At 40.5% G+C, this 140,000-nt stretch overlaps 2 protein-coding genes across 2 annotated transcripts in view; both read left to right on the forward strand.

The window, feature by feature from the left end:
- The first annotated feature begins 2,176 nt into the window (after positions 1 to 2,176).
- Abca5 (ATP binding cassette subfamily A member 5) lies at positions 2,177 to 64,944 on the forward strand. The gene is made up of 38 exons (XM_032912363.1): positions 2,177 to 2,316; positions 3,789 to 3,993; positions 5,212 to 5,373; positions 11,762 to 11,850; positions 14,175 to 14,404; positions 16,577 to 16,718; positions 17,770 to 17,958; positions 19,575 to 19,722; positions 20,613 to 20,781; positions 21,427 to 21,485; positions 23,944 to 24,054; positions 25,232 to 25,407; positions 25,969 to 26,088; positions 27,195 to 27,333; positions 28,446 to 28,536; positions 28,710 to 28,849; positions 30,248 to 30,367; positions 31,839 to 32,040; positions 33,497 to 33,666; positions 35,875 to 36,002; positions 36,791 to 36,928; positions 38,122 to 38,235; positions 40,356 to 40,526; positions 42,204 to 42,317; positions 42,663 to 42,797; positions 43,546 to 43,620; positions 45,498 to 45,589; positions 54,397 to 54,523; positions 54,731 to 54,848; positions 54,943 to 55,034; positions 55,771 to 55,946; positions 56,475 to 56,550; positions 56,666 to 56,760; positions 57,554 to 57,673; positions 58,834 to 58,983; positions 59,832 to 59,911; positions 60,795 to 60,850; positions 61,801 to 64,944. The coding sequence occupies exons 1-38, from the start codon at positions 2,215 to 2,217 to the stop codon at positions 61,906 to 61,908; spliced, it is 4,929 nt and encodes a 1,642-aa protein (XP_032768254.1). The 5' UTR covers positions 2,177 to 2,214; the 3' UTR covers positions 61,909 to 64,944.
- An 18,060-nt stretch (positions 64,945 to 83,004) lies between these two features.
- The window catches only part of Abca6 (ATP binding cassette subfamily A member 6), a 75,918-nt gene continuing 18,922 nt past the window's right edge, over positions 83,005 to 140,000 (forward strand). The window contains exons 1-22 of the mRNA XM_032912352.1: positions 83,005 to 83,094; positions 85,063 to 85,267; positions 86,202 to 86,360; positions 88,757 to 88,860; positions 89,674 to 89,900; positions 93,615 to 93,756; positions 98,616 to 98,801; positions 100,469 to 100,616; positions 102,101 to 102,269; positions 103,386 to 103,444; positions 118,169 to 118,279; positions 118,623 to 118,798; positions 118,972 to 119,091; positions 119,333 to 119,471; positions 119,977 to 120,067; positions 120,987 to 121,126; positions 123,748 to 123,864; positions 125,066 to 125,249; positions 126,279 to 126,445; positions 128,729 to 128,862; positions 130,098 to 130,235; positions 136,337 to 136,444. Coding sequence (XP_032768243.1) covers positions 83,005 to 83,094; positions 85,063 to 85,267; positions 86,202 to 86,360; positions 88,757 to 88,860; positions 89,674 to 89,900; positions 93,615 to 93,756; positions 98,616 to 98,801; positions 100,469 to 100,616; positions 102,101 to 102,269; positions 103,386 to 103,444; positions 118,169 to 118,279; positions 118,623 to 118,798; positions 118,972 to 119,091; positions 119,333 to 119,471; positions 119,977 to 120,067; positions 120,987 to 121,126; positions 123,748 to 123,864; positions 125,066 to 125,249; positions 126,279 to 126,445; positions 128,729 to 128,862; positions 130,098 to 130,235; positions 136,337 to 136,444 — 3,114 coding nt within the window. The remainder of the gene's footprint in view (positions 83,095 to 85,062; positions 85,268 to 86,201; positions 86,361 to 88,756; positions 88,861 to 89,673; positions 89,901 to 93,614; positions 93,757 to 98,615; positions 98,802 to 100,468; positions 100,617 to 102,100; positions 102,270 to 103,385; positions 103,445 to 118,168; positions 118,280 to 118,622; positions 118,799 to 118,971; positions 119,092 to 119,332; positions 119,472 to 119,976; positions 120,068 to 120,986; positions 121,127 to 123,747; positions 123,865 to 125,065; positions 125,250 to 126,278; positions 126,446 to 128,728; positions 128,863 to 130,097; positions 130,236 to 136,336; positions 136,445 to 140,000) is intronic.

Genomic DNA, 140,000 nt, shown 5'->3' on the forward strand with positions numbered 1-140,000 from the left:
ATATATTATATATGTATATTCTTGAAATATTTATAATATATATATATTACACCAGTCATGTTCTATTAATCTTTTCTTAGTTTCTTGCCCTTCCATCAAACTCCTTCCTAACAAGACCCTTCTTATTTTTATCTTAAAATAATAATAATAAAAAGACAGAAACAAAAACTTTTATTTTTGTGGTGCAGCACATTTAATTAGGGCTGCATGCCTGAGCAGGAGTGAAGTGGTGGGAGCTTTTTTAGTAAGGGAAACTTAACAATGGCCACACCACTGAAGAATATGACGCCCCTCCCATTAAGTGTTTATGGCTCCTCAGGGAGGGTTGTGGTCCCCTAAGCTGAGAGTCACACTATTCTATGGGCATAAACATAGTTATTTAGAAGGCAGTTTGAGACACACATCAGGTCCATTTAGCAAAACAACTGTAGTAGTTTCCCTCTGGGACCCAAGGTTTCCCTAGGCTTTTGCTGGGTTTACAGTATCAGGTGTGCATTCCCTTCTGGTGTGGGTTTCAAGCCGGTTAGAAAGTGACTGCTTACCGCTGCAGCAGGCTTGCCACTCAGGCTGCACCAGTTATGCCATTGACGCCTTGTTTGGCTCGCATCACGCATCACGATAGGGTTGCAGTTAGGGTCTGCAGCTGAGTGATTTGACAGTTTTACCCCTGCACTTCGAGGGCCAGCCATCAGCAGGGGTGGGGGTGGGGGTAGGGTTGGGGTGGGTGGGAGGGTGTTCCAGGCTAGTTTCAAGTTGATTTCTCTATGTCTCCTAGAAGATCACTACCTACTTTGAAGTTTTTGTCAGATAATTCTAAAATTTGTGGGTAGGACTGTGGTCCCTCAGATCTTAGCCAGCGAACTCCTGTCAAACACCACTTGCTGCTCTGTGTGCCAGACTGAAGCCAAGTAGATGATCCCTTCCCATGGTATGAGAGGTGTCCAGAGCAGCCAAACCTACAGTAAGAGCAGAGCACATGCAAATGTGTCACCTTCTCCGCGTCTGAGTTTATCTCTGACCTACGGCAGGCTTTAGTTCCACGCCTATCTTGCTACTTTCGTGTTGATTCTTAGTTCAGATTTTAATTGATTAACTAACTTACCAATCATTTTTGCTGCTCAATTATGGCTGTGCAAAATAAGGACTTTTTAGTGTGGCGATGATGACTCTGACCCACAGAGAGTCATCTACCACTTCATAAATAAATAAATAAATACTTTTTTTTGGCTTATTAAGCTGGACTTGTTTGAAGCTTTGGTCTGACAGCACCATCACAGTTTGAAGGCAGAGGCTGTGCCTTTATGGTTCCTGCAATACTGTCATTTTGACAGTGGGATATACTGGCCATTTGCCAAGTAATTTGGGGTTGTTTGAGATAGGAAGAAGCTTGTTCTCAATATTGTGGAGGATGTTGACAGCTTCCTTTGGTAGGCTGTGGAGGTGTTTAGTTTGGGCTGTAAGTTTCTCCCCACATTCTGTGAACACGTCTTCAGTTGAAATGTGCATTCTGGAGCGCCTCATTTTACTTGATCTCCCTGTTTTCTCCTCCCCTCTGGCTGCTCTTTTGGTCCTCTCATAAGTTTCACTGTGCCACTTACCGTATGCAGTGATCACTCCTCAGGACCCAGTGGCAGGAGAGCAATGTACAAAGGACAGACGGTGGGGAAGACTAGGAATTGGCCTAGCCTGCCGGGACTGTAGCCCCGCCAAACGGAGAGGATGCTTGAGTTTTGCTGCATTAGGCTTTCATTACTGTAGTGGGTGTGGTACTGCCACCAAGGGGAGTTTTCAGAAGGACACGGACAAGAACGGGAAGGAATAAAAACAAACTTGACACTTCCACATCTCCTTGAGTACTGAGACTAACTTGTCCTGGAGTCAGAATTATAAGTTAAATTCTTAAGAGTTTCTGTCTTGGTGCCCACCTCTCATGTGGTCAGTTTGAGGGATCCCAAAAGAGAAACTGGTAAGCTCACTGCTGCCAGGGGCTGCTTCAGATTCTGGGGTAGCCCTGTTTCACATGTTGCTGTACACTCTGCGCACCACAGAGGCTCTGACGGGTTCTGTACAGGCAGGGAAATGGCTTGCAGCCTGCTCTACCTCATTTGACCTGGGAATGAAAAACATGAATATTATTGCCATTAGATAGCACACGTGACTTACTGTGTAGTTCATGGTTTGTTTATTTTCCTTTTAGTAAGCTGACTAGAAAACATGGCTACCGCAATTAGGGATGTGGGCGTTTGGAGACAGACCAGAACACTTCTTCTGAAGAATTACCTCGTCAAATGCAGGACTAAAAAGAGTAGTGTTCAGGTGAGTTAAGAATGTTTGTTATCGCGCCTTATAGTTTGTTTTGCTTTGATGTGTTCTTTTTTTCTTTTCTTTTTTTTTTTTTTTTTTCCGGAGCTGGGGCCCGAACCCAGGGCCTTGCGCTTGCTAGGCAAGAGCTCTACCACTGAGCTAAATCCCCAACCCCTGATGTGTTCTTTTAAGAGATAATTTTGCTGAAAATATTTTTTTTTTATTATACTTTTTATTTTCTTGAGGTTTTTAATAAAACAAAAAGCATATTGTATTGCTCGTGATAGTGAGATAGGAAGGAGTGAGCAAAGGCTCCTGAATGTGTCCGAGATTCCCCAGGTCGGTCCACTGCCAGCATCAGTGTGGAATGTCGGACCTTGGGCATGCATTTTCTCCCCGCTGAGGATGAAACCGCCCATATTACACGATTTTAAACCCCTATATTTTCCCACTTTATGGTCTCTGAAGTAAGTTGTCAAAGGATACTAAAATTATGTCACAAGAATTGTACTGTAAAGTGGAGTAGTCTCGGTAAAAGAGAGTACAGAGTATAGCTAGGTAGCCAGCTGACAAGAGTTTCAAGTACGGCTATCTCTGAAGCTAGCAAAACCAGCGAGGACAAGATAAAATACTAGCCCATTCCTAGTACAGCGGGCCGGAAAGCTGATTAAGTGAGTTTTAGTGGTAGAATCTTAGTAAGATAGTACTTTTTATTTGGAACCAGAGGGTTTTTCATTTACTTACTTACCTACTTGTTTTTCTTATACCAAAGCCTTTCATTTTAATGATAATCCTTGTAGGGATTTGTTTTATAAGTTGCCTTAAGATTTTAAGAGTAGACATAGTGGGTAGTGGGTTTTTTCAATATAGTGTTTCTCCTTGAAACAGCCCTGCTTGTCCTGGAACTGCCTTTGTAGACCATGCTGGCCTCTGCCTCTCCAGTGCTGGGATTAAAGGTGTGCTCCACCACCACCTGGCAGATATAGTGGGTCTTAAATCACCATTCCCAGGACATTTAAACATTATTTTCATGTAACTTTATTATGTAAGTTGAGTATTAAAACACTTCAGTAAAATCAAAATTGGGTTTTGATGTCATGTTGAAAACGATTGACTGTGTTTGGGTTGGCCGTGGTGTCCAACACAGCAGTTGTTCTAGGATAGGCCCACCTTTACTTTGTACATGGAGGCCCGCAGTGCTAACACAGCAGTCGTTCTAGGATAGGCCTGCCTTTACTTTGTAGATGCGAGGCCCGCAGTGCCCAACACGGCAGTTGTTTTAGGATAGGCCTGCCTTTACTTTGTACATAGGAGGCCCGAAATGCCCAACACAGCAGTTGTTCTAGGATAGGCCCACCTTTACTTTGTACATGGAGGCCCGCAATGTTAACCCTTCTGTTACAGGTGCTATTTGCAAAGCAGTCTTGACTCTTGCCACTATTCCTGTACGTTGTAATCATTTTGTTTATTTGTGTTTATTGTAGGAAATTCTTTTTCCTCTATTTTTCTTATTTTGGCTGATATTAATTAGCATGATGCATCCAAATAAGAAATATGAAGAAGTATCTGATATAGAACTCAACCCTATGGACAAATCCATCCTTTCCAACCTTATCCTCGGGTACACTCCAGTGACTAATACTACAAGCAGCATCATGCAGAGAGTTTCTACCGATCATCTTCCCGATGGTATGGCAGTCTTCCAGTGTACTTATTTTACTTTATGCCTATGTCATATGTGTTTGTGTGAGTGTACATTCACATGTGTGCAGGGGCCCAGGGAGGCCAGAATAGCCCTTAGGATTTCTTGGAGCTTGAATCACTGCAGTCCAGTGTGGTCAGCTGGGCTCACATATGAGAGGAGAGCGAGGTCACTCATCTGAACTTACACAGATAATGAACAGCCAAGTTAGAGACCTGTTCCCCGACCACAAAGTTAGAGACCTGTCCCCCGACCACAAAGTCTGGAGCTTTCGTAGTGAGGTCAACTTAATGCATGTAAAACTGCACAAGGACATATTTTTAAAAAGAGTCTGAATTTACATAATAGAACGGTTTCACAGCTTTCTGCATTTGCCTTCTGAAGAGGAATAAGCAGTATTAGGTATGAGTGATGGTTTTTATTCAGTTTTATTGCAGAGTTTGCTGACCTACATCTTGGGATGCTCAGCTGAGGGTCATAGGCCACAGATAGTTGAGGTAGAGGACACCTATGAAGATGGTTCAACCCAAATTTACTTTTTTTTTTTTTTTTTTTTTGGGGAACTTGGTTGAGTGATTCTTGAACATGAACCTTGTAGATAGTGTTGTAAGCCCATCAAAAGCTGGACATGCCAAGAAGAATTTTCTCCATAGAAACAAATATTTAAAAATAAAACTTTAATTGTTAGGAGTTATTTTACTTTGAAGCAGGTAATTGAACTATATTATTTTTATAATTTCATTTATGTCTGAAATCTTATAGACTTTAAATGTATACCTAGCATGTTCAAGGACAGAGGTTTATTTCAGTACCAAAACCTCCTAAAAATTAAAAGTATATGATATCAAAACTATTCAGTGTTAGAATATAGAATTAGAATATGTTACAATGTATTGATATTTCAGATAGCATATTTTGATGAAATATCCTCCATATTGTTTTATATTTTACTATACTGTAGACACAGATCATATATTATCCAATCATGGTTTATGTAATCAGGTCACAGTTTACTGTCTATAAAGTAATGCTGTTTATTGCTTTCTGTCGTTATTCCCTTTGTGGTTATCATTCTCTACGAAGTTAGTGAGACGAGGCAGTGGCGAAGCATCCACTAGTCCACTGTGCTGTAGCGTGCTGTAGCGTGCTGTAGCGTGCTGTAGCGTGCTGTAGCGTGAGTTCATCACACCGTCTTCATGTTACAGTTCTAGTTACTGAAGAATACGCCAGTGAGAAGGAGCTGCTGGCGTCCAGTCTGTCTAAGCCCAGCAACTTCGTGGGTGTGGTTTTCAAAGACGTCATGTCCTATGAACTGCGGTTTTTTCCTGATATGGTTCCAGTGTCTTCTGTTTATATGGATTCAAGAGGTAAATAACTTTATCTAGTCACTGAACTCAGGGTTAAGTGCATTTCTTTATACTCAAAATAAGATGGTGTCCAGTGTTGACATTTTCAGCTGTACTTATTTTTAGGGAAACTATCGTGTGCAGCAAAATAAATTTAGGAGTGAGGTTGGATGTGGTGGCACCCACCTTACTGACAGGCAGCTTTCTGTGTGTTCAAGGCCAGCCTGGTCTACACGGTGAGTTCCGGGCCATCTGGGGCACATGGCAAGACCCTGTATCCATAAATAAAAATTGTCTATGCACGTATATCCAAATATCTCTGTACATTATGTGTATGTTCTATAAAATAACCATAATATAATTTTAATACTCTTACGTAAATGCCATTTATATTTAAAAGACAAAATTGAATCTTTCATTGTATGTCTTTCCAAATACAGTTTTCCTGCATGTAACCACTCTCACTGTTGTATGATATAAATGTTTAAAATCTCAATATCTACTACCAATGAAATTTCTTGTTTACATTTGAAACATAGAAAACTGTTGTTAAAACTCATGCAAAGATAGTATCAACTGTTTATTGTACAATATTATAGTCACTTTATTAAGTGTGGGAAGTTTTTCCTTTATTCTAAAGGCTTATGTGGGAAATTCTTATTTATTTTTATGAATTTGAATTTGCTTATGTGTCAGATGCTTTGAGATGGGCACCGTGGAATAGTTTATCCTAAACCATAGAAGCAGTTTGTTTTTATTTTCTATTTATGAATATTCATTTTGCCTGATTGTATGTATGGGCATCAAGCACATGCCTCGTGCCCACAGACAGGATTATCAAGTGGTTGTGAACCACTCACTGGGAATTGAACCTAGGTCCTCTGGAGGAGCAGCCAGTGTTTGTTTGTCCTTCCTTCCTTTCTTCCTTCCTTCCTGTCTGTATTTTTTTGCATTATTTATTTAAAAGAATTTTAAAATTTAAATATATTAAATGTTGTTATATTTTATATTTATAAATTAAATATATTAAGTGTAAAAATTAAATAATGTTAAATATATCCTTCCCCCTCCCAAGTTTGTCCAGGATTTTTTTCTCCTCTACCCTCTCAACTGTAAGTTCTTTCTCATGAAACAAACCAAAAGCTCAATTCAATAACAAAATGCTTAAAACCTAGAAAATACACCACTCAAAAAGCAAAAATAAACAAAAACCTCCAAAACTGTATCTAATAAAAGTGCACACACACAAAACCCTGTGGAGTCTTCATTATTTGCTGGTCAAGTCTTCCTGAACATGAGATCCGTTCTGTAGTGGTTGTTATATCAGTGTCATTCCATTGAAGAAAACTGATTTCCCCTCTCCCAGCAGATATAAATGACAGTTCCATTATCCTAGTGGGTAGCTTTACATACATTCATTCCTCTTTAGAGGAAATATAACAAAATAAAATATCAGGTAAAACAAAACTGTCACCTTGAAGTCAGACAAGACAGACCATCAGAGGGAAAAGAGACCCACTCATTCATAAGCTCAGGAATCCCATAAACACCAAACTGGAGCCATAGTGTAAGCTCAGAGGCCCTCGTGCAGAGGCACATAGGCTCTGTGCCTGCCGCTTTAGTCTCTGTGAGTTCGTATGAGCTTTGCTCATACTGACTGGGAAGCCATATTTTCTTGGTGGCCTCCATTCACCTTCACTCTTACATTCTTTTTACTTTTTTGTTTTTTAACTTCTTCACTTTATATCCAGCTCACTGCCCCCCTCCCCATCACTCCCTCCTACCATTTTTACCCCCACTCCCTCCCCTTCTCCTCTGAGTGGTCCCCTTTGCTATCCCCCATCCCCCGGCATATCAAGTCTCTGCCAGGCTGAGCATCCACTCCCTGAGGCCAGACAGGCAGTCAGCTAGAAGAACATATCCCACATACAGGCAACAGCTTTTGGGTTACACCCCTCCCACTTCCCCTTCCCCTGCCTGCCCAGCTCCAGTTGTTCAGGACCCACATGAGGACCAAGCTGCACTTCTGCTACCTATGAGCAGGGAGGCCTAGGTCCAGCCCGTGTATGTTCTTTGGTTGATGGTGCAGTCTCTGAGAGCCCCAAGGGTCCCGGATAGTTGATGCTGTTGGTCTTCCTGTGGACTTCTTATTCCCTTCGGGGCTGCAATCCTTCCTTCTGTCCTTCCACAAGAGTCCCAAAGCTCCATCCACTGTTGTTTGGCTTTGGGTGTCTGCTTTTGTCTGAGTCAGCTGATGGGTGGAGCCTCCCAGAGGACAGCCATGCTAGACTCCTGTCGGTAAGCATAGCAGAGTATCATTAATAGTGTCAGGGACTGATGCTTGCCTATGGGATGGGTCTCAAGTGGGGCAGTTATTGGTTGGTCATTCCCTCAGTCTCTGCTACACCCCCATCCCTGCATGTCTTATAGACAGGGTAAGTTTTGGGTGGAAAGTTCTGTGGGTGGATTGGTGTCTCTGACACTCCACTGGGCTTCTTGCCTGGCTACAGGAGGGGACCTCCCTACTGCTGTGAGTCACAGCAATTGATTCTTGGCCACCTCCCTTATCTCAAGTCTCTGTCTCATCCTGGAGATGCCCTGCCAACACCCATCCTTCCAACCCCCACACCCCCATGCAGATTTTCATTCTTTCCCAGGCCATCTGGCCATCCCCCCACTTCCCTCCCCAGTTTTCGAATTCTCTCTGTCTCCTCTTCCTCAGGCTCCCTGAGCCCTGAGGGGATGGATTTGCTGGCGACATCTTATTTAGGACTGAGTGTTCTGAGGCCTCTGATTCTCTGTGTCATGGCTGGCTGTGGGCATCTGTTTGTTTCGGTCCACTGCAGGAGAAGCTTCTCTGATGATGGCTGAGTAAGCACAGATCCATGAGTGTAGCAGGATTCCATCAGTGATCATTTTACCACTGCATTTTGTCTGTCTGTTTTCACATCTGTACTATTTGGTTTTGCCCTAGGTCCCTGGGCTCTCTAGTCCCTGGTTCTTGGTTACCCAAGCAATGTTGGTTATGGGTTCTGTCAAGTGGGCTTTACGTCAGATCAGCTTTTGCTTGGCTGCTACCACAGACTGTGTGTCATTGTTGTCCTAGCATATCTTATAGGTAGTTGACCATTGTAGTTAAAGGTCTGTGGCTGGCTTGGTGCTCCCATTTTCTTTTTGGTAGCACGTAGAGAGCTGTTGTATAAAAGATGTGGAACATAGGGGTAAACGGTGCCTGGAGGCACCGGCTTGACCTCTCCATGCTCAGTGGAGGAGTTTTCTTTAGCAGTGGAGCTTTGCTGTCTGTCAGTGTGTGGAAAGCAACCCGTGGTTTTTGTAGCCAATAGCCTTAGCTGTTTGGAGATTCCTGTGGGGCCCTTTTGGCCAAAACTTAATTAGATGTAACCTGAACCTGGTATTGGATGCTTCATTTGGTGACAAGAGATGGCCTTCATATGTGTATATTTTTACTTTATTAGGTTTCCATACTACCCCTCAAATGTCCCTTAACCTCATCTGTCTCTCCCCATACTCCTTTCTTCATCCCCTTCTCCCCTTCCCGTCCTTACTTGATCTGCTACTCCCACCTCATCAATATAGTCATATATTTCCCTTTTCTCTGAGATCTATTCATTACCTCTAGTCCCTTACTTATACCTACATCACATGGTTCTATGGATTGTGGCTTGGTTGTCATTGACTTCACTGCTAATATCCATGTATAAGTAAATCCATTCCATAAAACTGGATCTGCAGTCCCTCATTCAGGGTGATTTTTTTTTCTAGTTGCATCCATTTGCCTGCACATTTTATGATGTCTCCCCCCCAATGGCTGACTAGGAAGTACGCCATTGTGTAGTTGTACCACATTTTCCTTATCTAGTCTTCTGTTGAAAGGCATCTAGGTTGTTTCCAATTTTGGTAATTATGAAGAGAGCAAAGAGCCTTGGCATGGTTGGGCAAGTGTCTCAGCGGAAGGATGAAGTATCCTTGGGGTATATGCCCAAGAGTTGGATAGTTGGAGGTTGAAGTAGATCAATTTCTCTCTTCCTGAAGAGTAGCCACACTGATTTCCATAGTGACAGCCTCACCACTGAGCCATCTCTCCATCTAGAAAGATGACTTATAAATAATTATGATTATAATGACTTTTCATCTTTATTCATTTACTATCTGCCAGGGGCCTGCCTGCCTTAGGGGCTGAAGTAGGACACAGCATGGGACACGGGCCAAATGACTGATGATCTCCAGCCTTGTAGAAAACTTAACTCACTCCTTCTTCCTGTTCTGTGCTTCATTAAGCACTGGGGAGATTTAATTCTTTGTCTTCCATTTACTTTATAATTCTCTGCACCTGAATAAGTGCTGGAAAACTTAACTCTTACTTTATAAACTTACTTTACAATTCTCTGGCAATTAGCATATGGTGCATAGCAGCCAGGAACATTGTAGACTGATTCCTAAGGCTCCTGTCTCTCTTGCCTGGAGCCCTCTTCTTCTGCTGGCCAGGCAAGAGGGAGGCTTGGGGCAATTAACTTTTAGTGAACTAGGAAAAGAAAGTCATGCTCTCAGAAAGAAAAACTTTTACCCAGGCACTATGCCCAGAAACACACACACTGATACATACACACTATTTACATGTTTTTGTTGGGCCCAACCACCTGTCCCATCCACTCCACAAGTATTCGGTGAGTAGAGCAAAGCAAAAGCCCCTAGGAGCAGGTTTCATTGAGCAGGCGCCAGTGCAGAAAGAACTTATTCTGGATGAAAAATAAGCTCCAACCTTTATTGCTCAGAGAAAGTAATTTATCTACCTTTTTATTGAGTATGAAAAAGCCCTGTTCTTGTCAGTAAGAAGAAACCTGCTGTTAAGAAAAACCCTATCTCATGGTAAGAAGCAGCCTGCCTGCTGTGTCTGCCCTCTGTGCTCTCTGTGCTCTCTGTGTTCTCTGCTCTCTCCACTCTTTGCTTTTATTGTCATTGTTCCTGGTTCTTGTACTTTTTCAGGACACATGATCACATAGTATTCTAAGCATTTTTTTCAAACATTCACACATCTGTTCTTATTCAACAAATCATAAGTTGAATAAGAAGTTATGACAGAGATGTTTATGTGTGTTTCCATTAAGACTAGTTATCTAATTAAACATTCATTATTTGTCACTAACTCTACAGGTTCATTAAGAGTTTAAAACAATAATTATTATGTCTTACTTAAGTTAGCACAGTTTTGGTCAAGAGGCAAATCATCTGCCTTGTGTCTCCTTAGTATTGAAGTTTTGTATAGATAAATCCAGTCAATATTTTATCTTTTGTCTTTGCACCTACAATAAATTGCCATTCCCAGTTTATGACCTTAGTTATTAGATAATGGTTTTATAACTAGCCTAAAAAGAATGTTTTCTCTGATCATAAATCTATGTCAAGCCTGTTTTCTACCTTAGTGCAATTATCCTATGACATATGAAGGTTTATAGAGCCCTTTCTATAGAAGGCACAAAATATACTTGTATAAATTTAGGAATTCTTTAGAACCATTATTAGGAATTCTGAAATCACCAATTTGTCTGCATAGCATTGCTACAAGAGAGTACATCATCTTTGGTTTGCAGAAAAAATGCCCAATAGGGTGGGCTATTGCCCAGGAATTATATTAATTTAATAATGACAGGAAAGACATAGCACCTGCAAGCATCAATTCTGAGATGAGATTTCTGAAGGCCCTGGAAACTAGATTTTCCATCACAGACCATGCGATGTGATGTCCTCTCCAGATGCCACTTGTATGCCTTTAGCCTTTCCTAGGTGGCTCCTGACAACCACCCAGTATCCTATCACATATAATTTTTGTATATTTTAAGTGGTGTGTGTGTGTGTGTGTGTGTGTGTGTTAGTTATGTGGTTATATATGTATGTATATACTTATGCTCATGACTGTGTGTAAATTCTGCTGCATCTGTGGTAGAAGTCAGAGGAAGCTTTCGGAAGTTAGTGTTCTCCTATTTTGTTGAGGCAGGATTTCTTCTGTTGTTTCTATTGCTTCCTGCTCCAGGCTAGCTGGCCCATGACTCTCTGGGCAGTTCTCCTCTCCCTCTGTCACCCTGTCTATCATCCGTCTCAGCACAGGGATGCTTGGGTCACACATAACCACCAGATCCGGCTTTCCGTGGCTTCACGGGTACAGCTTGGGTTGTCAGGCTTGTGTGGCAGGCACTGGCCCACTGTGCCAGTGCTTAACGTGTAATTTAGTCTGGGCATTCGGATCAATAGAAATCTCAACAGATCGCGTCTTTGAAGGATGGTACCAGGTTTTCTTTGGTCCTGTAGAGAATGACTGATGCCTGCCATGCACGATTTCAGAAGAAAGCACTTAGTATTGCAGACTCTGATGTCTCCTGTTTTCTCCCCACAGCAGGCTGTTCAAAGTCATGTGATGCTGCTCAGTACTGGTCTTCAGGGTTTACAGCCTTACAGGCCTCAATAGATGCTGCCATTATACAGGTAAATGTAACAGGAAGAAAAACAACCACATTTTAACAATTATTCCTGAATTCCTTAAAGTTGAATTTGGTTAATTAAAAATATAAATAATATGTAACTTGTAATCATTTGAGAAAAAAGATAAAATGAATTTTTGAAGCCTTTGTGGTTTATGAATATGATTCAACATACTAAATATTAATATTATATTTATTGATTATATGTAATTTTTCTGAAATATTCTTGTTATACTATAATATCATAAATATTATATTATGAAGGCTCTGAGCTTTTAGACCTTTCCCCTTGAATAAGTTAAAGAAGATAGCTACTTTTATTATCTTAATTGTAGTGTCAAGTTTTATTTTCTATTTCATAAACATTTATCTCTTACTTATTAAACAATGTTTTTAAAGTTATGTTCTAGTATAATCCATTACTGTCTAACCACCCTCCGAGACAGAACCTGGAATAAAGTAATACCAAGTAACTTTAGGACTGAATCACGGCAGAGGACCAGTTACGTCCTTCGGACTCCTAAATCTGTGCATTAGTGCAGTTTCGCCTCTAAGATGGTTTATAAATTCTTCAATTACATTCTAAAGATGAGACCTGCTTCAACATTTCACTCTTTAGAAAAATCAGCCTTAAGTTTTGTGCCTTAGGATTAGAACTATGAGAATCACGTACCACACTTCTCCATCTCCCCTCGGATCTCGGGGGGGGGGGGAGGAGGTTCCTAAAAGGTGTTTCAAGTTGAAATTTACTATAAAATATTTTAGCTTAAAATATTGCATATGGCTGGGTGTGCCTTTAGTCCCAGCATTTGAGAGGGAGAGGCTGGTGGATCTCTGTGAGTTCAAAGCTAGCCTGGTCTACAGAGTGAGTTTTAGGACAGCCAGGGCTACACAAAGATAAGCTTTGTCTTGAAAACAAACAGACAACAACAAAAAGAAATGAATATAAACAGTCTTCTCCAGCAAACTTCACATCCAGAGTCTGTGTGAGCAGCAGGAGAAGTGGGATTGAAACTGGCTTTCCTAGTTGGTACACTGCTAGGAGCACAGTGACTGTAACAGTAATGCCTTTCTTTGCAACAAGACTCTTGTAAAAAACAAATAAACTATGTATGTAGGATTGTTTTATAAATTCTTGCAGCTTGCATGCATGCTATAAAGGTATTAGGGGTTTGTAATTTTGTGCTAATTCAATTGTATTGTGTTTTAAGTTAAAGTCTGAAACATTAGATGACACTACAAAACTTAACTGTGTTTCAGTTAGACATTAGCAATTATAAGCCTAGACCACTGTGGATGGCACAGATTTGTAGTTTAGGCATTCATTTAAATATTAGAATTATTAATTGGTAAACATTTTTATTACACAAATCTGTAACTATGTTCTTTCTACATGTATCAACTTGAAAGTAATAAGGAAACATGCTCTTTTTTTAAAAATCTATTTGCCTTTTTTTAAATGTGCACTGGTGTTTTTCCTGCATATATGTCTATGTGAGAGGGTCAGACCTTGGAGTTACAGACAGTTGTGAGTTGCCATGTGGGTGCTGGGACTTGAACCAGGGTCCTCCAGAAGAGCAGTCAGTACCCTTAATTGCTGAGCCATCTCTCTAGTCCCAGAAAACATGTTTTTTAAGACAGCTTTTAAAATATAGTCATAGGAATGGTGACTATTAATCATCCCTTTGACCCTCAGCTCCGAAGAAACATAGCTTTTCTTTTCTTAAAATGTTTTATTTTTATTATATATCTATTGGTGTTTTCCTTGAATGTATATCTGTGTGAAGGTGTCAGACCGTCTGGAATGGAGTACAGATTCCATTGCGATCTGCCGTGTTGTTTCTGGGAACTGAACCCAGGTCCTCTGGAAGAGCAGCTCTTGACTGCTGAGCCATCCCTCCCGCCCCAGTTGAAGTTGAAATAGAGGACGTCATTTCAGCATGAGTGAGAGTAGGGTACGCATCGTTCATCCACCAGGAATGAAAGATTTCAGAGTACTGGTTCCAGTTTCATAATTGAAACATGTTCTTATTATCCCTTTAATATGCTTAACGTGGTAATAAAATTGTATGATTTTATTTTATTGGGTGAATTAATCAAAATTTATTCATTCACAGTCTTCAAGCTTTTAATATCCAGAATGAATTAAAAGCAGAATTCTCCTTTATATCATGATATTATGATTACTCACTCTTATTTCAGCAGTGTGGCTTTTCTAATATTTTATTTGCATTGAGGTTACTTTTTTTAACTGTATAATAACCAATTTTATTAGGAGCTGTCATCAGAACTAAATTAATTTAATGTATTTGCCCCTTTTAATTATAGTTGAAGACCAACGTTTCTCTGTGGAGGGAGCTGGAGTCAACCAAAGCTGTCATCATGGGGGAAGCTGCGGTCGTGGAGATCGACACCTTCCCACGAGGGGTCATCCTCATCTACCTCGTCATAGCCTTCTCGCCCTTCGGGTACTTTCTGGCAATTCACATTGTAGCAGAAAAGGAAAAGAGGTTAAAGGAGTTTTTAAAGATAATGGGACTTCACGACACTGCTTTTTGGTACGTTTAGCGGTTTACTGTGTAGTGCAATTAGCAGTTATAGTACATATCCTGACCCTCAGTAGTACACCTTCATTTACCCAGTTTGACATAGTGCTGATCCCGGTTCCTCCTCCTGCTTCCCTTTCCTTAGAGTTTGAGACTAGCCAGTAGCTGCTTGTGACAAGACTTTTACTTTTATTTCACAGTCTGTATGCCATTGTGTCGTTGCTCAGAAGATAGGAAAGCTCTAGGAACTAGAAGTTGACTACTAATGCCCTTCCCTGATGTCAGAGCAGACTTAACACTGAAAGCTTAGCTAGAAAGATTACGGTCTACACATGTAGTTTCCAGATTCTTTTCCTCCCTTGAGAACTTCAGTAATTCAGATGAGGAATATAAAGGTAATTAGAGAGACACAGTGGAGGAAAAAGTTCCCACAAGTGAGGGTCAGTATATGAGCATTTTTATACAGTGCTAACTTTATAGAGACATGGATATGTATAAATAACTAAGCACTTCCCCCTCCCCTTTCTACTGTGTAATAAGACAGTTGGTCTGTAAGCTGGCCGGCGCTTGCCTGTAATGCCAGCACTCAGGAGTCAGGAGGGAGGCTTGAGTCTGAGGCCAACCCAGGCTAGATTGCCACATGCTGTTTCAAAGATTGGTTTCTTTTTAGCCCATTTCAGAGGAAGGTTAGTACTTTTAATAGAAACTGTGTTGTTTACAATCTATTATTGCATTTATAAAACAGTTTTATAAATATAAAAATGCATTTTACAATTTTTTAAAAAAGATTTATTTATTTTATGTAATGAGTACACCATAGCTGTCTTCAGACACACCAGAAGAGGGCATCGGATCCCATTACAGATGGTCGTGAGCCACCATGTGGTTGCTGGGAATTGAACGCAGGACCTCTGGAAGAGCAGTCAGTGCTGAACCATCTCTCCAGCCCAGATTTTACAAATTTTTATTTGGTCTATTGTAATATATATAAAACTTTATGTAGTGGTATTATTATTTCTTAAAATTTTCTTTGCTTTTTAAATTTTTATTTCATGTATATGGGTGTTTTGCCTGCCTGCATGTCTGTGCACTGTGTGTATATAGTTTCTGCAGAAGCCAGAGGAGGGTTTGGATTTCCTGGAACTGGAGTTATAGATAGTTCTTAGCCACCACGTTGGTGCTAAGAATCAAACCCAGGTCCTCTGCAAGAGCAACAAGTGTCCTTAACCACTGAGCCATCTCTCCAGACCCCCCACTGTTTTTGTTTTTTTTTGTTTTTTGTTTGTTTGTTTGTTTGTTTGTTTTGGTTTTTTGTTTTTTTGTTTTTTGTTTTTTTTTTGTTTTTTTGAGAGAGGTACTCTACAACTAACTCTGACTGTCTCCGAGCTTCCTGGGTGAATCAGACTGGCATTACACTCACAGGAACCTGCCTTCTTCTGCCTCTTAAATGCTGGGATTAAAGTGTGTTTCACCACAGCCGCCTTTTGTCTTAAATGTTCTAGAAATGGTCTTTAAGATGCATTGGAACATTACTTTTGTATTGAAATTGCTAGATGAATTTAGCTCTAGGTGCTTAATATATATCAACTCAAATATTTAAAATAAATTTGCAGTTTTCTTTAAAATGATTTTTCAATGCTAATGGGAAAATAAATAAAGTGTGAACTTAAATACTGATGATAATTCCATTGAGCTCTGACTGAAAGGAGATCTAGAGTTAAAATGGTGATTTTAGTTGGTCTTATTAATCATCTCACATTGTTTAAGTATGGTAATTATTGCCATTAATTGGTAAGGACTTTTGGGTTTATGATTACAAAAGCCATCAGGGGTGTAAGTATAATTTATTTCATAAAGAAAAGAAATGTATTGACTTAGTAAACTCTTAGAGTTTAAGGGAATCAGAGCTGCCAGTGTTCTTGGGCTTTAATTAAGCATGCATTGCTGTTGTATTGTTAAGTTGTTGACTCAGAGATGTCACTGTGTCTGTCAGTCACATCCACCGTGGCGTGGCTAGTCCTTTATTCTTCCTTTCCTAACACATTAGTGTTCAGCACATGAACACATGCAGATAACTGACTTAAAGAGTAAAATGGCTGAAAGAATTTCACATATAGTGTATAGTGTTCTGCTGTCACTAGAAGCTTGTTCATCTGACAGTGTGTGTGCACGCTTTCCTCGTAGGCTGTCCTGGGTTCTTCTGTACACGAGTTTGATCTTCCTTATGTCCCTTCTTATGGCCGTCATTGCAACAGCGTCCTCGTTATTCCCGCAGAGTAGCAGCATCGTGATTTTTCTGCTCTTCTTCCTGTATGGATTGTCATCCGTGAGTATCTCACCTCGAAATGTCAGAGTTCCTTGGTGAGGTGGCTGGGATCTCTTTCTTTGGTTAACTTAGACAGTTTTCCAGTGAAGATATTTGTACTGTTACAGATAATAACTAAATGGTATATGGTATAGTATTATATTGTCATGCGTCTTAGAAAAATGACACTCTAACCTCATGTTTAGCGCTGACATGTTTTGGTGTGTTATGTTCTATTATTGTCTCTCTTTGTCCTGTGGGAGACTGCACACTGCTGCACTTGTTTCTCCTTTCATGACACCCTGACCTTGTCAAGTTAGTCTATTCTGTAGGACAGTTAGTTTTATGGTTTCGAGGTCGTTTTTCATTTTTTAAAATATAATTCTTCAGTACTCTTGAGACTCATTTGGTATATTGACTGAATATTGAATATGATGACTGACCCTTGTGTCATTATGATTGGTTTAGGTGCCCATATGTATAGTTAAGTAAATTTACTATCTCCATTCTTTAAAATAATAAATTATAAGTAACTCACATTTCCAGTATAATAACCTAATATATCATTTTTAACACTCAGTCTAAAGCCAGGTTTTTGTTCAAAGGCTACTGGGGACCCCTGGGATGACTCAGTGGTTAGAGTGCTTGTCTTACAAAGATCAGGATCCGAGTCTAGGTTTCTTGCACCCACGTGGCGCCTGGGTGCAGCAGTCTGTGCCTGAAGCCTCAGTGTGGAGGTTGGGGATTGGGAGGTGAGGGGATAAAGGCAAGTGGGCCCCGGAGCGAGCTGGCTGACACATGGCTCCTCATGGGCTCTGTTGTGTAAACGTGGGTGTATTTCCCTATCATACAGGTAAACGTAGTCATTAATATTTGTCAGTTATGAAAGCAAAGTGTCTTCCCATAACAGTTAGAAACTGCATTTTAATAGCTGTACTTTTCCATGAATGCATTTTTCTTTCATAAAGAAGTAAATTTCCCTTTGTGTCAGTAATATAAAGTGTACAGTAACCTTACATCTATTTGTGCAGTAATATAAAGTGTACAGTAACCTTACATTTATGCTTTTTAGGTGTTTTTTGCTTTAATGCTGACGCCTCTTTTTAAAAAATCAAAGCACGTGGGAGTCGTTGAGTTTTTTGTCACCGTGGTGTTTGGCTTTGTCGGCCTGTTGATAGTCCTCGTAGAAAGTTTCCCCAGGTCGCTAGTGTGGCTCTTCAGCCCTTTGTGTCAGTGCGCCTTTCTGATTGGGATTGCACAGGTAGGTCCTGCGCTCTGACGCTCACCCGGTCCTTTCTCTTGCCGCTGACAGTTCATGCAGCATCCCGTCCTGCCATGAATATCATCCTTTGTAAACAAACAACACTTAGCATTTCATGAGAAAGAGATGTCAGAAAACTTAAATTCCATCGGAAAGAAAGTACAGAGTACATTTTATATCTGTGTTCTTTGAGGTTACTCGTTTAAGTGCCAAGTAGTCTTCATTGCTCTACTGCAAACATTTATAAATTTACTGTACAAGAATGCTGCACAGAAAATCGTACATGACACAGAACAAAGCTGTCAAGATGAAAATGGTAAACTCTGTATCTGTGGTAGGCTTTCTTGGCTAGGAACTGTGAGACTATCACTTGTCTAAATGACTTGTAGCATCAGGGCAGGTGAAGTGTCTTAGTTGTTAAGCCACTCTTCCAGCACCCACATGGTGTCTTTCAAGTGGCTGTAATTCTAGATCTAGCGATCTGATGCCCCTCTTTGCTGTCATGGCCACCAGGCATACATGTACTGCTCAGACATACATGCAAACAAACACCTGCATGCATAAAGTAAGAAAACATTATACAATTGAGAATATTTAGATTTATAAATTTCGTTTTTATTTTTTCTTATATGTGTAGTCAGAATCAAATGAAAAAAATCTCCTAAGTCAGTTATTGTACAAATAAATATGATTTCATACTATATTTGATTTATATTTGATGTCATGTAGGTGCTCTTAAGGTAACATTACAATAGATTATTTATAAGCACATTAAACAAGATTTACCTACTTAGGAATTATTGTTCCACACTTTGAGACTATACTGAGTCCCTCTTCTCTTCACAAAGCGAGACTGTGGTCATAGGTTTTCGTTGGGAGTGACAGAATCCTTAAAGGTCATCTAATTGATCTCCTTAAGTTCAAAGATGAGAGGACTGAAATCGAGGGTGGTGAAATGAGTTTATCCTCACAGGAAGAACTTGACCTGAGCAGGGTCTGAGCCTCCAGAACATTTCCCATTAGTGCATGTGCCTGCTGGGCGTGGTTTAGGACATATGTTAACAAACACCCTCTCAGTATTACACACATGCTGGCCTGGGCGTGGCTTAGAACGTATGTTAACAAACACCTTCTCACTATTACACACAAGCTGGCCATTACATTGCACATTACTTTTATTTCCTCATTTATCATCCATTAGAGTTAAATGACTCGGGGAGTGTGGCATACAGGCTTGAGAAGCACCGACTGGGAAAAACGATAATTAAAAGGAGAGTCTGTGGTGCACACCTTTAACCTCCACATCCCCTTAAACCGCTCCTTTAGTAAGGAGGCAGAGGCAGGTAGGTCTCTGAGTTCAAAGCCAGCCTAGTCTGCATAGAGAGATCCTTCTCAAAAAATAAAAACAAAGAATCCCCCCGCACAGAAATCATGATAAAGGGAATATTTTAGATAAACTTCTTTTGTGGTCTGCTTTCCCTATAAGAGCATGTTATTAATTACTTTTTAAATAGTTTTGTTAATGTTACTCTAGATTTAATGAATTATGCTTAGTGATGCTAGCTTTGTTCTAATCATTTTAATGGAAAAAGTTGTTTTTTTTTTTTTCCTTTCAGGTCATGCATTTAGAAGATTTCAATGAAGGGGCCTTATTTTCTAGTTTGACTGAAGGCCCCTACCCGCTAATTATCACCCTTATCATGCTCGCTCTGGACAGTGTGTTCTATGCCCTGCTGGCTGTGTACCTCGATCAGGTCATCCCAGGTGTGTAAAGGCTCTGAAGTCATTCTGCTCATATACCGTCAATTGAATTTTCTCCTAGCCAGAGTATTCTGCATCATACTGTGGTTTAATCTACTCTTGAGTAACATTTATACAAATATTCACAGTACGTGGTCTATTACGTATTCACTAGCCCCTAGTGAATGTGAAGAGATTGTGTAACAAGAGAGATGTTTGCTTTGAAAGCCTAGCTGCACTTCACAACTCAGTCCTTCATTATAATAATCTTTTAAAACTGTTTTGTTCTACTCTCTAAGATCCAAAGCAGCCTCATAACTCCAGACACTTTCCTTCATCTTTTTAAAATTTAACTTTATTTTTAAAGATTAAAAACCAATTACATCATGTCTCCTTTCCCTTTCCTCCCTCCAGGTCTTTCCCAACCCCCATCCAACCCCTCCCAAGGCCTCTTTGTTTTTGTTTGTTTTTTTGAGATGGGGTTTCTCTGTGTGTCCCTGGCTGACTTGAAACGTGTACAGACCAGGTTGGCCACCAACTCAAAGATCCACCCGGCTCCTTGTCCCAGGTGCAGGCACCACCATTGCCTGACGGTGGCCTCTTTTTTTGTTGTTATATTTTCTCTATTCCAGGCCCGTCTAATATGATAACTACTAGTTAATAGGACTTTATTTATTTAATTTTTGCTTATTTTCTTTGAGACATGGTTTGCTGGTCTGGAACTTGCTATGTAGCTTCTGCTGGCCTTGAATTCTGCCTGCCTCTGCTTCCTAAGTGCTTGGATTGAAGGTGTGTGCTGTCGTACCCATGTATTAGGACTTTTAAATTTAAAATGAAAGTAAGGTTATTTACTAACTATGATTAGAATAGTAAAAAAAAAATTGATATAACTCAATTTTTATGTTCATTTTTAGGGGAATTTGGCTTGAGGAGGTCATCTTTGTACTTCCTAAAGCCATCGTATTGGTCAAAAAACAAAAGGAACTATAAGGAGCTATCAGAGGGCAACATCAATGGGAATATTAGTCTCAATGAAATTGTTGAGCCCGTTTCTTCAGAATTTATAGGAAAAGAAGCTATAAGGTATGTTTAAGTTTTAAGTACTGTTGGTGGGAATTGTGATATTTAAATCTATGTTATACCACCATAGAAGATTTGGGATGATAAAATCCACATTGTAGGCAGTTTGGTACTGCTTACAGGAAATGATATCTATTTTGTATCTCCTTACTAATGTAAGAAGCATTTGATTAATGAAAGATGAGGGTGATTTGTAAATTCCTTGAAACAAGTGCCTCCCTTCAGTTGTCTCAGGCCGAGACGAGGAGTGGGCTAAGCCTACAGCGGAGCCAGGAGTCCCATTTCTGTAGCGTCTTTAGACACTCATGTTCTCAACGTCAGTGTTACTTGGCTCTTTGTTTTAGCAGGAAGGTAGTTTATTATTTATCCTATTAAGTACTTCAGCCTTTTCTCCTCTATATTTTGTGATTTCAATATATTCCTCCAGTTCCTCCCATCCAATTTTTCTCCTCAAATGTGAATAACTGTTACCTGACTTTGTATGCAACCCTGTCTTAATAGTGTGTAAAGTGTCTCGTATTGCTAGAGATGTGAAGCTAGCTCAAAACTTAAAACACGACGACAGCTTGGATAGAAATATATGTTAACACATGTGGTTATAAAATTATATATATATATATATATTTAATTTGAATCTGTGTTTTTCAGAATAAGTGGTATTCAGAAAGCCTATAGAAAGAAGAGTGAGACCGTGGAGGCTTTGAGAAGTAAGTAGCTGGCCCGGGATTTAGTCCATAGCATCGCAGTACAGGTGGAGAACCCGTCTGCATTGTCATTGTGGAAGTTAAATCTACCTGTTAAGATGTTCTGTCTCCCATTATAGATACTGTATGTGACTCATGTTGATAATAAAATCTACCACATGGAAGTTACAAAGCCAGAAAGTAGTATCTGTTACATGAAAATACCTAGCAGTTTGAACCAGCTTATACTATATTCTAGATTGGTTAATATTATATTTTATTGTATATATGTATATATGTATTATTTATCTCGTAAGACTTGTGTGTGTGTGAGGTCTGTCTGGAGATGCGGTACATTCAGCAATGTGTCAGTATCTTCCAGGATGTGTAAAACACACTGACACTGTTAGTTCACGTGACTGTGTTCCGGTAGGGTACAATGGTATGCTAGTATGGTTTTATTTTACATCAGCCCATTACATAAGGCTCCTTATCATCTCTTCATTGGGCATTTGAATGTTCTTTTTCTTAGAAAGTACCTATTTAAGTTTTTTATTTTTTATATTTTAGGTTCATGGCCTTTGTTAGATAAAGGAATTCAAATATCCTATTCCAATCTGAAGCCTGTCTTTTGGTTATAGATAATGTGTTTTGATGAGCGTAAACAAATTCTTCACTTAAGTTATACCCAATTCCTGAGTGAGTCTCATCATTTCTGGCTACAGTGCCATTCATGATAAATGATTCTTCTGTTGTTTTACTTAACACTCAAGGTTATCTGTGACCTCCAGTGTGAGTTGCTCAACCGGAAGTTATTGCCAATGCCAAGAAGCAAGAGAAGGAAATAAGAGATACCTAGGTTGTGAAGGAAGCAGATGAAGTGATCAGTGTCTGCAGTGCATGTAGTGAAACTGAAAGTGTGTTTATAGCATGTAAGATAGTAGAGAAACTCATTGTGTGCCAGTGTTCCACCACCATGGAATTGAAAATTAAATAAAAACATAAGAATACTATGTACTTCTAAGACTTGTATCTTAAAAAGTACAGATTATTGCTGGTGAGTTTAAGAGCTAGACAGGTAGAAATACCATGTTTAAGGGTTGGAAGAACGAATGTGTACATGTAAATTCTATCCATATTTTGAAGATTTGCACTCAGACAAAAGTCTATTAGATTTTTTTCATTCATTTTGAAAGATGGATTCTGAAATTATATACAAATGCAAATGACATAGAATTAGCAAAACAAATGTGGAAAAACCAAAAAATTTGGAATTTAACATGACGTTGTTTCAGGATTTCATATAACTGCTATAGGAGTCAAGACTGTAATTTTGACTTAAAAGAAACTGAAAAATCAGTGAAATAGAGAAGACAGAAATAATATTATATTTTTATGAATAATTAAATTTCCATTAGAGTTTAAAACAAAACAAAAACTACAAAACATGACCTGCGATCCATGCTGAGCACTGTAAACAAAGACGAGTGGAGATGAGTCATACAACTGAATACAGAATTTAAAGTGACAAGAAAACCCAAAGAATGAAAAACACGACACATATCTTGAGACTCGATTAAACAAAGGTTTTATAGCTATGGCTCCAAAAGCATGAACTGTAGTTGATTGAAAATCAAAGTCTCCTGCTGCTTGTAAGACACTGCTAAGGAATGTCCTAGGTTTGGAAGAGACATCTGTAAATCCCGTGTCCAAGAAAGCACTTGTTTGTATAATGTTTTAAAATGCGTCAGAATCCAGCAGTGAGACAAGAGCAGCTCGTGTGTTCTAGTTGTTACTGTGGTGAGTACCGTGTGCAGAAGCAGCTTGGAGAGGAAAGGGTTATTTCATCCTACTCTTCTTCCCTACCTGAGGAGTCAGGGCAGGGATTCAGGCAGGGGCTGAAGCTCAACTGTGGAGGACACACATACCGGCCTGCTGCCCAGGGAGAACTGTCTTATTTCCAGAGGACCTGGGTTCAATTCCCAGTACCTACGTGGGGGAACAGTCATCTGTAACCATAGTTACAGGAGGTCTGACACACATGCAGGCAAACATCTGTACACACAAAATGAAATTAAAATTGTCACACATGGAGCCTTTCTGTCCTCTCTGACCCTCTTAGCGTTTGGTATCAATTCTTTGCTTGGTTCTTTTTGTTCTACTTCATGTAACTTCTTTTCAGACACCTTGGTGAGGTAAGTTTTTGTATTAATTTCCTTGAAACTCTTTAGAAGTCAGTACACAGAAAACCTTCGAACATTTTGTATATGCCGTAATTCTTACTGTCAGAGCAAATCAGTAACAGTTTTTACGTTTCCTGCTATTCACATCACTGACTAGTCCAGACCACTTAATCTGCTTATACTGTGTTGGTAACTTTATGCATTGAAGTTTGTCTCGTTAAGATGTGTGGAATTATGAATTCTTTTATAGAGCTGAACAGATACATAAAAATTTGAGCCTTATTTTTTCCATGAACTAGATTTGTCGTTTGACATCTATGAAGGCCAGATTACTGCTCTGCTGGGCCACAGTGGAACAGGAAAAAGCACACTAATGAATATTCTGTGTGGACTGTGCCCACCTTCTGATGGTAAGAGTTTCCTCACTTGAGAAAAAAGATCTCCTATTTCTTTAGTGTTATTAGGAATCACAGTATATAGCAATTGTTGTCCTCTATGTGTAGCAGTCATTTAGGTCAGTAATTTGGAATAGCCTTTTCTATTTGAGGAAGTTTTTGCATACAATATACACTTAATTTTAAAAAATAAAAAACTGGTTTCATGATATTTATTAAAACAAAAAACTATAATTTTAAACTTTATTTACATTTTAAAAACTTATTTTACATACCCACTTCTACCACATCTTTATATGTGTACATATCTTTATTTCTTATTTACTTGGAAGAATAAATCAGTAACTAATTGGAAATTAAATTGCCATTGGAAAAACCACAAATATCTCCATATGCAGCCAAAGGAAAGAATGGTAACTACTAACACTGTGTTCTAAAATCAGACTTAAACGGCAGTACCTCAAAGGAATAGTCTTGGCCCGGGTTTATGTTCTAGGTGTGAACTCTGTGTGGGAGCCCCATGTGTCCACAACTACTGAGAAGTGTCAGTGAAATACACTTTGTCATAAAGGGGCCAGACTGTGTTGAGTCTGCATTTCAACTTTGTAAACGAGACTTCATTTTCCAAATTAGTTTGATTAGTTCGTTTTACTCGAGCTGTTCTTGGACTCTGGTCATAGCATCTTACAGCTTAGACACATGACTCAGAGTTCTCCATTCGTTGTCACATAGACTTAGTAGTCCTTAAGGAAAGCAGCCTGATAGTCAAGTTGCCTGTTGATTCAGCTGAGATAAGAGGCCTGGAATTGAAGGCATTATGATGTTCAAGACGGCAGGACCACGCGGCCATTGTGTGTGATTACAGAGCTCGCCCACTGTCTCATAGTTGGATGTGGAAGGAGTTGGGCTGAATCGTGAATAGTCACTGCAGTTGTATGTGTTCTGTGCTGAGCTTGTAGTTCGCTGTTGCTCTTTCTACTCTGTCATACGCCATGGGAGGGGAGGGAAATGAGGTGGGGATAGAACTGATGCTATCAACAGTGCTCTCAGAATGAGACTATGTCTTCCAAATTCCTATCAGCTCTGGCTTTGCGTATGCACGGTGACACAGTGAGTCAGTTGTTAGGTACTTCAGAACACGCGTTTTTAACACTCGAAGTCTTTAATGTAAATGTAAATGTTTTGCTTTTAGGGTTTGCTTCTATATATGGACACAGAGTCTCTGAAATAGATGAAATGTTTGAAGCGAGGAAAATGATTGGCATATGTCCACAGTCAGATATGAACTTTGATGTTCTGACAGTAGAAGAAAATTTATCAATTTTGGCTTCAGTCAAAGGAATACCAGCCAACAACATAATTCAGGAAGTATGTTATTCATATATAAGCCGTCACTGTATTTCCTGTACATTAATATGCCTTATAGTAATTGCACAGTAAATATGCTCGAAAGTCTAAGCATAAAGAGACAATATGAAGGATTAGATGGATTTGGAGTGCACACATTAGCACATGTGAATGATCCTCTGTTCCTCCTGAGGACGTCCTCCCCTCCCTCCCCTCCTCCTCCCCCCTCCCCTCCCTCCTCCCTCTCCCTCCTCTCTTCCCTATCCTCTGCCCTCACCCCTGTCACTCTCTGCCTCAGCACACACAGAGCCTTGATACTCACCCAGCAAGGCACAAAATCAAAGCAGACTTTTCTCTAAGAACCTAGCTACTTACTATTTTCAGAATTATATATAATATTTGAAAATTAAGCACATTCTCATTTAACATTTTAAAGTTGATATTAAAAATAATTTTAAAATTATACTGCTTACTTGATGCTTAAAAATTACTTCAAAGCTTAAAATATGTAAAAACTAATTTTGATAACTATGAAAATGATATGATTGTTGATTGAACATTTTTCACACTTTACTTTTACAGGTACAGAAAGTTTTACTGGATTTGGACATGCAAGCCATCAAAGATAATCAAGCGAAAAAACTAAGTGGTGGCCAAAAAAGAAAGCTGTCTTTAGGAATTGCAGTTCTTGGGAATCCAAAGGTAAATTCAGTGTTAATTTCATTGATGAGATCACTTTAAATAATATTCGATTAGAGATGTGGCTTAGTGGTTAAGAGTACGGGCTGCTCTTCCAAGGGGACCTGTGTTCAATTCCCAGAACCAGCATAGCAGCTTAAAGCTGTTTCTAACTCCAGTCCCAGCAGGACCTAGTACAGTTTTTGGCCTGTGGTCCACCAGGGATGCATGCAGCGCATGGACACATATACATGCACAGTGCTCATGTGCATAGAAATAAGAAATTTAAAAAGTTAGACCGAGACAAAATAATGGTTAGTTGAGTTAGTCGCTGTCTGGTGCAGGGACTCCGCTGTGTTTCTTTTATGCTGTTCTCTGGCTTGTAGACGCAGAAGCAGCCTCACCTTCCACACTGTGAAAAGCTCTGTGTGCTTGCAGGGGAGAGCCCATGCAGACCACTGCCTTGCTGTGCTCCTCCTTTCTGCTGCAGCATGGGGTCAGGGTGGGGGCTGGCTGTGTGTTCATTGGAGTGCCTGCCGGCACCCTGTCTGCTTTCTAAATACAAACAACTTGAAGCCAGCTAAGCCGGCAATGCTTATAATGCAGCACTCAGGGAGCTGAGTCGGGAGGATCATGAATTCAAGGCCGTCTAGGCTGTATAGTAAGACTCTTATTTTAATAAAAAGTGCCCCTCAAAAAGTAGAGAAGGGGTTGGGGATTTAGCTCAGTGGTAGAGCGCTTGCCTAGCAAGCGCAAGGCCCTTGGTTCGGTCCCCAGCTCCGAAAAAAAAAGAAGAAAAAAAAAAAGTAGAGAGAAAAAATTCTTCCCTTAGCCAAGAACGCATCCCGTGTAAAGATAGAGAACATCTGTCTCTAAAAGTCAGTCGCTCCACTTGCACATTTAATTATATTTAGCAATAGATTTAGTGTTTTGTCATTTTGTTGGTCTGATTGTTATACCAGTGTCTTATATATAGTAACCAAGGAAAAGATTCATTCACAATTTTAAACATTTATACAAACTTTAAGATTTTTGAGTGAAAATATTAACTTGAAATAGAGAAAATTTCCAGTGTGCACATACATTTCAGTATTTTGATTTCCTTGCCTTTTTATCCCCGGCTCGCCCAGATCCTCCTGCTAGATGAGCCGACAGCAGGAATGGACCCCTGCTCTCGCCACATTGTTTGGAATCTTCTCAAGTACAGGAAGGCTAACCGAGTGACAGTCTTCAGCACTCACTTCATGGATGAGGCAGACATTCTTGCCGGTGAGATGTTTGCCTTACTTTTAAAAGATAAGGGAGACAAACATGAACATGCTAAATCCTGGGGAACAAATAAAGAAGTATTTAATGGTGTATATTCTAAACAAAATGTTTTAAAAATTAAAAATTATAAATTTTTATATTTCTGTGTTCAGTGTTTTCCAGATCATCCTGTTTCAGTGATTTCTCAAAAACTCATACAAGAGTCCCATGTTATCATACTCACTGTATACTAATTTGTTATTGCAAAAGGGCTATGAAGCAAAACTAGCAAAGGGCTAAGTCACGTGAGGCAGACGTCTAGGAGGCCAGGCACATGCTTTCCAGAGGCCCTTAATTTCCCCATGATTTACTTGTAAGCAAATACAAATGAAATATTGTCTGCTAGTTCATTAGAGACTCAGTGTCCATAATTCCTGTATGTACTGATTCATAGAGGTGCTCTTCCAAACACAGCACAACTCCAGAAGGAAAGGAAAGCAAGCATTCAGCATAAACTTGGTTTTGACACTAATCAGAACCTTCCCCCACTCAGATTCCCAGTTGCTAGTCAAGCGCCAACTTTGTAAGTAGATCATTCTAGATAGCGCTCACTGGCCTGTTAGCCATTTCTGTGCAGTTTTGTGTATGTGTACATTAACACACACACACACACCCCCAGGACAAGAGTTTGAATCACTGTAACTTCTTTTTCTAGCTGATCGTATAGGATTAAATGGATAAGTCACTTATGTCTTCAGTCGTATCTATATCAGAAAGAATTTAGTGAGCTAACATCTTTATTTTGTCATTATGTCTCCTTTCTTTGGTCCATCTGGTTATAAAGGAATCATGAGAACTCTTGGATTACAGGCTTCTTTAGGAAGGCTCTGAGCTATTTGGAGTGTGTACTCTGGAGTCAGGCTGCCTGATGACAGTTCTTGGCTTCGCTGTTAGTAGCTGTGTGAAACATGTTTAAGCAATGTGGATTTGTCTTCTCTCCATGTTCTCATCGGACAGAATAAGTGATGATATTCTGCTGTCTTCCTTGTAAGGTTATCACAATGATTAATGATAGAGAACTTAGATGCACGCTATTGTTAACGTAGAAATTGAAATGTGAATTCACTCTGTAGACAGGAAAGCTGTCATATCACAAGGAATGCTGAAATGTGTTGGTTCTTCAATTTTCCTGAAAAGTAAATGGGGAATCGGCTACCGTCTGAGGTAACTAACGCTTGTTCTTCTGTTCTCTTACTCTGTTTGTCTTCGCTTAACCTACTGTACTGTTTCCAAGGCTTGCCGTAGCGTGCCTTAGGCATGCTTAGTGATAAGTTTAGAGCACTGAGAGCGTATCCATTGTTTGGTGACTAATCACGGTCCTGGCTTGACTTTTCTAGCATGTATATAGACAAGTACTGTGCCACAGAGTCGCTCTCGTCGCTGGTTAGACAGCACATCCCTGCGGCTGCTCTGCTGCAGCACAATGACCAGCAGATTGTCTATAGCTTGCCCTTCAAAGACATGGACAAATTTTCAGGTATTTTATTCTCACTTTCTTGGTTGAATAGAGCTTCTGTTTTGGGAATAGGTTTTTCTCTGCCTGTTTTGTTTATTTCTCTATATAATGGTCTCAGCTGGCCAGAGCTTGCAGTTTTTCTGCTTAAGCTTGTCTTCAAACCTGGAATACTGCACACTAATATGTATGATTTTTGTTTCTGTCTTTTTACAAAGAGTACACAACTATCATTTGTTATTTTAAATACTTAGTGGAAATAAAGAAAAATATGTGTATGTTGTTAAGAAAACAAGAAAATTGGGGTGGGTTTGGTGGTGCCTGTCTATACCATAGCAGCTGGGGGACAGAGACGGCCAGAAGATGGTTATGGGTGTGAGGCCAGTCTAGTCTGCATAGCAAGTTCCAGGCCCACACAGCCACTTTACAATGGGAGCCGTGTTCCAAAGCCTGCAGAGCTGTTCGTAGTTTTCCTAAGGGCGAGGTGGTGTGTGTGTGGTTTCCCTGAGGGTGGGGTGGTGTGAACGTGGTTTTGCTCTTTCTTTTTGTCGTTGCTTACTGTATATGTGTGTAGGGAGACTGTTCATGTGCTTTCAAATAATTTCTAATTTCAGAATAAGTTACATAGTAATTCTTTTAATTTAGAATTATTTTGTTTAAGTACTATAAAATATTAACTTTAGTTTAAAATATATTAAAGTTCTAATGAATATTTTTCCATAAATATAATTTCCATGGCATTCTGTGCAATTTATAATGTTAAAAGTATTCTGACAGCAAAATCTTTGAGTACCGCTATGCTGGCTAAGTAAATTTAGTCCTTCCTTCCTTCCTTCCTTCCTTCCTTCCTTCCTTCCTTCCTTCCTTCCTTCCCTTCCTTCCTTCCTTCTTGTGTTGTGTATTTTTTGTTGTTTGTTTGTTGTTTTGTTTTGGAGATAGGATCTTAGACTACAGTGCAAGCTGTCTGGCTGTCTTGGAACTCACCATGTGGTGTGGGTTTGGCTTAACTTCCTAGCAGTTCTCTTGCCTCAGCCTCTGGAGCGCTGTGAGCACAGACGTGAAGAGCCTGCCTCAGACCCATTCTCCAATGGCATTTCAGACTTTGTATTAGTTGAATGGCATTGTAGGTCAATTTATGTTGATTTCGTTTTAAATCATGTGTGTGTGTGTGTGTGTGTGTGTGTGTGTGTGTGTGTGTGTGTGTGTGTGTGTGTGTGGGTGTTTGCACGTGAGTACGGGTACCTGGGGAGGTTTCTCAGAGCATCAGATTCCTAGGAGCTGGAGTTAAGTTAAGGCACCCCACCCTGGGGATGGGGAAGGACATATAAGGTGCTCTTAATGGCTGCACCATCTCTCCATCCATCCATCCATCCATCCCATGTAGAGTCCTGTATCATTTGACCTATTTCTCCTTTCTTTTAGGCTTGTTTTCTGCTCTAGACATTCATTCAAACCTGGGTGTAATTTCTTACGGTGTTTCCATGACAACATTGGAAGATGTGTTCTTAAAGCTAGAAGTTGAAGCAGAAATTGACCAAGCAGGTAAAAGCAGAACTAAAAAGATCAGTTAATGAACTGGACAATGCAAATAGTTATGTAAGTAAATGAATTAGTTATGCACGCATGTGAAGTCCGTGTTGCCTTGTGGAGCCAAGGATAGAAGTAAGTAAATAATTGAAGTATTGCTAATATGGTAGAGATTACAAAGGCAATGACGTGATATTCTTGGAAGGTCTTACTGTCAGGGATGGCTTTATTGAGGTGGCTGAGCTGAGATGCGAATCACCAGAAAAATTTACATACGCCAAACATCTTAGGGCAAAATGTATTAGATAAGAAAGTTTCCACTTCTCAGGTGTTGAGACATAATTAGATGTCTTTGAGGAACCAAAACGCAGGCCCCCATGGTGGGAACCATGATGGAAATAATTGGTGTTGCTATCAGAGAGTAGCCAGAGGGCTGGGCTGGGTTTTGCCTTTGAACATCTGAAGAGCTTCCTTTAGTTGTGAGTGCAGTGTCAAAGGTCTAAAGGAAGGACTAACTTGGTAATCTCTGGCCTGTTTCTAGTGAACACACTCTTGGCTGGGAAGGTAGTTCCACAGTAGAGGTCTTGTCTGGCATCTGCAAGGCTGGACTCATGTGTAGCATTGAAAGACATGTGTGATTCTGGAGTGATAGCTGCAGTGTGAAGGATGAACAGAAGGTCAGTCAGGAAGCTCGTGTGTAAGATTGGGCTTGAATTCGGGTGGCCGGACAGTGTGCACAGAGTGCACTTGTACTGTGGATCGCAGCTTGTTAGGAAGGGGTCAGGAGTCATTCTCAAGTTGTTCATTGAGAACTTGATGTAGTTGCCACTTCCTGAGAGCAGAGGAGCAGCCTTACAGAACGGTAGGTAGGATGTGTGTTTGCCTTCACTATCTGAGGTGCATCAGAGGCTACGTGAGGTGTAGGGGCTCGAGCTAGAAATCCTGAAGTCACAAAGATGCTGTTATGGAGATGGGGAGGAGCCCTTGGATGGGGAGAGCAGTCAGTGGGGGAGGGGGACCCTGATGTGAGCAGCAGGGAGAAAAAGAAGGGCTGACAATGTGAATTTTTCTTCACAAAAGAACAGAGAAGCAAAATGATAGTAAAAGCTGTCTTTGGTGCAAGAGAAAGTGGACTCTTGATTGTCAGATACACCAAGTAAAACAAGGAAGGGAAGAATTTGGAAACTGGAGGTGAGAGGCTTGGTGGTGAGGAATTCAGTGGTGACCTTGCTGGGAGCGTCTTGGGTGGTGTGGCCAAGAGCAAAGCTGGAGCTGTGGTATGTCGGATGAGACAGTGAGCTGAGCACTTTGTGATGAAGCTTAGCACGTGTTCAGTGTCCATAGATGATGCCAAGGTGTGTAAGAGTTCCATTTTGATCCACATCACGTCCAGATGTGTTCTGTAACGTTGATGTGTCTAAGTTTTTGATCTTTCTATTTCAAACATTCCAAAGTGTTTTTGTTGTTTACTTTTATTGGCAAATAGATTATAGTGTATTTACCCAGCAACCACGGGAGGAAGAGACCGATTCAAGGTCTTTTGATGAAATGGAACAGAGTTTACTCATTCTCTCTGAAACCAAAGCTTCTCTAGTGAGCACCAGGAGCCTCTGGAAGCAGCAAGTATCTACAATGGCAAAGTTTCATTTCCTCTCACTGAAGCGAGAAAGCAAATCAGTGCGCTCTGTGTGAGTATAATTACCGTTCTCCTCCGAAGGCCTGCCTTTCTGAGGTTGCAAATAGAATTTGCTCTCCAAACATTTAAATAATGACACGTACACAGCTTTGTACTCCTGAAAGATTACATGACAGTTTGACAGTCACAGTAACTTTATCACACATCCATGGTACTTTCACCTTTTCATTCTTATCATCTGTCTGTCTGTCTTCTGTCTTCTCTCTGTCTGTCTGTCTGTCTGAGACAGAGTCTCACTGTGTAGCACTGGCTGGCTTCCTCCACTTGTCTCTCTCTGCCTCCTAGATGCTGGGATGAAAGATGTGTGCTTTTATGTCAAGCTCTACCCGTTTTTCCTAAACTGGCATTGTCTCATCTCTAAAATCATGAAGTAACAAGTAATATTATCTAATGTCTAGTTTTTGAGTTATTGTCAGTACATCTAAATTTTTATTTTGAATTTATATAATTTCATAATGTTTCTATCCATTAAGCTTTACAACTGTTTTTAGTAAATAGCAAGAAAGTTAAATTTATCCCTCTTTATTAGATGAAGAAAGTTGAACCGTAAAGTTCTATAGCTAGTAAACCCAGGATGTAAAGAATTCTCCACATCATTTAGTCTCCCAGTTCATATCTCTTCTCCTCAGTCTCAGAATGACTGATGGAAAGTAGCATCCTGCTACATGTACCACATGTCTCTCTTTTTAGAACTAAAATGATTGTAGGAATAAAATTTTATAAGAAGGACATTCATACATATCTGAAACATTCTGGAGTTACTTGAGGTTTTGATCAAGTTCATTTAGTGAAAAACAAATGCTAGTCAGGTATCTGATTGTTTCTATGTAAGCGGTCCTGAAAAAGTTTTAAGTCAGTGTGTTTTAATTTATTTAGTTGAACATCATTTTGCTAAAGCATTTTCTGAAAACCAATAAAAGTGGGTAATACGGTAATGTGTGTGTATATGTATATGTGTTGACAGTATATTATATGATAGAGATTGACAGCATCTCAGTGCAGCAGTAGCAACCAGTGTAATCGCTCTGTGGTAAGGATGACTGTTTTCACTGTAGCCCTGTCCCTGGGTCCGATGCTCGTACCTGCCCTGATGTGGCACTTTCTCCTGCATAGATCAGCGGCACGAGCATTCATGGCCGTACGGCATTCCTTAGCAGTGACGCTTATATGTAGTTTAAGAGTAAATCTAGTCTATATGTACTTTTCTAACTTTTCCTTCTCTACCTCAAATTTAATAACCTTTATATTTGATATTGCATTTCGTTTCCTCTCCAATACTATTATCAGGCCATTTTTGGTAAATTTTTAGGAAGGTTTTATTTTTCTTTGCTTTTTGTTCTTGTTTTGTTGTTTTGCAATTGAGTATTGAATTGATACTAACATGAGGGAAGATAGCTAATAGATTTGTATGTTGATGTATATTAAGCTATATTATTTTTTCCTTTCAGGTTGCTTCTGCTTTTAATTTTTTTTGCAGTTCAGATTTTTATGTTTTTGGTCCATCATTCTTTTAAAAATGCTGTGGTTCCCATCAAGCTCGTTCCAGACTTGTATTTCCTAAAACCTGGAGATAAACCTCATAAATACAAAACAAGCCTGCTGCTTCAAAATTCTACTGGTGAGAGCGTGTGAAGGTCTGTGAGTGTGTGTTGGCCGTGGGCGGGGCGAGGGGTAATGCAGCTCGGAGATTGGGCTTTTAGACCTTTTAAAGATAAAGCAAGCACGACCCATTATTGTAAAATTAAATGAAATATTTACCTATTGACCTTGAATGATAGCAATTTATACTACTTGCAGTTATTAAATTCTTTTTAAAAACAGTAATTACTGGCATACTTTATCTCAAAGTTTATGATGGGCTTAATGAATTTTAGAGTGTGTAAGATTTTCTAAGCAAGAGTTTATAGTATATAGTATTTACACATCTTCATTGAGATGCTAAAAGCTCATCAAGAACTATTGAAGAATTCACTATAGATTAAAAAGAAAGCCTTGGGTTGGGGATTTAGCTCAGTGGTAGAGCGCTTGCCTCGGAAGCGCAAGGCCCTGGGTTCGGTCCCCAGCTCCGAAAAAAAGAACCAAAAAAAAAAATAAAATAAAATAAAAAGAAAGCCTTACTTACATATAAATATCTACAACCAGCCAGGCGGTAGTGACATTGCTTAGGTAAGCAAACATATGCGAGTTTGAGGCCAGCAAGTATGGTTAACAGAGCGAGTTCTGAGACAGCCAAGGCTAGAAACCCTGTCTTGAATAACCAAAACCAGAATCCAAAACCAAAAAAAAGCACCAAAAACCCCTAAAGCAAACAAGCAACCCCCAAAAACCAAACAACACAAAACAAACTACAGCTGAATATCTTAAGTTTGCAGTTAATAATTTCGTATTTACTATTTTTATTCATGCTTTATAACTGACGAGATTTTTTTCATATTTTTATGGACTTGAGCTAATTTTAAATTAAGATTCTAAGTTTTTAAAAATGAAAACTTAGTAAAGAATCATTCATTCATGATCAGCGTTTCTATAACATCTGCTTACATAATAGCCTGTGGCCTGTAGACTGTTGTAGAAACTATTTACTTTTGCAGTCATTACAGTGAAATGCAGTGCCGAGTGTGATACATGACCTTGCTATTTTCTGGGAAAGATGCATTTAGCAACAAAAAGTTCTCCAACTCAAAAATATTTTACAGTTTACTTTTTTCATTTAGAAATCTTATCTTTACTTTAAAATGTATTTTGCATTGCTAAAATATAGTACTTTTGTGAGATCTCATACTTTTGAGTTTTTATGTGTATCTAAAAATTATATATGTATCTCAGCCTTTCTGTTCTGTTTTCATTTCTTTTCCTTTGTAGAAATTCTAGAATCTTCATTGTTTGTCCCTTCTGTTGCTTTCCATATTATTGTTTCTTGTTTTTGGAACAACACTGCCACTGCTGGTCCAAAGTGAAGCATGTGCATGTGTATCCACACATGTATTTAAGACATGTCTACATAATACACGAGCACATACTGAATATTTTCTTACCCTTCTTTGGAGCATAAATCACATAGTTTCTTCCCTTGTACTGTAGCTGTTTTGTCATCTACATAGCCACTCTGGTAAAGTTAGGAGATCAGGTAAGGTTCTGGTTAGGAGAAAGTTTTGCGTCAAAAGCACCGTTCTTTCTGACGTTCAGGATTGGTACTCGGTCTGCCCTGCCATTCTGTTCAGTTACTGAGTGCTTGGTTTTGTGGGAGTTGGGTTTCTGTGAGTCACATTGTGTTTTGTGATGGTGGAGCAGGACCTCTCCACTAATCAGACATGATGCTATGCAATTAAACGTGAACAGGAGTCAAGCGTTTTGGAGGGGAACATTTGAAGAATGTAGGTAGAAGACTGATTTTTCTGCTTAGCTACTTGGTATAATTAAATTACCAAATAGATCATCTTTACTTTTTAGTCATATTTCATGACAACTTTATACTGTTATTAATATTTTTGTAGGCAGCAGGTAAAATTTACTCAATACTGTATGCCAGGTTTTGTTTAAAGCTCTGCGCGTGTGTCAGACACTAATTGTCATAAACTGTACTTAGGTAGTCACACTTCTTCCTCCTTGTCAGAGGAGGAAGCCAGGATCTAAGTATCATTGTGGCTTGTTGGAGGACGTACGGTGTAAGTTGGTACAGCTTGGATTTGAATCTTGGCCAGCTGGCCACAGTGTCTAAGCTGGGGAGAAAGGGTCCCCTTGAGTGACTATTCTGCTAGTGTTACTAAAAGTCTCTGGCTGTTTCTTACCTAAGCTGATTTCTATTATTCTTATTTTTCAATTACAGACTCAGATATCAATGATCTTATTGACTTTTTCACACAGCAGAACATAATTGTGGCCATGTTTAATGACAGTGACTATGTGTCTGCTGCCCCTCATAGTGCGGCTCTCAATGTGGTGCATTCAGAAAAGGTAAGAGCGCTCCATGTGTGCCCTCATCTCACAGTTGGAAGGCGCTAACACGGTTCCTGAAATTAATTGCCGAACCCATCCCATTAGTCTGCTTTGAAGTAACTGTATTAGATGTGATAGCTGTATTAGATGTAAGTGACCAGTAAGCATTTTTGATTTTATTTTACATTATATTTCTGCTAAAATTTCTGCATATTGCAAGCCAGGTTATCTTTAGCTATCACTATTTTTCCTATCACTTGTTGAAGCAGTTTTTTTTTATAATATCTAGTAAAATTTAATTAATGAAATAATTAATCCAATAAGGTTAGTTTGCAAGAAAAGTTTGGTCCTTAGCAATATTAGTATGCTTATGTCAAGTATGTAATAACTCTTCTTTTTTTTTTTTATCTTTGTGGCTTTTTACAATGATTCTTTTCTTTTTTTTCTTTTCTTTTTTTTTTTTTTTATTAATTTGAGTATTTCTTATTTACATTTCGATTGTTATTCCCTTTCCTGGTTTCCGGGCCAACATCCCCCTAACCCCTCCCCCTTCCCTTCTATATGGGTGTTCCCCTCCCCATCCTCCCCCCATTACCACCCTCCCCCCAACAATCACATTCACTGGGGGATCAGTCTTGGCAGGACCAAGGACTTCCCCGTCCACTGGTGATCTTACTAGGATATTCATTGCTTCCTATGAGGTTGGAGCCCAGGGTCAGTCCATGTATAGTCTTTGGGTAGTGGCTTAGTCCCTGGAAGCTCTGGTTGCTTGGCATTATTGTTATAACTCTTCTTTTTAATTGTAGGACTATGTTTTTACTGCTGTTTTCAACAGTACTATGGTTTATTCTTTGCCAGTAATGATGAACATCATTAGTAACTACTATCTCTATCATTTAAATGTGACTGACACTATCCAGATCTGGAGTACCCCGTTCATTCAGGTAAGCAAGCATATGAAAGAGGGATCTATCTGTGGAAATCTTAATGTTAAAAATTGAGGGGGCAGGGTTGAGGATTTGGCTCAGTGGTAGAGCGCTTGCCTAGGAAGCGCAAGGCCCTGGGTTCGGTCCCCAGCTCTGAAAAAAAGAATTAAAAAAAAAAAAAATTGAGGTGGGGAGTTTAGGAGTCTCCAAGATTACCTGGCTTCAAGACCAGAGCAGCTTTATTTGATGCTGATAGATTTGCAAAACAACGATGTATTAATTGTAGACAAAAAATGAACACTGTTTAGTATTTGTGTGTGTGTGTGTGTGTGTGTGTGTGTGTGTGTGTGTGTGTGTATGTAATCTAGTTAGATAGTGAAAGACATCTCGAGTCACCTAGACAACCATTTTTACTAAAGTATCAAATGTTGAAGACCGGAGGCAGTGAGACAGTGACATACTATTTCTGTGTCATCTGATGAGAAAGTGGCCAGGGCCAGGGTGCTTATTAGACAGTGGGTGCTGTTTTCATGCAGAGTGCCTTCCCTGTTTCATAAGTGTGCCATCTGCATAAAAAGGGTGAGGATGAGTCCAGGATTTGCTCCTCCAGTGCTTGCTTACGCAGCATGTACACGACACTGGCTTGGTCTCCAGCATGAAGAGCAGGGTGAAGGGGGGCAGAGATGGACTTGTTGAGGGTGGGGCTAATACAAAAGCAGCCTTTGCTTCAGGCATTTGGAGTTCAGCTCCTTACTGCACTGCCTGAGAAAATTAGCTGATTCCTTGACTCCTTAGGGTGACAAGGGACATGGAGCTGTAGGCATCAAAGTCACCTTTGTCTGGGAGTCCTTGACTCCTTAGGGTGACAAGCTTGGATATAGCTTTTCCCAAGGGGAAGGAGGTCCAGATCCTGTTTGATGAAGCCATGAAAGTCTTCACACAGTCAGTGAAAACACCAAACACCGTTCCTGGGACTTTCTTATTATGTCTGGCCACTGGTGGATATGCTAACTGTATATCTCACATATTAATTAGTGGCAGAGTTGGTGATGTAATCCAACACGTCTGTTAATAAGTGTTGTTATTTATTCTACCCCTGTGGTAGATATCATCATTGCTTAGATCCTTAGAGATTTAAATGTTCTTTCAGGATGTTCTAAGGTATTAAAGTAATTCTCAGATTCATTTTCTATTTTGTATTTGTCTTTCAGGAAATTACTGACATTGTTTTTAAAGTTGAGCTATATTTTCAAGCAGCTTTGCTTGGAATCATTGTTACTGCAATGCCACCTTACTTTGCCATGGAAAATGCAGAGAATCATAAGGTAATTGGTCATGTAAAAAATTACAGGTGTCAGGTTCTGTCCAGCTTGAGGACCAGAGTCCAGTCCTTGGAACCCACACATGGAAAGAAAGAAGTGATTCCTCTAAATTGTCCTCCCATATCCACTCATGCCATGTACACGGGGACACAGAGAAGTAAATGTAAAGAAATTGTTTTTCAATCTAGCTAAAATAAATAACTAGGGGCTGGAGAGATGGCTCAGCAATCCGGAGCACCAGCTTTCCCTGAGGAAAGACCCCGGTTCAGTTCTGAGCATCCACGTGGCAGCTCGCAGCTGCATGTGACTCTAGTTCCAGGGATCTGTACCCTCTTCTGCCCTTCATTGTCCCCTTCATAACCATCACTCACACATACACACATACGTGAATAAGTATATATCTTAAAAAATAAAATACTGGGGCTGGAGGGATGGCTCAGCAGTGAAGAGCACTGACTGTTCTTCCTGGAGGTCCTGAGTTCAATTCCCAGCAATCACATGGTGGCTCACAACCATCTGTAATGGGATCTGATGCCCTCTTCTGGTGAGTCTGAAGACAGCGACAGTGCACTCAATACAGAAAATAAATAAATCTTAAAAAATAAAAACAGTTACAGGTATCAATTCTGCTAGTTAAAAGGGTAAAAATAAGCTGTTTGCCTCATAGAAAACTTTCAGAATATTCAATTTAGTGAGTTTCTTAGTTATATTTCTATTGCTAGGATAAAACACCATGACCAAAGCAACTAGGGTTAGGGAGGGTTGGCTTATAATCCAGACAACAGTCTATCACTAAGGGAAGTCGGCAAGGAACTCGAGCACAGCGAAGGAACATAAGAGCAGGACCCAGAGCAGAAATCATGGCGGAAAGCAGCCCACTGCCTGCTTCCTGGCTGGCTCTTGGCTGCCTCACCTTGTTTTCTTACACCGTAGACCTGTTCTCCGTTCCTGTGATTTGTGTATTTCAAGAGCATATACATGTAATCACAGTACACAGTTTTGGGGGGTTGGCTTTATTTTTACTACTTTAACTTCCTAGTGTTTCTTGAAATTCATGACATTTGTGTCAGGAGACTCAATAGTCTATTTTCTTTTATTACTGAGAACTATTTGAAGATATGGGTGTATTATAGTTTGTATAGTTTACTTGTTTAAAATCATCTGGACTGTTGGTAGGTCTCACTATTGTGAGTACGGTTACTATGAATGTTTGCATACAGGTGTGTGTATGAATACTAGTGTTTACTTGTATGAATGTCTGCACTGCAGGCCTGCAGTACTCACAGATGCCCAAAGAGGGCGTCAGATTCTCTGAGGCTGGAGTTGCAGATGGTTGTGAGCCTCCACATGGGTGCTGGGAGCCAAAGCTTGGGCCTTTGGGAGAGCAGCCAGTGCCCATAGCCTGACCTATCTCTAGCACCCTGCTTCCTCCTCTAATCTTTGTGTCTTGTTCCCGTCTCTCACTCTACATCCTGCTCTTTGATGTAATACTCTTAGTTAATATGAGCAGGTAGTTTAGACGTGGTACAAATCACATGAGTAGTATTGTTAGGTATCAGGACTTGGGAGAATTTTTACAAAAGGTAAGTAATGAGCGCACGAGAAGGAAAATTGATTATTTAAGTTCTAATATGCATGAAAATGCCAGCGTGAAACCATGCATTTATGTACGAGGCAATTATTTTAAAAGTATTTAAAATGTTTTCAAGTGTATTTCTTTGCACCAAGTTTCTGGGGTTCTGTGCACATGCAGAGGATACTAGGCAGTTTTTTAAATACTATGTTTAGCAGTGTTTTTATTAAAGGTAGATGTTGAGCATTGGAATCCTTTTCCATTTAAACTTTACTTCATTTACTTTTGTATAGCGTCATATGACTATGCTTGGTCACTCATCAATGACACACCCATCATTTCTATGCTATCTTTTGTCTTAGTGTATTTTATTCTTAAAAATTCTGTTGACATTGTGAAATCTCATAAATGAACCCAACTAAGGGCTAAAATGAATGCATGGAAAGTTACTTTTTGTTTTGTTGAATAAAATCAAAAGTTCTACAATAATTGACTTGCTTTTTATTTGTAAAATGATTAAGGTTTTAATAGTTTCTCTTTCTTTTTTTAGATCAAAGCTTACACTCAGCTTAAACTTTCAGGTCTTTTGCCATCCGCCTACTGGATTGGACAGGCTGTGGTGGACATTCCCCTGTTTTTTGTTGTTCTGACTTTGATGCTGGGAAGTTTATTTGCCTTTCATCACGGACTGTATTTTTATCCTGTAAAATTTCTTGCTGTGGTAAGTTTGCATCAGTTGTGCTCATGGTCTTTATAGTTAAGTATTTCTTAAAATCTATTTACATATGAACATGACAGCTGTAATCTGAATAACGTGTGTATTAGCTTCTTAAAACAAAATGAAGCAAAAGGCTTTTATTGTATATGATACATGTTATTCAATTTATATTACAAGTTTATATAAAAAGAAAGCAAATCACCGTTTAAACATAACCCTGAAGCTGTGCTGGTCTTTCCAGTAGACTAGGTGCTTGCATCAGGCACCTAAATATAGCCATCCTTCCGTCTTCTCATGCCTAAATATTTTACAAGAAAGGACTCGGTTTTGTAAAAAGACTTGATTTAATTAATTCGTGTGAATGGGTGTCACAGGTACGTATGTGTATATGTGTGCTAGCCAGGGTAGTCAGGGGTCCTATCCCTCAGAGCTGGAGTTACCAGCATTTGCAGTTTGCCTGTCTTGTTACGAGGGTACAGAATCTATATGCCAGTTCTCAAAGTTGCCTGGTTCTTAACCAGTGGGCCATAGCGAGAGCCCAGGGAAACAAAATCCTTTCTCTTAGGTTTTAAGTTTGTCTGCAAATGTGAAAGAAATATATAACTGACATTTGTGATCTGTGGAAGTTTTAATTAAGAATCCTTTGGTTAAATGTCTTTTTTTTTTTTTTTTTGTTCTCTTTTTTTGGAGCTGGGGACCGAACCCAGGGCCTTGCGCTTCCTAGGCAAGCGCTCTACCACTGAGCTAAATCCCCAACCCCTTAAATGTCTTTTTAATAGAAAAAAAGCAAAGCAGCACAGAGCCACATAAGAGGGTGCTGGGTGCAAACCTCGCTTTGTGAGAGATCATTTGTATTTGACACATTAATTCCCACCCTGTAAAATAAACATGGAAGTTACAGTAAAGCCAGGCGTGGTCGTGTTTGCCTTTAATCCTAGCACTTGAAAGAAAGAGGCAGACAGATCTCGTGAGTCTGAGGCCAGCCTGGTCTATGTGGTGATTTCCAGGCTAGCCAGGACTATATTATGAGACCCTGTTTAAAACACAACCAAAAACCTAAACTAAAACAAACAAAAAGTTATACTGTGATGTGTTAAAATGATTGCTAAGTACTAGAGAGATGGCCCAGCAATTAAAATAATTTTGTTATTTTTGCAGAGGATTTGGGGTCAGTTCCCAACACCAACATGGTTTCTCACAATCATGCATAACTCCAGTTCAGAGGGATCTGATGCCCTCTCCTAATCTCCATGGACACTAGTCATGTACACGGTACATACACGGTCCATGCAAGCAGGGAAAGCACCTCATGTGTTAAAATAAACACGTCTAAAGGCTTCGGAGCATGGTGGCTTGTGTGTGAGCGATGGATAGCTGTAACTAGCCGCAGTGGTGTGAATGCTAAGAAAGTGAGAGAGTGTTTTACTTGGTATAAAAGTTTACAAGTAATATGCAACCTAAATCACTTGGTGTTGCATAAAACGTTAAATTAAAGCATGACTTTTATTGGCTTAATAGAGCTATAGATTATAACTGTTTAAATAACTACAATGACAGTTTTGGGAATGATTTGTTGAAAATGAAATTTGATAAATACAATTACTTAATATTTTAATATTTCTGAGCTATTTTACAATGTTATTAAGTGCTCATTTTTATAGAAACGTTTCTGACTTACAGGTTTTTTGCCTCATTGCTTATGTGCCCTCGGTTATTCTGTTCACTTATATAGCTTCGTTCACCTTTAAGAAAATTCTAAATACCAAGGAATTTTGGTCATTTATCTATTCTGTGGTAAGTCACACTTTTATATTATTTCAGCTTTTCAGGTCAGCTTAGGTAGAAGTCGGGCACACCTTGGCGCTGGGGCACAGGGCTGGGGCACAGGGTGTGGTGGCTTTTCCATGGTGGGCGCCTTGACCTTCCTTCTACCTCATCTCCTCTGCGAGGCGCTGCTCACAGTATTTACAGCCGACAACCCCTGTCAGCGCACTGCTGCTTCCTGGCGTGGGACCGTCTCCGGCTGCATGGTTTATTTGAGGATCAAAGGCCTAGTTGGATGCTGAGGCACTATTTGTAAATAAATCTATGAGAGATTTGCAAATACTCCATCACCTGTTTTCTCCTGTCTCCTTTTAGACAGCATTGGCTTGTGTCGCAGTCACGGAAATAACTTTCTTTCTGGGGTATGGAGTTACGGCTGTTTTTCATTACACCTTCTGCGTAGCCATCCCAATCTACCCGCTCCTGGGTTGTCTGATTTCTTTCATAAAGGTATGTCTAGTGGATGTTTCAGAAAGTCTAAGGTCTAAATATACATTTCTTAATCTTTAATGTCTTAGTTCTTGTACTGAAAATAGCAACAAATAAGATGATCTGCTAATGCTTGATCATAAAACCAGCAGAGGGATTTAAAATAACAGGAGTTTTCAAGTCTGATTTCCAGTTGTCAAAGGAGAAAAACTTAACACTACATGGTGTCTGATGCTCAATTTGATATGCATAATTTGATGTATGATCGGCTTTAGTCAGTTCTATATTGAGGAATTCCTCAAGGATTGACTACTGTATTATATATAAAGTGATGAGAGAAAATTGAGTGTAAGAGATCCCTCAACCAGAAAAACATAAAGGAAAAATTCCGATTAGTTTTGAGCATAGATAACTCAAGATATTTCCACTTTATTAGGAAAAAATAAGTAGTTGGTAGGAGTAGGGGCGACTATGAGCAAATGATATTGTATGAAATTCTCAAGGAGTTAATACAAAGTTTATATTAATTAACCAGTAAGTTTGTACTTTGATTGCTAGATGATTTCCCCACTTTGGTTTAATATGTCTGACTATACTTGCCCCCAGAGACATTTTTAGCAAGGAAGATTTTAAGCTAGATATAACACAAGATATAGCTTATTAATAGTAACAACTTATGTATAGAGATCACATATTTATGACTGAAATATATTAAACATTTTAAATACAAATATTTGTGTACATATATAATAAAAATGTTTTGTTGTAGGGTTCTTGGAAGAATATACCAAAAACTGAGAATGCCTATAATCCCTGGGACAGACTTTTAGTTGCTGTAATCATGGTAAGAAATAAAAACCTATTTTCCTGTGTTCATGTGTCCTCATAAGAGTATTAGTGGGGGGGGGTTGGGGATTTAGCTCAGTGATAGAGCGCTTGCCTAGGAAGCGCAAGGTCCTGGGTTTGGTCCCCAGCTCCAAAAAAAAAAACCAAAAAAAAAAAAAAAAAAAAAAAAAAAAAGAGTATTAGTGGGGCTGGAGGGATGGTTCAGTGGTTAAGAACAGTGGCTGCTTTTCCAGAGGACCCAGGGCCAATTGCCAGCAATTACTTAGCACCTTACAACTTAACTCGTGCTGCAGGGGATTCTACGATCTCCTCTGTCCTTTACAGACACCAAGTGTTCATCTGGGATACAGAAATTAACAAAGGAAACAAACTAAAAATCCGCATACACATAAAGTAAAATTAAAAAACTAAAAATAAGTGCAACTGTTACAGGTTGAGGACATAACTCAGTTATTAAGAATGCTTGAATGCTTGGCCAGGGGCTGGAGAGATGGCTCAGTGGTTAAGAGCACTCATTGCTCTTCCAGAAGTCCTGAGTTCAGTCTCCAGCAACCACACGGTGGCTCACAGCCATCTGTTACAGGATGTGTCTGCAGACAGTGACAGTGTACTCAGGTACCGTCAATGCGTCTTTGAAAAAGGACGCTGGTCCAGTATGAGGAGCCATTGATTTAATCCTGAGTACAGTCACGGCCAGGGTAGCGATGCATGCCTGTGGTTCCAGCACTAAGTAGGCGGAGGCCGGCCGCTCAGAAGCATGAGCTGGTCCTCAGGTTCCATAGCACAGGATAAATAGCCCTGTTGGGGCACCGGGGGAGGGGAAGCCCTTGGTCCAGCCAAGGTTGGACCCCCAGTGCAGGGGAATGTGGGGGGGGAAAAAGGGGGATGAAGGGGGGAATACCGTATGGGGGGGGGGGGGGAAGGAATGGGGGCTTATGGACAGGAAACCAGGAAGGGGAATAACCATTGAAATGTAAGTAAAGAAATATATCTAATAAAAAATTAAAAAAAATAATTTTGAAGACTAACTTTTCATGCCTACTATTACCTACTAATTTTATATGCCCTTGAAATATTTTGGTGCTTGCCAAATATTAGAAGCTATTTATCAAATCTGTTACCATATATTTATACATTTTAGTAAATTTTATGTAAGTGATTCAATAGTTTTTAAAAAAATATTTGTAATTGAAATAGAATTATCACTCGCTCACTCAAAAAAAAAAAAAAAAGAATGGCTTGGTTGTCAGTGCTGTGATTGTCCTGTTAGGTATGGCACACGCCCATAAGTTAAGTGTGTTATGCTAGTGAATCTGCAGTTTTGTAGTAATACCTTTATTTTCCAACTATCTCCACTACCATGCTACTAATTCTGTTTTAATAAAACTGGCTTCCTCGGAGGAAGAGCTTAGCCTTTTATTGTTTGTGAGACAGGGTCTTGAGAGCGCAGGCTGGCCTCGGTCTTATGATCCTTCTGCCTAAATTCTTTGGTGTTGAGGTTAAAGCCAGTGACAGATTCCCAGCTAAGTTTTTATCTTGATTATATTTGTAAAACTGACAGTAAATGAATTTATAGGGGCGGAGAATATGGGAAGAATTGCTTTATGGAAAATAATGTTACTTTGTTAGTGTTAAAGTATACGGCTGGGGTTATAGTTGGTGGAATAATAAAAGCTCTGTGTACCTGAAGCCCCGAATTCAACCTCAAGTACCAAGGATCTAAACACGACACGGTACTTTTAAATGTCTTTATTACCACAAACGTAAAGCAGTTGGATTTTCCCCTGGTCATGGTAAAGAACTTGAGTTATGTAGTCCTGGTTCTGTGGGAAGAGGAGATGATGTAGTCACGAGCTGTTCCTACTCTTTCCTTAGCCCTACCTGCAGTGTGTACTGTGGATTTTCCTCTTACAACACTATGAGAAAAAACATGGAGGCAGATCAATAAGAAAGGATCCGCTTTTCAGGTTAGTTTCAGAATTACACATTATCATTTAAATATCAATGTACTTTTAAACGTGTCCAGCACTTTAAAGTAACAGTATCCATCTACTAACAGTTACTTTCCCACAGACTTTCCCGTGCCTTTAAGCCCTGTGCTACCCCTAATCTATATTCATGAAGTTTGCCTGTTCTGAACATTTTATATATATATATATTTATATTTATATTTATATTTATATTTATATTTATATATATAACATTATATATATATACATATATATAAACTGGGGTTTCATATATATACATATATATGTATATATATAAAACGTAGTCTTTTTTTACTTCATTCTTATGCGTACTATAATATCTTTCTTTTTCTGTAAACTAAACATTAATGTGCAGTGTCCTTCACATGTTACTTGCATGTTTGTTCTGAGTAGTTATATAATACATGAAAACATTGGTTTAGGAAAGAAGACATATATTTGAAACTAAAGACTGTGGTTCTATTAGGAACTTTAAGTGAACTTAAGTTGAATAGTCACCTGCTTTTTCCTGTCTTGGGCACATTAATGTTTAAAGAAGTCAGATTGTGAGGATGTGACTTATTCACTTTTTATTACATTAATATTTATTTTGTATCCATGTGTATTTTTAAAAAATTTTTTATTAGATATATTTCTTTACTTATATTTCAAATGTTATTCCCCTTCCCAGTTTCCTGTCCATAAGTCCCCATCCCCTCCTCTCCCCCTCCCCAAGTCTTTCTTCAGAGACTTGAAGTTCTTGTCATACAAATCTTTCACTTGCTTGGTTAAAGTCACACCAAGATATTTTATAATATTTGGGACTATTGTGAAGGGTGTCATTTCCCTAATTTCTTTCTCAGCCTGCTTATCCTTTGAGTAGAGGAAGGCTACTGATTTATTTGAGCTAATTTTATACCCAGCCACTTTGCTGAAGTTGTTTATCATGTTAAGTAGTTCTCTGGTGGAACTTTTGGGATCACTTAAGTACACTATCACATCATCTGCAAATAGTGATATTTTGATTTCTTCCCTTCCAATTTGTACTCCATTGACCTCCTTTCGCTGTCTGATTGCTCTGGCTAGGACTTTGAGTACTATATTGAATAAGTGTGGAGAGAGTGGGCAGCCTTGTTTAGTCCCTGATTTTAGTGGGATTGCTTCAAGTTTCTCTCCATTTAGTTTAATGTTAGCTCCTGGTTTGCTGTATATGGCTTTTTACTATGTTTAGGTATGGGCCTTGAATTCCTATTCTTTCCAGGACTTTTATCATGAAGGGTGTTGAATTTTGTCAAATGCGTTCTCAGCATCTAATGAAATGATCATGTGGTTTTTATCTTTCAGTTTGTTTATATAGTGGATTACATTGATGGTTTTCCGTATATTAAACCATCCCTGCATGCCTGGGATGAAGCCTACTTGATCATGGTGGATGATCGTTGTGATGTGTTCTTGGATTCGGTTTGCAAGAATTTTATTGAGTATTTTTGTGTCGGTATTCATAAGGGAAATTGGTCTGAAGTTCTCTTTCTTTGTTGGATCTTTGTGTGGCTTAGGTATAAGAATAATTGTGGCTTCATAGAAGGAATTCGGTAGTGCTCCATCTGTTTCAATTTTGTGGAATAGTTTGGATAATATTGGTATGAGGTCTTCTATGAAGGTTTGATAGAATTCTGTATTGAACCCATCTGGACCTGGGCTCTTTTTAGTTGGGAGGCTTTTAATAACTGCTTCTATTTCTTTAGGAGTTATGGGGTTGTTTAGATGGTTTATTTGTTTCTGATTTAACTTTGGTACCTGGTATCTGTCTAGAAATTGTCCATTTCCTCCAGATTTTCCAGTTTTGTTGAATACAGACTTTTGTAGTAGGATCTGATGATTTTTTAATTTCTTTTTCTGTTGTTATGTCTCCCCTTTCATTCCTGATTTTGTTAATTTGGATACACTCTCTGTGATCTCTGGTTAGTCTGGCTAAGGGTTTATCTATCTTGTTGATTTTCTCAAAGAACCAGCTCCTGGTTTTGTTGATTCTTTGTATAGTCCTTTTCGTTTGTACTTGGTTGATTTTAGCTCTGAGTTTGATTATTTCCTGCCTTCTACTCCTCTTGGGTTTATTTATTTCTTTTTGTTGTAGAGATTGTAGGTGTGCTGTCAAGCTGCTGACATATGCTCTCTCCTGTTTCTTTTTACAGGCACTCAGAGCTATGAGTTTTCCTCTAAGTACCATTTTCATTGTGTCCCATAAGTTTGGAATGCTGTATCTCCATTTTCATTAAATTCTAAGAAGTCTTTAATTTCTCTCTTTATTTCTTCCTTGACCAAGTTGTCATTGAGTAGAGCATTTTTCCACTTCCATGTATATGTGGGCTTTCTGTTATTACTGTTGTTATTGAAGACCAGTCTTAGTACATGGTGGTCTGATAGGATATATGGGATTATTTCTATCTTCCTGTATCTGTTGAGGCCTGTTTTGTGATGGATTATATGGTCCATTTTGGAGAAGGTTCTATGAGGCGCTGAGAAGAAGGTATATCCTTTTGATTTAGGATGGAATGTTCTATAAATATCTGTTAAATCCATTTGGTTCATAACTTCTGTTAGTTTCTCTATGTCTCTGTTTAATTTCTGTTTCCATTATCTGTCCACTGATGAGAGTGGGGTGTTGAAATCTCCTACTATTATCGTGTAAAGTGCAATGTGTACTTTGAGATTTAGTAAGGTTTCTTTTATGAATGTAGGTGCCCTTGCATTTGGAGCACAGATATTTTGTATTGAGAATTCATTTTGGTGGATTTTTTTCTTTGATGAATATGAAGTGTCCTTCCTTATCTTTTTTAATGACTTTTGGTTGAAAGTCAACTTTATTTGATAATAGAATGTCAACTCCAGCTTGTTTCTTTGGGCCGTTTGCTTGGAAAGTTGTTTTCCAGCCTTTTACTCTGAGGTAGTGTCTGTCTTTGTCTCTGAGGTGTGTTTCCTGCATGCAGCAAAATGCTGGGTCCTCTTTACGTATGCAGTCGGTTAGCCTATGTCTTTTTATTGGGTAATTGAGTCCGTTGATGTTGAGAGATATTAAGGAATAGTGATTGTTGTTTCCTGTTATTTTCGTTTTTAGAGGTGGAATTATGTTTGTTTGTTGCTCTTTTGGTTTCATTGCAAGTAAGTTCTATTCTTGCTTTCTGTACAGTGTAGTTTCTCTCCTTGTGTTCCAGTTATCCATCTATTATCCTTTGTAGGGCTGGATTTGTAGAAAGATATTGTGTAAATTTTGTTTTGTCATGGAATATCTTGTTTTTTCCATCTATGTTGATTTAGAGTTTTGCTGGATACAGTAACTTGGGTTGGCATTTGTGTTCTCTTAGGGTCTGTATGACATCTGTCCAGGATCTTCTGGCTTTCATAGTCTCTGGTGAGAAGTCTGGTGTAATTCTTATAGGTCTGCCTTCATATGTCACTTGAACTTTTTCCCTTACTGCTTTTAATATTCTTTCTTTGTTTTGTGCATTGGTGTTTTGACTATTATGTGACGGGAGGAGTTTCTCTTCTGGTCCAATCTATTTGGAGTTCTGTAGGCTTCTTGTATGTTTATGGGCATCTCTTTTTTTTTGGTTAGGGAAGTTTTCTTCTATGATTTTGTTGAAGATATTTACTGATCCTTTGAGTTGGGGGGTCTTCACTCTCTTCTATACCTATTATCCTTAGGTTTGATCTTCTCATTGTGTCCTGGATTTCCTGCATGTTTTGGGCTAGGAGATTTTTGCGTTTTACATTATCTTTGACAGTTGTGTTGATGTTTTCTATGGTATCTTCTGCCCCTGAGATTCTCTCTTCTATCTCTTGTCTTTTGTTGGTGATGCTTGTATCTACGGCTCCTTGTCTCTTCCTTAGGTTTTCTATATCCAGGGTTGTCTCCCTTTGTGCTTTTTTTCTTTCTTTTTTTTTAATTTATTTTTTAAATTTTTTTCCTCCATCTTTATTAACTTGGATATTTCTTATTTACATTTCAATTGTTATTCCCTTTCCTGGTTTCCGTGCCAACATCCCCCTCCCCTTCTATATGGGTGTTCCCCTCCCCATCCTCCCCCCATTACCGCCTTCCCCCAAAATCACGTTCACTGGGGGTTCAGTCTTGGCAGGACCAAGGGTTTCCCCTTCCACTGGTGTCCTTACTAGGCTATTCATTGCTATCTATGCAGTTGGAGCCCAGGCTCAGTCCATGTATAGTCTTTGGGTAGTGGCTTAGTCCCTGGAAGCTCTGGTTGATTGGCATTGTTGTTCATATGGGGTCTCGATCCTCTTCAAGCTCTTCCAGTCCTTTCTCTGATTCCTTCAACGGGGGTCCCGTTCTCAGTTCAGTAGTCCTTTGTGCTTTCTTTATTGTTTCTATTTCCATTTTCAATTCCTTCACCTGTTTGGTTGTGTTTTCCTGTAATTCTTTCAGGGATTTTTATATTTCTTCTCTAAGGGCTTCTACTTGTTTACTTGTGTTTTCCTGCATTTCTTTAAGGGAGTTCTCTATGTCTTTCTTAAAGTCCTCCATCATTATCAAAAAGTGGGATTTTAAATCTAAGTCTTGCTTTTCTGGTGTGTTTGGATATCCAGTATTTTCTTTGGTGGGAGAACTGGGCTCTGATGGTACCAAGTAGTCTTGGTTTCTGTTGCTTAGGTTCCTGTGCTTGCCTCTAGCCATTGGGTTGTCTCTGGTGTTTGCTTGTCTTGCTGTTTCTGGGAGTGACTTGACCCTGCTGTAGGCCTCTGTGTCAGCGCTCCTGTAGAACTGTTTTCCTGTTTTCTTTCAGCCTTTCCTGAGAACAGGTGCTCTGATTTGAGGTGTGTTGGCGCTCCTGGAGACTGTCTTCCAGCTCTAGGCATGGTCAGGAATCAAAGGGTCCAGCCCCTGATTGTTCCTAGGTCCTTGCACCCAGCGGGGAAAGTTGGCACTGTGTGATTCCCTCTTGGGTCTGGACTGTGGGCAGACGGTAGTCTCCTCTGACTTCTCAGGAGTATCCACACTTCTGAGGGTCCAGCTCTCTCCCCCATGAGATTTGGGTGCAGGGAACTGTTTGGCCGGTTCATTTCAGTCCTAGGCACAGACCAGAACCACAGGAACTGGCGGCTGACTGTTCCTATATCCCTGTGTCCAGAGTCACTGTGCAGTTTCCCCTTGGATCGGGGATGTGGACAGAGGTGTTCAGAGGTGGCAGTCTGTCTGCGGTCTCAGGAAGTCTGCACTCCTGGGTGCATATGGTCCATTCAGAGGACAGCGCAGAAGCTCCTTCTGCCTTGGGAGCCCCAGGGATTGACTTTAGGACATGAGGTTTGGCCGTGGACACCTCCTGCTGCCATCTCACTGGCTCAACAGGATCTGAAGCGCCAATTCTTATGCAGCTCATGTAGTCCTATGTTGGAAGGTCTGGGCGGTTCCTTATTCATCCCATAGTGATGCTCCTTTACCTTTTTAACATTTCATTTTGACAAATAACACTCTGATCACCTTTTCATAGGTTGTTTTTATTTTAATGTCTTCTGACTCTGCCTTTCCCTATTCCTGCTGACGTCATGGGGAGGGGTCCTAGATCCACAGAGCAGTCTTTCCACTCACCCACTGCGGCCTTTGATTCGAGTGGAGCCTATTTTTGTGCAGGGAGATAGAATTCTTACCTATACCATAGCGTCATAAACCTCAGTGTGAGATTTCATCAGTAATTTCTCAATTCCTACTTCTCATTTCTTAGTCCTGTTGGACTTTTCTTCATGTGCTTCAAATCCTGCAGCTTTTCCCCTTGTAACTGTGTATCAGGGAGTTCCTGTTTTAGTTTGTCCTCCCTGACACCCCTTACTCTGTTCAGTTTGCCTCTTTCATTATTCTCAGCTTCATATCTCTTTGCACTATCACTAAAAATACATTTCTTGTAAATAAAAATAACATAAAATAACTTGGTAATAGTGTATGTTTTCTGTAAAAAATAAGCTGTTTGATCCTACTTGGTAGCCATAACATTTTCCTACTTAACCTTACTTGTTACTCGAGCCTTTCTCTGAATTTTTCAAATTTCCCAGATCACCTTGCATCCTACTTCTTAGTGAAATATTGCCATTTATCTCTGAAAATACAGTACTTGATTGTGTGTGTGTGTGTGTGTGTGTGTGTGTGTGTGTGAGAGAGAGAGAGAGAGAGAGAGACAGAGACAGAGACAGAGACAGAGACAGACAGAGAGGGAGAGGGAGAAAGAGAGAGAGAGACAGAGAGAGAGACAGAGAGAGAGACAGACAGAGATGGAGAGAGAGAGAGACAGCTGGCAGAGTAACAATCTACATGAGGCAAAAACGTCATTTAGTTCAATGTGACCTAGTTGGGTGGTGTGGGTTCTTACTTGTAGAGTCTGACAACAGACCGTTTATTTTATACATATTTAAGTACAACTTTGGAAAACAGTTTTCTAGGAACCTTTATATCAATTCTATGTGTGTAATAAAGCTTAAGGATTGACCACATTGAAATTCTTCTGCAAAGTACTAGTGATTAGTAGGGTTTTCAGTTAGCTAAATGAATTGATTCAAGCCAGATCAAGAGTAGAAGGGCAGGTTTATTGAGAGGGAGCTCTTGGGTGGGTTCACCAATCCCATAGGTGGAGGTCAGGGACATCATGTGCCTGGGCTAAAGCCAGTGGGTTTATGGGATTTTAGGTGCGGGGTGATAATGTGTGAGCTAGGAGCTTGGATTATGCCCGTATAAGGTAAAACAAAACAAAACAAAACAAAAAAACTAAGTCACTGGGTAGGCACTGGTAGATGAGAGAGATGACGTTAGCTTGGAGTTTTCTCCTTCCTGGTGGGGTTGAGGGGAGAAAAGCCAATAGGGTTTCTTAGCTTGTACAGGGGGTGAGCTGGGGTTCCAACCAACCAGTGATGTCTTCCATAAGCACGGTTCCTATAGTTTAAGACAGGTGGTCTTAAAAAGCTTCAAAGCTTTTTAAGGTGACTTCTCCCCTAAGAATGGACTGTGCTGACTGAGAGACAGTGTTCAAGAGAAAGGTCCAGAGAGGAGGATTCTGGCTTACACATACACGATGGTTGGGGCAGAAGCAGGTGGATTTTGGTATGACCTGGTCCTGCAGATGGCACAGATTACCAGGCCCTTAGCAGCCACTCTCAGCCTCCCGGGTAGAGAACAGATGCACATCTCTCCTCGCAGAGACGACCTGAGTGCCCAGCACTCCCTTCCCCTCGTGCCTCTGTGAGAGCACAGGACTCAGACCTCACCGTAAGTGCCAGTGTCTGCAGAGTCATCTACACTGACAGTGCTTTTGCCTTTTCATGCCCCAGGGAAGCGCTGGCTCTGTTATGGATCCTGTATTCCATGCTCTTAAGGATGTTGCTCTGACAGTTTTCTTTTCTCTTTCTATATCATGCTGAATCATGTGTGTGTGTTTGTATGTTGTGGTGTTTGTATGTATATATTCATGTGTGTGTGCTGTGTGTATGTATGTATGTATGTGCGCGCTCTCTCTCTCTCTCTCTCTCTCTCTCTCTCTCTCTCTCTCTCTCTCTCTCTCTCTCTGATGGTTGATGTCTTCCTCGGTCTCTCTACCCCAGGGATCCTTTTGTTTCCACTTCCCCAGCACTGAGATTACAGGATTGTGCTGCCTCACCCAGTTTTTAAAATATATGCTAGGGATCCAAGGTCAGGGTCTCATGCTTCTGTGGTAGCAGGCACCTTACCAAATAAGCCATTTCTCCAGCACCTTCCTTCATAATACAGGAAAGGACCTAAAAGTCTTTTTCAAGTATAAATCCATTTCTGGTTCTTTATGTGATATCTTTGTTTGTTTTCTAGTCAGATGCCCTCTTTCTTTTGTTGTTTATGTCCCATTCACTCCTTCATACTGTATAATCTGGCTTTCCTCTCAGCCCTTCACCTACAGCGTCTTCAGTCTTTGCTGGGCTCAGGGGGCTTGGTCCCTTGGTTGATCCCTCCCCCACTTCTTGTCTCCTCTCCTTTTGTTTCTTATAAGGTCACGTTCATCGCCTCTTTACTCTCTTCCTACTCAAGATTCTCTTCAAGCACTTCTTCCCTGTCTGTCATTAAATCAAGGATTCCTTCCCCTGTCTGTCATTAAATCAAGGATTCCTTTCCCTGTCTGTCATTAAATCAAGCATTCCTTCCCCTGTCTGTCATTAAATCAAGCATTCCTTTGGGTTTTGATTTCAGCATTATCTACTCTTCCTAGACCATTCTATGTTTACTCAGACTACTATATCTTTGGAGGAAATATTCATAAATTAAGTTAAAGATTGTTTTTTTTAAAATTTATGTGTATGTGTGCATGTTTGTGTGAGTGAAAGCCAAGGCCAAAGAGGGTATCGGCTCCTTTAAAGCTTGAGTTATAGGGAGTTTTGAGCCTCCTGATGTGAGTGTTGGGAACCAAATTCATGGGCTCTGGAAGAACAATACATGCTTTCAACTACAGAGACATCTCTTTAGCCCCCAGTTCCCCCTCTCCCTGTGGAATAACGCCTTAAACATACCATATATACCAATTTATATATACATATATATGTATATATATAATGTTGTAAATGATTGGATTTGAATAGTATCATTTAACCACTAACAGTCATTCATTGAGAAGTACCATTAGTAATTATTCTTTTGAGAGGTAACATTAAGTTTCATGTTGATGTTCTTTTAAAACCATTTTATCTATTAGTGCCCAATTTTTTTGGTATTTTAATTATGTAACTATCTACTAAATTTCTTAGTATTTTAATTATGTAACCATCTACTATTTGTATGTGCTTAGGGCCCTCTCACAAAAAGCCAAACATAAGAAGTTTCCAGAACCACCCATCAATGAGGATGAAGATGAAGATGTCAAAGCGGAAAGGTTGAAGGTTAAAGAGCTGATGGGCTGCCAGTGTTGTGAGGAGGTAACCTGCCCTTGTTACTAAGTCATGTTCAGCCGCAATGGTAGATCACCAAGGCACTGGAATGAGGAAGAAACATTTTTCGTATGAATGTAAAATTTATATTAGATTGCCCTCTGAGAAGTGAATCAGTTCTTGGCATACATATATGAGATATGAAATGATAGATATCTAATTTGTGACTTTGTTTAAAACTTTTTTGCTTATTAGAAACCAGCCATTATGGTATGCAATTTGCATAAAGAATATGATGACAAGAAAGATTTTCTTCATTCAAGGAAAACAACAAAAGTAGCAACAAAATACGTCTCTTTCTGTGTGAAAAAAGGTTGGTATTTATTTTTCTTAAGAAAGTTTTCCAGAAGAGTAATTTCCGATTTTAGTTTAACTTTAATATATAATTTTTTCCCCAATACCTGTAGGAGAGATCTTGGGACTGTTGGGTCCAAATGGTGCTGGCAAAAGCACGATTATTAATATTCTTGTTGGGGATGTTGAACCAACTTCAGGCAAGGTACGCTGTGGACAACCATGGGTTATGTCTAATCTGACATTTTAATTTAAGATACGCTCACTAATGTCAAATTATGAACTAGATGGCCAGACATTGTGTTTTAGTATTCTTAGTATAGGTTTATGAGATTAAGGTCTTTTGGTTATCTGAAAGTAATACACGTGAAATTTTCACACACAAATAGACATATATAGTTCTGCTTTTAGTGAGTCTTTACACGCATGATAGATTTATCCACCCACTTATGAAGACAGATACAGTAATTTCTGGAGATAGGTGGGTTAGTCTGGGCCCTGTCAGTGAGTCTGCAGCGTGCTTAGGACCCCACCCCCACGCGCTTCTCCTTCCTGACTCCCCTTTGCTCTCTTCACTGTGAATTACCAGGAATACTCCTTTCTGGGACTTTGCCTAAGATTAATTTTTATGTCAATCACACCTTATATCTGAGAAACAAAAAGGACTTATTTTACTTATCTTATTAGTTTACATACAGTGTTTCAGTGAAGCCCTGTGATGACAATACTTGATTTTCCTTCCACCAGTATAAAATTACCACCTTCTCTGGATGGAGCTCTTAAATTCTGACTTACTTATTCATGGCCTTGCACCATTACAAAGCATTAGGATGCTGGCCAGATACTACCGTGACCTAGGGGAGGAGCTTAACAGATCAATCTACTTACTGTCTCCTTCACAACACGAAGCAAAGATATAAAACGTGGTTTGCATTTTGTAGATATTTCTAGGAGATTATAGTTCACATTCAAATGAAGATGATGAATCCACCAAGTGTATGGGTTACTGCCCCCAGACAAACCCACTCTGGCCAGATATTACTCTGCAAGAACATTTTGAAATTTATGGAGCCGTGAAAGGGATGAGTTCAGGTGACATGAAGGAAGTAATCAGTCGGTAAGTCACCCTCACCCCTTGGGGACGGAGACGCACACTCCAGCCTCTTTACATTTTAAAACAAGCATCTGTGTGCAGATTATGTTTTCCATGGAAAAATGGTCATTGCTTTTCATTTGCCCTTTATAAGTTATGATACCTATGGAAAAAAATCAGCTTTTCTGTTTCTGTTCATTCTGATTCTTTTTTATTTTTTTGAGATAGTCTTTCGACGGCAGCCCCAGCCAGTCTTGAAACTCAGATCTGCAAGCATCTGCTCCTGAGTGCTAGAATTAGACATATGTCAGCATGCCAGCAGGGTTCAGTTTTTCTATCTCTAATTATAGGAAAATGTACCATACATAATATGCAAATTAATTGAATTATTTCTAAAAATTAATTTGTTTACAATGATGTAAATTGGAGATTTTTTCCTTACCTAATTAACATTACCTGAGTGATACTTTTAGAACAGTATAAATAATTATATGTAACATGTTTGTATTAATACAGATCCAGGTACATAATTTTGTGTTGTCCGTTTTGCAGAATAACAAAAGCCCTTGATTTGAAAGAACATCTTCAGAAAACTGTAAAGAAACTCCCTGCAGGGATCAAGCGAAAGGTATTCTTCATCAGAGGACAGATACGTGTATTTCATTAGTTGAGGGTCCATTGCTCTCTGGGCAGACGTCCTCAGACTGAAGCCTTAGTCCAGCCTCCCTCTTCCTTCCCCCTAGCTGTGTTTTGCTCTCAGTATGCTGGGGAATCCTCAGGTGACACTGCTGGATGAGCCGTCTACAGGTATGGACCCCAGAGCCAAACAGCACATGTGGTGAGTATGACACTTGGGACACTTGCTGCTTGGTGCATTGCATCATGGGGTAGAGTCACTGTGACCAATAGCTTCCTGTCAGTGATGAGTACATCTTGATTGTATAAAATAGTAATTAAACTTTTAAAGCTTTTATCATATCTTTGTTGAAATGTTAATGGTATTTTGTATACTGCAGAACAGAAATCAACACACAGCTGATTACTGAAATAAATAATTCTACTTTCTGAATTAATTTTGGAAGATTTTTCTCATAGTCACTTAACAGAACAGTAAACTGTGTTTCATATTATTGTTTTGAATTTATGTTGTAATTTGTTGAAATTTAAAGTACTAGTTGGTTGAATAATTTTTAGTTCTTAATTTCCTTGTTTTTCAAGTATAAGGTTTGGGTTAGATCTATATTAATTTTATGAGTATGTCCATTTTTAAAACAAAATCACGTTTTGTCATACTTGATTCACTCTTTCTTCCTTTCATGCTTTTGTATTTTCTTTATACTTTTGTTGTTATTGCTGGGGACTGAGACCAAGATACTGTGCACTGTAAGCCGGTGCTACACCTCTGAGCTGCACCAGCCTGGCTGTCAGGCCTTAGCTCATGGGTACCTGTGACCCAGTGCATTTGTCAGTCAGGACCAAGGAAGGGTAGGTTAGGACGGAAACTGGAGTTTGGCAGGATACAGTCGTTTACAACAGTTGGTAATGGGTAAGTTTTAGTCAAGTAGTTGGGTTTTGAGAAAGTACTTTCCCATATTAAACAGGTGTCACTTAACTTTTATTTCTGTTTATAGGCGAGCCATTCGAACTGCGTTTAAAAACAAGAAGCGGGCTGCCCTCCTCACTACGCATTACATGGAAGAGGCAGAGGCTGTCTGTGACAGGGTGGCCATCATGGTGTCCGGGCAGCTCAGGTAGACATTTAAACAGCGCACCTTTCAGACAAAGAGAGGGAGGGCAGATTTTTAAATGTGATCTTTAAAAAATGTAGAGAACTATGCATTAATTTGAAATGTCAAAACTTTTAGTTTTAAAAATCAGTTTTGTATAGAACTTTTTGGAAATACATGTATATCTATATTTTACAAAATATGTCCAGCTACTACCTGTATTCGTATGTTTTTATGTCTTGTGTTTGTTATTTAAAAACTATTAGACTATTTTAAAATAATGGACATTGTTTTGAATTATAACACAAAGTATAAAATAGTATTTGAGCTTATATTTGCATAAAGAAATGGTTGATTGAATAATTGACTGTGTGCAAAGAGGCAGATTTTCCTTCACGATGGTTTCAAGTAATCTATGTCTGTATTGTTCCCTCAAAGGAAGCTTACCCTTTCTTGATCTCAGGTGAATGCTGGTTATAACCAGTTTTTCCTAGAACACTGAGTAAGGAAAAGGAGTAAGAACTGTGAGAGGTAGTGTTCATGGCTGAAAAGCTTACAGACACCCTAACTGAGCAGACACTGCATATCCCTGAGTGTGCTACAGTGTGCTGAGGTGCACACGCAGATGGGGTTCTCTGTGCACAGCTCATAAGCCTGCTTTAACACGAGGAAAGTAAACACAGATCGAAGGGCAGCCCAGCAAAACATGTGATCGGAATTCCTTAAAACTGTGCAAGTCGGGAGAAAGGAGGACTGAGTAATAAATGTCCTTAGCATTTGAAACGAGAGAGACAGCAACTAAATGCAGCATGGGATAGACCCCTAGAAACTAGGTGTAGCTTGGGATAGACCCTAGAAACTAGGTGAAGCTTGGGATAGTCTCCTGGAACAAAAGACACTAACAGAAAGGAGCAGAGTCAACCCAGGTCTGACCCTGGCCAGCCTTGTGTAATGGAGGTCACTTGATTTTGACAAACTTGTAAGAATAGAAGAAGAAAATATTATGGAAAAGGAGACTAGATAAAGAGTGTATGAGCATGTTGCATGATGTTTGCAACTTTTCTATACCTGTAAAGGATTGCCAGAGTCATTTTATAAAAAAAAAAAATGTAGCAGAGATTTAAGGGAGAAATCATTCTTTGAAAACGGTCAAGCCATTTTAGCTCTTTTAAAAATTATTTCAGATGCATTGGAACAGTACAACATCTAAAGAGCAAGTTTGGCAAAGGCTACTTTTTAGAAATTAAACTAAAGGACTGGATAGAAAACCTGGAAATAGATCGCCTTCAAAGAGAAATTCAATATATTTTCCCAAATGCAAGCCGCCAAGAGAGGTAACAACTTTTAAAATATATTTAATACTTTTTATACAGTTGTTTTTAAAACAAAATCCTAAACATTCAGTTTTACCAAATGACAATTCAGGGCCTAGTCGCTGTGGGGAAGCCTGCTAGCTCAGAGAGGCAGAGAAAGCACCCAGCTGACCCTCCTCCTCAACCAGTGTCCCAGAAGGAAAAAACAACAACCCATTTCTTCTCCACAGTCTTGAAAACCCTTCCAACTGAATGTCCCTCCTTTTTACCTCCTGTGTGTCTCTCTGTCCGTCCTCCTGGTTTCCTCTCAATCTCTAGTTTTTTCCTCTGTTCACTCTCTGTCAACTGGTTGCTTGCTCTGCCTGTGACCTTTGGCTGGCTTTATTCAGTCTTGTTTACAATAAACAGAAAGCTCTCGGATTAAGGATGTGTGCCAGGGCTCAGCCACACAACACCTAGAAACAGGCGTTTCCAGTACACAGTCTCACAGTGTGATCAAATACCCTGCACACTCTTAGATTAAAGGTGTGTCCTACGACTGAGCCGTGCTGAAACTAGAGACAGCCTTTAATATCCGGGGTCACAGTGTGATCAACAAGAAATCAGGGACGTTGACATTTTGAGGTATTTTCCATGTGTGTCTTCAACTGTCTTAGCAGCAGGGCAGGGCTGTGCTGTCAGAGCAGAGGCTTGTAACTACTACAGGGGGATAATTACCTGGTATTGTCCAGATCATTCTGCACACACTTTTAGGGAAATTATCAGATTATTAAAATGTACATTTGAACTTAAAAAGTTTTAAGCTTAGCATTCAAGCAAACACAGTAGTTAAATTTTCCATCTTCCAGTATTTTATCTTTCTTTTTCAGCTTCTCTTCTATTCTGGCTTATAAAATTCCAAAAGAAGATGTCCAGTCTCTCTCACAGTCCTTTGCTAAGTTGGAGGAAGGCAAGTAGCATTTGAGAATACTGTAAAATGGTTTTCAAGTAAGGAAAGGGTTTTATTCAGAAAATTTAGAACTAGGAGTCAGGTTATACTTGCAGTTATAGAAAATGTAATCTTTTGTTCTTTTATTCTAAGTTAAATAAATATAAATGTAAATACTCATACTATATATTAAACAATAATTAAAAAGAGAAAAGGTCAAGTCTTTGAAAGGGGATGTGGGAAACACGGGAGAACTTCAAATGGAATAATGCAAATTCAGTTCTCATGTATCTAAATCACAAAAACTTAAGAATTTGAAATGTAGAGTTTTTATCATTTTCTAATGGGGATTTTGAATCGGACAATATTCACTTATATCTTATGTATCTCTGTAGCTGTAGACTAATTATTAGTTCTGAAATTTTTCCCTTACTGATAATTTCTTTATAATTAAAAGAATAAGTATACTAAGAATTTGGTATTAGAAATTTGATATTAGAAGGCAGGATTTGAAGTGAAAACAGCAAAGTTGATAATGACCAATGATATGAAATGAATTTAAGAATCAAACCAGGCTCTAGTGGTGTTTGGAGAATGGGGACTAGAGCTCTGACACCACAAGAAAACAAAGGAATGACGAAGAACAGGACACTGGAGAGGAGGAGGAGCTAACCCAGAAGAAGAAGCAGGCCACAGCACAGGTGATGCGAGTTGTCTACAGAGGACCAGCAGTGGGCATGGAAGGGACAAGAAGCAGGGCTGAGAGAATAACAACTTGGACAGCTTCAGTTTCCAAGAAGTTGTTGACAGAGTTTTAAAAAGCAGAGTAGATTCTTTAGAATTAATTGCCATTTCACTCCTTAGAAGTATCACTAAGTAAAATGCTATTTTTACATTTTAATAGCAAAACACACTTTTGCCATTGAAGAATACAGCTTTTCTCAAGCAACCCTGGAACAGGTATTGTAAAGTTAAATTAGAAACGATTACTGTATCATTAAGTGTATCTAGTAGCAATTGCTTAGGTTTACAATGTAGAGACTGATATTATAGGCATTTAAAACTACGTACTTAAAACACAGTTACTCACCTCTTTCATGTGTGGGTGTGGGTGTACAGTTGCCACACGTTTTTGTGGGGACCGGAGGACATGGTAGACTATGGGAACTCTTTCAAAGATTAAATTAAGAAATAAAAATTAGAGTTTCACTCTTATGACAGAGTTGGAATATGATAATTAATCTTAGAAATATTTCATTTTATGAACTCATATACAAGTGTATGTGAGTATATAAAGGTATACAAATGTATGATGTAGTTGATACTGTATTTCAGTCTGTTGTTATTATAAGGACAACTCAGGTCTTGTGTGGGCTTGACAAAAGGTACTGCCGAGCCATCTCACCATTCCCAAATTATAGTTTAATTGTAATTACAACTTTAGCTTCCTCTTAGTTTTTTGTCCAATTTCATTTTCAATTAAATCTTTAATTGAAAAATCATGTAATTTATATTTATTGGCTACAGTGTGATGGTTTGATATATATGTATACTATTAAATAACTCAAGTAAATTTTATTTTGTTAAGCTTGAACATCTTTTTGTTTATCTTAGTAAATATTTAAAAGACTCATGGCATTATTTCATATTAGAATACTTTAAATTGTTTAAACATTTTAAAGCTATTTTATGACACTGCTACTTGATATATTAATTAGAAAATTTATTAACCCTCTAACTATGTGTTTGTCTTTGTATCTACTGGACAGAACTTGCTTCCTTTGAATAGCATCAATATCAGCAAACCTCTCGATACTTGTTAAATATTAGTATGGCATTGTATCATTTCTGACTTAGTTAAAAATCCCTTGAATGATACAGCAGTCTCCTTCCCCCTTTCCCTCTGGCAGGTTTTTGTAGAACTTACTAAGGAGCAGGAGGAGGAAGATAATAGCTGCGGGACTTTAAACAGCACGCTCTGGTGGGAAAGAAGGCAGGAAGACAGAGTCGTGTTCTGAATGTTTGCGCTCACCCCGCCTGCTGACCCTGAACTTACTCTTTTTTATTTTGTTTTTCCTTCTTTTATCTTAACTTTGATTTTAAAAGTTTATTACTTGAATAGTCACAAAACATGAAAGCACTTGGAAATTTCCTAAACTCCTTAATTTATGCACCATGGTTATTTATGTGTTTGGGTTTTCTTTAAATAAATGTGTGTGTAGTTGTCCACCTGCATGCTTGTACCTGAAGTATGTTGAAGATAGTCTACATGCCATTATTCTCTCGTTTCACAAAAACAATGTTTTTCAACTTAGCATTTAAAGAAATAATACAAGAATAATTTTGAATAATATTTAAATTTTATATTGTTACATAATTATGTAATTTCCCAGTGCTAATTAAAAAGATCAATACCTGACTGGTAACGTAGAAAAGAAACACACAAAGCAATGCAGAAACTGGGTTTTCATTTAAGATTCCTGTAAAAGAAGCTCTTAGTGGAGGTTGGCCTGTGTAAGTGTGGAGCGATTGAGAAGTGACGTCCATTAGGTGGCAGTCATTAGCCACAGTAAATAGAGCGAAGGCACGGGCAGCCTACTGATTGCAGACGTGGGTAATTGGATGTTTCAAGTTGCATGTCTCTTGCCTACATTTAACTTCAGATGTGTTTGGTGATCACAGTTCACAGAGAGACTGTGACTAGAGTCTTAGAATGTAACAGTCTGAGTCTCTGAAGCTATAGTGACGGATGTTTGCCATGGTAGGACACTTAATCTCGACCTTTCCACACCCCCGATGGTGAGCTGCAAAAGCTTTGCCGCCTTCCTCACATAGGGCACACTTAGACAAGGAGGTTAATGCATAACCATTTTTATTACCAAATTTTATTACTTGATTCTTTTGAGTTTTAAGTAAATCAGCATATATATTTCTTTAAAAGGTCACCTCAGAACATGGTAGAATATGGGAACTCTTTCAAGGGTTAAATTAAGAAATAAAAATTAGAGTTTCACTCTTATGACAGAGTTGGAATGTGATAATTAATCTTAGAAATATTTCATTTTATGAACTCATATACAAGTGTATATGAGTATATAAAGGTATACAAATGTATGATGTAGTTGATACTGTATTTCAGTCTGTTGTTATAAGTGTTAGCTTTGCAAAAACATATATATTGTGCTATGACTTTTGCATTACAGAGACATAAAGAACTATAGCAAGAGCGAAAGGACTTGCTACCAACTTACTTTAAATGATCAAGCTTTCAGTGAAGTTACCAATTCTTCAATGTTGGGAAGACTTAACTTTTCGTCCTGTTGGGTTAGGAAATGTATGACTTTAGGTATTCATGGCAAACTCAGGTGTTTCTTTCTCAATACAAGGTGGCCAATTTTCCCCATTGCTTTGACAATTCTGTCCACCTTCCTAAAGATATTTGTTTAGTCTCATATCTCAGAGGTACTGTAATACAGTCGAACCATCCAACAAGTCTGCTTGGATTTTATGACACCTCTCTGCCCCAAGTTATTCTTGTAGGATTTCATTGGCAGTAGCTTGCCTCCTGATTTTGGATCCTTAAGAATCTTACATTTAATTAATCATTAATTAATTAATGATTACTGCATGACAAATATAGTCAAGATGTATTTAAGAGGAAATCTTTATTTTTGCTGATAAATTATAAATGCACATTGTATTTTCTCAGCAAGTCATTGCTGAATGGTGCCGTAAACGTGAAGAGCTGTCTGTTAGTATTTAAGCACCTTGGGCCTTTTTTGGGGGGTGTGATTTTTGTAACACTATAACCAGGACACACGCCCTTAAAACAAACAACAACAGACAGCTTTATTTGTCGTTGTACTAGGACAGTTACTGAAGGGCAGGTTTGGTTTGTGGTTTTGGCCATTCTAAGACAAAGCTGTCTCAGAGATGGTGAACCCAGGCCATGCCGCCTGCTTTTTCATGGAGGTTTGGCCATTGTCTCTTAGCACTGCTCAGTGTGTGCTCAGTGTAAAGTGTAATTTCGTAGGGAATGAAAGTCGAGATTGTACTGCCTAAGCTTTTTTGTTGTGCGTCCGTTCTTATTACAACGAATAGTTTGTTTTTGCACGTGGATTTATTTCAAAATATCTTAAATTATTGCTTTCAGAACTTCGTTCCATATCAATACAGGTAAAGAATTGTGTATTTGCTGGGCGGCACATGGAAACAAACCTCAGTGTCACCTTCCTGCCTTCTGTTGCCCATGGTGGCCATGTAGAAGAGTAGTGAGCAAAGGCAGAGCCCTGCTGGGTGGAAGGCCGGTCTGTCTCCCACAGGGAGGGGCCAGTCACGGCTGGCAATGAGAAAGAAGCATTCTGAATGGTTTGCCTTTGATGCGAGCTTCCCTTCTTCAGTCTTAGGAAAAAGCAGTGGTTTGGTTTTTTTTTTTTCTAAAATTATTTTGGCAAAAATTATTTTAGTCAGTTTTAATTTCACCATTAGAACATCTTTGGATCCAGGGACGGTTTCCAGAATGGCTTTCCGGAGGAGGATGGACTGTTTGGCTCTGTAAGATCTTACATTTTATGAAAAGAAAGATAGATACTTCAGTAACCAGTTATGATATGAAAATGCTTTGCTACTAGTAGTTAAAATACCGAATAGGAACGAACAGCACAACTGATTTTAACTAGGGTAAGTGTTGCTTTCCCGATCCTTTGTTGGTCACTCTGCCTCATTCTGACTGTCTTCTCACATTGTTGGAATGCCACCTTACATTTTCATGTAGCATTTAAAAAGGCATGACTTTTCTTAAATAGTAAATGCTTTTTTTTAATGTATTTTTAATACTGTTAACATTGAGTTTTCATCTTTCCCCTTGAAATAGCATATTACATAAAGTGAAAGAATTTATTCTCAGGTGAATTATTTTTGTATCAGCTATTCTTATAAGGTAAAAATTTACTTGTTTTTTATTCATAATGTGTTGTATGTACAATTCTCAATGCTGCCCTTTAAGAAAAATGAATGTGCTTATATTATTAATAATAAACTTTAAGAGCTAAAAATCTGTGACAGATTTCATTTTGTATACCAAAATGGGTTCTTTGTTATTTAATGTTCATAACTGCATGAGTAACTTAAGTTCAAAATTGAAGCGACAATCTGTAACTAAAATGGTAATATCTCTTAAGAACCCGCATAAAGTAAGGGATAGGAAAACACTGGGAAGAATTGTAGTTCAATCATATTCAAACTCAACAGTAAACAACCGAGAAAAAAATAGGGAATTTTGTTGCTCAGAGAGCCGCTGGATGTATTCTAGTCTTTTTGTCTAGTTGAAAGTCAAAAGAATTTACAATAGTGATTTACCATTTAAATGCTCAGTCTGATGGTTGGCTCCCGTCATCCACTTCTGCATTGGTCAGTTGCTGGCCGAACCTCCCAAGGGACAGCCACTCCAGGTTCCTGTCAGCAAGCGTCTCTTGGCACCAGTAACAGAGTGTTTGGTGTCTGCAGACAGGCTGGATACCCGGGTGGGGTGGTCCCCAGATGGCCCTTCCTTCAGTCGCTGTTCCATATTTTTGTTCCTGTCTTTCTCTTGGACTGGAACATTTCTGGGTTAAAAACTGTGAGATGGGTGGTGGCCCCATCCCTCAACTGGGGGCTGTGCCTGTCTATTGTAGGTGGTTTCTCCAGGTTCTATCTCCTCTTCACTGCATGCATTTTGACTAAAGTCATTCCCATTGGGTTCTGGGAACCTCTTGCTTCCCCGGTATCTGGGATCCTTCAGTGGCTACCCCCAGTTCCTCATCCCCCACTACCACATATTTTTATTTGATTTTCTGACCCTTGTACCTCTCTCCCACCCCCACCAGTACCGGATACTGTCCCCCTTATTTCTTCCTCCTCCTCTTTCCCTCCCAGGTCTCCCTCTCCTCCACTTCCTGCAATCATTCTGTTTCCCCCGAGTGCAGGACTGAAGCTTCCACACCTGGTCTTCCTCCTAAGCTACCCAAAAGATGTTCTAACACAGAACAAGGACACATGCTCCATTATGTTCATAGCAGCCTTATTTATAATAGCCAGAAGCTGGAAACAATCCAGATGCCCTTCAACAGAGGAATGGATACAGAAAATGTGGTATATCTACATGATGGAGTACTACTCAGTGATTAAAAACAATGACTTCATGAAATTCACAGTCAGATGGATGGAACTAGAAAATACCTCCTGAGTGAGGTAGCCCAGACACAGAAGAACACACATGGTAAGTACTCACCGGTAAGTGGCTGTTAGCCTAAAAGCCCATGATATAATCAACAAGGTCAATTTCTTTTGCTCCAGCTACATTGGAATAGACAAGGTGTACAGATGGATAAACCCTTTGACCGCTAGGTGGCAGCAGAGGGCCGTGCGGGAGGGCACCGTCATAGTCCGGGAAGGGGACTGGGTTAAGGCTTTCTGAGCTGGGGCAGAGCTAGCAAGGCAACCTTGGTGACCAGAGGCTGAGTTCTACTCACTGTGTTGGCTGCGTAAGTGCTAGTCTGTTGGGGGAAGTAGTGACAGGACTCAAGAGGTGACACAAAGAACAGGAAATGTAAAGTGAGCCAGTAGACAGCCCAGACGCTTGCCACCCCGAAAGCTAGGCTTTACTAATACAATTGTGAAGGGTTTTGAAGACCCAAGGCAAGGATTAAATCACTGGTTTCAGTCCCTCCTTTGAAGCCTCTAAGAAGTCACAAAGCCTGGATTTTTTTTTCACGTATTGTACAAAATAGTCTTCAAGGACTTTCCACTTTTTTTTTTTTTTTTGAGATCCTATCTACTTATTTCCGTGTATGAGTGTTTTGACTGCACCTATGTCTGTGTACCACGTGCATGCAGTGCCAGTCGAGGCCAGAAGAGGTCAGAATCCGCAGAACTGAAGTTACAGACAGTAGTTAGCTTCAGGCCAGTGCTGGGAACCCAGCTTGGGTCCCCTAGAGGAGCAGAACGCACTCTTAACCTCTGAGCCAGCTCTCCAGCGCAGGACCAGGGAATCTCAGCAATTACTATCCAAAAGCAAACTTTATTGATAACTTAAAAAACTGGGATGTGGATTGGCAGAGATGGGCAAACAAAACCCTTAAGGGATTATTGTTAGTAGAGATCTCACTGTAATCTCTAGTTTTTGTATTTCTCAATCCTATTACTTTCAATAGTAAAGCTGGTATTACTTACGCATTCGAAATAGGTTTATTGTTTCTCTTACAGAGCCATTTAAAGATTTAGCTGGTAATTCTTATAGTGGGAGAATCAAGATCCCATTAATATAAAAAAGTGCCAACTTCTCACCTTTAGAAGATATTTGACTTCATTAAAGTTACATGCTGGGCACAGGGGCCTGGAGGGTGGCAGTTTAGAAGCTTTCTTGGTGTGATTCTGAGAAAGAAAAGGCTGGGTAGCAAGATAGTCTTTATTCCAAAGATTCAGAGAAAGGGCGTAGGGAACTAGTGGTAAAAAGGTGTAGGGGGAAAGAGGAAACATCTCTTAGCCTCAGCTACAGGGGCAATGGGGAGGGCTGGGCAAACAAAGCCACAACACAGAAGAGAAGCTTCGCACCTCTGTGGAAAGACTGGAATTGTAGCAGAAGAGCAGGCTCACACTTTGTGTACGTCATAAGTCCATGAGAGTCTGTGATATTCCAGTGACTCCTGCACGGCAGGCAGTGTGGGAACAGAGATGCATCGTGCTGATGCCTTTATCTTCCAATGGTATAGTAAGGTACTGTGTGAGACAGACACTTCAGAGATCGGAGAACAGCACAGCCGACATTCATGGAGTCTGGAGACACGCTGCCTGTGTCTGCATAGGCAGGAGCCACCAAGGGTAGCCCTGGAGCAGGAGCAGTGAGACGGCGAGCCGTTTAATTGTAGGTATGCTTGTCTGCCCTACTCTGGAACAAGCACAAAGCCCTGTGCATGTAACTGGAGAACCAGCAAGCTAACTTTGATCGTGGGGCTTGACCCGTCATCTCAGAATAACTAGAGAACAGCACGGAGTTCCTGGGGTGCTGTCAGGCCTCTGGAGCTGCCTTCCTGTCATGTGCAGTTTGCTGCCAGCTAGGGCTGAGAACATTTTGCTGTTCTCACAAGAGATCACTGTTTTCTTTTAGACTCGCTTCCCGCCATTTTGATTTACTGTAGAGAGATCCCTAAATGCACTGAGACCAGCAAGCAGAGTGTCAGGTTCCCTTGGTTCTTCTGCTTTTCATCCTCCAGGGTACTCAGGGATGCCCTATGGCTTGGACATTACCTACAGCTTGATGCACAGAGGGGAGGTTTCTGGTGGGATTGCAGACCTGGCAAGTCCACAGGCTGTAGCTCAGTGTGCTAACAGTGAGTCCTGACACACAAGGAAGGAGAGCTGCAGATGAACTGTCCTTGTAGTGACAGTCGATGCTCGAGTGGCTTGGCCATCAGTGCAGACAGCAGCACAGAGAATAGTAACAAGGAAAGACTTAAGCTGCAACTGCACCTTGCCATAGCTGGAAGGTTCCAGCCTTGGAGAGAACCCCAAAGAAGCCTCTACTATTACGTTAGTTTTTTTTTTTTTTAAACTCTTTTTGCCCCTTCAATTTTTCATGTTTTTTTTTACTTCATATTTAAAGTTTTGTTTTTGCCCCGGTGTGTGTGTGTGTGTGTGTGTGTGTGTGTGTGTGTGTGTGTGTGTGTGTGTGTGTGTGTGTCTGTCTGTCTGTCTGTCTGTCTGTCTATCTGTCTGTCAAATGCAGAACTTTGTGGATGCATGGCAAGGAATCTACCACCCAGCTACATTCTAACCCCTTTGTTTTTACATTATTTTTACAAAGATTTTTATTTTTATTTATCGTGTTAACTTTCCTTAATTTTATCCCCTTTCTTTGCTTTATAATCAGGTTTATCCATTGCTCCTTTATCTCCCTCAGATCCCTCCTTTCCCCTTTATATTTAACTTGGCTGCTGCTGCTGCTGCTGCTGCTGCTTCTGCTGCTTCTTCTTCTACTTCCTCCTCCTCTTCCTCTCCCTCCTACTCTTCCTCTTCCACCTCTTCCTCTCTTCCTCATCCTCTTCCCCCTCCTCCTCTTCTTTTTACTATTTCCCAGACCCTTTGTGTAACTTGCTTATTGTTAACTTAGTTTTTAACTTCCTATCTTACTCTACATTTTTCCCATTTCCTCTGGTTATTGGTATACTGGTCAGCCTTAATTGATCTTAATTGTATTTCTATATCTACTTTTCGTTTTCTGTTCTTGTTGTTATGGTAATTTGTTTTCTAATTTCTGAGTGATACTGGCAGTTAGGCCCTCAGGAGAGAGCTGCTCAGTAAGAAGATCCCAAATAAACAGATATCCACCTCAACAGGTGTACAAATGGCAACACAGAAACAAGAAATGTGCAAAAGCAAGACGGCATGATGCACCAAAAAGATCACACTCTTTCTATAGCTGAATCCCAGTGTACGAAGCTGTTAATTCTGGACAAAGAATTCAAAAGTCGAGTGTTTAAGATGGTCAGTGGCTTCATAGAGTATTCAGATAATCAGATGAATGGCCAAAGGGTTATTCAGGACCCGAGGAAGAATGGTCACAACTTCAAGGAACTTGCGATTCTAAAAACAAAAAATCTAAATAGAAACATTGGAAATAAAGCCCCAGTAGGTCAAAGAGAAGATGCAATAGGAAGCAGCACCAATGCACAGAAACAGAAAGAAAAGCCAAATCAGAGATGGAGGATGAAGATGAGGAAGCATTCCACTGGGACAGCTATAAAGAAAAAACCAGAAGAACCAGCATCAGGAACTCAGTAAGTCAGAAGCTTAGGATGAATAAAGAAGAAAGAAAAGAAAAACTGAACTGATTTGGAAAGCAAATATTAAAATTAATAGGAATTAACAAATAGCTCCCAATAATCGTAAATATAAGTGCCCTTATCTCTCTTGTTTAAGATAAGTAGACAGGTAGCAGAGGATGGCATTGTCCAGCATCAATGGGAGGAGAAGCCCTTGGTCCTGTAAAGACTTGTTTCTCCAGTGTGGGGGAATGCCAGGGCATTGAGATTGGAGTGGGTGGGTGAGAGTAGGAGCAGGGGGAGGGAAGGGATTATGGGAAAGGGGGAAAGGGGATAACATTCGAAATGTAAATACATAAAATATCCAAGAAAAATAAAATTATAATAAAAAACATTAGAAAATACATAAAAACAATAGAAAAATTGAAATACAAACAGTATTCACTTTGTTGTTTGCGAGATATATATATACATATATATACATACATATATATATATATATATATATCACATACATACACACAGACCAAGACAAATATGGTGAAGGTAAAGGACGATGAATATTGATATACTAAGCAAGTAAAGAGAAAAGCAGGTAGGAGTGACTTTACTTTTATTTGGTTTTTGACTTTAAGTCAAACCAAAATCAGAAAGAAATGAGGTGGCTACATAATAATAAAGGGAAAATCCATCAAGATATAATAATTATAAATGTATTGAACATTGCCACACTGAACTTCATGAACATATTACTGGATTAAGAAGGGACACAGCTAGGTCCAAATGAAATAGTGATATCAATATCAAATTCCCATTGATAGGTATTCAGACACCACAACACCCTTCTCCCGACCCTCCAAATCTACTAAGTGACTTAAAAGTAGACTTCAAAGTATCTTGAAATGAAAGTGAACCCATAATTGTAAGAGGGAATTTTTGTAAGTGCTTACATTTAATAAGCAGAGAACTCAGGAAATTTACTTATCCATCTCAAGGTCTTAGAAAAAGAACAGCCAATTCCCCTCCAATTAAAAAAAAATTAACAGATGGAAAGAAATGATAAAGATGTAATCAGAAATAAATGAGAGACTGAAAGAGCAAAAAATAATGAAAAATGGTTGTTTCTGTGCCCTCTTCCCCTTTATCCCCAAAGACCGTTGTCCACCAGCCTCAGGGGCACAGGGAGCAGAGACAGAACAGAGTATGGACAGAAAGACCTCTGGAGAACACTGAAGTGAGACAAGTCTACTTTAAAGATTTTTTAGGGGCACGAGTGGAAAGGGCTAATTGGTCATGACATCAAGTAAGCAGGAGGCTGATTGGTTATAAAGCAGCACCTAATCATCTCGTGGGCAGAAAGCCAGAGTGGACATGTGTGCTGGGTTATGCAGCCTTGTAGTGAGCTCTGTACGAGGTCACTTTTCAGACAAGGCCAGCCACCTGTGTTCAGGGACACTCTCCACACAAAGACAAGCAGAGACAGGAAAGCCCTGAGCTCAAAGCCATCTGCCCATAGGAGACTGCTACCTCTATAGCAAGGTTCCCTAAAATGATTCTTTTGAAATTGACAAATACTTAAATTAACTAAGAGAAATTCAAAGGAGACCCAAATTAACCAAATTAGAGATAAAGATGAGAACATTAAACATATTAGTGACCAGAGCATCATCAGGGAATACATTGAATACTATGCTACCATAAACTGTAAAATCTAGAATAAACGTGTAATTTTACAGATGCTTATAACTTAGTAACTTGCTACAATTAAACCAAGATATAAATTACTTGAACAGATATTATAATGGCCAATAAGATTGAAGCATTGGTAGATTTCTCAATAAAGGAAGGCCCAGGCAAAGATATTCCAGACTATTAAATTATACCAGACTATTAAAGGGTCAGTATTCCCTAAACTGTTTGAGAAAGATAGAAAAAGATAGCTATAAACTGGCTAAATGAAGCAGTAACAGCTAAGAGGAATTGTCAGGTTACCTGTTTGCAATGGGTATGATTCTTTACTTGAAAGACTCTAGCTGGAGAGATGGCTCAGTGGTTAAGAGCACTGACTGCTCTTCCAGAGGTCCTGAGTTCAAATCCCAGCAACCACATGGTGGCTCGCAACCATCTGTAGTGAGATCTGATGCCCTCTTCTGGTGTATCTGAAGGCAGCTACAGGGTACTTATAAAAAAAAAAAAAAAAAAAAAAAAAGACTCTAAAGCCCACCAGAATATTCTTGAATATAAAACTTGTAGAAAAATAAGATACAAAATCAACATATAAAAGGAGTGGCTTTTTTATATGCCAAAACGAGGACTTTGGGCAAGAAATGAGAAAAACAGTCACACAATAGTCTCAAAAAGTGAAATACCTAGGAATAAACCAAACCAAGGAAGTAGAAAAACCTCAAATTTAAAGCATAAAAAGTAATTGTAGAAGATACTAGGAATTGGAAAGATATCCCATGGTCATAGGTTGGTAGAATGAATAGTATGTAAATGACTGTATTACTAAACTCAGTCTATATGTTCAATGGAGTCACGTCAATATTCCAGTACAATTCTCCATAGAATTAGGAAATTAAATTCTAGAATTTATATGGAAACACAAAAGCCCCACGAATAGCCAAAGAAATCTTGTACAAAAGAGCAGTGTGGGGGATAACAGAATACCTGGTTTCAAACTATAGCATAATAACAAAATAGCATGGTACTTTACACATACAGAGAGAGGGGGGGGGGGGAGAGGGGAGGGGGAGGGAAGAGAGGGGGGAGGGAAGGAAGGGGAGAGGGAGACGGAGAGGATAAGGAGCGAGGCGGGGAGGTGGGGGAGGGATGGGGAGGAAGAGAGCGCCCACAGAAGGAATGCAGGCCAGCAGACTAGCACAATAGAAGGTGCAGAGATGAACTCCGGTAACTATAGAATTTAATAAAGGTGCCTAAACATTGAGAAAAGAGCCTTGGACAAGCAGTGCTGGCAAAACTCCACATCCAAATGTAGATCTACATAGTCCGCATCGAAGGAAATCCAAAGACCTTAGTGTAAAATCTGAAGCCTTAAAATTGGCAGAGATAAACAACAGCAAAAAGTGCATAGAGAGGAGTTGCTGGATAGGACTGTAGCTTAGGAAATAGGAATCCACAGAGGAGGTTACATCTATTAAGAGGGTTCTACATACAATGCATAGGAAATGACTGAGTGAAGAGAGCGTATGCAATGGGAGAAAATATATCTACTTATCCATCAAAAGATTAGCATCTAGAATACATCAAGTCAAAATATTTTTGCCTAGTAAACCAGTTAGTAAATGAGGACATGAATTGAACAGCTTTCCCCCAAAAGAAGTATACAGATCACTGATAAATCTATGAAAGGTAGTAAGCATCCTTAGCCATTATAGAACTTAGTGATGACTCAAGTCAAAACGGCCCTGAAGAAAACAACCAGGGCTGCTGGTATGGGTTACGGGAAAGGAACTCTTAGACTGGTGATGGGAGAGCACAATAGTTCAGTTACTAAAGAAGCTAGTTATAGAAGCTTCTCACAAAACCAAAACAGAGGAGACATCTGAGAAGTAGAACGACTGTCTGATCCTACTGTTCCACTCCTGGGTATGTATGTGAAGGAATCATATAGGCCACCGTATAACAAATAAATGCATATCTGTGTCATATTCACAATAGCCAATTTACTGAATCAGCCTACATTTCCATCAATAGGTGAATTAATAAAGAAGATAATGCACACGCACGCGCATGCATACACACACACAGACACACACACACAGTCTCACACACATATACACACACACACGACTTTTTTGCAAGACAAAAAAAAATCTAATAAAAACTGGTTTAGTGGCTTTATATAAAAAGCCAAGTAACAAGGAGGGCCCAAGGGAAGATGCCTGAATCTTTCTCAGAAGGGGAAATAAAGGAGATAAGAGAGGTGGACAGAGGGAGGGATCTGGATGGGGGAGGGGAGGGGGAGGGAATGGGGTGGGGAGATTATGTGTAGGGAGAGCATAGGGGGAAAAGTTGGAAATCGGCAGTGGCCGGGCCATCTCTAGATGTTCCAGAGACCTAGGACAGGGGAGGAATTCTTCATCTCTCATCTCTCACATTCATGAACTGTCATGTTCACATGCACCCTATAAAATGCACTAGTTATGGCCAAAGAAAACTACCCCGTGGATCTCTTTAACATGATTATTTCAGTAAGCACCAGCTTATTGAACTGTTACCTTCTTCATTCCTGGATGAAGAGTTTATTCTGATTGAAAATGCTATGATGTTACGAAAAATAGTTCACAAAAGGGATCAGATGTAAAGATGGTGTCTTTTGGTGAGGGGGACAGAAATTTTAACTTTTTAAAGATCTTCAAGGAAGGTTCCAAAACCCAACTTTATAAAAAATTTTGTTAAGATATTTATTCACTTTACACCCAGATATCAGCCCTACCTCTCCTCCCTGTATCCCCCGCCCCCGCTGTTCTTTCCCCCATTTTCCCCTCCCTTTCGCCTCTGAGAGCCCCCACTCTCTCAGGTGTCACCCCATCTTCTTAGATCAAGTCACTGCAGGACCAGGCACATCCTCTTCCATTGAGGCATCACAGTTAGAGGAACAGGATCCACAGGTAGGCAAAGATTCAGGGACAACCTCACTCCAGTTGTTGGGGCACCCACCTGAAGACCATGCTGCACATCTGCTACACATGTGCTAGGGGCCCACGTCCAGACCAAGCATGTGGTTCAGTCTCTGGGAGCCCCTAAGGGTCCAGATTAGTTGACTCTGTTGGTTTTCCTGTGCAGTCCCTATCCTCTTCGGGTCCCTCAGTCATTCCGTTCAACTCTTTCACAAGACTCCCCAAACTCTAATGTTTGGCTGTGGGTCTCCATCTGTTTCCATAGGCTGCTGGGTGGAGCCTCTCAGAGGACAGTCGTGCTAGACTCCTGTCTACAAGCACTGCAGAGTATCATTGATAGTTTTAGTGATTGGTTCCTGCCCATGGGGTAGGTCTCAATTTGGAACAGTCATTGGTTGGCCATTCCTTCCTTTTCTGCTCCTTTTTTTTTTTTTTTAATTTTTATACTCAAGATTTTACTTCCCTCCTGGCCCATCCTCCTACTGTCCCACATCCCATACCTCCTCCCTTTTCCCATCTCCACTAGGATGTCCCCACCCCATCCACAAACTAACCTTAACTTGATTGTTAGGGATTAAAGGTGTGCACTAAGGGAGTGTCTGTATCCCTGATGGATTATACTGTAATCCAGGGCCTGTCTGCATTCTAGCTGGATCACATAGACCTGGAGGGTCTTGGGATGTGATCCCTTGCCAGAGCAGCCATGTTGCTGGATTAAAATTCTTGTACAAAGATGGAATGTTGTTGTTGTTGTTATTATTATTATTATTATTATTATTATTATTATTATTATTATTACAGAATGTAGTCATAAAAGAGAATGACATCCCTTTGTCAAAAAGGGGTATGGAACTAGAGGACATTAGGTCAACTAAGATCAGTCAGACACAGAAAGACAAATGCTACAAGTTATTTCTCATGTCTGGAAGCTACAAAAACAAAACTGGTGATTTGAATGAAGAATATGGTTACCAGAGGCAGGGAGGGAAAGGATGCCTCCCCCACATCCCTGGCCTCAGTTGCTTTCCTTACTACAAAGGAAGATTCCACAAACCCTTTCTGTATCCCCTTTTAATCTAAATCCAGAAACACATGGCAAAACCATGCTGTTCCATGTCCTGCTGCCTCCTAGGACTGGAACCTAGCCCCCTCCATGACTGACATTTGCATAAGCTTTCAGTTGATGGTTTTCTTTGCTGCACAAACTCTTCTTTAATTTCATTTCACATGTTAGAAGCTGAGCTGGGTGGAGTCTTGTTCTGAGGATACCACTCCCTTTTTTCTCCCATTGCAAATCATGTTTTTTTAAACATCTCATGGCAATGAGCACAAGACTTGGCTCCAACATTGAATCTTCTCGAATTGTGTGGTTTGTATTTCTTTTTGCTTTACTTGTCCTTTTTATATTGTAGATTTGCCTAAGATATTGTCACTAATAATCATGTGGCACAATTGATACTAGGCTGCTCAAAATCCCCTTTGGCAATGAACTTGATCCAAAACTCTCCAATTTAGCTCCTGGAAGAAATTTTGGAGAAGGACAGAAAGAAGTCACATTATTTGGCAAAATATCACTGGAACAATCTCCAATAGAATTCCCCTCTGAAACCTCTTGAGTTGGGCCACCACTGTCCACATAGCTCTCAGTCCTACCATCTTCCGTGTTCCTACTAGAATGATCCTTGAAGTCCCACTTATACTGTTCAAATGCTTTTCAAATCCAAAGGCCCATCTTCCATATTTTTTGCAACAAAGAGCAAGGTCATTTATATCATAGTAATACCCCAGTCCCTGGTACCAATTTCTGTCTTAATTACTGTTTTATTGCTGTGAAGAGACCCAATAACCATGACAAATTTTATGAAAGGAAGCTTTTAAATTGGGGGCTTGCCTAGAGTTTTAGAGGGTCAGTCCATTGTCATCATGGTGGGGGAGCATTCAGGCAGATGCTGGAACAGTAGCTGAGAGCTTTACATCGTGGTGTGCAGACACAGAGAAATTGAGACTGGACCTGAGTATGGGTTTTGGAAACTTCAAAGGCCACCCCAATGACACACCACTCCATCAAGGCCACACCCTCTAATCCCCAACAGTTCTGCTAACTGAGGACCAAGCAGCCAAATATCGGAGCCTATGGAGGATTCTCTTTAAAACAACCACACAGAGATAACGTGAGAGAAAAAAGACTGAAGAATCCAGACAGTGGTAAAACACAATTTTAATCCCAGCACTCAGGAGTCAGAAGCAGGAGGAACTCTGAATGTAAGGGCAGCAGGGTCTACAGAGTGAATTCCAGGGCATCCAGGATGCTTATACAGATATTGCTGTTTGAACCGGAGAGATATTGAACCGGAGAGGTTCTGCCAGCATCTGACCAATACAGATGCAGCTACTCACAGCCAACCATTGGACTGAGCCAGGAGATCCCAATGGAAGAGCTAGGACTGAAGGAGCTGAGGGGATTGCAATCCCATAGGAAGAACGATATCAACTAACGGGACCACCCAGGGCTCCCAGAGACTAAACCACCACCGAAGAGTATACCTGGAGGGAGCCATGACATATGTAGCAGGGGATGGCCTTATCTGACGTCAATGGGAGGGGAGGAAGTCTTGATGTCCTATCATAGGGGGATGCTAGAGGGGTAAGGTGGGAGTGGGTGGAGAAGCACCCTCACAAAGGCAAAGAGGAGGGAGGGGGGGTAGAATAAGGGGGTTGGTGGAGGAGCAACTGGGAAAGGAGATATCACTTAAAATGTAAATAAATAAAATTATTAAAAGAAAGGAAAAAGTAATAAAGGTTTCTCTGTAACTGTGTAATCTGCTCTAAGTGTATCTATTAAGTTTCTAATCTCAATTACTATGGCTACGTTAAAGTTTTATGAATTCTAATGGGTTACTTTCTTGGTCTTCTAATTTAGCTAATTTACATAGTTTCTTAGATTGAAGTAAAATTTCTATAGTGTATGTTACAGTGTTAACTTCAATTCTTAGTTGACTAGTGAACTTTCTCTCTCTCTCTCTCTCTCTCTCTCTCACATACACACACACACACACACACACACACACACACACACACACACACACACACTTTTTTTTTTTTTTTTTTTTTCCCCCCGGAGCTGGGGACCGAACCCAGGCCCTTGCGCTTGCTAGGCAAGCGCTCTACCACTGAGCTAAACCCCCACACACACACTTTTGATCACAAAGTTCTCTTCTAGGAAGAATGTATTTAAGTCTATTGACTTGCTCAAGTCTTCTTTGTAGGATCCCATGAGTGTTAAGGATTGCAGGAAGATGAGGACAATCAGAACGTATAACTTTCTGTTCTCCAGAGGCAGGGTTTCTCTGTGTAACCCTGTCTGCCCTAGAACTCACTCTGTAAACCAGGCTAGCTTCAAACTCACAGAGATGCACCAGCCTCTCTGTCCGATGAGTGCTGGGATTAAAGGCACGCACCCCCACTGCAATAACCATTTCTTTTCAGGGAGTCTTTACAATTTTCTAGACATTATTCATAAATTCAATCTCCACAACAATTATATAGGACAGGTTTCATACATAAGTCAACATTTCTGTTTCTCATTTTAATGGATGAAAAAATCCTGAGAGGAGATGTTCCAAGCAATGGTGCAAGATCGCAGTTTGAACTTTCCTTCCAGGGTGTACAAACTAACTGCTATGATCTTGTCCCTGTTAGTAAGAAGATCTCTCCTGTCTACCGTACCTGAAATATGACTAGTGAAACGCACACACACACACACACACACACACACACACACACTCACTATTTAAGTTTCACTTTCTTTTTATGCACAGGGCCTTACCAGGCCCTCTGCACAAATGTTATGGCAGTAACGTGGTGGTTTTTGTTTGACTCTAACAGTGGGAGGAGAGGTGACTCTCTGTCTGGTCCCAGGACTCTTTTCTTTCTATTTGGTTGCCTTGCCCAGTCTTGATATGAGTCCTGTTGCCTAGTTTTATTATATTTTGCTTTGCCATGATTGGTTCTTGACTCTTGAAGTCCTGCTCTTTTCAGGAGGGAAACAGAGGAAGTCGATCTGGAAGAGAGTGGAGGTGAGGAGAGCTGGAATGAGTGGAGAAAGGGGAACTTGTGACCATAATGTATTGTATGAGAGGGGACTTTATTTATTTTTAAAAATTATGTTGTGACCTGAATTAATAGAAAAAGGGGCCATGAATTTGAAAACAAGCAAGGTAAGGGTGGATGGGAATGTTTGGAGGGAGTAAAGGGCGGGGAGTAAGGATATGCTGCGTTATCATCTCAAAATAAGAAAAGAAAAAACTAGAAGTGTATGTTATGTGCATGCATGTCATGTGTGTGCACATGTGTGAATGGAATGCCAGAGCAGGTCAGAGAAAAGCACGGGGTGTCCTGACTTACCATGCTCTGCCTTATTTCTTTGAGGCAAAGTCTCTCGTTGGGTGTGGTGAGCTGGTGGCCAGTCAGTACCAGTAATCCCTCTGTCTTCGCCCAACAGGAGCAGCATGCTCCTATGTACATGCATGACCACACAGAGCCTTTTTATATTGGTGTAGGGGTCTGAGCGCATGCTTTTCCCCACTGAGCCACCTCTCCATCCCTGGCTTCTCATTGTCTGCATCTCAGTGATTGGACAGAAAAGTTATATCCATATTCTGCCCTGGAGTAGGAGACGCGATTTTTTTCCAGACTATATTTAGCACGGAATAGTCACGCAACACATCTAGATTCTTGTAGGAAAATGAGTTGTAAATTGTCTGCCTATCAGTGATAAAGTCTGGGTCACAGAAACACTAAGACACCAGCAGGCCTAGCTCTTAATCCAATAAATTCCAGATGTACTTAATGACCTGAAAGGCTATTCGCGCAGCTAAATTTTCAATTCTCTTTTTGGTTTTAGAACCTCGTGGATCTACCCTCACTCTCTGCTTATGTTTTGTGATCGTTGATTACTTTTTGGTATCCTTTATTCTTTACTTTTTTTTTTTTTTTTATTATTATTAACTTGAGTATTTCTTATATACATTTCGAGTGTTATTCCTTTCCCGGTTTCCGGGCAAACATCCCCCTCCCCCTCCCCTTCCTTATGGGTGTTCCCCTCCCAACCCTCCCCCCATTGCTGCCCTCTCCCCAACAGTCTAGTTCACTAGGGGTTCAGTCTTAGCAGGACCCAGGGCTTCCCCTTCCACTGGTGCTCTTACTAGGATATTCATTGCAACCTACGAGGTCAGAGTCCAGGGTCAGTCTATGTATAGTCTTTGGGTAGTGGCTTAGTCCCTGGAAGCTCTGGTTGGTTGGCATATTCTTTACTTTTAAAGTTCAGTTATACATGTCCACTTCTAACTTGGAATATATTTTACCCAATATTTCCAGGTCCTAGCCGGAGGCTGCACATTCCTCATCCTGTTAGGTCACTATTTTTTAGGCTTATCTTTACATTCTAAGTCAAAAATAGTGTCGCTACCATAAGTCAATCAAGTGTATAAAAGAGAACAGCTTAGCTCCAAGTTCAGCGGAAGACTCCGGCTCAAATAGGAGAAAAATAAGAGGTCAATAATCATGTACACAAAACAGCGAGAAAGCAGTAAATATAGTTAAGAAATTGTTATTCCAGCCGAGAGTTTTAATTTTAAAGAAGGCAGAGTGAAAACAATTCGCCTCTTTTGCTCTCCCTCGGAACCCTTTTCCTCCTGTTGGTTTCACTCATCTAGTCTCATCTAGCTTTCCTATGAGCGCACATGCCTAGACTTGCTGTAACTTTTATGGCACATTTGGTGGACATCCCTGGGAGGCCCACTCCTTTCTGAAGGGAAACAGAAGAGGAGTAGAACTTGGTGAGAGGGGAAGATGTGGGAGAGGGACCGGAAGGAGCAGAGGTAGAGGAAACTGGGGTTGGGATGTAACAACTCGAGGAAAAATGGAACAAACAAGGAATAAAGAAGCCTAGCGGGATTAAATGAACTATATAAAATTTCTAAGAAAGAACTTTTCCTTTTTTTTTTATTAAAAAAGCACTAGCTACCAAAATAGGAATATAAAGACTATCAAAAAACTAGAGCAATAAAATGAATAGAAATCTGAATTATATTCTAGGCTACTTCAAACTTTGCTTCTACAGTTGAAGCGAATTTTTAAGTGTGACACTCCCGCCCCATCCTAAGGCCTTTAGAATACCCTTGCTGCCGCGTTTGTTTCCACAGTTTTCAAGGTAAAAGACACGCAATTTCACTTGTGTCTACTTTTAAAAGTAGAATTAATTGCCACATATAATATCATGGCCTTAACTGTTACCATCTTAAAATCGCCCCCTACACTCTGGAACCTCTCTCTGATTTAGGGTTATTAACACATGTGGATAAAGAGCCATGACAAATATTTGAGATTTCTCAACTCCTGGACTTTGCTTTTCTGTTGTGACATTTTGCTGCAGCAGGTCCCAAAGTTTCCGACGCTTCCCAGATCCACAGTGCAACGTGAACAGAGTGGATGTCAGGTAGACTAGTGTCAACGCATTAAAATCTGTATCCTTTTAGTGTTCTAGTGTCTCTCTCTCTCTCTCTCTCTCTCTCTCTCTCTCTCTCTCTCTCTCTCTCTCTCTCTCTCTCTCTCCTCTCTCTCTCTCTCTCTCTCCTCTCTCTCTCTTTCTATCTTTCCCTCTCTCCCTCCTGTCTCTCTCTCCCCCCTCTCCCTCCTCTCTCTCTCTCTCTCTCTCTCTCTCTCTCTCTCTCTCACACACACACACACACACAGAGTCTACTTTATTAATCTACAGAACTCATAAAAGTACCACACAGGCTGTGACCAGAGTAAGAGAAACGTCCTTGAAAATAGTTCTTCATTTATCTACTGTAAGAATTTCTCCAAGGTAGAAATACAGATTGCTTTACTTTTACAGGAGAAATAGAAGAAGAGGGGAAACTTTCAGCCTCAGCTTCTTTCCCCAGTTAGCATGAGTTTGCCCAGTTCCCCGAAACTGACGTCTGTGTTTAGCTATGCATAGTGAGAAAACATGACTTCGTATTTCTCATACAAGGTCTTAGTTCATATTTTTATTTTTTATTTTATTTTATTTTTTATTTTTGATCTTCTTTCCCATCTTGATCTCATCTTATCTGAAAGGCTTGAGCAAGTTTCCCTTATCTGCCTTATTTTTCCTGGAGCTGAAAGGCTCAATGAACAGACATAGGGTTTGTTTTAGTCTCAACCAATCACAGAACAGTATTTTCCCAGGAGACGAGCTAGCTTACCCAGAGAGAGGAGAGAGAGAGAGAGAGAGAGAGGACACAGAAAACAAAACAGAGTCATCATGTGCAGCCCGGATTAACCACATGCCCTTTCGGAAACCAGTGTGAGTAGGAACCTCTGAGAGCAGCCAGCTGCTTAAGGAATGTTTACGGAACTGAACCAGAGATAAAGCTCGAACTGATGCACTAGAAGAAAAGAGAGCCAGACTGTTTCCAGGAGCGTGAACATCTCCCCCGTAGTGAGTAAAGTTAAGCGCTGTGCTTTTATGCTCTGCCAAATAAATGGGTGGATATTGCTAAGATCAATCTATTTTTTTCAGACGGTTCCAGACACTTAAGTATTTTAAAGTGCTTTAAGAGCTAATTTTTATCCCCCCTCCCCAACCAGATTTTATGTTGTAAATACAGCAGTAGATTCTAGATTGCTTCCATTCTAGCACAGGAAAAAAAAATTGTATTGCATTTTGTTGCGTAAACTTAGGAAAGACTAAATTTAAAGACCCTACAAATCAAAACGTTTTTTTAAAATTTGCTTATTTGAAAATTTTCTGGGCAAAACTATGTCTCTACTAAACTTCTCTCCTCCTCCTCCTCCTCCTCCTCCTCCTCCTCCTCCTCCTCCTCCTCCTCCTCCTCCTCCTCCTCCTCCTCCTCTCTCTCTCTCTCTCTCTCTCTCTCCCTCCCTCCCTCCCTCCCCCTCTCCCTCCCTCCTTCCTTTCTTTCTAAGTTATTTTGAACTTTGCTTTCTGGATTTTGAGTGCCATTTATATTTACACAATTGAGAGAAGCCTTATTTTCTCAGTGTGTCAGAATTAGGTAACTTAAGAGTTCATTATTTTAAAGCTCAGTTCTTCTGGTAAGAGATGTTCAGTTAAACTTTTACTGTATTTAAATCTGAGGATAAGCATTATGAACCTATCTCACTGGGATTGTAGCTGATGAACTTATGGTTCAGGCCAGTTTAAGCAATCAGAATTTTGTGGTTGATTTGATTAGTTATGGGATTTTGTTTTTTCTTTTTCTTTTCTTTCTTTCTTTCTTTTTTTTTTACTAAAATGAAAGGAGCAAAAATGAGTGTTAACGGGATAAGCTAATACATTACTTTATTTGCATCGTTGAATTCTGATCTAAAATATTATTATAAGTGTTCTGCACTCTAATGGTGCCCCCCCGCCCATCCCCTCTGTTTCATTGTTGAAATGTGATGATAACCTTATCGCCGTCATCACTGGTCCCTCCACATAGCTTAAAGTGAATGCATTTGAGGTAAAACTTATTAATAAATCATTGTAATAATAGTCTACAACGTTGCCTCGCAGTTATTAAGTACAGCAAGCATTTGAGCCAGGAACAGAGTCAAGGGTTTTCCAACTCCACTTCTGTTTTTGGTTCCTTGTTTGTGCACTTAACGAGCAGGTATGGGGAGTATGAAGGAGTTGAGTGTGCGTCAGCAGACCCGAGTGCTTCTGCAGAAGAATCTGCTCAAGAAATGGCGGATGAAGAGAGAGAGCCTATTGGTAAGTGCAGACATCCTACCCTCCCCTCAGCCTTCTTTCCTTGCCTGAGTATTTCAAATATTACGGTTTAATCGGAAGACCATGTTTATTACTTTTGAGGTGGGTACTTCCCAGCTATGTTTGTTTGATTGAAAAACTCATATGGTACGGTCTATGACCAGTGCCACAGAATCACGAAGACCGAGGGTATTACATTTTTCAAAAAGGGGGATTCAGTTGTATGGTAAAGTTGTAGCAAAGGTCAAATCATCCTGTATTCTACAGTGGGGACCAAGACATAATCCAAAGTCAGTGAGTATGAACTGAGAGAAATTCGATGTCATTGTTCTTTATTCAAAACTATTGGATTTTTTATGTGAAGGTTATTTCCAAGGATTACAAAAGAATGACCGTGTCAGTTTGTGCTAAGCAGACGCTTTGAGAAGTGGCGAATAGTACCAATCTCAGTGGCTTCACGTGGGACAGATGTTCTGTGTTTACTACTTTTAGTACAGTCAGTATAGAAGAGAAGCAAGCGAGTGGGTCTAGGACTGTTTCCACTCGCCTAGGTACCCAGTTTCTTCATCTAGGCGCTGCCATCGCCTCTGATCGTGGTAACCTCTGCTGAGCTCCTCATGAGACGAAGCAGAAGGCTGAGGCACAGAGTGTAGTCAGTTAGGTCTACACAGCGGGCCTGGAGGTGGCGTGGACTACGTCTGCCTATTTTCCATAGAAAAGAACCCAGCCTTCGATTCCCACTTGTACCTAAGCGGATGCTCTAGTCAAAAACCTACAGGCTTCAATTCATTTATACTCTAAGAACTTAATGTGGTCACCTAAAAGAAATGAACGGACAGTGCCAGTATTTGGAAGTAAGTTCCAGAGATGAGGACGTAAGTGCTCTCTGTTCAGATAAAGTCGGGCATGAAGCTGAAACATTTATTAATGCGAGACTTCAACAGTATCTTCTCTTTCTACATTGTTTTGCTATTGCTTCATGGCTACTGTTTGTTTCCTATTTTGCCTGTGTGTTTGTCAGACTAGGGAGAGGTGTCCTTGGGTCTAGTGTTCTGGGATCATAGCAAGAAGGAAGAAATTATCATTGTTACACTGGAGAGTGTCTCCTATGAAGTTTCTACTAATTTCCTTTAGTTTTTTCTTTCTTTCGTTCATTCTTTTTTCTTTCTTTCTCCTTCCTTCCCCTCCTTTTTCCTTCCTCCCTCCTTCCCTTCCTCCCTCCGTTTCTCCTTCCTTCCCTTCCTTCTCTTCTTCTTCTTCTTCTTCTTCTTCTTCTTCTTCTTCTTCTTCTTCTTCTTCTTCTTCTTCTTCTTCTTCTTCTTCTTCTTCTTCTTCTTCTTCTTTTCTTCTGTCTTCTCTCTCTTTTTCTTCTTCTGTCTTCTCTCTTTGTGTCTCTCTCTCTGTCTCTCTCTCTCTCTCTCTCTCTCTCTCTCTCTCTCTCTCTCTCTTTTTTCCTTTTGAGACAGGGTTTCACTGTATAACAGAGCCCTGGCTGTCCTAACTTCCAGACTGGCCTCAAACTCATAAGCAATTCATCTGACTATATCTCCCTACTGCTAGGATTAAAGGCATGGGACACTATGCCCTGCTTGCATTTTCTTTTGTTCTTAATAAAAAAAATATGACAACTACCAAGAAGCATTGTGATTTGCCAGCATGAATTCCATGTGGAACATTTGTGCCTTATGTCTAGAATTGGCTTTCCAGTCGATCAAGATGTTCACACGATTAAGTGTTCCATTAAGTTTCCAGATGACTTCTGAAATCATTCGGTGACTTTAACGCACAACTTTAGATCAGAGAGTGACACGGGCGACTGCTACCTCAGAATGTGTCCTTCACAGAGTTTTCCCTGAAGAACGAAGGGCAACAAGAAACCAATTATATGGGGAAATTGAGTTTAGTGTTGACCGATTTGAAGAGAAATAAATCTAGGCTTATAATTTTCTCTCTTAAAAACCTGTCTTGTAGGAGTGGAGCATACCGGTTGTTATAGGACTGTATATGGGTCTGTTTTCCTATTTCAAAGAAAACAATCAGGTCCCAGAAGTCCCTCCTCAGGATCTTGGAAGCATAGATGAATTTAATGGCTCTTCTATAATGGTTGTATATACGCCAATCTCTAACGTAACCCAACAAATAATGAACAAAACCATAACTGCTCCAACTATGAAAGGTAAATATACCACCGAGAAACAAAGAATTAGTCCCATTGGTTTATGTTGTTTAAAAACTTGTGTACGTATCAGTTTAAAGTTCCAGTTAAATGTCCTTCTCATAGTTCAAGTATCAAGATACCATATAATCTACCTAGGCTTCCATGTTTCTCTCACAGCGAGATGTTAACTTTGCTCAGCTTGATAGGGGTTCAATTTATGGAAGCCTTTGTGTGTCCGGGAGCCTAGAACACAGCATTTTCAAAACAGCAACTTGAAGAAATGCGGCTCCTGCGAATCCGTGGGCCTTTAGCATGAATATGCAACGGTCAGGACTTATAGCTTGTTAAAATCTAAGTAATTAGATCACGGCTATCTAACAGTAAGGTCGTTAGCATGAACACTAAGTGTGTATGGTCTGACGGTGATATTCTTTCTGATACAGAGTATCGAATGCAAGACCTTTAAAGGTTATGGTTTTAAATTGACTCCATTTTGTAATCGAGGCAAAAAAAACCATTTGCTTCATTTATGAGCAACCCGGGTATAGTCTGGCCATTTATTCTTTAACATTCAATTCCTAACTAATAAAATCTCTGGTTTTTGCAGAATCCGTTGCCTTTGTTTCTGCGTAAGACTGAGGTCATGCAGTTGTTTTCGCTTCAGGCTGTATTCTTTAATCATCAGGGATATATTAATAACGATGATGATGGATTAATTACCCTTAGACTTCAGAGGCACGATTACTCCTCCCCCACCTCATCCATAACCTGTCTTATTAAAACATGTACTTCTCATGCACAACTGGACTCTTTGGAACAGGAGAGTAGTATTTTCTAGGCTGCTTGGTTTAGGTGAAAGTCTACCAAATGGTGGTTCTGCCTCATATTGCATTCTGTCGTGGTGGGATGCTCTCTAATCCAGTACAACTCTTTCCCTCTCACGACTCTGCAGGAACAAGAATTGTCGGGGTACCAAGTGAAAAGGACTTGGATGAAATGCTTCTGGATCATGTGCCACGAGCTTTTGGAATCGTATTTAATGACACTTTCTTTTACAAGTTAAAAGTGTATCTAATGTATGGAAATCCATTTCTGAAAGAGGACCTACTAGGTGACTTTTTAATATAAAATCCCATTGTGAGAGTCTTGGTTTTTGAAAAGAAGGAACAGGTAGGGTGGGGTGGGCACCTTCAATTTCCTGGGAGAGAGCAGGCTAACATTTTATCACTGCACTTGTATTTGGTGTAGAGGTGGATTCCAGAGCACTGCAGAATAATTCAGCACGTATCTTTTGAGCTCATGGGTCTAAGGGAATGATGGGTAGATCCCAATGTCAGATGAGGTTGTAGTTGAATATGAGAGGCAAGCACCAGATAATGAGGGCAAGGGATGGGACTTGCGTTTCTAATGCAGACCCAGGATTCTTTTTTTTTTTTTTTTTTTTTTTTTTTTTTTTTTAAAAATTTATTTATTTGTTTTATATAAGTACACTGTAGGCCTTCACATACCGAAAAGAGGCTGTCCCGGATCTTACTACAGATGGTTGCAAGCTACCATGTGGTTGCTGGGAGATTTGAACTTGGGACCTCTGGGAGAGCAGTCAGTGCTCTTAACCACTGAGCCATCTCTCCAGCCCCCAGACCCAGGATTCTTAATTGACTTTTTGGATTTGAGGAGTAGCTTTTAAATTGAGACCAAAGGAACAGAAAGTGTGAGGAACTGGAGATACGGTGTCCTAGTAGAACAAAGGTGTATGAAGGCGTCTTATCAAACGCTGGAGGAAAAGCCTGAAAAGCCACACCGTGTGAGGGGACAACGATTTTGCAGCCGCAGAAGGGTTAGGTCCCGTTTGGTATCTTGTAAACGAGACCGCAGATAGCCACTGAAGTAATTTAACTAAGGCAAGCCCATGGAAGGTTGTCCGTGAATAAAAGAGCACTCCTGATACAGCCCAGAGAATTTGAGGTGCAAGAAGCCCAGGGAGAATGGACTGAAATCAGACGGTTGCTTAGATGACAGCGGCGGCAGGGAAAGGTAGAAGGCTTGTGGGTTAAAAGACATGGAGGACATAGAATCGGCGCAATCTGTAGAACAGGTTCTTTAATGCTATTCACGTGCTGTGTGCAGAGACTGATACTATTCACGTGCCGTGTGCAGACGGATACTATTCACGTGCCGTGTGCAGACGGATACTATTCACGTGCCGTGTGCAGACGGATACTATTCACGTGCCGTGTGCAGACTGCTACTATTCACGTGCCGTGTGCAGACGGATACTATTCACGTGCCGTGTGCAGACGGATACTATTCACGTGCCGTGTGCAGACGGATACTATTCACGTGCCGTGTGCAGACCGATACTATTCACGTGCCGTGTGCAGACGGATACTATTCACGTGCCGTGTGCAGACTGATACTATTCACGTGCGGTGTGCAGACTACATATTCTTCAGCTGGTTCTTGCAGAATGCAGTGAACAGAAACCATGGGGCCCGTTTGAATTGTTCTCCTCAGAGGAGGGAGGATAAAGAAGATACACAAAGGAGATGAGAGGGTAGAGACTAGAGCTACTCTAGATATTTACGGTGACTAGGAAGCCCCCTCTGGGATGGAGTCATCTTTTCGTGAGAACAGGGTAAAGGGGCAATCGGTCTCTACAAATAAAACTGTCATAGATCTGTGAGTCTAGCTAAAGGTTTATCCAGAGACACTCAATTGCAGAGTCGAGGCTGTATTCAAATGCTACAGCGCAGGAGAGGCCAAACGAAACTATTGGGAAGATGGTTCCCGAGGACTTGCACAATATAGGTGGTGTCCTTCCCCATTTTCTGTTTCTCCCCCCCAGAAAGAGCTGTAGTCCTTTGTCTTAGTCATTCCGGGTCCGTGCAGTAGCTTGTCAGGAGTCCTCAAACATTGCCTCTCATTAAACATCTCCACTTTCTACACAGAGGGGTAGAAATAGTCATTTTACTATGATAATTAATTCCAGGTTATTTGGGGACAAAATTTCTTCTTATGCACATATCCCACTTTAGGTTTCTAGGTAGAGAATTGGGGATTGGTGGTGGTGGTGGTGGTGGTGGTGGTGGTGGTGGTGGTGGTGGTGGTGGTGGTGGTGGTGTGTGTTTTCGATATGGAAACCCCAAAGCCTTGTTTTTCGTCTCAGGAAGCTGGGTTATCTCTATCCCTAGTCTCGTGGTGTGTATCAGAGTAGCTGCTTCTTCTACACTACACACCCTTCCTCTTAACATGTCTGCCTCATCTCAAAAGTACTTCATTAGTTTCTTTTCTTGATTGCTTTGGTTGAGACAGGGTTATGACATACCCCAGGCTAGCCCAGAAGTTCATTATTCTCCTGCTTCCTGAGTACTAGGATGACAGACACACCACCATGCCTATCTTCCGTACGAGGTTAAGCATTCTGACTGGTGGAGTCTCTTCCCCTTCATGTTCTCTCCTTCTGCCTTCAGCCCATGATGATGGTGAGTCTTTTCCTTTTGCTTACAGCTCATTGCTGGGATACATATCCTCACGTTTTCTGTTCACTGACCAGATACTGGAAAAGAGGATTTGTGGCCTTACAAACCGCCATTAACGCGGCCATTATAGAAGTAAGTGCTTGACTGGAAAGTTCCGGTGGTTACTATAATTAGCTCCAGAGGGAGGCCATCGACGTGTCAATGAAAGATGATGTCCCGGTTTATTTGACTGGCAGTAACGATTCGCCATGGCTGGGCAACCCATAAAGAATCCACAGCTACTTTTCATAGCTCTCAGGTCTGGCGCATGTGTGGTTAGGCCTCAACAAGCTAGTGTCTCACGCCTGTCACAGCCTAGCGGTCTTTCCATGGCCGAAGGGATGAAAGGGCAAAGAGGAGAAGAACACTGTGTTCTCACTTGGCAGAGGAGTGAAAGGGCAAGTGGCACACTAGGACATACTTGCCAAGCTTTTGATGAGTCACTCATCTCTCCACGAGGGCGGGCGAGGCTCCGTGACTTACGTCCCTAAACATCCTACCTCTAACATCGAACTGGATGAAGCTTCCACATGCATTGTGGCGGGGAGGGGGGTCGGTGGGCACCCAAATTAGCAGTAATGTAGGCTTCAGATTGTGTGACAGAATTTTTACACCCCCTCATTTATAGTTTCCTTTTCTTTTTGTTATTTTATTTATTTACATTTCAGTCATTGTCCTCCCCCCTTTTGGTTCCCCCCTCCCACAGTTCCTCTTCTCATTCCTCCTCCCACTTGCCTAGTTCTGCAATGCTTCACAGAAACCTGCAAGCCAGCACACCCAGTTCCCTCTACTGTGTTACGGGACTGCAGCATTCCAGCCAGGAAACTGACATAGAGCATCCTCCAGGGCCCATTCCAGCTTCATCAAACTGTGTACCCTTTAATTTCCCTTTGCTTTTGTCTTCAGGTCACAACAAAGCACCCTGTGATGGAGGAGTTAATGTCCGTCAACGCGTTCAATATGAAGACCTTACCTTTTATTTCTAAAGACATTTTTCAATATGAAATTTTTATCTTGTTCTGCTTGCTCTATTTCTCCTCGTTCATCTATTTTTCATCACGCAGCGTTACTAAAGAGAGAAAGCACTCTAAGGAGTTCATGAAAGTAATGGGTCTACAAGACTCTGCATTCTGGTGAGTCCGAGAGAGAGAGAGAGAGAGAGAGAGAGAGAGAGAGAGAGACAGAGAGAGACAGAGAGACAGAGAGAGACAGAGAGAGAGAGAGACAGAGAGACAGAGAGAGAGAGAGACAGAGAGAGACAGAGAAAGAAAGAGACAGAGAAAGAGAGAGACAGAGAGGGAGAGAGAGAGAGAGAGAAAGAGAGAGAGACAGAGAGACAGAGAGACAGAGAGACAGAGAGACAGAGAGACAGAGAGACAGAGAGACAGAGAGACAGAGAGACAGAGAGACAGAGAGACAGAGACAGAGAGACAGACAGAGAGAGAAAGACGAGAGAGAGAATGACACACAGAGAGAGGCAGGAGACAGAGAGAGACAGAGAAAGAACACACACACACACACACAGAGACAGAGAGACAGAGAGACAGAGAGACAGACAGAGAGAGACAGAGAAAGAGAGAGAGAGAGAGAGAGAGAGAGAGAGAGAGAGAGAAGAGAGAGAGAGAGAGGAGAGGGAGAGAGACAGAGAAAGAGAGAGACAGAGACACACAGAGAGAGACAGAGGGAGACAAAGACAGAGAGACAGAGAGACAGACAGAGAGAGAAAGAGAGAGAGAGGGGGGACAGGATCACAAAACAACAGAAGTGTTATTGTTTTACAATGCCACGGTTTGAATTTGACAGGGGGCTACTTGCCGGCTCTCACTATTAGATTTAGGTGTTGTTAAATCTTCCATGGAAGACAGGTGGGGCTCACCCAGTATGATTCTGGTGTTGGCTTTTTCCTTTGCAACCCCGAGGCTCGAGGCTCTGTCACCAAGGCTGGAGATGAGGAAAGTAAGGCAGTTAGTTGCCCAGTGTCGGGGAGACAAAGGATGCTAGGGCCAGGCCTCAGTGCTGGAGAGAGCCTGGTTGGCATTTCTGCCTGATCTAGTTGTCAGCTGCCTTCTCCACACTTCCTCGTGTGAGGAAAGCAGCCTTGTAAAGTGGATATGGTGTTCATGGATGTGGCCCACCATGGGTGTTTTGAAGCATGTAAATGCTGTGTGTTAAATGAGGCAATAACATCAGGACATAGCATCTAGGCTGGTGGGTAGGGAGGATTTAACAGGACTTGAATTATACACTAATATTTGTACCTTGCCTTACCCCACAAACACTTCAAAGTAATTTTGAGATACATGTATACGTTTGTGTGTGTACATGGACACATCGAATCTATGTGTTCGTGACATAATAAAGGTGAGTACTTTTCATAGAAATAAAGGCTTATGAAAATAGTGAGAGTTTAGGTGACAGAAATGAAAACGATGTAACGTCTAGACTCCTCAAAGGCAAGCCACAGAATTTGGTATCAGTGACAAAATGTATATTGCCAGGCGTAAAGGAAAACCACATGTGTATTTTAGCTCAGAAGAGACACGCCATGGTTTTCTATTGATTCTTAAGGGATAACTCTCGGTATATTACTCAGATCAAGAAAGCATTTGGTTGGGCAGACAGTGCAGGGTGTGTAATCTTAGCCTTGGGTGGGTGGACAAAGGAAGATGGGGAGCTTCTGAGCTGTCTGAGATGTATGGAGACCCTGAGACCCTTCATAAACCAAAGCCAATGTATACTCAAACAAACACCACTTAAAACATATGTGAACCAAAGACCTCTTCCCCAAACACCCAAACTATGTGTATGAAATGGTAAAACTTCATTGACAGGATGAATCACTGTTTATTGACCAATTTAGCCACTCCTATAGTCCCTGAAGTAAAATTTTGGTCCAGAAGCCAAAGATAATCTTAATTTTAATGTATGTGGATTGGGAGATAGAAAAGAAGGAAGGCATGTCTTTAAAAAGTGAAAATTTTTTTGTGCGTGTGTTGGAGCATTGGGAATGGCAATTCCCTGCCGTTCAGGAGGGAAGAGAGACAACAACTTCCATAGAAGGGTCTCCTTTCAGTTCAAGGCAAGCCATAGTGAGATGCCCAGAGATGCCCACCTTAAATTAGGGAGGCACCAGCAGGCTGGCGTGAAATCCAAGGAGACACTGGAATTCCGATGCTGATTTTATTTTCCCGATGATTCTTAGCATGCATATAAATTAAGACCTGGAAAAATGATATATATACATCCTTAGCACTAGGACAGAAGATACTTTGGAAGCATCTTTCCCAAGTGTCAGACATCTTTCGGAAATGAATATGACTTTTATTAACGCCATGATACAGCATGTGCACTTTTTCCAAAGAGAGAAGATTTTGTATAAGTTTATTAATATTGTCTCCCCTAATCCACCCCTATAGCTAGTTCCCTTCTCAAGTAATTAGTTTAATGCCTTTATTTCATAATTCTCGTACACTCTGTTGTCTTCAATTAGACCTTAAAGCAGCGTCTTCTGTACTTTGGAAGAAAATTTACAGACTATGTTACACCTTTCAAGAATGCTGATGTGTCTAGCACAGCCCAATTCATTATGTTGATATAAGATTAAAAACCAAAAGTAGTAAGTAAATCCAGCTAAGCATGTTTTACTGGGGTGCAGGCTGCCAAGCACGCATCTTCTGCCGCACTCTGCAGGAGAGGCCCTCTTGTTAGTTGTGTGGTTTTAAGCAGGAGCAAGAACTCTGGGCAGAATGGACACCTGCGGTTACATTTGCATCTTGCTAAGGGTTTATTTTGTCACATTCCGCGTGCCCTTTAGCTAGCAAGAGGGACTTTATGATGGGACTCGTGTACCCTTAGAGTCCCGTCTCATCTAATGCATGTTGTTCTTTAGTGTCTTGGAAAAAATAATGTGAACACCAACACATATAAAGCAAAGTAACAGAATTGTGTTAAGATTCAAAGGTGCTCCATGCCTTATATCCACGTGGGTGAGGAAACGATGGGGTTAGGAGACATGGGACGGCACCCGTGTAGTTGCGGATTTTCCGTTTCCTGGGAAGAAGAGAGTGGTGGCGTTGCCTGCAGAGGTCCCCAAGCTTTCCATGCTTCTAGAGGCCTTTGATTGACATCAGACCGGCCATCAGTTAGTTCTTAAGTCTCCTTCCAGCCCAGCTTTGCACTTAGGGTCATGTGGTAATATCTAAAAAAACTGATGGCATCCACTTTAATTCAATCATTTCCCTTAAGCGAGATATTCTCCCACATCTCACATTAAAAACAGATCTAATAAAATTTCGTTGTGTCATTTATCATGGGAAGGAAAATAGGGAGCAACTGTCTAATTTCAGAACACTAGAATACGTTAATATAACAAAATCCCCTAAGCCTGTTTATAACAGATAATGCTGATGGAAAAAGGCAAGTTACCTATCATACCTACAGCATGCAACATACGGTTTATACAATGCTCACAGTATCTGTGCAATACATGCATGTGGATGCCTGGCCCTCAGGCACCAGCAAGGCCATCCATAGTCTCTTAATCGGTTGTGACATTCATTGGTTGGTGCCACGCTAATATTTGGTACCTGCCATTACTGCGTGGTGATGGCCATCAGAATGCCTTGGAATCCTAAGCAGGACGATTGGTGGGGGGAACGGGGTGGGAAGGGGGAGGAAGATGGAGAATTGTGCTGCTGGAGAGCACACACAGTGTACTTGTGTAATGATATCAATATCATAGTTAATAAACCACATACCAGAGTAATAGGATTGGACAATGCTTTGGCAGATTTGAAGATTTTTTTTTGTAAGGCTAACTAACTCAGATGCCTTTTGTCTTTGTTTAGGCTGTCCTGGGGCTTAATCTATGTTGGCTTCATCTTTATTTTTTCTGTATTCATCGCCGTTATCATAACATCTACCAGGATCATAGTGATGACTGGTTTCCTCGTCATATTTACACTGTTCTTCTTGTATGGACTATCCGTGGTAAGTGTGCGCCTTTACTGCCACTGTCTACACGGTAGATCTTAGCTGTGTGTAGCAAACATTAATTCTCCAGAGTGTTAGGAAGACACTTCAATCATGTCCGGTGTGTGTTTGTGTGTGTGTGAATACTGTGTATGTGTGTGTTTGTGTGTGTGAATACTGTGTATGTGTGTTTGTGTGTGTGAATACTGTGTGTTTGTGTGTGTGAATACTGTGTGTGTGTATGTGTGCACACACATGTGTTTGCTTGAGAAAATGCCAGTGACTATAAGAAACAGGCCTCTCTGTTTTCACACACATCTTGTAATGAAATGATGCATCAAAGTTTTTTTTTAATAAAAATCTTTTAATTGAGTTATTTCAGAATCTTAATTCTGAAACTTTTAATGATATTGAACGATTTAAAAAAAAAAAACAGCTTGCTAAGCTACTACTACCATTCTTCAAATTTGCTATTTATTTTATCATGGCGACCTGGAACACTGGTCTCATGCAGCTAAGTTTTAAATTTTATGCCAGTATTTTCAGTAGACCTAAGTGGGAAAAAAGACGCATTAATATGCAGGGTTAAAGGAAGGAAAACCTGAAGGGTCCGGGTTTCTATTCCTGCACAAACATCACGACCAAGAAGCAAGGGGAGGAAAGGGTTTATTCAGCTCACACATTCACATTGCTGTTCATCACCAAAGGAAGTCAGGACTGGAATTCGCTCAGGGTAGGAACTTGTAAACAGGAGCTAACGCAGAAGCCATGGAGGAACGCTGCTTATTGGCTTGCTTCCCCTGGCTTGCTCAGCTTGTGTTGTAGAACCCAGGACCAACAAGCAGCCTAGGGATGGCACCACTCACCAATGGGCAGGGCCCTCCTCCCTCGATCACTAATTGAGAAAATGCCTTACAGCTGGATCTCATGGAGGTATTTCCTTTCTCTCTGATAACTCCAGCTTGTGTCAAGTTGACACACAAAACCAGCCAGTGCAACAGTATTCAACCAGTTTGTGGACAGGTTTGATTATAGTCATTTAAAGTAACTCTCTTATCATTGGGAAAGGCCATTATGAAGGATTAAACTTCACGGAGGTGTTATTCTAATTGCCTTGTATATCTCTCATTATAAATTAGACATAAGCAAGGGATGTTAAAGACTCACACTGTATCTTGTTATTCTTGTCCCCCCATCTTTCATTTATTGAAGATAGACCCTTTTCTCATAAAACATATCCTGATTATAGTTTCCGCTCCCTCTTCTCCTTCCAGTCTCTCCCCACCTCTTGCAGATCCACTCCCTTTCTGTCTCTCATTAGAAGAGAACAGGGCTTCTTAGAATTAGCAACTGAACATGACAAATTAAAATATTACAAGACAAGCAAAAACCATCGTATCAAAGTTGGACATAGTAGGAGGAAGAGTCTTAAGAGTCAGAGAGCCGTTCATGCTCACAGCCAGAAGTCCCATGAAGATACTAAGCTACAAGCGGATGCTTGTATTACCTGGTGCGGACCCATGAAGGTCCTTGTGCTTCTTGCTCTGTTCTGTGAGCTCATACGCTGACAGCTTAGTTGATTCACAGGGCTTTGTTCTCCTGATGCCCTCCTTGGGTTCTTACAATCTTTTTGCCTCCTTTACTGTGGGATTCCCTGAGCTCTGGGGGTGGGAGTTTGCTGGGGACCTCCCATTTAGACTCTCAGAATAATGTTGGCTGTTGGTCTCTGCCTCTGTGCCCATCTGCTGCTGGAGGAAGACTCTTTGATGATGACTGGATAAGACACTGACTAACCTATTCTATTTCCCCCTCCCAGGGATAGCCATACATCCCCCTATAGGCCTCCTCTTTACCTAATCCCTCTGGATCTACGGGGGTGTAGCTTGGTTATCATTTACTTAACTGCTAATATCCATTTATAAGTGAATATATGCTATATTTATCTTTCTGTGTCTGGGTTGCCTCCTCAGGATGATTTTTTTCTCATGCCATGCATGTCATTTTTTTTTGAAACAGCTGAATAATATCCCATTGTGTAAATGTACCTAATTTTCTTTACTAATCCTCTGTAAAGGGACATCTAGGTTAATCCCAGTTTTAGTTCTAGGACAGCCAAGGCTACAGAAAGAAATCCTGTCTTGAAAAACAGAACAAAACCCAACCAACCAACCAACCAATCAACCAACTAACCAATCAACCAACCAACCAATTAACCAACCAACCAACCAACTAACCAAGCCACCAACCACTCAACCAACCAACCAACCAATCAACCAACAAACTAACCAACCAACCAACCAATTCACCAACCAACCAACCAACCAACCAACTAACTAACCAACCCACCAATTAACCAACCAACCAACTAACCAACCAGCCAATCAACCAACCAACCAATCAACCAACCAACAACCAATCAACCAACCAACTAACCAACCAACCAACCAACCAATTAACCAACCAACCAACCAACCAACCAACCAACCAACTAACCGACCAACCACCAAACAAGCAATCAGAAAGAAGAGTAAGGCTACAGTGAGCATGGTTGAGCAAGTGTCCTTGTGGTAGTGGAAGGATGGAGCTCACTTTAGGTATTTGCTCAAGAGTGGTATAGCTGGACCTTGAGCGAGACCGACTCCTAGCTATTTCAGGCACTGCCATGCATTATTGATTTCCATTGCTGTACAAGTTTGCACTCCCACCAGCCATTGGGGGGCCTTCCTCTTGCTCTGCATCTTTGCCAGAATGAGCTGACGCTTGTGTTAATGATCCTAGCCACTCTGACAGGTGTCAGATGGAACCCCCAAGTAGTTTTGATGTGCATTTGAATTCTCTGTTTATACCTGCTTCTCATTTGAAAATTGGATTGTTTGCTTGTCTGCTTGTTTAATATGTAGCCTCTTGAGTTCTTTGTGTATATTTTGGATGTTAGTCCTCTAGTCATTTCTCACTCTGTAGGCTTTGTCTGAATAACAGTGCCTTTTTCCTTACAGAAGCTTTAAGGTTTCATGGAGTCCCATTTATTAATTGTTGATCTTGTTATCGTTTTCTCTATTGGTGTTATGTTTAGAAAGTTTTCTACCCTGTCAATGCCTCCAAGGATATCCCTCACTTCCCTTTTTATCAGGTTCATTGTGTCTGGTTTTATGTTGAGGCCTTCAATCCACTTAGACTTGAGTTTTATGCATGGCGATAAGTATGGATCTATTTGCACTCTTCTACATGCAGACATCCGGTTAGACCAGCAACATTTGTTGAAAATGATGTCTTTTTTCCCCAGTGTTCATTTCTGGATTCTTTATTTAAAAAAACCCAGGTGTTTATTTGTGTGTGTATTAATGTCTGGGTCTTCAACTGGATTCCATTGATCACCATGTTTGTTTTTATGCCAATACCATGTGATGGTTCATTAGTACAACTTGAAATGGGGAATGATGAGACCCCAGCAGTTCGTTCACTGTTCAGGATTATTTGTTTGTTTATTGAGGTTTTTTTTCCATATGAAGTTGAGAATTGTCCTTTCGATGTCTGTCAGGGATTGCTTTGGGATTTTGATGGGGACTGTGTTGAGATCACTTTCGGTAGAATGACCATTATTACTATGTTAATTCTACTGATTCACGGCATGGGAGATCTTTCCATCTCCTGATATCTTCTTCAACATCTTTCTTCAAAAAAAAATTTTTTTTTTGAGTTCCAGTGGGCTTTTATGGAGATAAATTAACAAAAAGAAATAATCAGGATTTTACCAACCATCTTTCCTGAACCATGTATAAACTCCTTAAAGACTCAGATCCATAGATACATACACTGTAACACATCCCAACAAAAACAGACCCTCCCGCTGGAACATTTGCCAATTAAACAGAAAGCCAATTGCCCCTTTCCCCCAAATGTTTTCAAATTTTTAAGTTCCCACTGTTCAAAGTGGAACTGGTGACTAGGGACATTAGAATTTTCTTATTTTTACTGAACAAAAAAAATGTAGTATTTTACAATTAGTTTCGTTTCAAAAAAGAGAAGTGACTTTATATTCTCCAGGCACCCCTCCCCAAGAACCAGTGGTTAAAATACAGCAGCCTGCGTCTCACTAACTCAGGCTCACCCTTCCCCTCCCCTCCCCAGTTCTGTCTTCTGGAGATTTAACTGCACTTCTGTTGGAGGCTGTCAGCTGTGGAAGGGTGGAGTCCAGGCCAGGCAGGCTCCCTCTGACCTCATCAGTTAAAACCCTTACACATTTAACTCTTTGTTCCAAACATGAGTTTTTACGTTAGAGAAGAAGATAGACTTGCTTTGGGAGTCAAAAAAAATATCTTTATGAATATAAAGTAGAACTACAAACTCATAATCTTTCACATGCTTTGTTAAGAGTTACCCCAAGGTATTTTGTATCATTTAAGGCTAGTTATGTGAAAGGTGTTAATGGGATTCACTGAGACATTTCCACAGAGGCAGATATCCTCTGATTTGTTCTCGACAATGTGCATATACCACCCTTCCCAGACCCTTCAGTCTTTCCCCTCACCCATCTGTCTCTGAACAGTGGCTTCTGTATTTTTCTCATCTTTGGGATGTTTTCTGCATAAGTCCTGTAGATGGATACTTTTCCTTAGTCTACTAATTTAGCTTTGCTCAGCTTACCCATATTGTTTTCCTTGTACCATCTTTCAGCTTCCCCTATCTCTTCCATAAAAACAAACAAACAAAACAGAAAACAGGAAGGGAATACAAAAGGAAAAGAAAACATCTGAGGGTCCAACCTTCGCACTCCTCCTGCTTTCCCAGTGATGATATCTTGTAGGAACAATGGTCTTCGTTTCGCTGAGGGTCCTCAAAAGCTGTATCAGTAACAGTCATTGTCTTCTCTCTTTCAGATAGCGGTAACTTTCCTGATGGCTGTTCTGTTACAGAAAGCGATCATCACCAACCTATTTGTATTTCTCTTTAACCTCTTTTGGGGGTGTGTGGGGTTCACTGTGCTGCACAAAGAGCTCCCCTCATCTCTGGAATGGGTCCTGAGCATCTGTAGCCCTTTTGCCTTCACATCCGGGATGACCAAGGTAAACACATAGGTTATTATCGATGTTTTAATTAACCTATGATGACTCCTTCCAGTCCAGTCTGGTGTTAACCAAGAGCTTTTACTGTTGCAAATTTCCCACCACAGAGATTAAATTTGCAACATTACAAAAGATTGCCATTACCCAAGAGTTAAAATAAAAATCTCTAGTTTATTAAAAATTCTGTGAAGATCTGTTTAAATCATTTTGTCGAGTAAACTATGAGTCAGTTATGAAAATCTTAAGTATCTAGTACAACAAACTTTATAAAGTCCGTCCGTGTACTTGGGATCTTATTAAGGAGGAGAATACTGTGTTTATTCTGGAGCATGCCTAAGCACACCATTTGTCACTAGGTAACCCTTTTGTGAAAATTACTTCCTTGCTGTTTATGATCAGCCAAGTTTAGGTTTTGAAATACAAATATTTGTTTCCCCTTTTTTAAACTTATATAAATGATGTGTAAAATATATTTAAAATATTTAACCTTTTATGCCCAGTATTCTGTTATTAGTCTCGTGCGTAGCCTTGTATAATGTAGTGTTATATACCTTCTTATTATATGCCTACATTATCTTCTTGATAAATGAGAGTAGAATTCCAGGCTTTGATGTTTTTTTCGTAAAGCTATTAAAAATAATCTTCTATGTGTTTCTGCACACCAGTTCAGTTTGGTGTATTCATAGGAGTTGGATAACAGACTACTGTATATAAATCTTAATACTCACAGCCGTCATTAAATACTTTTCTAAAATGGTAACATCATCTGGCTTTTATAAAAAGGATGCTAGAATATTACCATTTTCTTCAGTCTTCACTAACATTTGTTATTGTTAAAATTTCAAGTGTTAGCCATTCCGATGAAGACGTGACATGTACATTGTACACAGACGTGAGCATTAGTTTGTGTTTTCTGCATGTGAAATAAACCTGGATACATTTTTATGTAGCATCTTTTGTGTTTTCGTTTCCCAAGTTGTCTATTCAGATCTTTTCTTTGCATGTCTATTGAGTTTTCTATATTTTCCCTGTCACCGCATAACAATTTCTTACATTGATTGTGCACCAGACTTTTTCCAGTCATTGCTAGCTTTTTTCTTATGAAAAGAGATAAAAGAGAAAGGTTTTAAAAATTTTTTATTTCCTATACTTATGTGTGTGCCGAAGGTACGTGTGTGTACTAGGCGCATACACCCAGAAGAGGGCATCTGGTGCCCTGGAACTGGAGTCATAGATACCTGTGAGCCCCCGACACACGGTACGGTTCCGGACCTTTTCTATAATGTTGACCGGAAATGCGAGCAAAGGGAAACTTTCAGCATTTTACTATCAAACATGACACCTCAGCTTCTCAGTTCAGGAAGAAAGCTCCTGTATTGTGAATGGATACCCGACTTTCTCAAGTGCTTTCTCTGTATCTACTGGAGCAATCGATTATACCCCCTCTCCCTGCTTTATTGAGTTGTATGCAGAACCATATTGATTTGTTTTCAAATGTCAACTCAGATTTGCACTTCTGTTAGCTTTATTCATTTCTATTGTATATTATTTGGAATACCTTTATTCAAATATTCCCTTTAAAAGTTAACTTGAAAATTTAATCATTAGTTCTGTGCCGACTTATTTATGAGTTTAGGAAATTATCATTGTTTTTGTTTGAATCTTAGATTATCTTCCTGGAGTACAACTTGAATGGTGTTGTATTTCCTGACCCTTCTGGAGAATCATATGTAATGATAGCAGTATTTTCCATATTGGCTTTTGATGGTCTTCTCTACTTGGTTTTGGCCTTGTATTTTGACAAAATCTTGCCCTGTAAGTAACTGGATTTTTCTCCAATTTTTCAGTTATTGATCACATAGGTAAGTTTTTCCTTAGGATTGCTTTAAAATAGCCTTAGAGGTAAAGCTCAATGTCCAATCTCAGTCTGAACTGATTAGTTGGTTATACTTCATGGTAGAGGATATATGTAAAATTATCCTAATTTTGAAACAACATAATTATTTAAGTCAATGTTGAAATACAGTTTTATATTAACTAAGCTTTATTACTTTTGATGTATCTTTCCAAGCATCTTAAAGAGTGATAGTACAAATTTATATCAAAATAATCCAAAAAGATAGACAAAGAGGCTTGAGAGTAGGAGCAGACTCTTGGGAAGAAGACCAGGCCAACAGGTAGGTGGGCAGCAAGACAAGGTATTAGAGGAGAGGAATTTGGTGACAGTGACTAATACGCAAGGAAGAAGCTGTCAAAAATTAAAAAGCATTACAGGGGGCTGCTCTTCCAGAGGTCCTGAGTTCAAGTCCCAGCAACCATATGGTGGCTCACAACCATCTGTAATGAGGCCTGATGCCCTCTTTGGTGTGTCTGAAGATAGCAGCAGTGTACTCATATATAAAATAAACATTTTTTAAAAAAAGCGTTTCAGAAGAAAACTTCAAAAATAAGCAATAATTAGTTCCTGGTATGGCTTGTTTATTACTGGGCCACCATGCTGTAGAAACGTTTTCTATTGAAGATTTATTAGTCATTATTCTCGACATTTCCGGTCTTATTCATGATCACAAAGACATAGATTGTGCAGTTCCTTTTCCTTGTCTTGCCAATAACCAAAAATAAAAATCCACATAAGCCCAAAGTTCCTCCCCACGTCCTGGAATCAGAATGTTCATCTTTGTGCATGACTTCATTCATTCTTTTAAGTTTTAATATCCCCCCCGCTTTGATAAGCGTCACTGTTGTCTTACATATTTCTATGTATTTAAAACCCTATGACCTATTATTTCTGGCTTATAGATAAAGTTCCTTAATAACAAATAATATTTAACTTCTTCTGTATCAGTCAAAAACTTTACAGTATTGTCATTTCCATCTTGAAAAAAAATTTCTGCATGCGTTATTTTTCATTCACGGCACTTTCTATGAACTTGTAGATTTCAGTATTCGGTTTACTTAGATTGGCGTGGTCAACCTATGTAAGTTTCTAAGCATTCTATAGTTATCTTATGTGCAGTATTAATAACTGTGTTTCTAAAAAATAACTTGATGTCACCTATCCTCATAGATATCTTTTAGGTTACAATTTTCAATTACTCGATCTATATTTTGTCGAAACTTCTGTTATATTAATTTTTGCCATGGTACTTTAGATTTTCATTATTTATTTTCATCATAATAATAGGAAACTTGAAGGAAAAATTGTATCGTGTTTGAAGGTTCAAAATATTTCTTCTTCTCTTAGCGAGGCTTCATTGTTCACTGTATTGACCAGATACTTTATCGCTCTTGCTAACTAGGTGGGGCTGATCGCCGGGCCGCTCCACTGTTTTTCTTGAATCCGGTGTCTTGTTTTCGAAAAACAACCAGTAGAATCAAGGTCACTGAGAGAGACATAGACCCCGAGCTCCCTTCGGATGAGTATTTTGAGCCCGTGGATCCAGAATACCAAGGGAAAGAAGCCATCAGGTAAACACATTTGTAGCTCTGCTAATATCGAGTAAAGGCTAAAGAATTGTTAACCGCCAGCTATCTGGGAGTCTGTGGCAAGTGTCCAAGTGGAAAGGCATGCGCCTTTGTCAGCATCAGCCTGAACCAGTCACAGACCCCTGTAATAACCAATTGTTTTTCTTAAATGCTTCTCGAAAATAAGATTCCCTGGGACCTGTGTGTACCCGAAGGTTCTCAATCTGTGGGTCGCAACCCCTCAACTGGGAACGCATAAGAATAGTAACATTGCAGTTACGGAATAGCAGTACTAATAATGTTATGGTTGGGGGTCGCCACAACAAGAGGACCTGTATTAAAGAGTCGCAGCATCCAGAAGGTTAAAAACCACTGATCTGTGTGCTCTACCCTTGTCTTATCTCGTGTGACTGCCTGCTTCTATCTTTTGTGTCTATATTAAAAGTTTTGTAGTTGTTTTGCTTTGCCTTTAGAGACAGGGTCTCTGTGCAGCTCAGGTTGGCCCTCATATAATGTTTTCCAGTCAAAGGTGACCCTGACCTTCTGTTCCTCTTTCGTCCACCCCCAAAGTGCAGGGGACTGCAGGCACGTGCCTCGAGGCCTTGCCAAATGTCCCTTTAACACAGAGAAACTGGATATACAGAAGGCACACAATGAGAATATCACGTGACAGTAGGGGCAGACGTTCGAACATTTCCAGAAAAACAACAGAATGTTGGCCCCAAATGCAAATGATGATTTTCAGCTCTGAAATCAGAAAAACACCAGTTCCTCCTGCATGGGAGTTTCTTTATTAAAATTAAAGTATTAAAGGCCAGCTACAAAGGACGCATAAGGCCAATGGGTATTATACCATGCCCTCTCCCCCAGCCAAAGGCCAAAATAAAATTTCTGATAGGAGTCAGTCTCTTTTGTTTCTCCTTACTCATCCGGTAGTCACACTGCTGTGTTTGCTGTATAGGTGTGAGGCTAAGCTAAGTATCAGAGTCAAAGTCTAGAGAATCTCATTCATTTTCATGTTAATTACTGTAACGTGTTTTCTACATCTATCATATCTGCCTGCGCCTTTCTTTACTTGTGTGTACTGTTGGCTAATAGAGTGCCTCTTTATTGTTTCAGAATAAGAAATATTAGAAAGGAATATAAAGGGAAGTCTGGGAAAGTGGAGGCTTTGAAAGGTAAAGAAACTTATTTCATTCTGTTTATCTGACTTAATTATGAACGCTTAAACCTGGGAAACACTCAGCAAGAAAATGTAAATATATCAGCAAGACAAAAACAGGAACAAAAAGCAAAAGACGAAAGCAAAAGAAAGAAGCAAGAACATAGGTGACCTAGCCGTCTGGACACCAATAGTATTTCAGAATTCATTGTAAAGTCCTTCCAGATAGTTCGTGGATTTACTGATTTACAAAGATATCATCAAACTGTGAAAAATATGTCATTATTTTGCTTTTCACTATGGCTACCATAAACACATTTTTGTATTTGTACTGTCAGGAAAGGATGCTAGAATCTGACAAAACTTTTACTCTTGATCTTAGCCAAAAGGCCGAGAAGCGATCTGATAAAACTTTTAGATAGTTATGGAATTTACAGTTCGTATTTGTTGATGTAGTAGTGAACTAAAATGCTAAGCAAGACACAGTGAGCTAAATTAACAGATCAATATTCCATGACAAACTAATTTTTAATTTTGTATGATTAGGCATATTATAATAATAATATATTGTTATTATTATGTTACATTATTATAATAATTGTTATTATTATATTATAATATTATTATAATAATTATTATATATTACTATAGTTTTATGTAGCAAGCATTGAGCCAGCATCAATCGACAACTACATTTCCAAGCTACAGCTGCTTTTATTAAAAATGATATCCAGGCTGGGTGTGGTGACACCTTTTCCTTCCCCCTGTTTTACGAGAAGCAGATTCATACAATATATCCTGACTATAGTTTCCGTCCTCTCTATTTCCCCCAGTTCCTCCCCACTCCCCTCCCATCTGGATCCACTCTCTTTCTATCTTTCATTAGAAAAGGACAAACGTCTGAGAGAGAACAAAATGCAACAAAATAAAATACCAGACATAAAACAAAAATCGTCGCACTAAATTTGGACAGGTCAAACCCACGAAGGAAAGGAGCCCCCAAGAGAAGGCACAAGAGGGGACCCACTCATTCTCTTTCTCAGGAGACCCATAAAAAATGCTAAACTGAAAGCTATAACATGCATGCAGAGGACCTGACCCATGTTGGCTCTGTTTGCTGCTTCAGTTCATATGATCTTTGCGCGGTCGATTTAGAGGAGCTCATTTTCCTGGTGTCCTCTGTCCCCTCTGTTCTGAGGGGTTCCCTGATCTCTGAGGGAAGGATTTGATGGAGACATTCCATTTAGAGCTCTGTGTTCCAAGGTGTCCTCTCCCCTCTTCCCTCTCCCCTCTGCTCTCTTCCCTTTCCCCTTTCCCCTCACTCCTCCTCCCTCTTCTTCCTCCTCCTCCCCTCCCCCTCCCCCTTTCCCTTCTCTGCTTTCCTCTCCCCCCCTCTCCTCCCCCTCCCCCTTGCTGCCTGCATAATGAATGGAATAGCTGTGGGTCTCTGTATGTGTCCCGTGATCTGCTGCAGGGAAAAGCTTTTCCGATGATGGCTAAATAAGGCATTGATCTATACTATAGTAAAATATCGTTTTTATTGTTACGTTTTCGTTTTTAAGACCAGTAGTATTGTTTGGTTTTACTTAAGGTCTCCGGGCAACCTAGTCTCTAGGGTCACTGAGCTAGAGGTCGTTGAGTATGAGTTCCACTTTGTGGGATGGGCCTTAAATCGGATCAGAAGTTGGTTGGTTACACCCACAACCTTTGTACCACCGTTACCCTAGCACCGTTTGCAGGACGGGGTTTGTAGGTCAAAGGTTTTGTAGCTGGGGTGCTGTTTCTGTTTCTCTTCTGGCCGCCTACAGGGAGTATTCCCTTGTCAGACATTAGAATATCGGGGTGAAAGTTGTATGTGGGTACCAGCTCGACCTCTCTATGATTATGAGTTGCGTGGGTGTTATCTTCAGCGATGGGGCCTTGCTGTCAGTGTGTAGAAAGCAACTTAGAGTCTTGGCAACAGTCTGGGCTGTTTGGAGATTTTTGTGGGACCCCTTCAGCCGAGAACTCAACTGGATATAACCCAGTCCCAGTACTGGAAGCTTTGTTTGGTAACAAGAGAGGGGCGTCTGATTGCTTGGAGACTTCATTAGGCTCTCCATATATATTTAGGGGGTCTCCACACCACCCCTCAGAAGCCCCTCCATTCCCTGCTTTCCTTCCACCCGCATGATCTCCCCTCCCCCTCCGTACCTGATCATTGTATATTTTGGATATCAGTCCTCTATTGGGTGTGGAGCTAATGAAAATCTTTCCCCATTCTGTAGGCTGCTGCTTTGTCCCAGTGGCATGTCCTTTGGGTAGCATGTACCTTTTCCCCAAGCCTTTGGGAGGCAGAGGGCCAAAGGATCTCTGTGAATTTAAGGCCAACTTGGACTTCATTGGGAGTTCTGGGCCGACCAGGGCCACATAGTGAGATGCTGTCTAAAACAAATATGTAAAGAAATGAGTTTTTATAAAAGTCTGAGTGTTAAAGTGCTGAAATGGATGGATCATAAACCCTACTAAAGACTGAGAGTTCTCTGCCCACTGTGACTACACTGTATTTATTTTGGAGCACCCTGACACCTCTTAGCTCAGCAGCATTCATTCTGTTGAGACTGAGACTTTGAGGATTCAGTGTATAGGTGAACAACTTTATTCTTCAAACTCTTCTCATTCAATACCACCAAGATCTGCCATTCTCTCCTTTAAGTTTGGCTCAGGATATATTGAGGTAACTTTAAATTTAATTTAAAATCCCAGAGCACATTCTGAACTACCTTGACACTCACTTGCCAATGTCACAGGTTTCCCATCTTTAAATATCTTCAGACTTTTCTCCCACTTTCAGAAGTACTAGTACTTAACAAAAATTAAAGTGTTGCATCTCAAGGCAACACACACATACACGCACACTCGCACACGCACACGCACAGGCACACGCACGCACACACACAAAACTGAATGTTTCTTTCTTTTTAAAAAAATTTTTTTATTAGATATATTTCTTTACTTACATTTCAAAGGTTATTCCCCTTCTGGAGTTCCTGTCCATAAGTCCCCATCCCATCCCCCTCCCCCTCCCCCATACATCCCCCTTATTGCCCCCCATATTCCCCTGCACTGAGGGTCCAACCTTGGCAGGACCAAGGGCTTCCCCTTCCCCCGGTGCCCCAACAAGGCTATTCTCTACTACATATGCAGTTGGAGCTAGGGTCAGTCCATGTATAGTCTTTCCATAGTGGTTTAGTCCCTGGAAGCTCTGGTTGGTTGGCATTGTTATTTTTATGGGGTTGCTCCTTCAACTTCAACTTTTTTTTTTTTTTACAATTTATTTTTTTTTCTTTCTTTTTTTTTATTATTATTAACTTGAGTATTTCTTATATACATTTGAGTGTTATTCCCTTTCCCGGTTTCGGGCAAACATCCCCTCCCCCTCCCCTTCCTTATGGTGTTCCTCCCAACCCTTCCCCATTGCTGCCCTCTCCCAACAGTCTAGTTCACTAGGGGTTCAGTCTTAGCAGGACCCAGGGCTTCCCCTTCCACTGGTGCTCTTACTAGGATATTCATTGCAACCTCACAGGTCAGAGTCCAGGGTCCAGTCCATGTATAGTCTTTGGGTAGTGGCTTAGTCCCTGGAAGCTCTGGTTGGTTGGCATTGCTGTACATATGGGGTCTCGAGCTCCTTCAAGCTCTTCCAGTTCTTTCTCTGATTCCTTCAACAGGGGTCCTGTTCTCAGTTCAGTGGTTTCCTGCTGGCATACGCCTCTGTATTTGCTGTATTCTGGCTGTGTCTCTCAGGAGCGATCTGCATTCACATTTTGATCATCCGTCTTGAGTTTCATTTGTTCTAGGCATCTAGGGTAATTCAAGCATTTGGGCTAATAGCCACTTATCAATGAGTACATACCATGTATGTCTTTCTGTGATTGGGTTAGCTCACTCAGGATGATATTTTCCAGTTCCAACCATTTGCCTACGAATTTCATAAAGTCATTGTTTTTGATAGCTGAGTATTCCATTGTAGATGTACCACATTTTCTGTATCCATTCCTCTGTTGAAGGGCATCTGGTTCTTTCCAGCTTCTGGCTATTATAAATAAGGCTGCGATGAACATAGTGGAGCACGTGTCTTTTTTTATATGTTGGGCATCTTTTGGGTATATGCCCAGGAGAGGTATAGCTGGATCCTCAGGCAGTTCAATGTCCAATTTTCTGAGGAACCTCCAGACTGATTTCCAGAATGGTTGTACCAGTCTGCAACCCCACCAACAATGGAGGAGTGTTCCTTTTCTCCATCCTCGCCAGCATTTGCTGTCACCTGAGTTTTTGATCTTAGCCATTCTCACTGGTGTGAGGTGAAATCTCAGGTTGTTTTGATTTGCATTTCCCTTATGACTAACGATGTTGAACATTTTTTAGGTGTTTCTCAGCCATTCGCATTCCTCAGCTGTGAATTCTCTGTTTAGCTCTGAACCCCATTTTTTAATAGGGTTATTTGTCTCCCTGCTGTCTAACTTCTTCAGTTCTTTGTATATTTTGGATATAAGCCCTCTATCTGTTGTAGGATTGGTAAAGATCTTTCCCAATCTGTTGGTTGCCAATTTGTCCTAACCACAGTGTCCTTTGCCTTACAGAAGCTTTGCAGTTTTATGAGATCCCATTTGTCGATTCTTGATCTTAGAGCATAAGCCATGGGTGTTTTGTTCAGAAATTTTTCCAGTGCCCATGTGTTCCAAATGCTTCCTGAGTTTTCTTCTATTAGTTTGAGTGTATCTGGTTTGATGTGGAGGTCCTTGATCCACTTGGACTTAAGCTTTTTGTACAGGGTGATAAGCATGGATCGATCTGCATTCTTCTACATGTTGACCTCAGTTGAACCAGCACCATTTGCTGAAAATGCTATCTTTTTTCCATTGGATGGTTTTGGCTCCTTTGTCAAAAATCAAGTGCCCATAGGTGTGTGGGTTCATTTCTGGGTCTTCAATTCTGTTCCACTGGTCTATCTGTCTGTCTCTGTACCAATACCATGCAGTTTTTATCACTATTGCTCTGTAATACTGCTTGAGATCTGGGATAGTGATTCCCCCTGAAGTCCTTTTATTGTTGAGGATAGTTTTAGCTATCCTGGGTTTTTTGTTATTCCAGATGAATTTGCAAATTGTTCTGTCTAACTCTTTGAAGAATTGGATTGGTATTTTGATGGGGATTGCATTGAATCTGTAGATCGCTTTTGGTAGAATGGCCATTTTTACTATATTAATCCTGCCAATCCATGAGCATGGGAGATCTTTCCATCTTCTGAGATCTTCTTCAATTTCTTTCTTCAGAGTCTTGAAGTTCTTATTGTACAGATCTTTCCCTTGCTTGGTTAAAGTCACACCGAGGTACTTTATATTATTTGGATCTATTATGAAGGGTGTCATTTCCCTAATTTCTTTCTCGGCTTGTTTCTCTTTTGTGTAGAGGAAGGCTACTGATTTATTTGAGTTAATTTTATACCCAGCCACTTTTGCTGAAGTTGTTTATCAGCTTTAGTAGTTCTCTGGTGGAACTTTTGGGATCACTTAAATATACTATCATATCATCTGCAAATAGTGATATTTTTGACTTCTTCTTTTCCGATCTGTATCCCTTGACCTCCTTTGTTGTCTGATTGCTCTGGCTAGAACTTCAAGAACTATATTGAATAAGTAGGAGAGAGTGGGCAGCCTTGTCTAGTCCCTGATTTTTTGGGATTGCTTCAAGTTTCTCTCCATTTAGTTTAATGTTAGCAACTGGTTTGCTGTATATAGCTTTTACTATGTTTAGGTATGGGCCTTGAATTCCTATTCTTTCCAGGACTTTTATCATGAAGGGGTGTTGAATTTTGTCAAATGCTTTCTCAGCATCTAATGAAATGATCATGTGGTTTTGTTCTTTCAGTTTGTTTATATAATGGATCACGTTGATGGTTTTCCATATTAAACCATCCCTGCATGCCTGGGATGAAGCCTACTTGATCATGGTGAATGATTGTTTTGATGTGCTCTTGGATTCGGTTTGCCAGAATTTTATTGAGTATTTTTGCATCGATATTCATAAGGGAAATTGGTCTGAAGTTCTCTTTCTTTGTTGGGTCTTTGTGTGGTTTAGGTATAAGAGTAATTGTGGCTTCATAGAAGGAATTCGGTAGTGCTCCATCTGTTTCAATTTTGTGGAATAGTTTGGATAGTATTGGTACGAGGTCTTCTATGAAGGTCTGATAGAATTCTGCACTAAACCCGTCTGGACCTGGGCTCTTTTTGGTTGGGAGACCTTTAATGACTTCTTCTATTTCCTTAGGAGTTATGGGGTTGTTTAACTGGTTTATCTGTTCCTGATTTAACTTCGGTACCTGGTATCTGTCTAGGAAATTGTCCATTTCCTGCAGATTTTCAAGTTTTGTTGAATATAGGCTTTTACAGTAAGATCTGATGATTTTTTGAATTTCCCCTGAATCTGTAGTTATGTCTCCCTTTTCATTTCTGATTTTGTTAATTTGGACACACTCTCTGTGTCCTCTCGTTAGTCTGGCTAAGGGTTTATCTATCTTGTTGATTTTCTCAAAGAACCAACTTTTGGTTCTGTCGATTCTTTCTATGGTCCTTTTTGTTTCTACTTGGTTGATTTCGGCTCTGAGTTTGATTATTTCCTGCCTTCTACCCCTCCTGGGTGTATTTGCTTCTTTTTGTTCTAGGGCTTTTAGGTGTGCTGTCAAGCTGCTGACATATGCTCTTTCCTGTTTTTCTTTCTGCAGGCACTCAGCGCTATGAGTTTTCCTCTTAGCATTTGCTTTCATTGTGTCCCATAAGTTTGGGTATGTTGTATCTTCATTTTTCATTAAATTCTAAAAGTTTTTAATTTCTTTCTTTATTTCTTCCTTGACCAGGTTATCATTGAGTAGAGCATTGTTCAATTTCCACGTATATGTGGGCATTCTTCCCTTATTGTTATTGAAGACCAGCTTTAGGCCGTGGTGGTCCGATAGCACGCATGGGATTATTTCTATCTTTCTGTACCTGTTGAGGCCCATTTTTTGACCAATTATATGGTCAATTTTGGAGAAAGTACCATGAGGAGCTGAGAAGAAGGTATATCCTTTTGCTTTAGGATAGAATGTTCTATAAATATCTGTTAAGTCCATTTGGCTCATGACTTCTCTTAGTCTGTCTACGTCTCTGTTTAATTTCTGTTTCCATGATCTGTCCATTGATGAGAGTGGGGTGTTGAAATCTCCTACTATTATTGTGTAAGGTGTAATGTGTGTTTTGAGCTTTAGTAAGGTTTCTTTTACGTATGTAGGTGCCCTTGTATTTGGGGCATAGATATTTAGGATTGAGAGTTCATCTTGGTGGATTTTTCCTTTGATGAATATGAAGTGTCCTTCCTTATCTTTTTTGATGACTTTTAGTTGAAAATTGACTTTATTTGATATTAGAATGGCTACTCCAGCTTGCTTCTTCCGACCATTTGCTTGGAAAGTTGTTTCCCAGCCTTTCACCCTGAGGTAGTGTCTGTCTTTGTCTCTGAGGTGTGTTTCCTGTAGGCAGCAGAATGCAGGGTCCTCGTTGCGCATCCAGTTTGTTAATCTATGTCTTTTTATTGGGGAGTTGAGGCCATTGATGTTGAGAGATATTAAAGAATAGTGATTATTGCTTCCTGTTGTATTCATATTTGGATGTGAGGTTATGTTTGTGTGCTTTTCTTCTCTTTGTTTTGTTGCCAAGGCGATTAGTTTCTTGCTTCTTCTAGGGTATAGCTTGCCTCCTTATGTTGGGCTTTTTTACCATTTATTATCCTTTGTAGTGCTGGATTTGTAGAAAGATATTGTGTAAATTTGGTTTTGTCATGGAATATCTTGGTTTCTCCATCTATGTTGATTGAGAGTTTTGCGGATACAGTAACCTGGTCTGGCATTGTGTTCTCTTAGGGTCTGTATGACATCAGTCCAGGATCTTCTGGCCTTCATAGTTTCTGGTGAAAAAGTCTGGTGTGATTCTGATAGGTCTGCCTTTATATGTTATTTGACCTTTTTCCTTACTGCTTTTAATATTCTTTCTTTATTTTGTGCGTTTGGTGTTTTGACTATTATGTATTGGAGGTGTTTCTTTTCTGGTCCAATCTATTTGGAGTTCTGTAGGCTTCTTGTATGCTATGGGTATCTCTTTTTTTAGGTTAGGAAGTTTTCTTCTGATTTTTTTGAAGATATTTACTGGTCCTTTGAGCTGGGAGTCTTCACTCTCTTCTATACCTATTATCCTTAGGTTTGATCTTCTCATTGAGTCCTGGATTTCCTGTATGTTTTGGACCAGTAGCTTTTTCCGCTTTTACATTATCTTTGACAGTTGAGTCAATGATTTCTATGGAATCTTCTGCTCTGAGATTCTCTCTTCCATCTCTTGTATTCTGTTGGTGATGCTTGTATCTACAGCTCCTTGTCTCTTCTTTTGGTTTTCTATATCCAGGGTTGTTTCCATGTGTTCTTTCTTGATTGCTTCTATTTCATTTTAATTCCTTCAACTGTTTGATTGTGTTTTCCTGGAATTCTTTCAGGGATTTTGTGACTCTCTCTGTAGGCTTCTACTTGTTTGTTTATGTTTTCCTGTGTTTCTCTAAGGGAGTTCTTCATGTCTTTCTTGAAGTCCTCCAACATCATGATCAAATATGATTTTGAAACTAGATCTTGCTTTTCTGGTGTGTTTGGATATTCCGTGTTTGCTTTGGTGGGAGAATTGGGCTCCGATGATGCCATGTAGTCTTGGTTTCTGTTGCTTGGGTTCCTGCGCTTGCCTCTCGCCATCAGATTATCTCTAGTGTTACTTTGTTCTGCTATATCTGACAGTGGCTAGACTGTCTTATAAGCCTGTGTTTCAGGAGTGCTGTAGACCTGTTTTCCTGTTTTCTTTTTCAGCCAGTTATGGGGACAGAGTGTTCTGCTTCGGTAGCGTAGTTTTTCTTCTCTACAGGTCTTCAGTTGTTCCTGTGAGCCTGTGTCTTGAGTTCACCAGGCAAGTCGTTTGTAGCAGAAAAGTTTGTCTTACCTGTGGTCCCCAGGCTCAAGTTTGCTGGCGGGGTGTTGCCTATGAGCTCTCCACGGCCTCAGCAGCCAGGAAGATCTCGCCCCCCCTTCCGGAGGTTCCGTGCACCAGGGGTTCCAGATAGCTTTTGTTTTCCTCTGGGGTCAGTACTGTGTGCAGCGTGCAGTCTCTTCTGGTTTCCCAGGCGTGTCCGCCTCTCTGAAGGTTTAGCTCTCCCCTCCCACGGGGATTTGGGTGCAGAGAACTGTTTATGCGGTCGGGTCCTTCAGGTGAGGTGTCTCAGGCACGAGTGGATCTGCTGCTCCTGGGCCCTCCTCAGGTACCCAGAGGCCGTATACAGTTTCCTCCTGGGCCAGGGATGTGGGCAGGGGTGGGCAGCGTTGGTGGTCTCCTCCGCTCTGCTGCCTCAGGAGTACCCGCCCGACCAGGCAAGAACTCCCCCCAGGGGGCCTGGGAGCAGAGAGCTGCTGAAGGCAGGGGATCCTCCGGCTGGTCCGGGACTCTGGCCAAACACCGGAAGTGTCCGCCCAGAGAACTCCGCCTCTGTGTGACCCGAGATCACCAGGCAAGTCGTTTGTAGCAGAAAAGTTTGTCTTACCTGTGGTCCCCAGGCTCAAGCTTGTTCGTGGGGTGTTGCCTATGAGCTCTCCACGGCCTCAGCAGCCAGGAAGATCTGCGCCGCCCCTTCCGGGAGGTTCCGTGCACCAGGGTTCCAGATAGCTTTTGTTTTCCTCTGGGGTCAGTACTGTGTGCAGCGTGCAGTCTCTTCTGGTTTCCCAGGCGTGTCCGCCTCTCTGAAGGTTTAGCTCTCCCTCCCACGGATTTGGGTGCAGAGAACTGTTTATCGTTGTGGTCCCTTCAGGTGAGGTGTCTCAGACGCGGTGGATCTGCTGCTCCCTGGGCCTCCTCTCCGGGTACCCAGAGGCCAATACAGTATCCTCCTGGGCCAGGGATGTGGGCAGAGGTGGGCGGCGTTGGTGGTCTCCTCCGCTCTGCTGCCTCAGGAGTACCCGCCGGACCAGGCGGCAAGCTCAACTCTTTCAATCATTCCTCTAATCCCCCCCAAGGGGGTCCTGTTCTCAGTTCAGTGGTTTGCTGCAAGCATTGACCTCTGTATTGGACATGCTCTGGATGTGTCTCTCAGGAGAGATCTATATTCAGTCCCTTTCAGCATGCATTTTCTAGCTTCATCAATCTTATCTAGTTTTGGTGGCTGTATAGATATATGGGCCACATGTGTGTCAGGCTCTGAATGACCATTCCTTGAGTCGCTGCTCTAAACTTTGCTTCCATATTCCCTTCTATAGATATTTCCCCCCTTTTAAGAAGGAGTGGGAGCATCCACATTTTGGTCATCCTTCTTCTTGAGCTTCCTGTGGTCTATGGATCGCATCTTGGGTAATTTGAGCTTTTTGGCCAATATCCACTTATCAATGAGTGCATACCAAGTGTGTTTTTCTGTGATTGAGTAACCTCATTCAAGATGGTATTTTTTGTTCATTCCATTTGCCTATGAATTTCATGAAGTCATTGTTTTTGATAGCTGAGTAGTACTCCACTGTGTAGATGTACCACATTTTTTGAATCCATTCCTCTGTTGAACGGCATCTGGGTTCTTTGCAGCTTCTGGCTATTATAAATAAGGCTGCTATGAACATAGTGGAGCATGTGTCTTTGTTGTATGTTGGAGCATCTTTTGGGTATATGCCCGAGAGGTATAGCTGGGTCCTCAGGTAGTAGAATGTCCAATTTTCTGAGGAACCTCCAGACTGATTTCCAGAGTGGTTGTACCAGTCTGAATCCCACCAAAAATGGAGGAGTGTTCCTCTTTCTCCACATCCTCACCAGCATTTGCTGTCACCTGAGTTTTTTATCTTAGTAATTCTGACTGGTGTGAGGTGAACTCTCAGGGTTCTTTTGATTTGCATTTCCCTGATGACTAAGGATGTTGAACATTTCTTTAGGTGCTTTTTGGCCATTTGATAATCCTCAGCTGAGAATATTTTGTTTAGCTCTGTACCCCATTTTTAGTAGGGTTATTTGGCTCTCAGGAGTCTAACTTCTTGAGTTCTTTGTATATTTTGGATATTAGCCCTCTATAAAATGTAGGATTGGTAAAGATCCTTTCCCAATCTGTTGGTTGCCTTTTTGTCCTAATGACACTGTCCTTTGCCTTACAGAAGCTTTTCAGTTTTATGAGGTCTCCTATTTGTCGATTCTTGATCTTAAAGCATAAGCCATTGGTATTTTGTTCAGGAAATTTTCCCCAGTGCCCATGTGTTCAACTCTTCTTCCTCACTTTTTCTTCTATTAGTTTGAGTGTATCTGGTTTGATGTGGAGGTCCTTGATCCACTTGGACTTAAGCTTTTTACATGGTGATAACAATGGATTGATCTTCATTCTTCTACATGCTGACCTCCAGTTGAACCAGCACCATTTGTTGAAAATGCCATCTTTCTTCCATTGGATGGTTTTAGCTCCTTTGTCAAAGATCAAGTGCCCATAGGTGTGTGGGTTCATTTCTGGGTCTTCAATTCTGTTCCACTGGTCTATCTGTCTGTCTCTGTACCAATACCATGCAGTTTTTATCACTATTGCTCTGTAATACTGCTTCAAGTCAGAGATGGTGATTCCCCCGGAAGTTCTTTTATTGTTGACTATAGTTTTTGCTATCCTGGGTTTTTTGTTATTCCAAATGAATTTGCAAATTGTTCTTTCTATCTCTGTAAAGAATTGAGTAGGAATTTTGATGGGGATTGCATTGAATCTGTAGATTGCTTTTGGCAAAGTGGCCATCTTTACTATATTAATCCTGCCAATCCATGAGGATGGAAGATCTTTCCATCTTCTCAGATCTTCCTCAATTTCTTTCTTTAGACACTTGAAGTTCTTGTCATACAGGTCTTTCATTTGCTTGGTTAAAGTCACATAAATAACATAAAGATACTTTATGTTATTTGGGACTATTGTGAAGGGTGTCATTTCCTTTATTTCTTTCTCATCCTGTTTATCCTTTGAGTAGAGGAAGGCTACTGATTTGTTTGAGTTCATATTGTACTCTAACACTTTGCTGAAGTTGTTTATCAGGTTAAGTAGTTCTCTGGTGGATCTTTTGGGGTCATGTAAGTACACTATCATATCATCTGCAAATAGTGATATTTTGATTTCTTCCCTCCCAATTTGTATCTTTTTGACCTCCTTTTGCTGTCTGATTGCTCTGGCTAAGACTTCAAGTACTATACTGAATAAGTAGGGAGAGAGTGGGCAGCCTTGTCTAGTCCCTGATTTTAGTGGGATTGCTTCAAGTTTCTCTCCATTTGGTTTGATGTTAGCTACTGGTTTGATATATATTGCTTTTACTATGTTTACATATGGACCTTGAATTCCTGATTTTTCCAGGACTTGTATCATGAAGGGGTGTTGAATTTTGTCAAATGCTTTCTCCGCATCTAATGAAATGACCATGTGGTTCTTATCTTTGAATTTGTTTATATGGTGGATTACATTGATAGATTTTCATATATTAAACCATCCCTGCATCCCTGGGATGAAGCCTACTTGATCATGATGGATGATTATTTTGATATGTTCTTGGATTCGGTTTGCAAGAATTTTATTGAGTATTTTTGCATCAATATTCATAAGAGAAATTGGTCTGAAGTTCAATTTCTTTGTTGGATCTTTGTGTGGTTTCAGTATAAGAGTAATTGTGGCTTCATAGAAGGAATTTGGTAGTGCTCCATCTGTTTCAATTTTGTGGAATAGTTTGGACAGTGTTGGTATGAGGTCTTCTATGAAGGTCTGATAGAATTCTGCACTGTACCCATCTGGACCTGGGCTCTTTTTGCTTGTTTTCCAAGTGGAATTATTCGTTGGAAGGCCAGGCCAGGAGGGAGAGCGCTTTCTAAAACTTTTCTTCTTGCAAGTCTGTTCTGTGGCTAATCTGGATCACCTCTGAGAATTCACTCTTACCATCTTCGTGGCTAAACAATACTGCATTGTATGAGTAACACGTTGAGTGAAGCTACCCCATCAATGGATGACATTTAGTTCATTTCTAAGTCTTCATGGCCCTAAAATACGGCAGTGAGTCTTTGTCTTCATAAAGATTGCTGTTTCCTGAAGATGGGGTTATCGGAGCAGAATCACTGAAAAGATCAATTAAGGATTCCTGATTCATATTTAAAATAAATCACTTACCTCCAAAGTCATAAATCACACACCATACTTAAAAGGTAGACACAATTAAAATGACAACAACAGTGACATACATTTAATTTTTAAGTATTTAGTGTGTACTGGGAACTATGTTAAGAGCTCTATGTGAACATTTTCATATTTAATTTTATGAAATTCATTTAAAAAGAGTTATTTATTTAATGTAGATAAGTACACTGTAGCTATCTTTAGACATACCAGATGAGGACATCCAATCTTATTGCAGATGTTGTGAGCCACCATGTAGTTGCTGGGATTTGAACTCAGGACCTCTGGAGGAGCAGTCAGTGCTCTTAAACACTGAGCCATCTCACCAGCCTCCCCCACTTTAAAAAGATTTATTTATTTATTATATATAAGTACACTGTACTTGTCAGACACACCAGAAGAGGGCATCAGATCTCATTACAGATGGTTGATGAGCTACCCTGTGGTTGCTGGGATTTGAACTCGGGACTTCTGGAAAAGGAGTTAGTGCTCTTAACTGCTGAGCCATCTCTCCAGCCCTGTGAAAGTTTTATTACTTTCTCTTACATTTCGTTGATGAGGAAACCAACTTTTATATTTAATTATTGCTGTGCTAAGAATCAGCGCCAGGGTAGCCAATGCCACTTTTCTCTTGTTCTTGAAAATGCTGTGTATCCTTATTTTATTGTATTTAATGTATCTTGTGATTAATTGGTTGGTGTGTGTTCACATCTGTGTATGATGTATTTGTGGAGGCAGTACATGGACCACAGTATTTATCCAACAATGAGAGACTAACTTCCTGGAACTGGTTCTCTCTTCACCTTTGCGTGTATTCTGGAGAGAAAACTCATGTTGCCAAGCTTCTTCAGGCGGAGTTCCTACCCATTGAGCCATCTCACTGGCCATGCTATGTATTTTTTATTTGAAAACTATAAATATTCTAGGCCAAGTCAGCCCGGGCTGCAAAGCTACAATTGTTTCAAACCAAAAACCAAAACAAAACACAAATATAAAAGTTACCAATGTACATTTTTAGTTGTGTAACATTATGGTTTTGTTTGTTTTTGTTTTGTTTTGTTTGAGACAATGTCTCTCTATGTAGCCCTGGATGTCCTGGGATCTCTGCTTAGACCAGTTTGATCTCTAACTCGTAGAGATTCTTCCTAAACACTGGGATTAAATGCATGCTCCACCACACCTAGCGCGAAATTGTCTTTAAGTGATTTGTCTTTTTAAAAATTATTAACTAGAAATGTAATCTGTTCATCTTTATTTTATAAATACTTTGGTCCCTTTCAGATTTCTGCTAGTCTCTGGATCCTAAATGTGCCATATGGTCTGTATTTTACTGATGTCAGTGTGTCAGCAGCATTGATTAAGTCACCGTGTTCTTCAAGCGTGATGCAAAGCATCGCTAAATTCATCATGAAATTCAGTTGTCTTGTTCTGCGTGTAGTCCTGTCTCGTACTGTACTCTATTACTAATAACGTAGTCTTGATACCGAAACAGGCTTGTTCTTCGATGTCTATGAGAGTCAAATCACAGCAGTTCTGGGCCACGGTGGAGCAGGCAAATCTTCATTGCTAAACATCCTCAATGGACTGTCTGTTCCAACTGCAGGTAAGCAGAAAGCAACACCTTGCAGACAAGCTCTCTGCTAAGGGAACAAGGGTGGATTCCACAGCTCGATGATTATCTAAAGCTGTTTCCTAGACCTATAGGACTTTGAACGGACTTCCCGGTTCCCAGATTTCACAGGACTCACTGTAGCCCATTGTGTGTTCTCTCAGAGAAAACGGGCTGTATGGTACTTAGGCTAAGAGTAGTAGTAGTAGTAGTTGTTAGCCAAGTTGTAATTTTATTTATTTGTGAGTGGATGTCACAGTTTTGTTGAGTGAGATCCCCAAATACAAATGAAATGCCGCCTTGCTAACCTTGAACTATTTTAATTTCTCCTTTTTAGGGTTAGCCACGGTGTACAATAAAAATCTCTCTGAGGTGCAAGATTTGAAGGAAATCAGAAAGATGATTGGTGTTTGTCCTCAACATAATGTGCAATTTGATGCGCTCACTGTGAAGGAGAACCTTACCCTCTTCGCTAATATAAAAGGGATCGTTCCGCAGAGCGTAGAGCAAGAGGTAGGCTGCGAGCTTCCTGTATGTCGGCTCCCCGTCATTAACCATGTTCAGTCACCACCGTTCATCCACCTCTCATGACTGATCTTTAGGCAAAGAAATCCTATAAAAATACCTTCTTTAATGGGCGGTTGCCTTTGTAAAAATATGAATGGTTTTGTGTGTTTCTTGTACAGGTACAACAAATCCTGTCAGAGTTGGACATGCAGACGATCCAGGATGAACTGGCTGAACATTTAAGTGAAGGACAGAAAAGAAAGCTCACCTTTGGCGTGGCCATTCTAGGAGACCCTCGCGTAAGTAAGATTAGGCACAGGAAGCAAGGAGGTTGTAAGAGGCTCAGAAAGAGTCACGCTCTTGTACCACAAATGCCAACAGAGCTTCTAGCTATCATAGTGTATCCGGCGAGAACCGGCTACGCTTACGTCTACAACGATATACTACAATTATTTCTATTTATCGTTCTCCACGTTATTATGTGGGAGTAGTTAACGTGGAGGGGGGGGGTCATATATTGACTATCCTTATCCTTTCTAGATTTTGCTCTTAGATGAACCTACTGCGGGACTCGATCCCTTCTCAAGGCAGCGAGTGTGGGGTTTCCTGAAGGAACGCAGGGCGGACCGTGTGATCCTCTTCAGTACGCAGTTCACTGACGAGGCAGACATCCTTGCTGGTAACTGATAACTTTATTTCAGGGTCCTCATGAAAACTTCGGGAAACTTGGACGTGACCTTTATTCCTAGGGTTAAGAGCCCTGTTGTCATCACCTCAACTCCAAAGCGTTCCAGAGGATATCGGAATCCACTCCTCTCCTGGAGTTCCGCACTGGCTACACATTTGTTGCATTGTGGCCAGCAGAGAAAACTTGTGCTGGCTGTTTCCAGTTCATTCCAGTTCAAACTCCCAAATCTTTGACATCTGTTTACATGAAAACTAGCCACGTGCTCCTTATCATCCAGACAGAAGAATGCCCATTTCCCCTTTTAGGAAGTGTGGGAGGAAACTTAAAAAGATTAGCGTTGGGAGCTCCGATTACATAAGATGCGTTTGAAAATTTGAAATGTCCAGGAGGCACGCTCATGCCTTCCAGAGCACGCCTTTGGAATTCTGAGCTTTCGGTTCTTGCTTTTCTTTGATAGAGAGGAAAGAATTACTGATGATGTGCTTCATTTCCTCAGACAGGAAAGTGATCCTCTCCAACGGGGCTCTCAAGTGTACAGGGTCTTCTGTCTTCCTGAAGAGAAAGTGGGGTCTTGGATATCACTTAAGGTAAAGAAGTTTTGAGGAAAGGCTAAAGGTCTGTTCTTTCTTTACTCCTATCTGCGTGTCGCTCATGGCAGTGCTTGAGGAGGTCAGAGGAAGACATTGGGTCCCCTGGAGAGGAAGCCTTAGGCAGTTGCAAACCGCCAGACTTTGGTACTGGGAATGAAACGCTGGTCCTCTGGGAGAGTCTCAAATGCTGCTAAACACGGAGACATCTTTCCAGCCCAATATGTATGCACACCAGCGGTGAACATTCCTGAGAGCCAATAGCTCTCATGCCTCATCTCTGACAAAATGGAGGGAGAAGTAAACACTTTGTCTATTTTTCTGGCTTCTTGCAATCTGTGTCAATGTTAACTATACAAGATGTCTACATTGTAAACCACAGCTCTGTGCTCACCACGGGGATACTTCATCAATTGTCCAGGCTGCCGCCTTTTGCAGCCTACGCTTCGACCTCTTCCTTCCCCATCTTTCTCAGTGAATCCATAGAGTACTGTAGTATTTTCATTCTCTCTTTAGAATACAAGGCACTACTTCCAGAAAACCAGTGTTAGTAGGGACTGAATACAGTTCCAGAGAGTTGTGATGACTGTGTCTAAGAGAAACTGAGTGTAGGCTAGAAGAATTCTAAAAGGCAGAAACCCCCTCCAAAAAGCAAACCAAAAATGTTTTGATGGTACACTAATTTCTCTGTTCACAGCCAGGTGCACTAATGACTTTCCCTTGGAAACCTCTTTTGTATGATGTCATCCCCCTGTCTGCTTATCTTTATAATATGCATATAACATTAACCGCAATGAGTATGTATTTGGAAGACAGCTGTGTTCATCTCTGTACCACCAACGCCACTCTGTGTGTGTGTGTGTGTGGTGTAGCAGTTCAGAAATGTATTATTTGTCATGATTTTGTTTTGAAATCCTAGTTTGTTCATGAATGAAACGTGCGATTCAGAGCAGTTAACATCCTTCATCAATCACCACATCCCCGGTGCTAAACTAAAAGCAAAAACCAAAGAAAAGCTTGTGTACACTTTGCCACTGGAAAAGACAAGCAAGTTCCCAGGTAATGTAAATGACTAGGATGGAATAAAATTAGAGAAACACTTTGAGTTTTGTCATAATTTTTGTTCTTTAACGGACCTACGTTTCGTCTTAGTCTTTATCATTCAACAAAAGTTAGGGTGAAGATTTGAGTGCACTGAAGCTATTTGGTCATTGATCAGTGGAAGCACCAGCAGGGAGGAGCCATGACAGAGGGCAGAGAGAAACCTGGGAAAGCTTGCATTCTGGAGCAGGGTTCCAGGGTGGGCAATAGGAGTGTAGCACCACTGGCGGAAAATGAGAGTCAATGTCTCCGCGGCTTCACTAGTGGAGAGGCGTGGAGAAACTGCTTCCTCATTTCCCCCTTCTATCATGAGTTAAGGGACTTACTCAGGAATAGTAGCTCTTCATCCTTTTGGCTTGCTCTGAAAATTAACTTATCTGCATCTAAGGTCAAAAAAAAAACAAAAACAAAAACAAAAACAAAAAAAAACCCACCCTCATCAGGTAGATGTTTAGTAAGCAGATTCACTGACTCTGGTGATGACAGTAGAGACGGGCACATGTATGACAGGAAGGCCTATGGCAAAAGTATTTTTGTATTTTCATTTTATTGTACATGCATTTATGTTTCAAAAGAAAACATAGTTTATTTATTTAGCATGGGCTTCCAGCCTGCTGAGTAGCAGTCACAAGCTATGTGGTTTTTGTTTGTTTGTTTGCTTTTTTTTTTTTTTGCTTATTTTTTGGTTAAGTAACCCTAAAAAGCATAAACTGTGTGTATAAAGTAAACTATGTCAAGTACTGTCTTCATACCTCCCTTTGTGTGTGTGTGTGTGTGTGTGTGTGTGTGTGTGTGTGTGTGTGTGTATGTGTGCATGATACTAGGGATTAAATTAAACACAGGGCTTCATGCATGCTAGCTAGTGCTGATGTTTATATAGAATAGGGTCAAAGGACACAGAATCAGATGCAGTCCGAAGAGAAGGCTAAGAGTTTGTCTGATGGAGATTAAGAGAGTGAGCAGAGCGTGGGTAGGAATGGATAAAGTTGTAGGGTACCTGAATAGCTCATGGAGTTGGAAGGGTTTTGAATATTTGATTATTGACATTGATTTTTATTCTACGCACATTGGGTCATCTCTCTCAGTGGCTTCTCAATGTGCTTCGTGGTTTATTAGGAGGGAGATCACATATGACCTGTACTTCCATTCTTGGCATTAAGATCACTCCAGATACAGGTCAACCAGGGTAGCCCACAAGAGACTAGCTATGGAGCTAACTTAGTGGCTCAGAGGGGCTTCTGGTCTACCACGGCACTGGTAAAGGTGGAACTGAGTAGGTGTCTTCAAAACATACTTCGTGATAAAGCTGCGAGATCTGTCTTAAGGGATGTACACAGTATGACTTTTAGAATTAGGCTTCAATCAGTGAGTAGAATGGTATTTATCATAGATTAGTGAAGAGAAGAGTTGCATCCTAGTGAGAAGAAAGTGTCAGTGCCCTGTCTCAGAATTTAATCTGGGTTGACCTCTATTCACAGGACATTGGAGGTAAAGGGAGAAAGTCAGGCATGAATCTGAGGGACATGGGTATGGGTTAGGAGCTGGATTTGTGGTTGGAGCAAGAAAGTTGTTTAGCGCTGAAACTCTGAGAGAAAGCAAAGGAGAAGTCACGAAGGATGTAGGAACTGAAAGTTCTATCTGTAGTTAGATGGAGACGAGACGCGACTGGTAAACTTTTCCTCTGAGCTGTATTCACAGCCCAAGTAAATTGTGTTGTTAAGGACCAAAAGAAAAGCAGGAAGTAAAGAAAGGGAGAGGAAGTAACAAGAAAAAAAAATTTAATGAAGTTAGAAGGGGCATGTGGCAGAGCCACACAGGGAACCAGGGAGGTTCAAGGAGACAGTGGGGCTGAATACGCAAATACACTGTATGCACATATAACAATTTTCAAAGAATTAATGCAAATATTATATTTACAAATAATGAAAGACTTATTCATTGAAATTAAAATACAAAGGTCTTGGTGACCTAGAAGAGAGAAGCTTCTGTGGAGGGAAATGGACAGCATATGCACTTGAGCTGTCTATAAGATGTAACCCACTAACGTGGACAAGTTTTCGGAGACAGACACATATATGAAGAGAGATGGGAGGAAGCTATTTTTGACCTTCGCTTTGTGGACACCGTAGCATTCTGTCTGACCCAGAAGGTATAGAAGACAATTATGATGGAAGAGAGAGGAGGTCACTTTGGGAAGTCCTCGGAGGATAAAGTTGAGAGCTTAAGTAAAATGGGTGACCTAGGAAGGGGCAGCTGCAAGTGTTATACTTACTTGAAGAAGCCCAGTTGTGGGCACAGGCTTATATGGGTTGTGGCATGGCTGTGGTCTTTATGACTGTTCTTAGTCCTCAGGGAAGTCTGTAGGAAAATGAGGATCCAAGAATATAAGGTAGAACAAGGCACCTGGAAGATGAAACTTGGCATAATAATTTCTGAGAAAGTGATTTTTCTTTTCAATTATGATGGTATTGCAAAGACACGATATTTCTGAACACCATATTTAATACCAATGTTAATTTATTAGAGTTAGTTTATTTGTATCATTTTGAAAGTTTATGCATTCTTTCTGTTGGTTTAAGAGTTCTTCAGTGATCTCGATAAATATTCTGGCCAGGGCTTGATGAATTATGAAGTCTCCATGTCAACTCTGAATGAAGTCTTCATGAACCTGGAAGGAGAACCAAGTACCACACAGGGTAAAACTCTCTGCATACTCCATGAAATCAGTTAATCAAAGGCCACGTATCGATTTAGCTTTTGTGACTCTTTAAGGAGGGTGACCACTGTAACCGTGGCTTCCTTGTTTGATGTGTGCTATTGTTTTTCCTGACCTAACAGGTACAGCTAGGTCTATTCTTAGTGTTGATAAATTACTCTTTGGAAAACTAACAGCTTAGGATTACAGCAGTTCTATCTCCTGATGGGACTGTTTCTTGGGTTCTTCAAGGCATTTAGTGTTCTTAGAGGTATGGGGGCTGGCCATTAGCTTCTTGCTTGTTAAGAGAGAAGGCCTACATGGAGAGAATTCTTAACAACTTCCAAGTAGTTTCATGGGACACGATTACTGTCCTTTCTGGAGCGTTTCCTTTTACAGATAGTTTGTTCAAGGTAGACAGACACTAGGATATACCCATATCTCATTACTGTCATAATTCTTTCAGTAAGTGATTGATACCATTTTGCAGAGGATAAATTCAGATTTACAAATAGTTAGATGATTATTCAGAAGCCCTTCTGCTCATAGCTCATGGATCTGGACTGCATAGCTGTGTTAAATATTTCCAGAGCTGATGATGTTTTCCTCACAAGTCCAAGTCATTGACACCGTAGAATTAAGTATTTAGGCATTGACAACTGCTGATCCCAGTGAAGAGGATGATATTTGAACTCCTGTGGGATAGTATTACAATTAAACATTTGCCTTTTTAATGGCCAAGCATAGCCAAATTACCCCTCTTCTGAATTCTAGTTTTGTTATATATATAGCAATATGTTCTCAGGGAGTTTTGATATTATGCTGCTTCGTACCATGCTTGCAGTACAACTCAAGACATTTTTACTAATTTAAAAATGTTCACTATATTGCAATTTATAAAATATAACTATAGAAACGGAAAATCCCGAAGGTGGTGGTGTTACAATAAGTTAATGAGGTATTGAAAATATTTAAATAGGGGCTGGGGATTTAGCTCAGTGGTAGAGCGCTTGCCTAGGAAGCGCAAGGCCCTGGGTTCGGTTCCCAGCTCCGAAAAAAAGAAAAAAAAAAGAAAATATTTAAATAATTACTTTGAATAAAGGTGTCAACATAAGATCAGACATAAGGTAATTTAAATTATTTTATGAAGGAAAGTTCGCTATGCCTTAGGATAGTCACAATACGCATGTGTGTTCACACAGACTTTGAGAAAGGGGAGACCCTCACAGACTCCGTCAGCTTAAATGAAATGGAGGTGGCTCCCCCTTCCCTCTCTAAAGCCCAGAAGACCATGAGCGCTATGAGTCTGTGGAGAATGCAGGTCTGTGCCATAGCACGGCTTCGCATCTTAAAACTACGACGAGAGAGGAAAGCATTTCTAACCTTGTGAGTATCAGAGTCCTGTAAGTTTTTTTTTGGGGGGGGTGACCCATGGCTTTATAAGTTTTTTTATTGGATATTTTATATATTTATATTTCAAATGTTATCCCTCTTTCCCCCTCTCTCTATGAAGATGCTCCCCCTCCCACCTCAACATCCTGGCATTCCCCTATACTGGGGCATCGAGCCTTCACAGGACCAAGGGCTTTCCCTCCTATTGATGCCCAACAAGGCCATCCTGTGCTACATATGTGGCTGGAGCCATAGGTCCCTCCATGTCTACTCTGGTTTTGGTGGTTTAGTCCCCAGGAGTTCTTGGAGGGGGGTATGGTTGGTTGATATTGTTGTTCTTCCTATGGGGTTGCAAACCCCTTCAACTCCTTCAGTCCCTTCTCTAACTCCTCCACTGAGGTCCCCATGCTCAGTCCAATGGTTGGCTGTAAGCATCCTCATCTGCATCAGTAAGGCTCTGGCAGAGCCTCTCAAGAGACACATACCAGGCTCCTGTCAGAAAGTGCTTCTCGGCATCAGCAATAGTGGCTGGGTTTGGTGGCTGCATATGGGATGAATCCCCAGGTGGGGCAGCCTCTGGATGGCCTTTCCTTCAGTCCCTGCTCCACTCTTTGTCCCTGTATTCCCTCCCGTGAGGTTTTATTATTTATTTATTTTTTTAAGATAATATTTTTTAAAGGTTGCAAGCTACAAGAACATTTAAAAATAGAGCACATTACCTAGCATTTCTACTAGACAAGAGATAAATACAGTAATGGTTTTACTGACAGAGGGATAGCCTGAATATTAATTCTTGATTGGGTCTATGAATACATGCTGTTTGATTTTCCTAATCGGATTAAATAACGTTTATTTAACAATGCTTTTTTAAGTACGGTGACATGTTGGGGTGCTACATTCAGAATGTCAGCACTTAGCATTTTGTCATACAAGTAGACTAAATATCTAACAGACCGTTGGGGAATGTATTACTGAGGAAGCCGATGCCGTAGAGTCCTGTGGTAACTTTTCTTTATTGTTTAGTCTACCACTTCTTGGAATTTCACTGATCCCACTGATTACGGAATACATGGCTAATGCTTTGATAGAGGTAAAAAACAACTGGGAATTTAAAACAGACTTGTATTTCCTGTCTCCCGGACAACTCCCTCAGGGCCTGCGAACCAGTCTATTGGTCATCAATAATACAGGTGAACAGGGGATCGGTGTTTTAATACAGAGATAAAGCTTTAACCTTCAAGTGGTACAGGAGGGAGGGGGGGAATCTGACAGCAGAAAGATGTGAATTTATAGAAAATGACTTGCGAGGAGCAGTGGACAGGCTCCCTGATCTGGGGTAGGACAAGGCTGGTGGGAACATGGGACAAGGGTCTTGTCACTGTTCAGTTGGCCTCCATTGTTCACACCTGGCAGACATTGCTGTGTTGTGTGTGTGTGTGTGTGTGTGTGTGTGTGTGTGTGTGTGTGTGAGAGAGAGAGAGAGAGAGAGAGACAGAGACAGAGACAGAGACAGAGACAGACAGAGAGAGACAGTATCTTAGCAGAGAGATAGAGAGAGCTGTTTTAGCTGGATACTTTTTTGCTACCACTAGTTACTACATATCATGCATGTAATATGTATTGATTGACGAGCAAAGACAATGTGTCTACTCTTTGTGCACTTGGGTGAAGATTCAGGGAAACTCCTTATTTTCTTAACTCAGAGAATGGGTAATTGCTTCACTCAAAAGAAAAGGTTTTATGTTTTTTCCGAAGGTGTTAGAACATTCAGAATAGCAGTACCCTTTATGCCAAGGCAGGTTGATATCCAGGGAGTTTTCTGAGGAGTGGATGGGGAGGGAGAGGGGAGACTGGGAGGAGAGGAGGAAGGGGAAGTTGTGATCAGGATGTAAAGTAAAAAAAGAATAAATTAGTTAATTAAAAAACAACACACACACACAGACACACACACACACACACACACATACACACACACGCATACACCATTCAGAGTAGCAGCAGTCTTTTCCTGAATTTCTTGCAGATTCCTACTTTCCATAGGTGTTTTTGATTCAAGGCTGTGGAGTGTTTTGATTTTCATTCTCTAGTCTCTTCCATTGCAGGTCTGGAAAGTAAAATGTCTTCTTTCTCTAAAGCCGAAAGTGTCGAGTTGTGCCTTATTTGCAAACATTTAGAATTGCCCATTGCCCATCCGACTGCGGCCATTCCACAGGGCACTCCCCACTCAGTATGAGGATGATACACTTGTGTTCTCTCAACCCCACACCCAGCACTTTTGTCAAGTATTTTGGGGATTTATTCTGCCTTATTTCTCCTCCTCTAAGTTTGATATGATCATTAACAGCGTGTTCATCTTTTCATATGAAAATCCTTGTTTGGTTTATATGACTGTGGGACACCATTATTTGTAGCCTACTCTGGAATGGAGTTGTGATGTGCGACTGCCCCAGGGTAGATGTAAATATTGTTTTCTACGTGTGTCCCATTCCATCTCAGGGGTACCCGGATTTGTCTGAAGTTTGACACTATTTGTCCAATTCTTAGAACACTGTTCTAAGATCTCTTGTTTCAAAGGCCAGAAAAATGGTCTCTTCCATTGTCCATTCTAATTTTCCTTGATGGCCGTTGTTTGGGATTACTTCGAGTCTTGACCTGCTTCTCTTCTTAGACACCGTATTTTATAAACAAGGGGTGTCCCAGAGATGACTATAGCAGTTGTCTTTGTGTGGAACACGGAGTGCCCCTGACCGCTCATCTCGCTCCAGCTCTAGCCGGGTAATAATACCCGTGATTGTGGTCAGAGCAGGATAACTCAGTTATCCGCTTGAGTTTTGTTTGACGTTGTAGAAACTGATTTACTATTACGTCTTTTTCTCCCGTGTGCACCAGGCCATGAGTTTTTCTCAATTTTATTTCTCTCCCGTGTAAATTTCACACATTTTCTTCTTTTAGAATGCTTAAGGATCTCTGATTTGATGGTGGCATCTTTTTTTTATTTCCCAAAAAATATACATTATGCAAATGTGGAAAACATGAAAAAATGTGTGTGTGTGTACATTTTAATGTTTTTATTTATTTGCTAAGAATATGAAGGAGAGGAAAATGTTATCAGGCTGAACAATCTGTAGTATTTCTCATATTAGTTTTTCAGAAACTGTCAATTTATACACATCTAAAAATGAACATTATAAAATAGAACTATCTTGCTTGAAGAATACATACTAACTTACCTTAGGTGGAATCATGATGCTGCTTCATCATAATGTTCGCCTTAATGTAAGATTTGCTAAATAGGAGATGGGTAAGTGACTGATTTATAACTTTTAGGCCAGCCGTAGTATTATGTTATTTAGGAAGTATACTCAGGGTAGGCTACGGATGCTAGGATGTTAACTTTATTGGGCTCGTGAAAAGATTTTTTTTCTTGCTTTCATATTGTTTTCCCCCACCCCCATTATCAAAAATCACACTAGAGTCAAATATTGAAGATTTCGTGCAGTCGCTGAAGCATCAAAACATAGTTTTGGAAGTAGATGACTTTGAGAACAGAAATGCTACCGAGAGCCTTTCCTACAACGGAGCCATTATAGTTTCCGGAAGACAAAAGGTATGCTTTTCCTCTTGGATTCTGCCTTGGTGACTGCACCTACTCAAACCCGGTAAAAAGGCCTACGCTGTAACCGTTTTAAAACCTCAGGAGCTAATATATGCTAATATATGCTAACTCAACTTAGCAAAGCATGTGAGTCCGCATTGAATAAACATTTCGGTGGAACATTTTTCACCTTTGTTTCAAATTAAGTAGTCTCGAATCGAAAGGGAACGGGTGACTTGCTTTTGTAACTTACTTACAAAACCAATCATCATTAATGAATGCAATCATGAATTTAACTACCCTTCTTTAAGTCAAGTGAGTGGTGATGTTTTATATATTGAGAAAGTACATTAAATACCGTCAGATCCACATGAAATCCAAAATAGGAAATGACTCCTCATGCATTTCAAGTTGAGTGTAAGCCATCGGGGAATTTATTAAGGGGCACACGTGTTGCAAATTCATCCTAATGGATGCCTGAGTCTTATTTGTGTTTCAATAAAGATAAGAAAGAGACAAAATTAATCAAAAGTATGTCTTTCCTGCTATGAGTAAAACAAAACAACACTAGAAGCCTTAAAAAGTTGCCTCTTTTAACACATTGTAAACATTCAAACGTATTTAAAAATATATAATATTTAATATGTTGTAAAGAGAGTCATCATTTTGATGTCAGCTTTGGGAAACTCCTTGTTTGACAGCTGCTTGGTGTGTCTTGTATATCCACTACACATGCCATGGATAGTATTCCTGTAACAGACAATACTGAATTTCTGTGATGCGTGTTTTCATAGACAATAAGTATTAATGTTATCTTCAAAATTGTAAAGGTTCTATGGCAATGTAACCATGAAAAATCTCCTGTATTCCGTGTTCACTCCCTATGTGCATGCTCACCATTGACAACAGTTATGGGCGGCCTTTAAACTCTACAAACTGAAGTTTCCTCCTTCTCAAAATAGGGACGAAGTGATACAAAAATTGATTGCACTAGTCAAATGTAGACTCAAGCAGGTTTGTCTCTGTCCTGTCCACTGTCTAAGGACCTCAAACCCTGTATGAGATCATTTAGACTCCTCATTCATAGATGAGAAAAAGAGGCTCAGAAAAGCTAGTTAAATTGAACATCGATACACAGCTAGAATTTGTGGTGTGTGTGTGTCTGTCTGTCTGTCTGTGCACGTGCGTGTGCAGTTCCTTTACTTTTTCAAAGACTTTATCTTACTTGTTCTTATTGCTTTCTTAAGGACTACAGATTTTCAGCTGTGTGTAACACCAAGAGGCTACACTGCTTTCCCATATTGATGAATGTTATCAGCAACGGAATCCTTCGCATGCTCAATCATACACAGCACATCAGGCTTGAGGAAGATGTACTCTCATCGGTGAGTACTACATTCGTTCAATCCCGAACAATCAAAAAGATGACACTCACACTTGATCGTTGACCCTAAGGATAGTTAATGCGTCCTCAGAGTTGTACGCTGTCTGACTCATGCCGCCAACCCCTCGGCTTGTCTGAATTGCAAGAGAGATAGACACAGGCTGCACTTTCACAATCCAGGCTTTAGGAAGTTTCTAGAAGGGAGGCATTGGCAAGAGACAGAACAGAGAGAGACCATCGTGCCTTAGAGTCATCCTACTTCCTTTTTTGTTAGCCTAGTCCAGAAATGACAGTGATTTCCCATTTCTGTGTATTGACAAAATTCCAATTTATTTTTGACAATTTCGTATACATACAGAATGCACTGTGGGTGTATTCCCTTTAACTATCCCCTCTTACTCCTTTTGCACCTCTGTCGACTCCCTTGTTCTTCCCCAGCGGACTCAGCACCCATCCTAGTGTGTAGATGCTTTGCAGGAAGCTGTGGCTTCCCTCTGCTTGTGATTGCGGTGGCCTGGGGTAGCCTGGAGACAGGATTTCATTTGCTCCTCTGCCTCCTGTGACCATCGCAGTCTTCCCACCCCATCTTCCACGATTCCCTTGACTTCCTAATGGATGATATAGATGTCTTCTTCAGGATCGAGTGTTCAATAACCACTTATTCTCAGTCAGCAGTGTGACCAGTTGTGAGTCTCTGCAGCAGCCGTCACCCCCTGCTACACAAAAACGAAACGAGATCAGCATTCGTCCATGGGTATAAACATAGTGTTCAGGAGGCATTATGGCTCCATGTCTGGTTATCAATACACCGGTGGTACACTCCATCCCCTGGAGGTACTGTGACCTCCCCAGTTACAGGTTTTTGACCAGATTTACAGTTAACAGTCACCCATTACCTTCCATGGAGAAGATCTCAAATCTAGTTGCAAAGCCATTATCTCTTCCCTTAATGGTCTCACCGTCATTGCAGGAATGGTTGGTTCTATCTTGCCGGGCAGGTAAATATTGTAGCAAGCAGGGCCCACTGATGACTTTTCTTCCCCAGCAGACTGTGTAACTTTTCCTGTCGATCTAGAGTCCTGGATAATTTTATAAGAGTCATGTATCTGGGTCATGCAGTAGCTTCCCTTTTAGCTTTTCTGAGGAATCTCTGCATTGATATCTACAGCAGCGTCAGCAGTCTACGCTCCCACCAACAGTGAATAAATCTTTATTTATTCCCCTTCTCCCACTTCCTCTCTGCCACTTCCTTGAAAGTAGCTATCCTAACTGTGAGAACCAGTCTCGAAGTAGTCCTAATTTGCATTTTTTTGTCCAGAATGGATGAACTTATAGATGCATATGCCGTACCAAAATGAGATAAAAAAAATTTAAACATACCTATAGTAAACAATAAAATTGAAGAGGTAATAAAATCTTATGATTAAAAAAAAACAAAGTCCAGGTCCTGATGAAGTTAGTGCAGAATTCTACCAGATTCTTAAAGAAAAATTAAAGCCAGTGCTTAGCAGATTGCAAAGGTAGGAGAAAAGAAAAGACTTCCGGTCTCCACGTACGAAGTTTCTATCATGTCAGTGCCCAAACCACATAGAGCAGAACAACAAAGTAAGAAAACTACACACTAATTTCTTTGATGGACACAAATACAGAAATTCTCAGTAAATCGCTCATAAAGCAAACTGAGGAAAATATTTAAAGCCTTGTGATTGGTCTGATTCCATTTCAGAGATGCAGGGATTGTCAGATGTCTGTATGTAAGTAAAATTAATTAGCCATAGGGATGTCCTCCAGAACAGAAGTTACATAATCATTGCAATAGTTGCATAAAATGCCTTTGACAAACTCCAATGTCTTCCATTTTGAGCTGAAGAAAGATAAGACCGATAGACATGCTGACATGGGTGGGGTGGGTGAGAAGATCTTGAAGCCTCAACCCTGCACAAAGAAATGCAGGCAACTAAGGAGTGCTGAGAGCAGGAGAAATAGTCTTCTCCAGGGAGGAGCACACCAGTTGATTATCCAATTAATGGTCAGCCCTGAAAACCAATACACACAAATAACAGTATATAGACTGGCCAGGTTGTATTTATGTATTGAAGCATACATGTATGCATGTAGACATGACAATTATGAAAAGGAGGCCATGAGTTTGGAACAGAGCAAGGAAGAAGGTATGAGAGAGAGAGTTTGGAGGGAGGAAAGGGAAGGGGGGAATGGTTTAATTATGTTATAATCAAAAAAAGATAAAAGAAATATTACAAAAAGTGCTGGAGAGATTAGGGATATAGGCACCATTGACACATAAGGAGAGCTGTTTATGACAAACCCATAGTCAACATCATGCTAAGCGGAGAGGAACTCCAAACGTTCTCCTTAAAATCAGGAACAAGGCAAGGGTGTGCCTCCTTTCTCTGTTCTTACTCAATAGAATGCTTCAAGTTGTAACTAGAACACTAAAGCCATAGAAACAAATAGGAGATTCAAACAGGGAAGGGAGAAATCGGCTTTCTTATTTAGAGATGATTTGATTTGTATCTAAGAGGCCCTAAACACTTCCAACACCTAGCCAGTGGCATGACCTTATGGGAAGGCAAAGATCTCCCAATAAAAACCCTACGGCATGAGTTTGATTCCCAGAATTTACATGAAGGTGGAAGGAGAGAACTGATTCCACAATGTTGTCCTCTGCAGATGTGACTTAAACCCACTCATGCAGACACAGCACACCCAAATGGTGGTGGTGGTGGTGATGATGATGATGATGGTGGTGGTGGTGATGATGATGGTGATGATGATGATGAAAGAAAATAAAAGGAAGACTGTGCTATGAACTCATAGAACTAATAAACACTTCATCGAAAAATCAGGAAAAATGCACAGTTAGCATTAAAATCAGTAGTTTACCTAGATACACACTGAAAAGGAATGCAGGAATATAATCCCCAATCACAAGAGCCTCGAAATCACGAAATGCAGGATGGAGAGATGGTTCGGCAATTAAGGGCACTGGCTTCTCTTTCAGAGTCCTGGAGTTCAATTCCCAGCACGCACATGATGTCTTACGACTTTCTGTAATAGGATCAGTTGTCCTCTTCTGTTGTATTGATACACATACAGAAAAGGACCCACATTCATAAAATAGATAAATAAATATTTCTTTTTAAAATATATTTTTGTGGGCTGGAGAGATGGCTCGGTGGTTAAGAGCACCGACTGCTCTTCCAGAGGTCCTGAGTTCAAATCCCAGCAACCACATGGTGGCTCACAACCGTCTGTAATGGGATCCGATGCCCTCTTCTGGTGTGTCTGAAGACAGCTACAGTGTACTCATATACAAAAATAAATAAATAAATCTTTAAAAAATATATTTTTGTTTTATTATTTTTGAGGCAGGGTTTCTCTGTCTGACAGCAATGGCTGTCCTGGAACTTACTCTATAGACAAGGCTGGCCTCAAGCTCACAGAGCTACGCCTGCCTCTGTCTTCTGATTGCTGGGATTAAAGATATGTCACCAATGCCCAGCTAATAATTCTTAAAAATCATAAAATGTAATAAACCACCCAAGGAAGTGAAAGACCTCTACAATGAAAACTTATAATATTGAAGAAAAAATCAGTTTTATCCAGTGGCAAACTCCCTGGTTGGTCAGCTCTAAACACATACATGTAGGGATAGCACTAAACGTTCAATGCATTCATAAGTTATAGATACACATGTATATGCAATATGAATATACATATATAATGTAGGTTATATATACATATAGATATATGTGTGTGTATAATATTTAGACAGAGGGTAATGGATTTGAGATGGAGTCAGAGGGACATGAGAGGAACTGGAGATGTTGAGAAACAATGAAAATGATAAAACTCTTCAAGCCCTTCCCCCATTTTGCTTAAAATAAACTAAGGAAGACGCTAGAAAATGGGAAGATACTCTCTTTCTATAGATTTACTTGTAGAACTAGTATTGTGAATATGGCCGTTCTACCTAAAGTAATCTTGAGATTCAACATAATCTTGGCTAAATTCCATTACTCCTCTAAGGAGAAGCAGGAAAATAATCTTGGAATTCATATGGAAACACAAAATGCCCTACGCGGTCAAAGCGATTATGAGTAAATTAGTGCTGCCAGAGCTTTGACTCTACCTGATTCCAAGTTACACTCAGAGCACTAGTGGTGAAAAGAACATGGTCTTAGCACAGATATCAGCAGATAGAGGATCCGGACATAAATCGATACAACTTCAGCCATGTGACTTGACAAATACACCAAGAAGTCACACTGCTGAAAAGATAGCGTTTTTGACAAATGGTACGGAGAAACCTCAATATCTGTGCTAACAAGAACGAAACTAGTCTCTGCCCTAAAACCAACCCCGAACGGATGATCTCAAGACAAAGCCCAAAGCCCCGAAGGTAGGGGTGCGCTACAAGATGCAGACGTAGGTGGGAGCTTTCTTTGTAGGACACAGTTGTGCAGGAACTAAGACTAACGAATGACAAACAGATGTCTTCACACAACTCAAGAGCATCCGTCCACAGCGTTTCCCCATGCCACCGTTGTTGTGGTACAGACGTTGCCTATGTAACCACTGTGTGATCATTTCCTCCTTATTCCAAGTGTTTGCAGTGGAATTCATCTACTGATGGACAAGAGAAATAGTTAAAATGGACTCCAGATGTTTCCCATTGGAAGCAGGATCAGAAATGGATCAACCGTGGGGAATCTTAATTTATGAAAATGTCTCAAAGTGGCTTCCACTGAATCAGCAGCGCTGGAAGTACATGCTAGTGTAGATTTTCTGCAGATAATGGAAAAAGTGAGATGGAATATACTTAGCGGGTCAGTGATGAATATATATTCATATATGAACACACACATATATACACATATAATATACACACTATATGTATACACAATACATACATCATATAGTGTATGTACGTGCATTATATATTTATATACATACACACATATAACATAAATGTATATAACACACATGCATATAAATATATGTGTATAAAATATATTTATATATACATTATATTTATGTGTGTTTATATGTGTATGTTTATACCTATGAGCTAAAGTATTGTACACATGACTGTGTGATGGGGAGGACACGGGATAATTCAAGAAGTAAGAACTTAAGGGAACTTTTTGAAACTTAAAGCCAGGGGCTGGGGAATGTAGCTTGGAGGTATAAAACTTACCTAGCACGTTCAAGGTTGTGCTAAGTTTGATCCCTGGGATCTCAAGGGAAAAGAGAAGAAGCAGTGGTTAGCGGCCTCTTGATTTTTTTCATTTAAAAAGTAGGTGCATTTATTTTACATGCATAGGTGTTTGTCTGCATGTATGTCTGTATACTCTGTGCATGCAGTGTTCAAGAAGCCAGAAGAGAGCCGTAGAAGAGTCAGTCGTAAGCTCTGTGGGTGCTGGGAAGGGAACCGGGGTTCTCTGCAGGACTGACAGGCACTCTACCGTTGAGACGTCTCTCTAGCTACCGGCCTGGACTTGTAAACTGATTTTATTTACAGTTTGTTCAGCACTCAGAATTCCTTCATCTAAGGCAGGAGGAACTCTGCATCCACTAAACGTCAATTTAATTCTCCTCTTAATTCTCCTCTGTTTCTGGTAACCACCTTCTCGCTTACTGTTTCTAGGAATTTGACTATTTTACATACCCCAATGCAGTGGAAATACACAGCATTTGTACCTTTTGGCTGGTTTGTTTCTGTTTCACATTGTATATTCCAAGCGGATCTGTCTTGAAACCTTTGACAGGATTTTCTTCCTGTTAAAGCTGAACAATGCTCGCTATGCAGATATGTATGTATTTGGTTTTGTTTCTTCATACGCCTGCTAATGGCCTTTGAGTTCTTTCTGCATCTTGGGTTGTCATTAGGATGTTATTAACATGGCTGTCTGGATATCCCTGCTTGTTCTTTTGGATATATATCCGAAAGTAGGTCCTAACATAGTCTCGGCTTCTTCTGTGTTTTGAGTTGAAGTCTTGTGGTAAGTGATAGGTTTGGTTTTGTAGATCAATAGATGATACTTGGATCTGCCACTAAAACTCCTTTTGTATTTGCAGGGCATCGTGGTGGTCTGGTTTGGGATACTGGAAGCTTCCCTGTCCATTCTGTTTATTGTGTGCAGTGTTTCTCCACATATCGCCATGAGTAGCATCAGTGATTTTAAAGTAAGAAGTGTGGGTAGGGGATGCTAATAATTTCAATCATTGTAATTTTTAAAAAAAAAACTTTTTATTCATTCTTTCTGAATTTCACATCACGTACCCCAATCCCACACATCGTCTCCTTACCCTGAACCTTGCCACCTCCCTCCTGACAGAGGGGGGAAAAGATCTCACGGTAGAAGCTGCAGTGTGTCACTGTGTGTCCCATAGTACTGCCTTTTGTCCACACTTCTTTGCAAATGTTGGTTGCAATGAATCGTCAGTCTGGCCTCTGCTACTCTATCAATCCCAGAACCTCAGTGGCACTCCTGCTGTGCCCTGTGTCGTGGAGATCCTGTAGTTTTGTCTGTAGAACTCCGGTAGTTCATCAAAGGGGTGGGTGTTGGGGTGGGCCAGTTCAAAGCCTGAATCTGGGCCTGGCAGGTATTGAAGATGGCCAACCCTTTGGCTCTCACACTCTCACACCTGGCTCACCAGCACCATCCCCCATTCCCACCTCAGCCCCCGACTCCTACCTCCCCCACCCCCCACAACCAGGGCTACCTCTATTCTGCTGCCCAGGTGAGGCCCAGGGCTTTCCTGAGCTTTGCAGCTGGCGAGGGACATGGCCAGTTCTCCCACTCTCATAGCCACAGGGCCAGCTCTCCCTTCTGCCATAGATGGTGAGGGATGCGGGAAGAGAGGAGGCTATCTCTCATCTATACCACTGCCCAGAAGTCAAGTGTCATGGACAGCTCTTGGGCTGACTCATCAGCAATTCCTACCCCCAGAGCCAGGTCTACTGTGCTGCCCAGGCAAGGTGCAGGGCCAGCTCTCCTGTTCGTATGACCCCAGGGCGTTCTCCCACCTGGCACAGAGGTAAAGGAGGAGGAAGGAGAAGGATAACTCTCCCTCATCCATGCCACAGCAGGGAGACACAGTGAGAGGGCCAGCTCTCCCACACTTCTCCTCGAGACTGGCTCATTCACAGCTCAGTATTTGTATTTTTAATCATATACGTGCAAAATATTTTTCTTTGGGGTTTGGGAACACACTGAAACATGGCCTTAATTTAGTATAATGTAGTTTGGAATTATTGCCAGCAACTCAGAAACCTTATTTTTGGAAACCCCACACCTGACCTCACGTAACGAGAACTAGAAAATATTTAGAGTTCTTTTCATTATTCATGGATTAACATGGCATTGCACATCGGTGTACCAAGCAAAACGTGGTTAGGGAATTGGATTTGTAGGTCTCAGGTTCTTAAACACAATGTGTAATTATTTTCAATAGTAATTCATTATTAACTTACCTTACAAATTCTTGTAGTTTCAACCACCCACATACATGTACACAGGTGCAATGCTTATATAAGCCAGGCAATGTTAGCCATACATTTTTAAGACAAGCAAATAAAGTGAATTTATATTTGCATTATGACAAGGTCCACCAGCCCAGCACTTTTTACACATGAAGAAGTCAATCAGAAATCTCTTTGCATGTGATTTAAGTTAAATGTTGATACACATTTCTTTAAAATGTCATATGTATCAAAGAGTAGATTAACATCCCATGGGCTTTGCATACATTGACTGCCCTCACGTCCAGTTTCACAGTAGCACGTGCTTGGGAACATAACTGAGTATCTCATAAAATCAATCCCAGGGATCAGGGATTATTGAGAGCATTAGGTTCAATGCTAACATACACCAGTGATTCTACCAAGAGAGGCGTCTGTTCCTAAAGTAAGGATGCTGGTGCATGCAAGAGGTGTATGAAGTAAGTGCTGTGAGACAGCTTGTCCCCTGAAGGCGTGGGATCACGGGATTAGCAAAAGAGATTGGTAGCTTTTATAGTGTTAGTAGCATTTTTATTGGTGTTGTGGTTTTCCTTCTAAACCATCTGGCTCCCAAATAATTGAGACTGGATTCTTATACTTATTTAACAAGCTTTAAGGGCACAACAACTGAGCACTATTATTGTATTTTAATCCTCTAAGACAATCTGGCTACTTCCCAGTCAAAATCCTAGTGATACTTGCATTTTAGTACTGATCTGGCTCTCTGGTCTCCAGGTGTTTCCTCATGGTCTCACCTGGACCCTCCTTATGGTGAATCCCTATTTCTTGCTCTTCTTCCCCTTCCTCTGGCTGGGAGGAAGTCCATCCCTATTGTCTTCCCTGATCAGTCATTGGCTGATCAGCTCCTTCATTGACCAACCAGAGAATAGTTAGGGAGCAATGTTTACACAGCACTGAGACAGGAGAATCTCAGGATAAAGATTGCAAACAGACACAGGGTGTGTGTGTGTGTGTGTGTGTGTGTGTGTGTGTGTGTGTGTGTGTGTGTGTGTGTGTGTGTGACAGAAACCAGGATTTGAGTAATCAGGGTGTCTTTACACAGTACACAATAACATGCCTACATTATACAAACATTTATGTTCCTCCTGTGACCCCTCTGTCTCCCCACGGCTGTTGGACAACAGCCTGAGGGGACAAAGGGAGCAGAGGTGGAGAGCAGGGTCAGACAGCAGGGAATATGAGTGGAATGACCTCTGGAGTCCACTGCAGCAAGACAAGTCTACTTTATTGTTTCAGGGGTAGGGTATATAAGAGCCTTCTATGGGTCTGGGTGGAAAGGGCTAATGGGTCTCAGCATACAGGGAGCAAAAAGGACTGATTGGTTATAATGCAGCATCTAATCATCTTGTGGGCAGGAAGCCAGAGTGTGTGCTGGGTTGTGCAGCCTTGCGGAGACTCTGTACGAGGTCAGTTTTCAGCCAAGGCCAAGCTACCTGTGTTCAGAGACACTCTCCACACGATGACAGGCAGAGACGGGAAAGCCCACTGAGAAAGGGGGTCTCCATTTTGTGCCGAGTTCAGAAAGCCATCCAGTCATGGGGCACTGCTACTTTAACAGTAGGGTTCCCCAACATCCTTTTAGTGACCAGACTAGTAAAACAATAATCTCCAAAGAATTAAACTTTTCCTAGAAACCATTTTAGGAGGAGGAAAAGGCTGAAGCTTGATGCCAGACAGAAAAGGATCTTGTCCCCCACAGAGAGATTTCACACAGTTCTTACAACTTTAACAGACCACCTTGCTGGAGAGACGGAGCCGAGAATGGGATGGGTCCACAATGGCCCACACCTTCACTGTGCCTGCCCACTGTTCCCATAGTTGTGCATGCCACTCTGGGAACCCAAACCTCTTGTCAGCATCCCTGATTAGACCCTTTCATCAGTTTCTTGTCTTCCCGATGTGACTGCTTGGACCAATCGCTTTTCTCTGCCTTTTGGTAATCTTTGTCCCTTTGAGTGACATGTTAGGGTGGACTGTGAGCCCTAGCTTACGGGGGGCAGCCAGAGCCCAGCCTGTGACCCTAAAAACAAGTGTTGAAAATCAACAACTCAACTTGACATTTCTGAAGATGAACCCTCACTTCATGATCTCAGACCACAGAATTCCAACACCACACCACAGTTTGACACAGGCCGAGGAAAGTAAAAAGATAAAAAGGCCTGGGGAACTTTCTCTGCTATCACCTCAGGTAATTAAGTGGAGGGGCTGTTTAAGTCA

The sequence above is a fragment of the Rattus rattus genome, chromosome 9 (assembly GCF_011064425.1).
Source record: "Rattus rattus isolate New Zealand chromosome 9, Rrattus_CSIRO_v1, whole genome shotgun sequence".
Lineage (NCBI taxonomy): Eukaryota > Metazoa > Chordata > Mammalia > Rodentia > Muridae > Rattus > Rattus rattus.

What these genes read in the sequence shown, in the direction of transcription:
- Abca5 (XM_032912363.1), top strand. Translation starts at nt 2,215, where the DNA reads ATGGCTACCGCAATTAGGGATGTGGGCGTTTGGAGACAGACCAGAACA. An exon ending in TCCTGTATGGATTGTCATCC is followed by an intron (nt 16,719 to 17,769) that starts GTGAGTATCTCA and finishes TATGCTTTTTAG; the next exon opens with GTGTTTTTTGCTTTAATGCT. An exon ending in ATGTGGTGCATTCAGAAAAG is followed by an intron (nt 36,003 to 36,790) that starts GTAAGAGCGCTC and finishes TTTTAATTGTAG; the next exon opens with GACTATGTTTTTACTGCTGT.